The 144,179-nt window shown below is 46.3% G+C and overlaps 1 protein-coding gene across 1 annotated transcript; it reads left to right on the top strand.

Annotated features, from left to right (window-relative positions):
- The first annotated feature begins 66,884 nt into the window (after positions 1-66,884).
- Positions 66,885-125,015, top strand: GDNF (glial cell derived neurotrophic factor). Its single transcript, XM_075328671.1, has 3 exons — positions 66,885-67,187; positions 80,659-80,889; positions 119,323-125,015. The coding sequence occupies exons 2-3, from the start codon at positions 80,685-80,687 to the stop codon at positions 119,802-119,804; spliced, it is 687 nt and encodes a 228-aa protein (XP_075184786.1). The 5' UTR covers positions 66,885-67,187; positions 80,659-80,684; the 3' UTR covers positions 119,805-125,015.
- Positions 125,016-144,179: the final 19,164 nt, after the last annotated feature.

Raw genomic sequence — 144,179 nt, 5'->3', positions numbered from 1 at the left:
AGCAGTAGGGTGTAGTAGATAGCAGTAGGGTGTAGTAGATAGCAGTAGGGTGTAGTAGATAGCAGTAGGGTATAATAGATAGCAGTAGGATATAATAGATAGCAGTAGGGTGTAGTAGATAGCAGTAGGGTGCAGTAGATAGCAGTAGGGTATAATAGATAGCAGTAGGGTGCAGTAGATAGCAGTAGGGTGCAGTAGATAGCAGTAGGGTATAATAGATAGCAGTAGGGTGCAGTAGATAGCAGTAGGGTGTAGTAGATAGCAGTAGGGTATAATAGATAGCAGTAGGGTATAATAGATAGCAGTAGGGTGCAGTAGATAGCAGTAGGGTGCAGTAGATAGCAGTAGGGTATAGTAGATAGCAGTAGGGTGCAGTAAATAGCAGTAGGGTGTAGTAGATAGCAGTAGGGTGTAGTAGATAGCAGTAGGGTATAGTAGATAGCAGTAGGGTATAATAGATAGCAGTAGGGTATAGTAGATAGCAGTAGGGTGTAGTAGATAGCAGTAGGGTATAGTAGATAGCAGTAGGGTATAGTAGATAGCAGTAGGGTATAATAGATAGCAGTAGGGTATAGTAGATAGCAGTAGGGTATAGCAGATAGCAGTAGGGTGTAGTAGATAGCAGTAGGGTATAGTAGATAGCAGTAGGGTATAGTAGATAGCAGTAGGGTGCAGTAGATAGCAGTAGGGTGCAGTAGATAGCAGTAGGGTATAGTAGATAGCAGTAGGGTATAATAGATAGCAGTAGGGTATAGTAGATAGCAGTAGGGTGTAGTAGATAGCAGTAGGGTGTAGTAGATAGCAGTAGGGTGTAATAGATAGCAGTAGGGTGTAGTAGATAGCAGTAGGGTGTAGTAGATAGCAGTAGGGTGTAGTAGATAGCAGTAGGATATAATAGATAGCAGTAGGATATAATAGATAGCAGTAGGGTGTAGTAGATAGCAGTAGGGTGCAGTAGATAGCAGTAGGGTATAATAGATAGCAGTAGGGTGCAGTAGATAGCAGTAGTGTGCAGTAGATAGCAGTAGGGTATAATAGATAGCAGTAGGGTGCAGTAGATAGCAGTAGGGTGTAGTAGATAGCAGTAGGGTATAATAGATAGCAGTAGGGTATAATAGATAGCAGTAGGGTGCAGTAGATAGCAGTAGGGTGCAGTAGATAGCAGTAGGGTATAGTAGATAGCAGTAGGGTGCAGTAGATAGCAGTAGGGTGTAGTAGATAGCAGTAGGGTGTAGTAGATAGCAGTAGGGTATAGTAGATAGCAGTAGGGTATAATAGATAGCAGTAGGGTATAGTAGATAGCAGTAGGGTGTAGTAGATAGCAGTAGGGTATAGTAGATAGCAGTAGGGTATAGTAGATAGCAGTAGGGTATAATAGATAGCAGTAGGGTATAATAGATAGCAGTAGGGTATAGTAGATAGCAGTAGGGTGTAGTAGATAGCAGTAGGGTATAGTAGATAGCAGTAGGGTATAGTAGATAGCAGTAGGGTGCAGTAGATAGCAGTAGGGTGCAGTAGATAGCAGTAGGGTATAGTAGATAGCAGTAGGGTATAATAGATAGCAGTAGGGTATAGTAGATAGCAGTAGGGTATAGTAGATAGCAGTAGGGTATAGTAGATAGCAGAAGGGTGCAGTAGATAGCAGTAGGGTGTAGTAGATAGCAGTAGGGTATAGTAGATAGCAGTAGGGTATAATAGATAGCAGTAGGGTATAGTAGATAGCAGTAGGGTATAGTAGATAGCAGTAGGGTGTAGTAGATAGCAGTAGGGTATAGTAGATAGCAGTAGGGTATAGTAGATAGCAGTAGGGTGCAGTAGATAGCAGTAGGGTGCAGTAGATAGCAGTAGGGTGTAGTAGATAGCAGTAGGGTATAGTAGATAGCAGTAGGGTATAATAGATAGCAGTAGGGTATAGTAGATAGCAGTAGGGTATAGTAGATAGCAGTAGGGTGTAGTAGATAGCAGTAGGGTATAGTACATAGCAGTAGGGTATAGTAGATAGCAGTAGGGTGCAGTAGATAGCAGTAGGGTGTAGTAGATAGCAGTAGGGTATAGTAGATAGCAGTAGGGTATAATAGATAGCAGTAGGGTGTAGTAGATAGCAGTAGGGTATAGTAGATAGCAGTAGGGTGTAGTAGATAGCAGTAGGGTATAGTAGATAGCAGTAGGGTATAGTAGATAGCAGTAGGGTGCAGTAGATAGCAGTAGGGTGCAGTAGATAGCAGTAGGGTATAGTAGATAGCAGTAGGGTATAATAGATAGCAGTAGGGTATAGTAGATAGCAGTAGGGTATAGTAGATAGCAGTAGGATGTAGTAGATAGCAGTAGGGTATAGTAGATAGCAGTAGGGTATAGTAGATAGCAGTAGGGTGTAGTAGATAGCAGTAGGGTGTAGTAGATAGCAGTAGGGTGTAATAGATAGCAGTAGGGTGTAGTAGATAGCAGTAGGGTGTAGTAGATAGCAGTAGGGTGTAGTAGATAGCAGTAGGGTATAATAGATAGCAGTAGGATATAATAGATAGCAGTAGGGTGTAGTAGATAGCAGTAGGGTGCAGTAGATAGCAGTAGGGTATAATAGATAGCAGTAGGGTGCAGTAGATAGCAGTAGGGTGCAGTAGATAGCAGTAGGGTATAATAGATAGCAGTAGGGTGCAGTAGATAGCAGTAGGGTGTAGTAGATAGCAGTAGGGTATAATAGATAGCAGTAGGGTATAATAGATAGCAGTAGGGTGCAGTAGATAGCAGTAGGGTGCAGTAGATAGCAGTAGGGTATAGTAGATAGCAGTAGGGTGCAGTAGATAGCAGTAGGGTGTAGTAGATAGCAGTAGGGTGTAGTAGATAGCAGTAGGGTATAGTAGATAGCAGTAGGGTATAATAGATAGCAGTAGGGTATAGTAGATAGCAGTAGGGTGTAGTAGATAGCAGTAGGGTATAGTAGATAGCAGTAGGGTATAGTAGATAGCAGTAGGGTATAATAGATAGCAGTAGGGTATAGTAGATAGCAGTAGGGTGTAGTAGATAGCAGTAGGGTATAGTAGATAGCAGTAGGGTATAGTAGATAGCAGTAGGGTGCAGTAGATAGCAGTAGGGTGCAGTAGATAGCAGTAGGGTATAGTAGATAGCAGTAGGGTATAATAGATAGCAGTAGGGTATAGTAGATAGCAGTAGGGTATAGTAGATAGCAGTAGGGTGCAGTAGATAGCAGTAGGGTGTAGTAGATAGCAGTAGGGTATAGTAGATAGCAGTAGGGTATAATAGATAGCAGTAGGGTATAGTAGATAGCAGTAGGGTATAGTAGATAGCAGTAGGGTGTAGTAGATAGCAGTAGGGTATAGTAGATAGCAGTAGGGTATAGTAGATAGCAGTAGGGTGCAGTAGATAGCAGTAGGGTGCAGTAGATAGCAGTAGGGTGTAGTAGATAGCAGTAGGTAGTAGATAGCTGTAGGGTATAATAGATAGCAGTAGGTATAGTAGATAGCAGTAGGGTTATAGTAGATAGCAGTAGGGTGTAGTAGATAGCAGTAGGGTATAGTAGATAGCAGTAGGGTTATAGTAGATAGCAGTAGGGTGCAGTAGATAGCAGTAGGGTGTAGTAGATAGCAGTAGGGTATAGTAGATAGCAGTAGGGTATAATAGATAGCAGTAGGGCTGTAGTAGATAGCAGTAGGGCTATAGTAGATAGCAGTAGGGTGTAGTAGATAGCAGTAGGGTATAGTAGATAGCAGTAGGGTATAGTAGATAGCAGTAGGGTGCAGTAGATAGCAGTAGGGTGCAGTAGATAGCAGTAGGGTATAGTAGATAGCAGTAGGGTATAATAGATAGCAGTAGGGTATAGTAGATAGCAGTAGGGTATAGTAGATAGCAGTAGGATGTAGTAGATAGCAGTAGGGTATAGTAGATAGCAGTAGGGTATAGTAGATAGCTGTAGGGTGTAGTAGATAGCAGTAGGGTGCAGTAGATAGCAGTAGGGTATAATAGATAGCAGTAGGGTGTAGTAGATAGCAGTAGGGTATAGTAGATAGCAGTAGGGTGTAGTAGATAGCAGTAGGGTATAGTAGATAGCAGTAGGGTATAGTAGATAGCAGTAGGGTGCAGTAGATAGCAGTAGGGTGCAGTAGATAGCAGTAGGGTATAGTAGATAGCAGTAGGGTATAATAGATAGCAGTAGGGTATAGTAGATAGCAGTAGGGTGTAGTAGATAGCAGTAGGGTATAGTAGATAGCAGTAGGGTATAGTAGATAGCAGTAGGGTATAATAGATAGCAGTAGGGTATAGTAGATAGCAGTAGGGTATAGTAGATAGCAGTAGGGTGTAGTAGATAGCAGTAGGGTATAGTAGATAGCAGTAGGGTATAGTAGATAGCAGTAGGGTGCAGTAGATAGCAGTAGGGTGCAGTAGATAGCAGTAGGGTATAGTAGATAGCAGTAGGGTATAATAGATAGCAGTAGGGTATAGTAGATAGCAGTAGGGTGTAGTAGATAGCAGTAGGGTGTAGTAGATAGCAGTAGGGTGTAGTAGATAGCAGTAGGGTATAATAGATAGCAGTAGGATATAATAGATAGCAGTAGGGTGTAGTAGATAGCAGTAGGGTGCAGTAGATAGCAGTAGGGTATAATAGATAGCAGTAGGGTGCAGTAGATAGCAGTAGGGTGCAGTAGATAGCAGTAGGGTATAATAGATAGCAGTAGGGTGCAGTAGATAGCAGTAGGGTGTAGTAGATAGCAGTAGGGTATAATAGATAGCAGTAGGGTATAATAGATAGCAGTAGGGTGCAGTAGATAGCAGTAGGGTGCAGTAGATAGCAGTAGGGTATAGTAGATAGCAGTAGGGTGCAGTAGATAGCAGTAGGGTGTAGTAGATAGCAGTAGGGTGTAGTAGATAGCAGTAGGGTATAGTAGATAGCAGTAGGGTATAATAGATAGCAGTAGGGTATAGAAGATAGCAGTAGGGTGTAGTAGATAGCAGTAGGGTATAGTAGATAGCAGTAGGGTATAGTAGATAGCAGTAGGGTATAATAGATAGCAGTAGGGTATAGTAGATAGCAGTAGGGTGTAGTAGATAGCAGTAGGGTATAGTAGATAGCAGTAGGGTATAGTAGATAGCAGTAGGGTGCAGTAGATAGCAGTAGGGTGCAGTAGATAGCAGTAGGGTATAGTAGATAGCAGTAGGGTATAATAGATAGCAGTAGGGTATAGTAGATAGCAGTAGGGTATAGTAGATAGCAGTAGGGTGCAGTAGATAGCAGTAGGGTGTAGTAGATAGCAGTAGGGTATAGTAGATAGCAGTAGGGTATAATAGATAGCAGTAGGGTATAGTAGATAGCAGTAGGGTATAGTAGATAGCAGTAGGGTGTAGTAGATAGCAGTAGGGTATAGTAGATATCAGTAGGGTATAGTAGATAGCAGTAGGGTGCAGTAGATAGCAGTAGGGTGCAGTAGATAGCAGTAGGGTGTAGTAGATAGCAGTAGGGTATAGTAGATAGCAGTAGGGTATAATAGATAGCAGTAGGGTATAGTAGATAGCAGTAGGGTATAGTAGATAGCAGTAGGGTGTAGTAGATAGCAGTAGGGTATAGTAGATAGCAGTAGGGTATAGTAGATAGCAGTATGGTGCAGTAGATAGCAGTAGGGTGTAGTAGATAGCAGTAGGGTATAGTAGATAGCAGTAGGGTATAATAGATAGCAGTAGGGTGTAGTAGATAGCAGTAGGGTATAGTAGATAGCAGTAGGGTGTAGTAGATAGCAGTAGGGTATAGTAGATAGCAGTAGGGTATAGTAGATAGCAGTAGGGTGCAGTAGATAGCAGTATGGTGCAGTAGATAGCAGTAGGGTATAGTAGATAGCAGTAGGGTATAATAGATAGCAGTAGGGTATAGTAGATAGCAGTAGGGTATAGTAGATAGCAGTAGGATGTAGTAGATAGCAGTAGGGTATAGTAGATAGCAGTAGGGTATAGTAGATAGCTGTAGGGTGTAGTAGATAGCAGTAGGGTGCAGTAGATAGCAGTAGGGTATAATAGATAGCAGTAGGGTGTAGTAGATAGCAGTAGGGTATAGTAGATAGCAGTAGGGTGTAGTAGATAGCAGTAGGGTATAGTAGATAGCAGTAGGGTATAGTAGATAGCAGTAGGGTGCAGTAGATAGCAGTAGGGTGCAGTAGATAGCAGTAGGGTATAGTAGATAGCAGTAGGGTATAGTAGATAGCAGTAGGGTGTAGTAGATAGCAGTAGGGTATAGTAGATAGCAGTAGGGTATAGTAGATAGCAGTAGGGTATAATAGATAGCAGTAGGGTATAGTAGATAGCAGTAGGGTATAGTAGATAGCAGTAGGGTGTAGTAGATAGCAGTAGGGTATAGTAGATAGCAGTAGGGTATAGTAGATAGCAGTAGGGTGCAGTAGATAGCAGTAGGGTGCAGTAGATAGCAGTAGGGTATAGTAGATAGCAGTAGGGTATAATAGATAGCAGTAGGGTATAGTAGATAGCAGTAGGGTGTAGTAGATAGCAGTAGGGTGTAGTAGATAGCAGTAGGGTGTAATAGATAGCAGTAGGGTGTAGTAGATAGCAGTAGGGTGTAGTAGATAGCAGTAGGGTATAATAGATAGCAGTAGGATATAATAGATAGCAGTAGGGTGTAGTAGATAGCAGTAGGGTGCAGTAGATAGCAGTAGGGTATAATAGATAGCAGTAGGGTGCAGTAGATAGCAGTAGGGTGCAGTAGATAGCAGTAGGGTATAATAGATAGCAGTAGGGTGCAGTAGATAGCAGTAGGGTGTAGTAGATAGCAGTAGGGTATAATAGATAGCAGTAGGGTATAATAGATAGCAGTAGGGTGCAGTAGATCGCAGTAGGGTGCAGTAGATAGCAGTAGGGTATAGTAGATAGCAGTAGGGTGCAGTAGATAGCAGTAGGGTGTAGTAGATAGCAGTAGGGTGTAGTAGATAGCAGTAGGGTATAGTAGATAGCAGTAGGGTATAATAGATAGCAGTAGGGTATAGTAGATAGCAGTAGGGTGTAGTAGATAGCAGTAGGGTATAGTAGATAGCAGTAGGGTATAGTAGATAGCAGTAGGGTATAATAGATAGCAGTAGGGTATAGTAGATAGCAGTAGGGTATAGTAGATAGCAGTAGGGTGTAGTAGATAGCAGTAGGGTATAGTAGATAGCAGTAGGGTATAGTAGATAGCAGTAGGGTGTAGTAGATAGCAGTAGGGTGTAGTAGATAGCAGTAGGGTATAGTAGATAGCAGTAGGGTGTAGTAGATAGCAGTAGGGTGTAGTAGATAGCAGTAGGGTGTAATAGATAGCAGTAGGGTGTAGTAGATAGCAGTAGGGTGTAGTAGATAGCAGTAGGGTGTAGTAGATAGCAGTAGGATATAATAGATAGCAGTAGGATATAATAGATAGCAGTAGGGTGTAGTAGATAGCAGTAGGGTGCAGTAGATAGCAGTAGGGTATAATAGATAGCAGTAGGGTGCAGTAGATAGCAGTAGGGTGCAGTAGATAGCAGTAGGGTATAATAGATAGCAGTAGGGTGCAGTAGATAGCAGTAGGGTGTAGTAGATAGCAGTAGGGTATAATAGATAGCAGTAGGGTATAATAGATAGCAGTAGGGTGCAGTAGATAGCAGTAGGGTGCAGTAGATAGCAGTAGGGTATAGTAGATAGCAGTAGGGTGCAGTAGATAGCAGTAGGGTGTAGTAGATAGCAGTAGGGTGTAGTAGATAGCAGTAGGGTATAGTAGATAGCAGTAGGGTATAAGTAGATAGCAGTAGGGTATAGTAGATAGCAGTAGGGTGTAGTAGATAGCAGTAGGGTATAGTAGATAGCAGTAGGGTATAGTAGATAGCAGTAGGGTATAATAGATAGCAGTAGGGTATAGTAGATAGCAGTAGGGTATAGTAGATAGCAGTAGGGTGTAGTAGATAGCAGTAGGGTATAGTAGATAGCAGTAGGGTATAGTAGATAGCAGTAGGGTGCAGTAGATAGCAGTAGGGTGCAGTAGATAGCAGTAGGGTATAGTAGATAGCAGTAGGGTATAATAGATAGCAGTAGGGTATAGTAGATAGCAGTAGGGTATAGTAGATAGCAGTAGGGTGTAGTAGATAGCAGTAGGGTGCAGTAGATAGCAGTAGGGTGTAGTAGATAGCAGTAGGGTATAGTAGATAGCAGTAGGGTATAATAGATAGCAGTAGGGTATAGTAGATAGCAGTAGGGTATAGTAGATAGCAGTAGGGTGTAGTAGATAGCAGTAGGGTATAGTAGATAGCAGTAGGGTATAGTAGATAGCAGTAGGGTGCAGTAGATAGCAGTAGGGTGCAGTAGATAGCAGTAGGGTGTAGTAGATAGCAGTAGGGTATAGTAGATAGCAGTAGGGTATAATAGATAGCAGTAGGGTATAGTAGATAGCAGTAGGGTATAGTAGATAGCAGTAGGGTGTAGTAGATAGCAGTAGGGTATAGTACATAGCAGTAGGGTATAGTAGATAGCAGTAGGGTGCAGTAGATAGCAGTAGGGTGTAGTAGATAGCAGTAGGGTATAGTAGATAGCAGTAGGGTATAATAGATAGCAGTAGGGTGTAGTAGATAGCAGTAGGGTATAGTAGATAGCAGTAGGGTGTAGTAGATAGCAGTAGGGTATAGTAGATAGCAGTAGGGTATAGTAGATAGCAGTAGGGTGCAGTAGATAGCAGTAGGGTGCAGTAGATAGCAGTAGGGTATAGTAGATAGCAGTAGGGTATAATAGATAGCAGTAGGGTATAGTAGATAGCAGTAGGGTATAGTAGATAGCAGTAGGATGTAGTAGATAGCAGTAGGGTATAGTAGATAGCAGTAGGGTATAGTAGATAGCAGTAGGGTGTAGTAGATAGCAGTAGGGTGTAGTAGATAGCAGTAGGGTGTAGTAGATAGCAGTAGGGTGTAATAGATAGCAGTAGGGTGTAGTAGATAGCAGTAGGGTGTAGTAGATAGCAGTAGGGTGTAGTAGATAGCAGTAGGGTATAATAGATAGCAGTAGGATATAATAGATAGCAGTAGGGTGTAGTAGATAGCAGTAGGGTGCAGTAGATAGCAGTAGGGTATAATAGATAGCAGTAGGGTGCAGTAGATAGCAGTAGGGTGCAGTAGATAGCAGTAGGGTATAATAGATAGCAGTAGGGTGCAGTAGATAGCAGTAGGGTGTAGTAGATAGCAGTAGGGTATAATAGATAGCAGTAGGGTGCAGTAGATAGCAGTAGGGTGCAGTAGATAGCAGTAGGGTATAGTAGATAGCAGTAGGGTGCAGTAGATAGCAGTAGGGTGTAGTAGATAGCAGTAGGGTGTAGTAGATAGCAGTAGGGTATAGTAGATAGCAGTAGGGTATAATAGATAGCAGTAGGGTATAGTAGATAGCAGTAGGGTGTAGTAGATAGCAGTAGGGTATAGTAGATAGCAGTAGGGTATAGTAGATAGCAGTAGGGTATAATAGATAGCAGTAGGGTATAGTAGATAGCAGTAGGGTATAGTAGATAGCAGTAGGGTGCAGTAGATAGCAGTAGGGTGTAGTAGATAGCAGTAGGGTATAGTAGATAGCAGTAGGGTATAATAGATAGCAGTAGGGTATAGTAGATAGCAGTAGGGTATAGTAGATAGCAGTAGGGTGTAGTAGATAGCAGTAGGGTATAGTAGATAGCAGTAGGGTATAGTAGATAGCAGTAGGGTGCAGTAGATAGCAGTAGGGTGCAGTAGATAGCAGTAGGGTGTAGTAGATAGCAGTAGGGTATAGTAGATAGCAGTAGGGTATAATAGATAGCAGTAGGGTATAGTAGATAGCAGTAGGGTATAGTAGATAGCAGTAGGGTGTAGTAGATAGCAGTAGGGTATAGTAGATAGCAGTAGGGTATAGTAGATAGCAGTAGGGTGCAGTAGATAGCAGTAGGGTGTAGTAGATAGCAGTAGGGTATAGTAGATAGCAGTAGGGTATAATAGATAGCAGTAGGGTGTAGTAGATAGCAGTAGGGTATAGTAGATAGCAGTAGGGTGTAGTAGATAGCAGTAGGGGTATAGTAGATAGCAGTAGGGTATAGTAGATAGCAGTAGGGTGCAGTAGATAGCAGTAGGGTGCAGTAGATAGCAGTAGGGTATAGTAGATAGCAGTAGGGTATAATAGATAGCAGTAGGGTATAGTAGATAGCAGTAGGGTATAGTAGATAGCAGTAGGATGTAGTAGATAGCAGTAGGGTATAGTAGATAGCAGTAGGGTATAGTAGATAGCTGTAGGGTGTAGTAGATAGCAGTAGGGTGCAGTAGATAGCAGTAGGGTATAATAGATAGCAGTAGGGTGTAGTAGATAGCAGTAGGGTATAGTAGATAGCAGTAGGGTGTAGTAGATAGCAGTAGGGTATAGTAGATAGCAGTAGGGTATAGTAGATAGCAGTAGGGTGCAGTAGATAGCAGTAGGGTAGCAGTAGATAGCAGTAGGGTATAGTAGATAGCAGTAGGGTATAATAGATAGCAGTAGGGTATAGTAGATAGCAGTAGGGTGTAGTAGATAGCAGTAGGGTATAGTAGATAGCAGTAGGGTATAGTAGATAGCAGTAGGGTATAATAGATAGCAGTAGGGTATAGTAGATAGCAGTAGGGTATAGTAGATAGCAGTAGGGTGTAGTAGATAGCAGTAGGGTATAGTAGATAGCAGTAGGGTATAGTAGATAGCAGTAGGGTGCAGTAGATAGCAGTAGGGTGCAGTAGATAGCAGTAGGGTATAGTAGATAGCAGTAGGGTATAATAGATAGCAGTAGGGTATAGTAGATAGCAGTAGGGTGTAGTAGATAGCAGTAGGGTGTAGTAGATAGCAGTAGGGTGTAATAGATAGCAGTAGGGTGTAGTAGATAGCAGTAGGGTGTAGTAGATAGCAGTAGGGTATAATAGATAGCAGTAGGATATAATAGATAGCAGTAGGGTGTAGTAGATAGCAGTAGGGTGCAGTAGATAGCAGTAGGGTATAATAGATAGCAGTAGGGTGCAGTAGATAGCAGTAGGGTGCAGTAGATAGCAGTAGGGTATAATAGATAGCAGTAGGGTGCAGTAGATAGCAGTAGGGTGTAGTAGATAGCAGTAGGGTATAATAGATAGCAGTAGGGTATAATAGATAGCAGTAGGGTGCAGTAGATCGCAGTAGGGTGCAGTAGATAGCAGTAGGGTATAGTAGATAGCAGTAGGGTGCAGTAGATAGCAGTAGGGTGTAGTAGATAGCAGTAGGGTGTAGTAGATAGCAGTAGGGTATAGTAGATAGCAGTAGGGTATAATAGATAGCAGTAGGGTATAGTAGATAGCAGTAGGGTGTAGTAGATAGCAGTAGGGTATAGTAGATAGCAGTAGGGTATAGTAGATAGCAGTAGGGTATAATAGATAGCAGTAGGGTATAGTAGATAGCAGTAGGGTATAGTAGATAGCAGTAGGGTGTAGTAGATAGCAGTAGGGTATAGTAGATAGCAGTAGGGTATAGTAGATAGCAGTAGGGTGTAGTAGATAGCAGTAGGGTGTAGTAGATAGCAGTAGGGTATAGTAGATAGCAGTAGGGTATAATAGATAGCAGTAGGGTATAGTAGATAGCAGTAGGGTATAGTAGATAGCAGTAGGGTGTAGTAGATAGCAGTAGGGTATAGTAGATAGCAGTAGGGTATAGTAGATAGCAGTAGGGTATAATAGATAGCAGTAGGGTATAGTAGATAGCAGTAGGGTATAGTAGATAGCAGTAGGGTATAGTAGATAGCAGTAGGGTGTAGTAGATAGCAGTAGGGTATAGTAGATAGCAGTAGGGTATAGTAGATAGCAGTAGGGTGCAGTAGATAGCAGTAGGGTGCAGTAGATAGCAGTAGGGTATAGTAGATAGCAGTAGGGTATAATAGATAGCAGTAGGGTATAGTAGATAGCAGTAGGGTATAGTAGATAGCAGTAGGGTATAGTAGATAGCAGTAGGGTGCAGTAGATAGCAGTAGGGTGTAGTAGATAGCAGTAGGGTATAGTAGATAGCAGTAGGGTATAATAGATAGCAGTAGGGTATAGTAGATAGCAGTAGGGTATAGTAGATAGCAGTAGGGTGTAGTAGATAGCAGTAGGGTATAGTAGATAGCAGTAGGGTATAGTAGATAGCAGTAGGGTGCAGTAGATAGCAGTAGGGTGCAGTAGATAGCAGTAGGGTATAATAGATAGCAGTAGGGTATAGTAGATAGCAGTAGGGTATAGTAGATAGCAGTAGGGTGTAGTAGATAGCAGTAGGGTATAGTAGATAGCAGTAGGGTATAGTAGATAGCAGTAGGGTGCAGTAGATAGCAGTAGGGTGTAGTAGATAGCAGTAGGGTATAGTAGATAGCAGTAGGGTATAATAGATAGCAGTAGGGTATAGTAGATAGCAGTAGGGTATAGTAGATAGCAGTAGGGTGTAGTAGATAGCAGTAGGGTATAGTAGATAGCAGTAGGGTATAGTAGATAGCAGTAGGGTGCAGTAGATAGCAGTAGGGTGCAGTAGATAGCAGTAGGGTATAGTAGATAGCAGTAGGGTATAATAGATAGCAGTAGGGTATAGTAGATAGCAGTAGGGTATAGTAGATAGCAGTAGGGTGTAGTAGATAGCAGTAGGGTATAGTAGATAGCAGTAGGGTATAGTAGATAGCAGTAGGGTATAGTAGATAGCAGTAGGGTATAGTAGATAGCAGTAGGGTGTAGTAGATAGCAGTAGGGTGTAATGTAACATTGCAGGAATAGTGGACAATTGTAGATGGTTGGTCTTGATTTCGGTCTTGATTTCGGTCTTGATTTCGGTCTTGATTTCGGTCTTGATTTCGGTCTTGATTTCGGTCTGGCTCTGCAGTGACCACTTATCCAGTGAAGTATAATGAAGGATTTCAGCTTAAATGGAAATCAATGGCTTCATGACTGAGACAATTGCAATTACTGCTCCCGGGAAGGAATAAAGATCTTTCTCCCGTGAAGTGAGCGGAACACGTAACACCGGGAATACATTGTAATCGATGGGTCTTACTGGAATCTGGGCTCCAAAGAAAGACGTCAAGGAGCAGCCAGAGGGACATAATAGCGGGAGTCATCACATATCTGCACAGATGGGCAGCCTGTGCAGCGGGTATAGGGCCCATCACATGTCACCAGTGTAGAGGGCGCCACTGGACCTCATGGATGGCCGGGCACATGGATGGCAGTTTCACTGGATGCAGGCATATTCTCTAGCTAAGGGTATTTACACACATCAGGTTTTTGCTGTGCGGCACAATCCGGCGCTTTTCTGAAAAAACGGATGCGGCGACCTCTAGTGACAGTCTCAGGCCGCCCGCGAGACGTGATGTGAGAACGCGGCGGGCAATTGAAGGCAGTGACAGCGCTGACGTCCAGAGTGCAGGCGATCATCACAGCAGGTAATGATCTCATCTAACCTCCTGACAGCAGCGCTCGTCATCCCCGCGGCTGCCCGCACTGCAGTGTGAGAAGCTGCTGATACTGCGGACAGCAGTCCGTCCTGCGCTCTGTGCTCTCAGCACAGCAGTAACACCGAAGTGACGTCACCGCGCACAGGGGGAGAATGACGGATACGGAAAAATCGGTCTGGCGCATCTGTTTTTTCACAAATTTTACCGGATCCGTTGCGGGACACAAACGCCGGATTCTGCCTGATGGAAGAAAACTGATGTGTGAACTTCGCCTTAGTGACATTTATACAACCATTGTATCATTTTATTTCTTGCTGCCGTATGTTATAACATGAGGACTGAGGGGTGGGAAGAGCACCAACAGACGGTACTGCACAGGGCACCTTCCCACCTAGAGACGAATACCAGCATTGCATGAGAGCATAGTACACATTCAGCTCTGCTACATCTCTATATGTTTTCTGTGTGCATCCTCATTAATGAAGGACTGGATGGCGCTTGTTGACCTGAGGAATTTTGTTTGGGGGAGTGAAAGGTGCAGAGGTGTATAAACAAGATGACAGATTTGTAGGAGTATAGGGGAGCTGCAAATAAACAGATCTAGGTGAAATATGTCTTTAGCATTCCAGCAGCTATTACTTTCTGTCATCAGCCAATGCTTTATAGCATCCATTTATTCTGCTGAACACTCATTAGTGTTGTCCCTGCTACGATGCACAAGATGTGGAGGAAATGTGTGCCCAACACGGTGTAAATCACTGCGGCTGAGCACGTAGGTACCTGCAGGGTAATATTAGGCCCTTGTGAAAAACCACAGATCATGTTATGATGTTATGTGTCCGATCAGCAAGAAAAAATCATTTTCTGATCCCTTTTTGCGGAATACCGGTGCAGTGAAGCGGACGTCCCTGTGTGCCGGGCTTTGTGATTGGTCGCTGAGATACAATTATGAACATTCCGTCAGTTGTTACAATTTATTGACAAATCCATGACCTTTCTGTAAACACGGAATATTCCCAGCACTGACCCGGATTTCTCCAGACTTCTGCCCTTCGCCCGGCGGCCGGATATCGGCTTCTGATCCTGATGACCCCTTCCTGTTTCATCAGAGCTTGAAATTATCACAATTTCTGGGTTTTGTCATTTTTTAAAGATTGACCGCATATTCTCAATGGGACTCAGGTATGAGGACTTTCCTGGTCATCGACCCAAAATATCAATGTTCAGTTCCTGGAGCCACTTAGTTCTCATTTTGCCTTAACCTATTCTCAACCATGAAGGGAAAAAACATCATCTCCACATTGTCCTGGATGATTGGAGAAGTTGTTCCCATTCTTTGTTTAAAGCAATGATTATAGAAATTATTGTGAGTGACCCCCTCCATGGATGAGAAGCCCCCACACGTTGTGAATAATCCCCTCCATGGATGAGAAGCCCCCAGACGTGAATAATCCCCTCCATGGATGAGAAGCCCCCACACGTTGTGAATAATCCCCTCCATGGATGAGAAGCCCCTACAGATTGTGAATGACCCCACTCCATGGACAAGAAGCCCCCGCATATAACAAGTGATGCCCTCCATAGATGAAAAGCCCCCACATATAGTGAGTGAGCCCTTCCATGGATGAGAAGCCCCCACATATTGTGAGTGCCCCCCCGTGGATGAGAAGCCCCCGCATATAGTGAGTGACCGCCAACATAGGTGAGAAGCCACCACATATAGTGAGTCAGCCCTTCCATGGATGAGAAGCCCCACATATTGTGAGTGAGCCCTCTCCATTAATGAGAAGCCCCCACATATAGTGAGTGACCACCTGTGTGGATGAGAAGCTCCCACATTTTGTGAGTGAGCCCCCTCCATAGATGAAAAGCCCCCATACATTGTGAGTGACCCCCTTAATTAATGAGAAGTCCCCACATATAGTGAGTGATCCTCCTTCATGGATGAGAAGCCCCCACATATTGTGGGTGACCCCCTCCATGGATAAGAAGTCCCCACATATTGTGAGTGACCCCCTGCGTGGATAAGAAGCCCCCTCATATTATGAGTAACCCCCTCCATGGATGAGAAGCCCCCACATATTGTGAGTGACCCCCTACATGGATGAGAAGCCCCCACATATTATGAGTAACCCCCTCCATGGATGAGAAGCCCCCACATATTGTGAGTGACCCCCTACATGGATGAGAAGCCCCCACATATTATGAGTAACCCCCTCCATGGATGAGAAGCCCCCACATATTGTGAGTGACCCCCTCCATGGATGAGAAGCCCCCACACATTGTGAGTGACCCCCTACATGGATGAGAAGCCCCCACATATTGTGAGTGACCCCCTCCATGGATGAGAAGCCCCCACACATTGTGAGTGACCCCCCTCCATAGATGATATGTAATCTTGGAAAACGGTTCTCAATCATTGTGAACATGAGGACCCTCAGTTTCTTCACTGGGCACAATGTCCTCAGCAAGAGCCAAGCAGGGTTCATGCCAAATCGTGGCACCACCGACCACATCTACACTCTGCACATTCTCATCCAGAGCCACGTCCACAATACAAAGCATGGGAAGATATACGTCTGTTTTGTGGATTTTAAAAGGGCCTTTGCCTTCTGTGTGGCACACGAGTTTATTCCTGAAATTGCTGGAGAGCGAAATTAGAGGAAAGACCTATGATATCATCAAAGCTCCTACACCGAGAACCTCTACAGCGTGAGTGTGAACGGTAGAAGAACGGCTCTTATTTCCAGCAGAGCCGCGGAGTCAGGCCGGGCTGCAGTCCAAAACTCTTCAGCATTTACATTAATGAGCGACCACCACTCTGGACTCTTTCACAACTCCAGGTCTAAAGCCAGCTTTACACGTTGCAATTAGTTGTACAATCGCATTTGCGATGTGACACGCCCAGGTTGCATACGGGATCTATGAGATCGCACGTAGGTCGTTCATTTGCTGTCACACGTGCGTTAGTAGTCTATGTTAAATTGGTCAATTTTGTGTGCGATCCTTTAGATCATGTGTTCTGTGACGTATGCATTGGGCACCTTTTTTTTTTTTATTTATTGACTTGACAAGCGTGTGTAATGTGTAGGGATGCGTTTTTACTATGTCATCTGCCATTCAGCTCTGCTACATGGCCGCTGACAGCAGACACAGACAGCCATGTAGCAGAGCTGAATGGCCGCTGACAGCAGACACAGACAGCCATGTAGCAGAGCTGAATGGCCGCTGACAGCAGACACAGACAGCCATGTAGCAGAGCTGAATGGCCGCTGACAGCAGACACAGACAGCCATGTAGCAGAGCTGAATGGCAGATGACAGCAGACACAGACAGAGCCGCACGATCAGAATGAACTCGGGTGAACTTCACCCGACTTCATTGTCATGCTGCGGCTCTGTCTGTGCCGCGTCCTGATTAGCGGTCACCAGTGAAGGACTCACCGGTGACCGCTAAACTCCTGAGTAACTGAATTGAGCAGCCCTCTCTCATATACTCACCGATCCCCGATCCCCGGCTCTGCACAGCGTTCACACTGCTCCGGCGGCTTTTACTATTTTGAAAAAGCCGGCCGCCCATTAAACAATCTCGTATTCCCTGCTTTCCCCGCCCACCGGCGCCTATGATTGGTTACAGTGAGACACGCCCCCACGCTGAGTGACAGGTGTCTCACTGCACCCAATCACAGCAGCCGGTGGGCGTGTCTATACTGTGTAGTGAAATAAATAATTAAATAATTTAAAAAAACGGCGTGCGGTCCCCCCAATTTTAAAACCAGCCAGATAAAGCCATACGGCTGAAGGCTGGTATTCTCAGGATGGGGAGCTCCACGTTATGGGGAGCCCCCCAGCCTAACAATATCAGCCAACAGCCGCCCAGAATTGCTGCATACATTAGATGCGACAGTTCTGGGACTGTACCCGGCTCTTCCCGATTTGCCCTGGTGCGTTGGCAAATCGGGGTAATAAGGAGTTATTGGCAGCCCATAGCTGCCAATAAGTCCTAGATTAATCATGTCAGGCGTCTATGAGACACCCTCCATGATTAATCTGTAAATTACAGTAAATAAACACACACACCCGAAAAAATCATTTATTAGAAATAAAAAACACAAACATATACCCTGGTTAACCACTTTAATCAGCCCCAAAAAGCCCTCCATGTCCGGCGTACTCCAGGATGGTCCAGCGTCGCTTCCAGCGCTGCTGCATGGAGGTGACCGGAGCTGCAGAATACACCGCCGCTCCGGTCACCTCCACACAGCAACTGAAGACAGCAGCGCGATCGGCTGAGCTGTCACTGAGGTTACCCGCTGTCACTGGATCCAGCGGTGGCCGCGGGTAACCTCGGTGACAGCTCAGCTGATCGCGCTACTCACCTCAGTTGCTGCGTGGAGCTGACCGGAGCGGCGGTGTCTTCTGCAGCTCCGGTCACCTCCATGCAGCACAGCTGGAAGCGACGCTGGAGCATCCTGGAGTACGCCGGACATGGAGGGCTTTTTGGGGCTGATTAAATTGGTGAACCAGGGTATATGTTTGTGTTTTTTATTTATAATAAATGATTTTTTCGGGTGTGTGTGTTTATTTACTGTAACTTACAGATTAATCATGGAGGGTGTCTCATAGACGCCTGACATGATTAATCTAGGACTTATTGGCAGCTATGGGCTGCCAATAACTCCTTATTACCCCGATTTGCCAACGCACCAGGGCAAATCGGGAAGAGCTGGGTACAGTTCCAGAACTGTCACATCTAATGTATGCGGCAATTCTGGGCGGCTGTTGGCTGATATTGTTAGGCTGGGGGGCTCCCCATAACGTGGAGCTCCCCATCCTGAGAATACCAGCCTTCAGCCGTATGGCTTTATCTGGCTGGTTTTAAAATTGGGGGGGACCTCACGCCGTTTTTTTTAATTATTTAATTATTTATTTCACTACACAGTATAGACCCGCCCACCGGCTGCTGTGATTGGGTGCAGTGAGACACCTGTCACTCAGCGTGGGGGCGTGTCTCACTGCAACCAATCATAGGCGCCGGTGGGCGGGGAAAGCAGGAAATACGAGATTGTTTAATGGGCGGCCGGCTTTTTCAAAACAGTAAAAGCCGCCGGAGCAGTGTGAACGCCGTGCAGCGCCGGGGATCGGGGATCGGTGAGTATATGAGAGAGGGGGATAGACTGACATGGACAGAGAGTGAGGGACAGAGATAGTGACCGACTGACAGAGATTAGTGAATGACAGACATTGTGAGGCGCTTCAGAACGCAGCTTTTCAGCTGCGCTCTGAAGCGGACCTTTTTTAAGCTGCGGTGCAGAGCGCACACCTGCGCACATAGCCTCAGACACCAAAATCGTATGAGGGATGTCACACGTTACAATTGAGTAGGTTCGTGCAACAAAACGCTCAATTCTAGACAAAGATACGATGTGTTTGCGATCAACGGTTTTGCGTTCAATCCTGATCGCACGTAGATGTCACACGCAGACACCTCACAAACGATGCCGGATGTGCGTCACTTACAACTTGACCCCAACGACGGATTGTGAGATATATTGAAGCGTGTGTAGCGGGCTTTACACTCCATGACGTCGAGGTGAAATTCTTGCTCTATGCAGATGACCTACAGCTGCTGTCATCAGCCGAGAAAGGCCTCCAAAACAACCTGAAAATCTTGGAGAAATTCAGCTCCACATGGGCGCTACCAATCAACTTAAAGACAACCAACATCATGGTGTTCCAGAGGAGAAAGACAAGATCGGACCAGCACCTTCATTTGTGTTAAACAACTGTGCTCTTACAGGATCTGACAAATATACTTACCTGGGCCTGGAAATTCACCAGTCAGGGAGCTTCAAACAAGCCATGGAGACCCTGAAAGACAAGGCCTGCAAACATTCTATGCCATTGAGGGGAGGAGGCACCAAGCTGCACGGGCGCTGCACTCCATAGTCCCAGTTGGGTGTACTTTTCTGTGTATGGTGCATGGCACTCACCTGCTGCTGGAAGATGCCATCTATCTCCCCATCCATTCTTGTAGGTGTTGCCGGACAGAGTTCACACCACACCAGGGTCTCTTTAAGAAAAAAGTCTTTACTTTTAGTTATCGGTTGCATAGCAGACAAGTTGTTCAACATTCTTCCTTTCTGACTGGGGTATTCCTTCCCGTTAGAGCTATCATATAAACTCAGTGACTTTCCTCCTTCTATCTAAATGCTCTGTCACGCTCCCCGGATCCCGGCGCCGTCTGTCACTCACCGCTCCGGTTCCCGGTTCTTCTGCCCGCGGCTACACCCCTCACTCTCCCTCCTCTGCGTCCTCCGTGCCTCCTGCCGGCCGGTCCCGGCGTTCCCCTGTGACCCAGGACACTCTGTCTGGTCCCCCTGCATCTCCTGCACCGTTTCCTGCTCTGGTCTCCGGCACACGAGCCTCGCGCATGCGCATTAGGGTGCGCGCGCGTTCACTCAACTCTTCTTAAAGGGCCAGCGTCCCGGAAACAGGATATGGTCAATTACAGGTACAGGGTATATTAGGACTTCCTTTCCATGTGGGCGGTGCCTGATCAACATGTTCCCATAGCTAGGTGTTCGGGTCCCTCAGTGTCTTGTAACCAGATTAACCCTGTCTCTTCCGCAGAGCCCGTCTGCCGTCCTGACCTGGTCCCAGAGTGCCGATTACCCAGGAGGTGTCCCGGTGACTGTTTGCTGAGGATCCTGCCATCTCCCTTCAGCCTGAACCCGTCACCTGGACTTTACCTGGAAGCTCCAGCCTGCACGTCCCGCTGGATCCGGACTCCGTCGGCTGTGACTACTCGGCACCTGTACCCAGTTCCCGTCATCTGTCCTGCCTCCGGTTCCTGTTGAACTATTAGTCATCTCCCGTGCCGATCTCTGAAGGACCTGTACCCCGTACTCCCTGTGTTCCGATGCCGTGCAGTTAGGCCCTCTGGTGGGGTGACCAGACAGTCCCTGTATAGGGGTTAGCTCTTGGTTGCCTCTCTGGGGGAGTCCGGTGCACGGTCCCATGAATCCACCTCCAGGACGTTACATGCTCCCACTATGGGTGCAGCTACAGCTTCACCATTCCAAGGCTTCTGTATAAGCAGGGTCAGCCTCTCCTTTCTCCGTCAATTCCCTCAATGTTTCACACGGGTCTGCGACACCCCAGGATCATCCTGTCTTCTTTGATCTAACTCCCCTATATGTCACGCTTGGGAGGCTTCACCAAGCCTGTCAGGATAAGCCTTATGCTCCAGGCCTTCCGGGACTGACATCAGTTTCTGAGGACCGACCTCAGCACCAAGGCCCTTCTCCTGCTAGGCTGAACCATAACTAAACAGCTCTCCCTCTTGTAACCAGGAAGTCTCTCACTCAACTCAACACTAGTCCTACCCCCAGAGAGCTGGATCCAACATTCACTGTTTCTATTACTAACAAAGTTCATCTACATATCATTCCTATACTTCACATGACTTCATATAAATGACATCCTAATCCTTTGCCTCACACTACATCCTACTTAACATTCACCTCTCTGCTATATCTATTAAACCCTATGTCTTAATCTAATGTTTATCTGACTAACACACTTCACTACACATTGTTAATACATTTTCTTTACATACCCATACACTCTACAGTGCAGGGGCCTATGCAACCCTCCTACATCATCTAAATGAACCTCTATCCTCTGAAGCCACCATTGAGGGTCTGGCTACAAATCTTCAATTCCATCATCTCCCCAATGCTCCTGTACGTCAGAGAAGTCTGGGGCCTTCACTCTTACCCAGATTGGTCAAGGTGGGATTCCAGCCCAACAGAAATATTTCTCCTGGTATTCTGAAGCACCTTCTCCAGGTCCACCTGACACCTCCAACATGGCATCTCAGGATGAGCTGGGCAGATTCCTTCTACACCTAGCTGTTCTGAAGATCGCACTATCATTTCGGGCTCACCTGCACAGTAGCAATCCAAGTTCCCATCCCCATAAAGCTCTAATACATGTAGGTGGTCCAGATGAACCAGGACCCCCGGAACAGATCACCCAAACCCAACTAGACAAAATCACCAATCACAGCAGCCTGAATCAGGAAGATGGTAAACGAGGACCAGGAGAGGTATGTCAGTGGCTGCAGAAACGATATCATCATCTCACAAACCTTACCACGTACCGGAGTCTACAGATATCAGGAGAAACTTCCAGACCGCCGAACCCTGAGCCGATATAGCCTCAGTGCCCACAGTCTGGTCATCCAATCCGACTGACAGAGGTAGAGCTACAAGCCCAGGGAGGACAGACTGTACCCGCACACAGCGACGGATACCGCTTATTACAGACGGCCAGTAATGACGCTTAATCATTAGCGTACCAACAGCTATCCCTGACTTGTGAAGCCAGAGCCAGATATCCTGTGCTATATGTGTTAATTTCATGTAATAGTTACTGACGAATGTCATAAATTGACTGACAACTGCACTGAATACGAAATAACAATAAAAAAATTCACGTTTTTCAATTTATCTGGGAGTACCTCGTGCTTATTAATTCACTATATGGTTTGGAAACCTACGTGAGCACCCCATATACGGATCTCTATAACTGTGGAAGTGCCTAATCCTATTGAGCTGATCGGGAGTCAGCTGAACTCCTGATCTCACAGCCCACACACACTGCGATGGATGCAGGTTAACAGCAGTTACTGCTTGCTGCCAATCATATGTGACCGTGAGCGGACTATGTGGTCAGGAGGTCAGCTGAGTTCAGATCAGCTGAGGACTACAGTGTCGGCCGATTACTTGTTCTGTGTCCTGCTGTATCCATCGCAGCATGTCCGGGATGTGGAATTCAGCTGAGTTCGGCCGGCACTGGAATCAGCTGATCTGAGCTCAGCTGAACTCCTGATCTCATACCAGCAGAACAAGTGATCAGATCAGCTGACTCCAGTGTCGGCCAATTACTTATCCTGTGTCCCTCTGCATCCATCACAGCATGTGCGGGCTGTGAGGTCAGCTGAGTTCAACTCAGCTGACTCCAGTGCCGGCCAAACTCAGCTGACCTCACAGCCCACACAATGGATGCAGGGGGACACAGAACAAGTAATCGGCCAACACTGGAGTCAGCTGATCTGAACTCAGCTGAACTCCTGACCTCACAGCCCACACATGCTGCAATGCATGCAGGGGGACACAGAACAAGTAATCGGCCAACTCTGGAGTCAGCTGATCTGAACTCAGCTGAACTCCTGACCTCACAGCCAGCAGAACAACTAATCAGATCAGCTGACTCCAGTGCCGGCTGATTACTTGTTCTTTGTCCCGCTGCGTCCATCGCTGAGTGTGCGGGCTGTGAGTTCAACTGAGTTCAGATCAGGTAACTCCAGTGCCAGCCGAACTCAGATAACATCACAGCCCGCACATGTTGCGATGGATGCAGGGGGACGCAGAACAAGTAATCAGCCGACACTGGAGTCAGCTGATCTGATCACTTGCTCTGCTGGCTGTGTGATCAGGAGTAGGGATGAGTGAGCAGTAAATGCTCGGGTGCTCAATGAGCGAAGCCCATGTTGATTTTTTTTTTTATTCATTAAAAAATAAATAAAACAAAAGTGAAAAACCCAAACACATAACCCAAGGGTTAGGGGTAAAAAAAAAAATGCGTGGGCTCCCGCTGCATTTTCTATTGCTAAGGGTAACCCAAGCAGTTACTGGCTGCTAACCCCCACTGCTTGGTGTTACCTTCACTGGCAATGGAAAATCCAGAGAAGACTTTTTTTTTTTAAAGTCTTTTGCCCAAAAACTAAAAAAAAATGACGTGGGCTTCACCATATTTTTGTATGCTAGCCAGGTACAGCAAGCAGATACGAGCTGCCCCCAACCCCCAGCTGCCTATTTTGTACTCGGCTGGGAACCAAAAATATAGGGAAGCCCTTTTTTTAATTATTTAATGAATTTCATGAAATAATTTAAAAAAAAATAAAAAAACGACGTGGGCTTCGCCCAATTTTTGTGTCCAGCCAGGTGCAATTACAGCTGGGGATTGGAATCCACAGCGCAGGGTGGCCCAAGCTTTCTGCCCCCTCCCTCCCCGCTGTGAATTGCAGTCCGCAGTCACCTCAGAAAATGGCGCTTTCATAGAAGAACCATCTTCTGGTGCTGTGTGCAACTCCGACAGCGGTCCTGGTGCCGGGTGGCACACTGGGTAATAAGGAGTTAATACCAGCTTTGTTTTACCAGTTGGTATAAAGCCCAATATTCTTAATGTCAGGCCAAGTTTGACCCGGCCATTAAGAATCTCCAATAAAGGGTTAAAAAAAAAGACATCACACAGAGAAAAAACACTTTATTAAAAATAAATACACAGACACACTTAGGGACTCCATCTTTAATACTCCCTCTCACCCCTCCACGATCCTGGTCTTCTTTCTTCAACTGATCCAGCTCCACTATATCAGAAAGCACGGGGGGGGGGAATAACTATTTTCTGGGCATGTTCATTGCAGACAACAGGATCCTGCTTACCAGAATGTGGTGACTTACAGTATAGCAGGATTCGGTGCTCATTGAACTGCATTGCAGCTAGCACCGCCATGCATCAGATCCAGTGAGATGCAGTATTTTGTCCGAGGTCAAAAACGCTACAAGTAACGGTTTTGACAAAAGATAAAATACCGCATTTCACCAGATCTAGTGTATGCCGCACGCAACCACAAGTAACTGCATCTTGCCGCAACTCCATTGCAAATGCATTGAAATGACAACACATTTGTAAAGGATCCGGTTTTGCGGCAAAAAATCCATTCTTGCTGCAGTTAAAAAAACGCTGATCTGAAACCAGCCGTGGAACCTTGGATTATGAGCATATTTGGTTCCGGGAGTCTGCTCTTAAACCAAGTTACTCTTAAGGGTGCTTTACACGTTGCGACATCGCTATCGATATATGGTCAGGGTCACGTTGTTAGTAACGCACATCCGGTGCCGGTAGCGACATCGCAGCGTGTGACACCAAGGAGCAATGATCAACGTTCACAAAATTGTTCAAAAACGGTGATCGTTGACACGCCGCTCCTTTCCTTAATATCGCTGCTGCCACCGGTACAATGTTGTTCGGCATTCCTGCGGCAGCACACATCGCTATGTGTGACACCGCAGGAACGATGAACATCTCCTTACCTGCGTCCAAAGGCAATGAGGAAGGAAGGAGGTTGGCGGGATGTTACGCCCCGCTCATCTCCGCCCCTCCTCTTCTATTGGCCGGCCACTTAGTGACGCCGCAGTGATGTCGCTATGACGCCGAACGCACCTCCCCCTTGAAGGAGGGATTGTTCGGTGGGTGCATTCGCTAGCGATGTCGCAGCATGTAAAGCACCCTTTACAGTATGTATGTATGTATGTATGTATGTATGTATGTATGTATATATATATATATATATATATATATATATATTTGCACACTCTTGGCATTCTCTTGATGAGCTTCAAGAGGTAGTCACCGGAAATGGTCTTCCAACAGTCTTGAAGGAGTTCCCAGAGATGCTTAGCACTTGTTGGCCCTTTTGCCTTCACTCTGCGGTCCAGCTCACCCCAAACCATCTTGATTGGGTTCGGGTCTGGTGACTGTGGAGGCCAGGTCATCTGGCGTAGCCCCCCATCACTCTCCTTCTTAGTCATATAGCCCTTACACAGCCTGGAGGTGTGTTGAGGGTCATTGTCCTGTTGAAAAATAAATGATGGTCCAACTAAACGCAAACCGGATGGAATAGCACGCCTCTGCAAGATGCTGTGGTAGCCATGCTGGTTCTGTATGCCTTCAATTTTGAATAAATCCCCAACAGTGTCACCAGCAAAGCACCCCCACACCATCACACATCCTCCTCCATGCTTCACGGTGGGAACCAGGCATGTAGAGTCCATCCGTTCACCTTTTCTGCATTGCACAAAGACACGGTGGTTGGATCCAAAGATCTCATCAGACCAAAGCGCAGATTTCCACTGGTCTAATGTCCATTTCTTGTGTTTTTTTTAGCCCAAACAAGTCTCTTCTGCTTGTTGCCGGTCCTTAGCAGTGGTTTCCTAGCAGCTATTTTACCATGAAGGCCTGCTGCACAAAGCCTCCTCTTAACAGTTGTTCTAGAGATGTGTCTGCTGCTAGAACTCTGTGTGGCATTGACCTGATCTCTAATCTGAGCTGCTGTTAACCTGCGATTTCTGAGGCTGGCGACTCAGATAAACTTATCCTCCGCAGCAGAGGGGGCTCTTGGTCTTCCTTTCCTGGGGCGGTCCTCATGTGAGCCAGTTTCTTTGTAGCGTTTGATGGTTTTTGCCACTGCACTTGGGGACACTTTCAAAGTTTTCCCAATTTTTCGGACTGATTGACCTTCATTTCTTAAAGTAATGATGACCACTCATTTTTCTTTACTTAGCTGCTTTTTTCTTGCCATAATACAAATTCTAACAGTCTATTCAGTAGGACTATCAGCTGTGTATCGACCAGACTTCTGCACAACACAACTGATGGTCCCAAATCCATTTATAAGGCAAGAAATCCCACTTATTAAACCTGACGGGGCGCACCTGTGAAGGGAAGACCATTTCCGGTGACTACCTCTTGAAGCTCATCAAGAGAATGCCAAGAGTGTGCAAAGTAGTAATCAAAGCAAAAGGCGGCTACTTTGAAGAACCAAGAATATAAGATATACTTTTAGTTGTTTCACACTTTTTTGTTAAGTATTTCATTCCACATGTGATAATTCATAGTTTTGATGCCTTCAATGTGAATCTACAATTATCAGAGTCATGAAAATAAATAAAACTCTCTGAATGAGAATGTGTGTCCAAACTTTTGGTCTGTACTGTATATGTATGTCTGTATCTATCTATATATGTATCTAGAAATATATACATATATATATATATATATATATATATATATATATATATATATAAAAAGAAATTATATATACTGTATATATGTTTTTATCTATTTAAAAAATATTATATATTTTTTTTAAATAGATATAAAAATAAAAAATAATATATATTTATTTAAAAAAACCAAGACTATATATATATATTCTTGATTTAAAAAAAAAAAAAAAAAAAGTATATACATTTTTATTTATTTTTTTTTTATTTCCTGTATTTATTTTTCAAAGATTTAGAAACACCAATTATTTTTTCTTTATTTTTTTCCTTTATGGTGTTTACTGTTTATGTCAAATGTACTATGTTATTAATATTATTATTTATCATCACACGGCTCCAAAATGAAAACATCAGGGGACAACCCCCTTTTTTTTGCAAACGACTGATTTTTTTTTCACCAATAAAATAATAATAAAATAAAACTGGACATGTTTAGTATCGCCGTAATCGTATTGATCTGGAGAATCATTTTGTGAGGTCATTTTTACCCCAGAATATACACCCTAAAAATAATTCACAAAAAACTGTCAAATTTGTGGGGGGGGGGGGTTACAATTTGCTCCCATTTGGAGGTTTTTCCCCTTTTTCCAATACAAGGATGTCCCTCAAAAGTCCAACTCATCCTGCAAAAAAAAAAGCCCTCATATGGTTAAATTGATGGAAAAATAAAAAAGCTATGGCTCTGGGAGAAATAGAAAACACAAAAACGGAAATTGGCCGCATCGTGAAGGGGTTAATTTACACTGTGTGACATTTCATACATTTAGTGGAATGTCTATTAGCTTGGAGAAAAAAACGGATTCCAAAAAAGGGACATTCCCATGATTATACATAACCCCCAAAGTGTATGAGAAAGTTTGGGTCTATCTACATAGGCATCATCCCCTGAGATCAGTGATTGGCTGCAGTGGTCACGTGCACTCACTCCTGCAGCCAGAGGGGGCAGCAGAGAGGCAGCGCTAGACCAATTAAATGTTGTGCAAAATGTAGGCAGCCATTCTGACAACTTCTGCTGTACAGTCCGGTCACATGCCGCGGTGGTTGTCACAGCACCATTTGGAGGACCGGAGTGACCGTGAATGGCCCCGGATGGCACCTGACCCCACTTGCTCCTTCTTAATCCTTCTGCCCAGTGGCTCTGCCCGTGCATCTCCTGCGCTCCCCCCGGCTCCTGGAGATTCGGAGAAGTCTTATAGACACGGTGAATTCATAAACTAAGCAATTAGGGAGCAAATCACCATGTCTGATGCAATATGTAAATGAGCGGAGAACAGCTGTCAGCTGCGGGCGGGGGGCCGGGGGGCTGACGAGCGAGATCCCGCGCCGGAGCGAGAACGCTCATATTCCAGAACTACGGCACAAAATGCATCTCCAGATGGGACCTGAGCTTATGTGTGAAAATACAAAATATCTATCATCTATCAATCTATTCATCTCCATGCCGCCTTGCAAAAGTATTCATACCCTGTCAACAGTTCCTGCTGTGAATCTTTTGGGCTCGGTCTCTCCAGCTTTGCACAACTGGAGGTGACATTTTTGCCCCCCCCCTGCTTTGCTCTCGCTCAGTGAGATTGGATGGAGACGTCTGTGATCAGTGATTTTCCCATCTCATCACAGATCCTCAGTGGATTTGGGTCTGGACGGTGACGGGGCCGATCACACACATGACTATGCTCCGATCTATACCCTTCATTGTAGCTCTGGCAGGATATGCTTAGGGTCGTTATCCTGCTGGAATGTGAACCTACGCCCCAGTCTCAGGTCTTTTGCAGCCTGTATTTAGCTTTTTTTCCATCTTGTCATCACCTCTGAGCATCTTCCCTGCCCCTGCAGAAGAGAAGGTTCCCCACAGCAGGATGCGGCCACCACCATGTGTGATGGTGGGGATGGCGTTTTCAGGGTGATGTACGGAGTTAGTTTTCCATCCCACATAGTGTTTTGCATTTAGCCTAAAATGTTCTCCTTTAGTCTCATCTGACCAGAGCTCCTTCTTCCTTACGCTCGCTGTAGCCCCTACATGGCTTTTTGCAAACTGCAAACAGAACTTCTTATGCCTTTCAAAAATGGTTTTCTTCTTGCTGCTCTTCCATAAAGGCCAGATTTGTGGAGCCTACGACTAATAGTCATCCTGTTTAAATATTCTCCCCCTGAGCTGTGATCTCTGCGGCTTCTCCAGTGACCATGGGTCTTTTGGCTGCATCTCTCATTAGCGCTCTCCTTCTTGGAATGTCACTTTTGGTGGACGGCCATGTCTTGTAGGTTTACAGTTGTGCCATTTTCCTTCCTTTTTTGTATAATGGATCGAACAGTTCTCCATGAAATGTTCAGAGCTTGGGCTCTTTTTTTCTAACCTAACCCTGCTTTACTCTTCTCCTCTTTATCCCTGACCTGTCTGGTGTGTTCCTTGGTTTTCATGATGGTGTTTGATCCCTGATGTTCTCACACTAAACTGAGGCCTTCACAGATCAGCTGTAGTTATACTGAGGATAAATCACACCCAGGTGGACGCAATGTACTAATATGTGACTTCTGGAGTCACTTGGTCAATCAAGATTTTATTCAGAGGCATTAGACTAAACAGGCTGAATACAAATGCACATCACAATTTTCAGATTTATATTTTTTAAATATTTAGAAAACCAGGTATCATTTGTTTTGCACTTCATGAATACTTCTATAGTGTTAGTATATCACATAAAATCCCAATAAAATACATTTAAGTTTGCGGGTGTAACATGAAAAAATGTGGAAAACTTAATTGGGTATGAATACTTTTACAAGGCACGATCTATCTTTTATTCTAGCAGAAATAAACTTCAGCACAAATGATTTTCCACAGGAATATGCTGAGATACGAGAAGTTTTATCATTCAAAAACAGACAATGGATACAGATATATGACCCGACGCATCGACCACATGGTCTTATTTAAAGTAGATCTGTGAGGAGAGAATAGTCGGCATATAAAGGTATATGATACTGTTTTCATTCTATCTATGCATCTATCTATCAATCCATGCCTCCATCTCTCCGCCCATCCATCCACCAAACAACCGTCCATACATACATCCGCATCATCCATTCAACCAGCCATCTATATATCCATCCATCCACCCAGAAATATCTATCCATCCATCTCTCCATCCATCCATATATATCTATCCAACCATCCATCCATCTATCTATCCATCCACCCACCAAACCATCCATTTATCCATATATCTATCCATCCATTTATCCATCCGTCCATCCATCCAACCATTCATACAACCATCCATCCATTCATCCATCCATCCATCTAGCCATGCAACCATCCATCCATCCATCCATCCAACCATTCATACAAACATCCATCCATCCATCCATCCAACCATTCATACAACCATCCATCCATTCATCCATCCATCCATTTATCCATCCATCCATCCAACCATTCATACAACCATCCATCCATTCATCCATCCATCCATTTATCCATCCATCCATCCATCCATCCGTCCAACCATTCATACAACCATCCATCCATTCATCCATCCATCCATTTATCCATCCATCCATCCAACCATTCATACAACCATCCATCCATTCATCCATCCATCTAGCAATGCAACCATCCATCCATCCATCCATCCATCCAACCATTCATACAACCATCCATCCATTCATTCATCCATCCAGCTAGCCATGCAACCATCCATCCATTCATTCATCCATATGTCTATGCATCCATTTAATCATCCATACAAACATCCATCCATCTATCCAACCATTCATTCATATATCTATCCATCCATCCTTCAATCCATCCATTTATCTATCCAACATCCGTCCAACCATCCATCCATCTATCCATCCATCCACCCATCTTTTCATCCATCTACCCATGTATCTATTCCTCCATATATCTATCCATTAATCCATCCATCCATCTATCCATATATCCATCCATTTATCCATCCATCCATCCATCTATCTATCCAACCATCCATCCATCTATCCATCCATTTATCCATCCATCTATCTATCCAACCATCCATCCATCCATCCATCCATCTATCCATCCATTTATCCATCCATCTATCCAACCATCCATCCATTCATCCATATGTCTATTCATCCATTTATCCATCCATCCATCCATCTATCTATCTATCCAACCATCCATCCATCTATCCCTCCATTTATCCATCCATCCATCCATCTATATATCTATCTATCTATCTATCCAACCATCCATCCATTAATCCATATGTCTATCCATCTATTGATCCATCCATCCATCTAGCCATCCAACCATCCATCAAAACATCCATACAAACATCCTTCCATCTATCCATCCGTCCATCCATCCAACCATATATCCATCCATCCATCCATTCATCCACATGTCTATCCATCTATCCATCCATCCAACCATCCATCCATACAAAAATTCATCCATCTATCCATCATCCATCTATCCATCCATCCAACCATTCATCCATATATCCATCCATCCACCCAACCATCCATCTATAAATCTAGCCATCCATCTATCCATTCATCTATCCATCCATTCGTCCAACCAACCATACATCTATAAATCTATCCATCCATCTATTCATCCATCCAACCAACCATCCATCTATTCATTCATCTATATACTATCCATCCAACCATTCATCAAAACATCCATACAAACATCCATCCAAGTATTCATTCATTCATTCATTCATTCATCTCATATAATCCATTATCTGTGTAATATCTATTTCTCTAGACATTTTCATCTGTGTATCTCCAGTATCTATCTTTCCATTTCTTTTTATCTATTATCTGTTTATGATTTATCTCTTTCAGATCCTCTCTCTTAATAAAGCGGAGTGTGAATAAGAGTTTATGAAATATCAATTAGCTACAAACAGAAACCTTTTCAATTCAGAATTTCAGACATAGAAATGTGTGACTGACGCCTACGGGGATATTCACACGCTGCAGCTTTGTTGGCTTAATAAAATGGGATTGTTTTGGCACCAGATGGATTTCTCCAAGTCTCGATTAGATGAATGTAAAGAAACCTTCGCACCAGATCTGCCACGTGTGATTATCCTGTATTTTCCACCAGACAAATGTGACTAATAATGAGGCTGAAATGATCTGTGAGCAGACAGGTGGACGCCATCAGTCCGGCAGATCACTCAGTTTGGTGCAGAAGTGGGTTTTTATTTCTTTAGTTGATTTTTTAGAAAATAAATTGATGCAGAAAAATTCCAGAATCTAAGCTAAAATAAAGTTGAAATTCCTGTTCTATTGTCTCCACATCACATGGTGCAGATAAAGGGATAACAATGTACGTTCCGCCGTCAGCTGCGACACATTGAGCTTTCTCACAACACGTGGGTTGCATTGATTTGTGCGGCGCACTCCATTTTCCTTGGGTCTTCAGTAATGACCTGGAAATCTCTGCTTTATCCATCTATTGCTGTGTCCACGAGGGATGGCCGGACCACAAGGCTCCTGTAGAAATTGATTAGTAAGGCCTAGAAGATGATAGTTACAAGTGCATTAGATTCTTAAATGGATTTAGACAACTTATGTGGATTTCCGTTCACGTCTTCGATTTTCTGGAAAATTGCTTGTTTTGCATCTAAAGCCAGCTTTACACCTTACAATTAGGTGTGCGATCTCGTATGCGATGTGACACGCCCAGGTTGCATATGCGATTGAATGAGATTGCACGTAGGTTGTTCATTTGCTGTCACACTTGCGTTAGTAGTCTATGTTAAATTGATCAATTTTGTGTGCGATCCTTTAGATCATGTGATCTGTGACGTATGCATTGGGCACCTTTTTTTTTTCTTTATTTATTGACTTGCCAAGCGTGTGTAATGTGGGATGCGTTTTTACTATGTCATCTGCCATTCAGCTCTGCTACATGGCCGCTGACAGCAGACACAGACAGCCATGTAGCAGAGCTGAACGGCAGATGACAGCAGACACAGACAGCCATGTAGCAGAGCTGAATGGCAGATAACAGCAGACACAGACAGCCATGTAGCAGAGCTGAATGGCAGATAACAGCAGACACAGACAGCCATGTAGCAGAGCTGAATGGCAGATAACAGCAGACACAGACAGCCATGTAGCAGAGCTGAATGGCAGATAACAGCAGACACAGACAGAGCCGCACTGTCAGAATGAACTCGGGTAAACTTCAGCCGACTTCATAGTCATGCTGCGGCTCTGTCTGTGTCGCGTCCTGATTAGCGGTCACCTGTGAAGGACTCACCGGTGACCGCTAATCTCCTGAGTAAGTGAATTGAGCAGCCCTCTCTCATACTCACCGATCCCCGATCCCCGGCGCTGCACGGCGTTCACACTGCTCCGACGGCTTTTACTATTTTGAAAAAGCCGGCCGCCCATTAAACAATCTCGTATTCCCTGCTTTCCCCGCCCACCGGCGCCTATGATTGGTTACAGTGAGACACGCCCCCACGCTGAGTGACAGGTGTCACACTGCACCCAATCACAGCAGCCGGTGGGCGTGTCTATACTGTGTAGTGAAATAAATAATTAAATAATTAAAAAAAACGGCGTGCGGTCCCCCCCAATTTTAAAACCAGCCAGATAAAGCCATACGGCTGCAGGCTGGTATTCTCAGGATGGGGAGCCCCACGTTATGGGGAGCCCCCCAGCCTAACAATATCAGCCAACAGCCGCCCAGAATTGCCGCATACATTAGATGCGACAGTTCTGGGACTGTACCCGGCTCTTCCCGATTTGCCCTGGTGCGTTGGCAAATCGGGGTAATAAGGAGTTATTGGCAGCCCATAGCTGCCAATAAGTCCTAGATTAATCATGTCAGGCGTCTATGAGACACCCTCCATGATTAATCTGTAAATTACAGTAAATAAACACACACACCCGAAAAATCCTTTATTAGAAATAAAAAAACACACACATATAACCTGGTTCACCACTTTAATCAGCCCCAAAAAGCCCTCCTTGTCCGGCGTACTCCAGGATGGTCCAGCGTCGCATCCAGCGCTGCTGCATGGAGGTGACCGGAGCTGCAGCAGACACCGCCGTTCCGGTCACCTCCACGCAGCAACTGAAGACAGCGGCGCGATCAGCTGAGATGTCACTGAGGTTACCCGCTGTCACCGCTGCATCCACCGCTGGATCCAGTGACAGCGGGTAACCTCAGTGACAGCTCAGCTGATCGCGCCGCTGTCTTCATTTGCTGTGTGGAGGTGACCGGAGCGGCTGTGTCTGCTGCAGCTCCGGTCACCTCCATGCAGCAGAGCTGGATGCGACGCTGGAGCATCCTGGATTACGCCGGACAAGGAGGGCTTTTTGGGGCTGATTAAAGTGGTGAACCACGGTATATGTGTGTGTTTTTTGTGTGATTGGGTGCAGTGTGACACCTGTCACTCAGCGTGGGGGCGTGTCTCACTGTAACCAATCATAGGCGCCGGTGGGCGGGGAAAGCAGGGAATACGAGATTGTTTAATGAGCGGCCGGCTTTTTCAAAACAGTAAAAGCCGCCGGAGCAGTGTGAACGCCGTGCAGCGCCGGGGATCGGGGATCGGTGAGTATGAGAGAGGGGGATAGACTGACATGGACAGAGAGTGAGGGACAGAGATAGTGACCGACTGACAGAGATTAGTGACTGACAGACATTGTGAGGCTTTTCAGCTGCGCTCTGAAGCGGACCTTTTTTAAGCTGCGGTGCAGAGCGCACACCTGCGCACATAGCCTCAGACATCACAATCGTATGAGGGATGTCACACGTTACAATTGACTAGGTTCGTGCAACAAAACGTCCAATGTATGAGGAATAAACGACGTGTATGCGATCACCGTATTTGCGTTCAATCTTGATCGCACGTAGGTGTCACACGCAAATACGTCACGAATGCTGCCAGATGTGCGTCACTTACAACTTGACCCCGACGACGGATTGAAAGATTTATTGAAGCGTGTGTAGCAGGCATTAGCTTTCCAAAGGATGTGATGATGGAGGTCACTGATACAGGCAGATACTTGTCCATTATGTAATCTCATCAGGAAGGCATCTGATTGGCTCCAAATATACTCTTCAACCGGACAAAGAGCCCAAACATCCAGCCAATGTTATTGTGATGGTGGAGCATGGGGGGATTGTGTATAATTTTGCGTAGGTTCATATTTTAGGCTTGGTGCTCTGTCCATGCTGTGTACTTTTTCCTGTTTGCAGGTAATCATTCCCTGCCGGGCTTTTGTCCCTAAGTCTGGGGGAGGGGGACCTGGGGTCCACCCAAACTCTCTCCTTACCTGGGAGATTATTTAGTGTTGCTGGGAAAGACAAGAGACAAGCTCATCCTCTGAGGGAGAAGCTGCGGCTACAGTCAGCTCCAAAGAGAGCCATTGAGAGACTCTGATTTCCCTGGAATAGGACTGCTGGAGGATTGTGACGGATTTATCCTCTGTGGGAGAAGCTAAGGCTCCCCAGAAAGACCTGGACATTTATCCCTTACTGGACTGTATCTGTGTTTCTGGACTATTTTACCCTCTGTGTGGTGGATTATTTTTATGAACCTTCTGGATTGCATGGACTAAAGGTTCTTTAGATTGCTCACTCATCTCTCGCTCTGTTAATTGTGTGGTATCGAAGAAGAACCCTGTGACAGTTATTAAAAAGCAGGAGTCCTGGAGGTGATGATCTGGCCCCTGCAGAGCCCTGAAAGTGATGATCCGGCTCACACTAGCCCATCTGGGATCAAGAGACAGAGGATCTGCACAAGCCTCATACACAGAAGATCTGGGGTCAGCTCTCCATAATGTTTGGAACAACCTCAGTCATGGGTGTGAAAGTGTGGCACTTATTATGCGCAGGTCTGTAGCTTGTGTTTGAGTAAACTTTCTTTTGGTGCTGTAGGGGTTAAGGACTCTTTCCTATCTGGCTATCCATTGTAGCCTTAATCTAATGTGCAGCTCTTTTGTGACCACTCCTTTTTACTTTAAAAAGTCACATGTCTTAACATCTGATGCTGGTTAAGGAATCCCATTCTTACACAGACCACTTTGGAAGGATCCTGTCTCTGGAAGAAGCTGAGAAGTCGTGACTATTGTAGCTGTTGTGTTTAGCTGCATTGGAGGAGTTCGGAGTCTATTTCCCCCTGTCTGTCTCTTTTCCCTTGTATTGTATTATTGCATTGGTTAGACTAGTGCTCTCACCGACTTTCTCACTAGCCAGGGTGAGTTCAGAGTAAGCGAGGGCATAGGAATGTGATTGACGATGGGGGAAAGGACTTGTATAGGGACATTAGGGAGTTCAGGGATCAGCCTCAGGTGAGTGTTAGGAGGTGACCCGTTCCCCTCTCTCTAGCACCAGGCCCACCATTGCATCGTGCTCCTGGTGTACCCTGTGTGTTGCGGTGCTCGCCAGGAGTTTCTCTATTCACGTCATCTCTATATTAATTCAGACCAACAGACCATTCCCCTTCATTACACCACTTCATAAATGCAAAGCCAAGACATGGTGCTAATTAAAACCTCTGTATTAATTGTACCACTAAATAAATGCTAACCCCAGTCCCGACCCCTAAATAAATACAGGCCACAACCCTGACACTTTGCATTAATTATGGTACCGATAATCCTAAATAAATTCAGACCCTTGTATAGAGTCCCTACATTGACTCCCCATTCTAGACCCCTACATTAGTTTAGACCCCAGAACTGACACTCTAAATTACTGCACACCTGAGTAAGAGATAATGTGATGGGCCTTCACACCTTTATCATTAAATTCATTACAGGAGCACCAATACGCTATGTGGCCAATATACAGACATATGCATTCACAATGCTTCAGCGTACATTCTCCCCTTCTCATGTACAGCATCATAGAATCAATGGTGCTCTAAAAATAGTGCAGAGCTCAGCAGCCCCATAGAGAATGAATGGAGCAGAGCAGCAAAAGTCCCGTTCTCCTGATAGGTATGGGTCCTAGCAGTCCGGAACCCACCGATCAGCAAGTTATGATCGGTCCTTCGGATGAGGACTTAGGGGCGCTTTGCACGTTGCGATATTGCTACTGCGATGTTGTCGGGGTCAAATCCAAAGTGACGCACATCCGGCGCCAGTAACGACGTCGCAACGTGTAAAGCCTAGATGCACCGATAAACGATCGCAAAAGCGACGTAAATCGGTGATTTGTGTAGTGTCGGTCATTTTCATAATTTCGCTGCAGTGACAGGTCCGATGTTGTTCCTCGTTCCTGCGGCAGCACACATCGCTGTGTGTGAAGCCGCAGGAGCGAGGAACTTCTCCTTACCTGCCTCCACCGGCTATGCGGAAGGAAGGAGGAGCTCGTCCCGCTCATCTTTGCCCCTCTGCTTCTATTAGCCACCTGCCGTGTGACTTAGGAAGGAGGAGGGTCACCGGCCAGAGCGACGTCGCAGGGCAGGTAAGTCCGTGTGAAGCTGCCATAGCGATAATGTTCGCTACGGCAGCTATCACAAGCTATCACATGTGCGACGAGGGCGGGGACTACCGCGCTCAACATCGCTAGCATCGGCTAGCAATGTCGCAGCGTGCAAAGTACCCCTTATTTTCACCAAACCCCTTCAATATGTGTTGCCAGCTTCTTCTGATTTGTTACAATGTATCAGTCTGGAGTCTGGGATGTTTAGCTCACAGAGCGTTGTCTACACTGGATACAATGTATCAGTCTGGAGTCTGGGATGTTTAGCTCACAGAGCGTTGTCTACACTGGATACAATGTATCAGTCTGGAGTCCGGGGTGTTTAGCTCACAGAGCGTTGTCTACACTGGATACAATGTATCAGTCTGGAGTCCGGGGTGTTTAGCTCACAGAGCATTGTCTGCACTGGATACAATGTATCAGTCTGGAGTCTGGGGTGTTTAGCTCACAGAGCGTTGTCTGCACTGGATACAATGCATCAGTCTGGAGTCTGGGGTGTTTAGCTCACAGAGCGTTGTCTGCACTGGATACAATGTATCAGTCTGGAGTCCGGGGTGTTTAGCTCACAGAGCGTTGTCTACACTGGATACAATGTATCAGTCTGGAGTCCGGGGTGTTTAGCTCACAGAGCGTTGTCTACACTGGATACAATGTATCAGTCTGGAGTCCGGGGTGTTTAGCTCACAGAGCGTTGTCTACACTGGATACAATGTATCAGTCTGGAGTCCGGGGTGTTTAGCTCACAGAGCGTTGTCTACACTGGATACAATGTATCAGTCTGGAGTCCGGGGTGTTTAGCTCACAGAGCGTTGTCTACACTGGATACAATGTATCAGTCTGGAGTCTGGGGTGTTTAGCTCACAGAGCGTTGTCTGCACTGGATACAATGTATCAGTCTGGAGTCTGGGATGTTTAGCTCACAGAGCGTTGTCTGCACTGGATACAATTTGTAACGTCCTGGAGGTGGATTCACGGGACCGTGCACCGGACTCCCCCAGAGAGGCAACCAAGAGCTAACCCCTATACAGGGACTGTCTGGTCACCCCACCAGAGGGCCTAAATGCACGGCAGCCGGAACATAGGGAGTACGGGGTATGGGTCTTTCAGAGATCGGCACGGGAGATGACTAATAGTCCAAAGGGAACCGGAGGCAGGACAGATGACGGGAACCGGGTACAGATGCCGAGTAGTCACAGCCGACGGGGTCCGGATCCAGCGGGACGTGCGGCTGGAGCTTCCAGGTAACGTCCAGGTGATGGGTTCAGGCTGACGGGAGATGGCAGGATCCTCAGCGAACAGTCACCGGGACACCTCCTGGGCAATCGGCTCTCTGGGACCCGGTCAGGACGGCAGACGGGCTCTGCGTGAGAGACAGGGTTAATCTGGGTACAAGACACAGAGGGACCTGAACACCTAGCTATGGGAACACGTTGATCAGGCACTGCCCACATGGAAAGGAAGTCCTAATATACCCTGTACCTGTAATTGACCATATCCTGTTTCCGGGGCGCTGGCCCTTCAAGAAGAGGTGAGTGAACGTGTGCGCGTCCTAATGCGCATGCACGAGGCTCACGTGCCAGAGACCAGAGCAGGAAGTGGTGCAGGAGTTGCAGGGGAACCAGACATAGTGTCCTGGGTCGCAGGGGGACGCCGGGACCGGCGGGCAGGAGGCATGGAGGACGCAGAGGAAGGAGAGTGTGTGGCGCCCTGGACAAGCCAGGACGTCACAGGTACTGCAACAACACACCCCACACCCCGGTTAGGAACATCAAATTCAGACACAAACCCTTGTTGCCTCCCTCCAGGGGCTGATGTCCACACCAGGTGGGGCGGAGCCAGGCGGTTGGCTCCTCCCACCGAGGAGTTCACAGTCCTGGAGGCGGGAAAAGGAAGGCAGTTGAGTTGAGTTTGGAGTGTAGAGAGTGAGAGTCAGGGAAGTGGTAGTGGAGGAACTGACTGGCCGTGTCTGGGTACGTGGCCCGGGCACCTTACAGCAAGGTTGGCAGATGGTGGTGACCGTCTGCAGGAGAGGCCGATTGATGCACAACCGTAAGGACCGATGACGGGCGGTGCCCGCCGGTACCGGATCGGGGAGCGAAGAGAAGCCAGCACCATCCGGCAGGGCCTACGGACCCCGACCAGGCTAGGAGTCGCCGTTAAACCGGTCAAATCCGTCAGCAACAGGAACCTCCGGGGTTTCCCAGCAGTAAAGACCCGACTGAAGGCAACCGTCCAAACCGTGAGGGAGAGAAAGCTACCGCCAGAGCTAGAGCTCCCAGGGCCAGAGCCTGCGGGCAAACAGGGGGCTCCCTTAGCCAACCTACCGCTGCGGAGCGGGTTACCGGTGGGAAGCCATCGGGGCCGAGAACAAAGCACCGGTGCAGGGAGAGACATTTACCGCCAACCTACCGGGAGTGACCGTCGCAGCCGTCTGTGGGACTCGTCCATCCAGCCGTTTGTTTTACCAGAGACTCCGTGTGCATTACTGGCTGAGTGAGTACCGCCGTGCCGTCTGGCACTGCGCTGCCCCGCGACCCTGCACCTCGCTAAACCCCGCCACCCACCTTCCAGTCAACATCACCGGGCCCCGGGACCACCAAAATCCCCCTACCCACGGAGGGGAGAGAAACATCTCAGCTGCTCCCTGCCATCGCTCCCGGGATCCCCGTACAGAGCAGCGGTGGTGTCCCAACCTCACCACAAACCGTGGGTGGCGTCACAAACTGACATTCCAAACACCAACAAACCACCCCTTTCACTCACGGACGAGGAGCGCCGCTCGAGTCCCCGGATACGGCCCACCGCTCGAGCCACCGAGCAGCAGCACCGGACCCGAGCGTGGTGAGCGCAGCGCCCCGCCGCCCGCGACAACTGAGGGGGGCAGCCGCGGGCAGAAGGACCGGGAACCGGAGCGGTGAGTGACAGACGGCACCGGGACCCTGGGAGCGTGACACAATTGTATCCAGTTCTTTACTGACAGCAGGACTTGACACAGTTGCATTTACAATTATTTATCCCCACACTTAAAATTTGGTTTATAAGTAAAAGTTACAAATTTCTGCTGTTTGTAGTAAACAAATCAAACAAGGACAATAAAAATCACTTAACCCAATAATATAACAAATTGTTTCTTCAAATTCATCACAAAGTGCCACTTTTATTGATTACTGCAGTCTCAGGATTATTCACAAGTGTATTTAGTAAATTGTAGGGCCTTTCTGGTTGTTATGACCTGCTACCCATCTGGCTGTTATGACATGCTGCCCCTCTGGCTGTTATGACCTGCTGCCCCCTGCTGTTATGACCTGCTGCTTCTGTCGCTGTCATGACCTGCTACCTTTCTGGCTGTTATGATCTGTTGCCCTCTAGTTGTTATGAGCTGCTGCCTCTCTGGCTGTTATGAGCTGCTGCCTCTCTGGCTGTTATGACCTGCTGCCTCTCTGGCTGTTATGACCTGCTGCCTCTCTGGCTGTTATGACCTGCTGCCTCTCTGGCTGTTATGACCTGCTGCCCCTCTGGCTGTTATGAGCTGCTGCCCCTCTGGCTGTTATGAGCTGCTTCCTCTCTGGCTGTTATGACCTGCTACCTCTCTGGCTTTAATGACTTGCTATCTTTCTGGCTTTAATGACCTGCTGCCTCTCTGGCTGTTATAACATTCTGCCCCTCTGTCTGTTCTGACATGCTGCCCCTCTGGCTGGTATGACCTGCTGCCCCTCTGGCTGTTATGACCTGCTGCCCCTCTGGCTGGTATGACCTGCTGCCCCTCTGGCTGGTATCACCTGCTGCCCCTCTGGCTGGTATCACCTGCTGCCCCTCTGGCTGGTATCACCTGCTGCCCCTCTGGCTGGTATCACCTGCAGCCCCTCTGGCTGGTATGACCTGCAGCCCCTCTGGCTGGTATGACCTGCAGCCTCTCTGGCTGGTATGACCTGCTGCCCCTTTGGCTGATATGACCTGCTGCCCCTCTGGCTGGTATGACCTGCTGCCCCTCTGGCTGGTATGACCTGCTGCCCCTCTGGTTGGTATGACATGCTGCCCCTCTGGCTGGTATGAAATGCTGCCCCTTTGGCTGGTATGAAATGCTGCCCCTCTGGCTGGTATGACCTGCTGCCCCTCTGGCTGGTATGACCTGCTGCCCCTCTGGCTATTAAGACCTGCTGCCTCTCTGGCTGGTATGACCTGCTGCCCCTCTGGCTGATATGACCTGCTGCCCCTCTGGCTGGTATGACCTGATGCCCCTCTGGTTGGTATGTCATGCTGCCCCTCTGGCTGGTATGAAATGCTGCTCCTCTGGCTGGTATGACCTGCTGCCCCTCTGGATGTTATGACCTTTTGCCTCTCTGGCTGTTATGACCTGCTGTCCCTCTGGCTGTTATGACCTGCTGTCCCTCTGGCTGTTATGACCTGCTGCCTCTCTGGCTGTTATGAGTTATGACCTGCTGCTCCTCTGGCTGTTATGACCTGCTGCCCCTCTGGCTGTTATGACCTGCTGTCCCTCTGGCTGTTATGACCTGCTGTCCCTCTGGCTGTTATGAGTTATGACCTGCTGCATCTCTGGCTGTTATGACCTGCTGCCTCTCTGGCTGTTATGAGTTATGACCTGCTGCTCCTCTGGCTGTTATGACCTGCTGCCTCTCTGGCTGTTATGACCTGCTGTCCCTCTGGCTGTTATGACCTGCTGTCCCTCTGGCTGTTATGAGTTATGACCTGCTGCATCTCTGGCTGTTATGACCTGCTGCCTCTCTGGCTGTTATGAGTTATGACCTGCTGCCCCTCTGGCTGTTATGACCTGCTGTCCCTCTGGCTGTTATGACCTGCAGCCCCTCTGGCTGGTATGACCTGCAGCCTCTCTGGCTGGTATGACCTGCAGCCTCTCTGGCTGGTATGACCTGCTGCCCCTTTGGCTGATATGACCTGCTGCCCCTCTGGCTGGTATGACCTGCTGCCCCTCTGGCTGGTATGACCTGCTGCCCCTCTGGTTGGTATGACATGCTGCCCCTCTGGCTGGTATGAAATGCTGCCCCTTTGGCTGGTATGAAATGCTGCCCCTCTGGCTGGTATGACCTGCTGCCCCTCTGGCTGGTATGACCTGCTGCCCCTCTGGCTATTAAGACCTGCTGCCTCTCTGGCTGGTATGACCTGCTGCCCCTCTGGCTGATATGACCTGCTGCCCCTCTGGCTGGTATGACCTGATGCCCCTCTGGTTGGTATGTCATGCTGCCCCTCTGGCTGGTATGAAATGCTGCTCCTCTGGCTGGTATGACCTGCTGCCCCTCTGGATGTTATGACCTTTTGCCTCTCTGGCTGTTATGACCTGCTGTCCCTCTGGCTGTTATGACCTGCTGTCCCTCTGGCTGTTATGACCTGCTGCCTCTCTGGCTGTTATGAGTTATGACCTGCTGCTCCTCTGGCTGTTATGACCTGCTGCCCCTCTGGCTGTTATGACCTGCTGTCCCTCTGGCTGTTATGACCTGCTGTCCCTCTGGCTGTTATGAGTTATGACCTGCTGCATCTCTGGCTGTTATGACCTGCTGCCTCTCTGGCTGTTATGAGTTATGACCTGCTGCTCCTCTGGCTGTTATGACCTGCTGCCTCTCTGGCTGTTATGACCTGCTGTCCCTCTGGCTGTTATGACCTGCTGTCCCTCTGGCTGTTATGAGTTATGACCTGCTGCATCTCTGGCTGTTATGACCTGCTGCCTCTCTGGCTGTTATGAGTTATGACCTGCTGCCCCTCTGGCTGTTATGACCTGCTGTCCCTCTGGCTGTTATGACCTGCTGTCCCTCTGGCTGTTATGACCTGCTGCCTCTCTGGCTGTTATGACCTGATGCAAATTTGATCCATAGCCAGACACCATATTCTGGCAGTGTTCTTGAGGAATCTTATCCCAGTTGTAAGTTTGTACATTTTGCTAATAAACCTAATTTTTCATGGTGAATAATGTTTAATGCTACTAATTGTACCAGTTTACCCCTCTGAATGGAAATAAGTGATCTCGTTCACTGACAGCAAGTAGAGATCTTAATAATAGTGGAGAACTGAAACATAGAATGTGAAAAAGTTGTAGAAATGTTCAGTATTATATATATACATACACATATATACATACACACACATATACATACATACATATACACACACACATATACATACACACATACATACATACATACACACACATACAGTTAGGTCCAGAAATATTTGGACAGTGACACAATTTTGGCGAGTTGGGCTCTGCATGCCACCACATTGGATTTGAAATGAAACCTCTACAACAGAATTCAAGTGCAGATTGTAACGTTTAATTTGAAGGTTTGAACAAAAATATCTGATAGAAATTGTAGGAATTGTCACATTTCTTTACAAACACTCCACATTTTAGGAGGTCAAAAGTAATTGGACAAATAAACCAAACCCAAACAAAATATTTTTATTTTCAATATTTTGTTGCGAATCCTTTGGAGGCAATCACTGCCTTAAGTCTGGAACCCATGGACATCACCAAACGCTGGGTTTCCTCCTTCTTAATGCTTTGCCAGGCCTTTACAGCCGTAGCCTTCAGGTCTTGCTTGTTTGTGGGTCTTTCCGTCTTAAGTCTGGATTTGAGCAAGTGAAATGCATGCTCAATTGGGTTAAGATCTGGTAATTGACTTGGCCATTGCAGAATGTTCCACTTTTTTGCACTCATGAACTCCTGGGTAGCTTTGGCTGTATGCTTGGGGTCATTGTCCATCTGTACTATGAAGCGCCGTCCGATCAACTTTGCGGCATTTGGCTGAATCTGGGCTGAAAGTATATCCCGGTACACTTCAGAATTCATCCGGCTACTCTTATCTGCTGTTATGTCATCAATAAACACAAGTGACCCAGTGCCATTGAAAGCCATGCATGCCCATGTCATCACGTTGCCTCCACCATGTTTTACAGAGGATGTGGTGTGCCTTGGATCATGTGCCGTTCCCTTTCTTCTCCAAACTTTTTTCTTCCCATCATTCTGGTACAGGTTGATCTTTGTCTCATCTGTCCATAGAATACTTTTCCAGAACTGAGCTGGCTTCATGAGGTGTTTTTCAGCAAATGTAACTCTGGCCTGTCTATTTTTGGAATTGATGAATGGTTTGCATCTAGATGTGAACCCTTTGTATTTACTTTCATGGAGTCTTCTCTTTACTGTTGACTTAGAGACAGATACACCTACTTCACTGAGAGTGTTCTGGACTTCAGTTGATGTTGTGAACGGGTTCTTCTTCACCAAAGAAAGTATGCGGCGATCATCCACCACTGTTGTCATCCGTGGACGCCCAGGCCTTTTTGAGTTCCCAAGCTCACCAGTCAATTCCTTTTTTCTCAGAATGTACCCGACTGTTGATTTTGCTACTCCAAGCATGTCTGCTATCTCTCTGATGGATTTTTTCTTTTTTTTTCAGCCTCAGGATGTTCTGCTTCACCTCAATTGAGAGTTCCTTAGACCGCATGTTGTCTGGTCACAGCAACAGCTTCCAAATGCAAAACCACACACCTGTAATCAACCCCAGACCTTTTAAATACTTAATTGATTACAGGTTAACGAGGGAGAAGCCTTCAGAGTTAATTGCAGCCCTTAGAGTCCCTTGTCCAATTACTTTTGGTCCCTTTAAAAAGAGGAGGCTATGCATTACAGAGCTATGATTCCTAAACCCTTTCTCCGATTTGGATGTGAAAACTCTCATATTGCAGCTGGGAGTGTGCACTTTCAGCCCATATTATATATATAATTGTATTTCTGAATGTTTTTGTAAACAGCTAAAATAACAAAACTTGTGTCACTGTCCAAATATTTCTGGACCTAACTGTATATATATAATACTGAAAATTTCTACAACTTTTTCACATTTTATGTTTCAGTTCTCCACTATTATTTTATATAATATAAAAACTGGAAATCTGCCCAGTGTTTTAGCACTGAGTATGAATCGACACTCAGGTCCTGTGATGTTACATCCAGTTTTATCCGCTTGCGGAATAATATGTTTGATTAATTAAATAACATTTCCTAATCAAACACATTATCATCCGGGCAGAGTATCACTTACTACTATAACCACGGCCGCTCAATAGAGGATTGGCCGTGGTCACCGAGTAAATGAGCCGCGCGCCTCGTCCTCATTGTCCATGCAGGAAACACAAGCCACATAATATATATTACAAGCCGGGAGCCATTGTTCTCCCCATGAATGTAGAATCGCAATGTCAGCCATTGTGTCCTGACAATACATTAAATAAAACATCCTCCACAGCTTCTCTTATATTAGAATATTTGTTATACAGGGTGTCATTTTTAATATGTGTATTGTTGATATCTAATAAAATTATTACATTTAGTTTATATACATGGTGTGCACATCTTTTACAGTGTCTTGCGATAGTATTCAGCCCCCTTGAATTTTTCAACCTTTTCCCACATTTGAGGCTTCAAACATAAAGATAAAAATGTTAATGTTCTGGTGAAGAATCAACAACAAGTGACACAATTGTGAAGTTCAACAAAATTTTTTGCTTATTTTAAACTTTTAAAAAATAAATAACTGAAAATTGGGGCGTGCAATATTATTCATCCCCTTTGCTTTCAGTGCAGCAAACTCACTCCAGAAGTTGATTGAGGATCTCTGAATGATCCAATGTTGTCCTAAATGACTGATGATGATAAATATAAGCCCCTGTGTGTAAGCAAGTCTCCGTATAAATGCACCTGCTCTGTGATAGTCTCAGTGTTCTGTGTAAAGCGCAGAGAACATCAAGAAGACCAAGGAACACAACAGGCAGGTCCGTGATACTGTTGTGGAGAAGTTTAAAGTCGGATTTAGTTACAAAAAGTTTTCCACAACTTTAAATAGCCCAAGAAGCCCTGTGCAAGCGATCATATTGAAATGGAAGGAGAATCATACCACTGCAAATCTACCAAGACCCGGCCGTCCATCCAAACTATCATCTCACACAAGGAGAAGACTGATCAGAGATGCAGCCAAGAGGCCCATCCCTCTGGATGATCTGCAGAGATCTACAGCTGAAGTGGGAGAGTCTGTCCATAGGACAACAATCAGTCGTACACTGCACAAATCTGGCCTTTATGGAAGAGTGGTAAGAAGAAAGCCATTTCTCAAAGATATCCATAAAACGTGTTGTTTAAAGTTTGCCACAAGCCACCTGGAGACACCAAACATGTGGAAGAAGGTGCTCTGCTCAGATGAAACCAAAATCAAACTATTTGGGCACAATGCCAAACGATATGTTAAAAGCAACACAGCTCATCACCCTGAACACACCATCCCCACTGTCAAACATGGTGGTGGCAGCATCATGGTTTGGCCTGCTTTTCTTCAGCAGGGACAGGGAAGATTGTTATAATTGATGGGAAGATGGATGGAGCCAAATACAGGACCATTCTTGAAGAAAACCTGTTGGAGTCTGCAAAAGACCTGAGATTGGGACGGAGATTTGTCTTCCAACAAGACAATGATTCCAAACATAAATCAAAATCTACAATGGAATGGTTCACAAATAACCGTATCCAGGTGTTAGAATGGCCAAGTCACAGTCCAGACCTGAACCCAATCGAGAATCTGTGGAAAGAGCTGAAAACTGCTGTTCACAAACGCCTCCATCCAACCTCACTCAGCTCCAGCTGTTTACAAAGGAAGAATGGGCGAGAATTTCACCTCTCCATGTGCAAAACTGATAGACACATACCCCAAGAGACTGCAGCTGTAATCACAGCAAAAGGGGGCGCTACAAAGTATTAACTTAAAGGGGATGAATAATATTGCACGCCCCAATTTTCAGTTATTTATTTTTTAAAAAAGTTTAAAATAAGCAATAAATTTCGTTCACCTTCACAATTGTGTCACTTGTTGTTGATTCTTCACCAGAACATTAATATTTTTATCTTTATGTTTCAAGCCTGAAATGTGGGAAAAGGCTGAAAAATTCAAGGGGGCCGAATACTTTCACAAGGCACTGTATATGCAGAGTTCTTTTCTCCTTTTTCTCCCCATTATACATTCCCTACATGGTGTGCCAGCCTCTGGTCTATACATTTTAGCAAGTTTAGTGTACCCCATCTTTAAAACTATTCGTTACAGGGTTAACGGGACCTGACAACTAGCTAGTAGACTGGTATACTGACTAACTGAATGTGTTGCGCAGGCACCTCCCCTAATGGGAGGATGCCTTAACTACACTGTGCCTCTCAGCCATAGGGTAAGAGGCATTTCCTTTAAGTGGATGGCCGGTGTGCTTCTTAGGTGCACTCCTGGGAACCCTGCATGTACAAAGCTCGGGATGGGAAAAAGGCAGCAGCACGCGTTGATGGCAGGGGGAGTGCAGGGGAGGCCGTGACCAATCCGGGTGGTGAGTAAGTATTCAGAGATGCCGGCATTACCCTTACATTGATCCTAAAAAGAAACAGCACTCCAACAGGTACTTTGTTGCTGAACAAATACCTATTGGAATGCTGCCTCTTTTATAGAAACTATCCATCAATACAACTATCTCTCTATCCATCCATCCATCTATCCCTCCATCTATCCCTCCATCTATCCCTCTATCCATCCATCTATCCCTTTATCTATCTATCCATCCATCCATCTATCCCTCCATCTATCCCTCCATCTATCCCTCTATCCATCCATCTATCCCTCCATCTATCCCTCTATCCATCCATCTATCCCTCCATCCATCAATCCATCAGTTGATCCGTCCGTCCATCCATCCATCTGTCTGTCTGTCTGTCCATCTATCTGTCCATCTATCCATCCATCTATCCCTCTATCTATCTATCTATCCCTCTATCCCTATATCTATCTATATTTCCCTCTATCCATCTATCTATCCCTCTATCTATCCATCTATATATCCCTCTATCCCTCTATCTATCTATCTATCCCTCTATCTATCCATCTATCTATCTATCCCTCTATCTATCCATCTATCTATCTATCTATCCCTCTATCTATCTATCTATCTATCCCTCTATCTATCTATCTATCTAATCTATCCCTCTATCTATCTATCTATCTATCTATCTATCTATCGCTCTATCCATCTATCTATCCCTCTATCTATCTATCCCTCTATCCATCTATCCCTCTATCCATCTATCCCTCTATCCATCTATCTATCTATCCATCCCTCTATCTATCCCTCTATCTATTTATCTATCCCTCTATCTATCCGTCTGTCCGTCTGTCTGTCTATCCATCCATCCATCCATCCATCTATCCATCCCTCTATCTATCTATCTATCTATCCCTCTATCTATCTATCCCTCTATCCATCTATCCCTCTATCTATCTATCTATCCCTCTATCCCTCTATCTATCTATCCCTCTATCCATCTATCCATCTCTCTATCTATTTATCTATCCCTCTATCTATCCCTCTATCTATCCCTCTATCTATCTATCTATCCCTCTATCCCTCTATCTATCCCTCTATCTATCCCTCTATCCATCTATCCATCTCTCTATCTATTTATCTATCCCTCTATCTATCCCTCTATCTATCTATCTATCCCTCTATCTATCTATCCCTCTATCTATCTATCTATCCCTCTATCTATCCCTCTATTTATCTATCTGTCTGTCTATGTATCGATCTGTATTTTGAAGACTATTGCTCTAGTAATGCTTCTGTTGTCAGAATTGCTATCGGTAGGGAATACTCGGCTCATCTCTGGGGCTCTCGCTTCTCAGACAAATATTGATCCCTTGATCACACCCATCATCCTGCCCTAGCGCAGTCTATAAATACTATGCTGCATATGGTATAATGTATCTTCTGAGTCAGTGCGCTCTACATCGCCCTCCTGTGGATGCAATTGTTATTTTACTCTTTGGATTTTTAGATCTGGCTGATTGTGCTGATTACTATAGGTGCTGTCCTGCTAGTAATAGCAGCTTTGCTATATCTTATCATCCAACTCAACCTAATCTCTTTTCCATCAAAGAAAAGAAACTGTAGCAAGAAGGAACAGAAAAATCAGGGATACTTTCATTGGGTTTTTTTTAAATACTGAATACAGAGAACATCAGGCAATAAATATTGATAGCTAGATAGATAGTTTAAAAAAAAAAAAGTGGGCAGCACTCAATTACAAATTCTAGCAGCAAAAAGCTGATGTATTTATTGGCGCATGTGAACAGTGATACTTTTTGAAGCTTAGTATACCATCATATTAGAGAAAGATTGAACAAAACAGCCCATATAGAGTGTGACATTTCCTTTATGCTGGATGTACCCGGGCTAGTATTAAAAAGCTATCTTTGTGCTATTATTGTTATATAGAGATGCAAGGGACCGCCATGGGTACCAACAAGGTGCCAACATATGCTATTTAATGACTATGTTCTTGGAGAAGGGTCTCTTTTATGTATCCTACTGTTTTGGTCATTTAATTAGGTGGTGACGTGGAATAGATGACATTTTCCTAAAATCTCTGATTTGTATTCATAAATATTATGGACAGAGATATAAAATTGCTGCTTTTGAGTATATTACAGACGTTTCAGGTTTAGAATGTTTTGGGGACACCAGAAAATGATACATTCTTTATATGTTAGCGCTACTGATAAAAATCCTGAGTTGTGTTTTGAGTCAACATCTCATAAAAATGACTATCCCACTATCATATAGTCACTTTTTTTAAACTAACAGTATAAAAGCAAAGACAGGGATTTCTGCGTAGATGAAAACAGACAAAAAATCCATAAAGAGTGAGGAACAGTGTAAGGACCTCCCTGCTAAAATCCAAGAAACAACAGAAGTCTCGGAAGGATGTGGAGGATTCCCTTTGAGTCCACTTACTGTGAACAATTTGCGGTATTATTTATAGACACTGGTCCACACTGTGGAAGTATTTGAGGGGTTGCTACTCGCCATACTCTTTCCCCTATTATTCTCTAGGATATCTAGGAATCTCAGAGACAGACTGGTGCCTTCTGCTGGGGGTCAATTAAGTCTGACCCACAGACACACTTGGCAGGTTCTCCTCGGGAAGCTGAGGCTGTTTATACTGCCCCCTGATGGTGAAAACGGATGTGTTTTTCATTCTGTCAATTATTACCTGACCTGCGGTTCTGATTGCGTGATATATCGCTTACAAAATCCATGTAGGTTATGGGATATAAGTGATACAATGTGACACTTTAAGATGTGTGCACATCATGTTATAGGAAGTAATCTGCCCTTCGTTGCTCAACACATGATGGGCAAATAAACAGCCCATTCCCACAGCCAGGACCTGGAGCGCTGCCTTCTTTTTGGAATCGGTCTCTTTATCTATCTACAGTATTTATCTATCTCATATTTCTTGATCTTTGCTATATTTGCTTCTGGATCCGGGGACCTCGTGTGCAGGTTGTAGAGATGCAGTGCGTACAGTGGAATAAATATAGACGGGTAACCTGATATTATTTACTTACAATGTTTACATCCTGCAGCCTCCGGCTGACAACATCCAGCAGGTAAAGAGCTCTGATGAAGGCTTAGACCTCCAGTCTCCATCCTCCAGTCTCCATCCTCCAGTCACTGCTCTTTACTCCCATCTTCTAATTTTCCAGTCTTCTATCCTCTAATCTCTTGTCCTCCAGTCTCCATCCTCCAGTCACTGCTGTTTCTTGCCATCTTCCAATCTATTTTCCAGTCTTCTATCCTCTAATCTCTTGTCCTCCAGTCTCCATCCTCAAGTCATTGCTGTTTCCTCCCATCTTCTAATTTTCCAGTCTTCTATCCTCGATTATCTTGTCCTCCAGTCTCCATTCACCAGTCACTGCTGTTTATTCCTATCTTCCAATCTATTTTCCAGTCTTCTGCTGTATAATCACAGCTACACCGCTCAGTACTGCTGTATAATCACAGCTACACTGCTCAGTACTGCTTTATAATCACAGCTACACTGCTCAGTACTGCTTTATAATCACAGCTACACTGCTCAGTTCTGCTGTATAATCACAGCTACACTGCTCAGTACTGCTGTATAATCACAGCTACACTGCTCAGTACTGCTGTATAATCACAGCTACACTGCTCAGTACTGCTTTATAATCACAGCTACACTGCTCAGTACTGCTGTATAATCACATCTACACTGCTCAGTACTGCTGTATAATCACAGCTACACTGCTCAGTACTGCTGTATAATCACAGCTACACTGCTCAGTACTGCTGTATAATCACAGCTACACTGCTCAGTACTGCTGTATAATCACAGCTACACCGCTCAGTACTGCTGTATAATCACAGCTACACCGCTCAGTACTGCTGGATAATCACATCTACACCGCTCACTACTGCTGTATAATCACATCTACACCGCTCTGTACTGCTGTATAATCACAGCTACACCGCTCAGTACTGCTGTATAATCACAGCTACACCGCTCAGTACTGCTGTATAATCACAGCTACACCGCTCAGTACTGCTGTATAATCACATCTACACCGCTCAGTACTGCTGTGTAATCACCACTACATTGCTCAGTACTGCTGGATAATCACAGCTACACCGCTCAGTACTGCTGTATAATCACATCTACACCACTCAGTACTGCTGTATAATCACAGCTACACCGCTCAGTACTGCTGTATAATCACAGCTACACCGCTCAGTACTGCTGTATAATCACAGCTGAACCGCTCAGTACTGCTGTATAATAACAGCTACACCGCTCAGTACTGCTGTATAATCCCAGCTACACCGTTCAGTACTGCTGTATAATCCCAGCTACACTGCTCAGTACTGCTGTATAATCACATCTACACCGCTCAGTACTGCTGTATAATCCCAGCTACACTGCTCAGTACTGCTGTATAATCACATCTACACCGCTCAGTACTGCTGTATAAACACAGCTACACCACTCAGTACTGCTGTATAATCACATCTACACTGCTCAGTACTGCTGTATAATCACATCTACACCACTCAGTACTGCTGTATAATCACAGCTACACCGCTCAGTACTGCTGTATAATCACATCTACACCGCTCAGTACTGCTGTATAATCACAGCTACACCGCTCAGTACTGCTGTATAATCACAGCTACACCGCTCAGTACTGCTGTATAATCACAGCTACACCGCTCAGTACTGCTGTATAATCACAGCTACACCGCTCAGTACTGCTGGATAATCACATCTACACCGCTCAGTACTGCTGTATAATCACATCTACACCGCTCAGTACTGCTGTATAATCACAGCTACACCACTCAGTACTGCTGTATAATCATAGCTACACCGCTCAGTACTGCTGTATAATCACAGCTACACCGCTCAGTACTGCTGTATAATCACAGCTACACCGCTCAGTACTGCTGGATAATCACATCTACACCGCTCAGTACTGCTGTATAATCACATCTACACCGCTCAGTACTGCTGTATAATCACATCTACACCACTCAGTACTGCTGTATAATCACAGCTACACCGCTCAGTACTGCTGTATAATCACAGCTACACCGCTCAGTACTGCTGTATAATCACAGCTACACCGCTCAGTACTGCTGTATAATCACAGCTACACCACTCAGTACTGCTGTATAATCACATCTACACCGCTCAGTACTGCTGTATAATCACAGCTACACCGCTCAGTACTGCTGTATAATCACAGCTACACCGCTCAGTACTGCTGGATAATCACATCTACACCGCTCAGTACTGCTGTATAATCACAGCTACACCGCTCAGTACTGCTGGATAATCACATCTACACCGCTCAGTACTGCTGTATAATCACAGCTACACCGCTCAGTACTGCTGTATAATCACAGCTACACCGCTCAGTACTGCTGTATAATCACAGCTACACCGCTCAGTACTGCTGTATAATCACATCTACACTGCTCAGTACTGCTGTGTAATCACCACTACATTGCTCAGTACTGCTGGATAATCACATCTACACCGCTCAGTACTGCTGTATAATCACAGCTACACCGCTCAGTACTGCTGTATAATCACAGCTACACTGCTCAGTACTGCTGTATAATCACAGCTACACCGCTCAGTACTGCTGTATAATCACATCTACACTGCTCAGTACTGCTGTGTAATCACCACTACATTGCTCAGTACTGCTGTATAATCACAGCTACACCGCTCAGTACTGCTGTGTAATCACCACTACATTGCTCAGTACTGCTGGATAATCACATCTACACCGCTCAGTACTGCTGGATAATCACATCTACACCGCTCAGTACTGCTGTATAATCACAGCTACACTGCTCAGTACTGCTGTATAATCACAGCTACACCGCTCAGTACTGCTGTATAATCACATCTACACTGCTCAGTACTGCTGTGTAATCACCACTACATTGCTCAGTACTGCTGTATAATCACAGCTACACCGCTCAGTACTGCTGTGTAATCACCACTACATTGCTCAGTTGTAACGCCTGCCTGGATCCACAGACTCAGACAGGCTGTAATAGACAAGCTAGAGGGAAGCCACTCACCAAGCTGCACCCCTAGAACCCTGAAACCCTTTAACCCCTATACAAGGATTTGGAATTACACAGGGCCCAAGGTGATCACTACCTGTGGAAGGCAGCAGTCCGGAGAGTAGTCGTCAGGCAGGGTCAAACCAGGAATTACAGAACAGGGACAGAATCGGCAGGCAAGGGCGAAATCAGAAACAAGCAGAGGTCAAATTCGGATCGGGCAGCGAGGTACAAAAACAGCAGGCAGGGGGGTAGTCAGGAAACAAGCGGTAATCAGCACACAGGAATCACAAAACAAATAATGCAGGAACCAGGAATAGAACTATCTCTGGCAGTGGCCACATGACAGGAGGGGTTATAAGAAGGGTGTGGTGTCTTCTCATTGGTTGCAGGTGAATGATGGTAACTTCAGCTGGAAGACACACGCCAACTACAGTCAGCCAGTGGTACTGCAGGTTCCAGGGAAACCAAGACTAGTGGATGAGCGGAGCCTGTGCTCAGCAGAGCCACGGGCACTGACTCCTCTCCCATCACCAGCACTATCCATGGTGGAAAAACGGCGTCGCCTGGCTATCAGAGCAGAAGTCGCAGGAGCAGACTCCGGTGGAGACATGACATCAGTACTGCTATATAATCACAGCTACACTGCTCTGTACTGCTATATAGTCACAGTATCATCACAGCTACACAGTATGATATGCCCACAGCTCTCTTATACACAGTATGATGATCCCACAGCTCCCCTATACACAGTATGATGGGCCCACAGCTCCCCTATACACAGTATGATGTGCCCACAGCTCTCTATACACAGTATGATGGGCCCACAGCTCCCTATACACAGTATGATGGGCCCACAGCTCCCTATACACAGTATGATGGGTCCACAGCTCCCTATACACAGTATGATGGGCCCACAGCTCCCTATACACAGTATGATGGGCCCACAGCTCCCTATACACAGTATGATGGGCCCACAGCTCCCCTATACACAGTATGATGGGCCCACAGCTCCCTATACACAGTATGATGGGCCCACAGCTCCCTATACACAGTATGATGGGCCCACAGCTCCCTATACACAGTATGATGGGCCCACAGCTCCCTATACACAGTATGATGGGCCCACAGCTCCCCTATACACAGTATAATGGGCCCACAGCTCCCCTATACACAGTATGATGGGCCCACAGCTCCCCTATACACAGTATGATGGGCCCACAGCTCCCCTATACACAGTATGATGGGCCCACAGCTCCCTATACACAGTATGATGGGCCCACAGCTCCTCTATACACAGTATGATGGGCCCACAGCTCCCTATACACAGTATGATGGGCCCACAGCTCCTCTATACACAGTATGATGGGCCCACAGCTCCTCTATACACAGTATGATGTTCCCACAGCTCCCCTATACACAGTATGATGAGCCCACAGCTCCCTATACACAGTATGATGGGCCCACAGCTCCCCTATACACAGTATGATGGGCCCACAGCACCCCTATACACAGTATGATGGGCCCACAGCTCCCCTATACACAGTATGATGGGCCCACAGCTCCCTATACACAGTATGATGGGCCCACAGCTCCCCTATACACAGTATGATGGGCCCACAGCTCCATTATACACAGTATGATGGGTCCACAGCTCCCCTATACACAGTATGATGGGCCCACAGCTCCCCTATACACAGTATGATGAGCGCACAGCTCCCCTATACACAGTATGATGGGCCCACAGCTCCCCTATACACAGTATGATGAGCCCACAGCTCCCCTATACACAGTATGATATGCCCACAGCTCTCTTATACACAGTATGATGATCCCACAGCTCCCCTATACACAGTATGATGGGCCCACAGCTCCCTATACACAGTATGATGGGTCCACAGCTCCCTATACACAGTATGATGGGCCCACAGCTCCCTATACACAGTATGATGGGCCCACAGCTCCCTATACACAGTATGATGGGCCCACAGCTCCCTATACACAGTATGATGGGCCCACAGCTCCCCTATACACAGTATAATGGGCCCACAGCTCCCCTATACACAGTATGATGGGCCCACAGCTCCCCTATACACAGTATGATGGGCCCACAGCTCCCCTATACACAGTATGATGGGCCCACAGCTCCCTATACACAGTATGATGGGCCCACAGCTCCTCTATACACAGTATGATGGGCCCACAGCTCCCTATACACAGTATGATGGGCCCACAGCTCCCTATACACAGTATGATGGGCCCACAGCTCCCCTATACACAGTATGATGGGCCCACAGCTCCCCTATACACAGTATGATGGGTCCACAGCTCCCCTATACACAGTATGATGGGCCCAAAGCTCCCCTATACACAGTATGATGGGTCCACAGCTCCCCTATACACAGTATGATGGGTCCACAGCTCCCCTATACACAGTATGATGGGTCCACAGCTCCTCTATACACAGTATGATGGGCCCACAGCTCCATTATACACAGTATGATGGGTCCACTGCTCCCCTATACACAGTATGATGGGCCCACAGCTCCCCTATACACAGTATGATGGGCTCACAGCTCCCCTATACAGAGTATGATGGGTCCACAGCTCCCCTATACAAAGTCTGATAGGCTCACAGCTCCCCTATACAGAGTATGATGGGTCCACTGCTCCCCTATACACAGTATGATGGGTCCACAGCTCCCCTATACACAGTATGATGGGCCCACAGCTCCCTATACACAGTATGCTGGGCCCACAGCTCCCCTATACACAGTATGATGAGCCCACAGCTCTCCTATACACAGTATGATGGGCCCACAGCTCCCCTATACACAGTATGATGTGCCTACAGCTCTCCTATACACAGTATGATGGGCCCACAGCTCCCCTATACACAGTATGATGGGCCCACAGCTCCCCTATATACAGTATGATGGGTCCACAGCTCTCCTATACACAGTATGATGGGCCCACAGCTCCCCTATACACAGTATGATGTGCCTACAGCTCTCCTATACACAGTATGATGGGCCCACAGTTCCCCTATACACAGTATGATGGGCCCACAGCTCCCCTATATACAGTATGATGGGTCCACAGCTCTCCTATACACAGTATGATGAGCCCACAGCTTCCTATACACAGTATGATTCCCCCACAGCTCCCCTATACACAGTATGATGGGCCCACAGCTCCCCTATGCACAGTATGATGAGCCCACAGCTCCCCTATACACAGTATGATGGGCCCACAGCTCCCTATACACAGTATGATGGGCCCACAGCTCCCCTATACACAGTATGATTCCCCCACAGCTCCCCTATACACAGTATGATGGGCCCACAGCTCCCTATACACAGTATAATGAGCCCACAGCTCCCCTATACACAGTATGATGTGCCCACAGCTCCCCTATACACAGTATGATGGGCCCACAGCTCCCCTATACACAGTATAATGGGCCCACAGCTCTCCTATACACAGTATAATGGGCCCACAGCTCCCCTATACACAATATGATGGGCCCACAGCTCCCCTATAGACAGTATGATGGGCCCACAGCTCCCCTATATACAGTATGATGGGCCCACAGCTCCCCTATAGACAGTATGATGGGCCCACAGCTCCCTATACACAGTATGATGGGCCCACAGCTCCCCTATACACAGTATGATTCCCCCACAGCTCCCCTATACACAGTATGATGGGCCCACAGCTCCCTATACACAGTATAATGAGCCCACAGCTCCCCTATACACAGTATGATGTGCCCACAGCTCCCCTATACACAGTATGATGGGCCCACAGCTCCCCTATACACAGTATAATGGGCCCACAGCTCTCCTATACACAGTATAATGGGCCCACAGCTCCCCTATACACAATATGATGAGCCCACAGCTCCCCTATAGACAGTATGATGGGCCCACAGCTCCCCTATATACAGTATGATGGGCCCACAGCTCCCCTATAGACAGTATGATTGGCCCACAGCTCCCTATACACAGTATGATGGGCCCACAGCTCCCCTATACACTGTATGATGGGCCCACAGCTCCCCTATACACTGTATGATGGGCCCACAGCTCCCCTATACACAGTATGATGGGCCCACAGCTCTCCTATACACAGTATGATGGGCCCACAGCTCCCCTATACACAGTATGATGGGCCCACAGCTCCTCTATACACAGTATGATGGGCCCACAGCTCCCCTATACACAGTATGATGGGCCCACAGCTCCTCTATACACAGTATGATGGGCCCACAGCTCCCCTATACACAGTATGATGGGCCCACAGCTCCTCTATACACAGTATGATGTTCCCACAGCTCCCCTATACACAGTATGATGAGCCCACAGCTCCCTATACACAGTATGATGGGCCCACAGCTCCCCTATACACAGTATGATGGGCCCACAGCACCCCTATACACAGTATGATGGGCCCACAGCTCCCCTATACACAGTATGATGAGCCCACAGCTCCCCTATACACAGTATGATGGGCCCACAGCTCCCCTATACACAGTATGATGGGCCCACAGCTCCCCTATACACAGTATGATGGGCCCACAGCTCCCCTATACACAGTATGATGGGCCCACAGCTCTCCTATACACAGTATGATGGGCCCACAGCTCTCCTATACACAGTATGATGGGCCCACAGCACCCCTATACACAGTATGATGGGCCCACAGCACCCCTATACACAGTATGATGGGCCCACAGCTCCCCTATACACAGTATGATGAGCCCACAGCTCCCCTATACACAGTATGATGGGCCCACAGCTCCCCTATACACAGTATGATGGGCCCACAGCTCCCCTATACACAGTATGATGGGCCCACAGCTCCCCTATACACAGTATGATGGGCCCACAGCTCCTCTATACACAGTATGATGGGCCCACAGCTCCTCTATGCACAGTATGATGATCCCACAGCTCCTCTATACACAGTATGATGGGCCCACAGCTCCCTATACACAGTATGATGGGCCCACAGCTCCTCTATACACAGTATGATGGGCCCACAGCTCCCCTATACACAGTATGATGGGCCCACAGCTCCCTATACACAGTATGATGATCCCACAGCTCCTCTATACACAGTATGATGATCCCACAGCTCCCCTATACACAGTATGATGGGCCCACAGCTCCCCTATACACAGTATGATGATCCCACAGCTCCCCTATACACAGTATGATGGGCCCACAGCTCCCTATACACAGTATGATGGGCCCACAGCTCCTCTATACACAGTATGATGGGCCCACAGCTCCCCTATACACAGTATGATGGGCCCACAGCTCCCTATACACAGTATGATGGGCCCACAGCTCCTCTATACACAGTATGATGGACCCACAGCTCCCCTATACACAGTATGATGGACCCACAGCTCCCCTATACACAGTATGATGGGCCCACAGCTCCCTATACACAGTATGATGGGCCCACAGCTCCCTATACACAGTATGATGGGCCCACAGCTCCTCTATACACAGTATGATGGGCCCACAGCTCCCCTATACACAGTATGATGTGCCCACAGCTCCCCTATACACAGTATGATGAGCCCACAGCTCTCCTATACACAGTATGATGGGCCCACAGCTCCCCTATACACAGTATGATGGGCCCACAGCTCCTCTATACACAGTATGATGGGCCCACAGCTCCCCTATACACAGTATGATGGGCCCACAGCTCCCCTATACACATTATGATGATCCCACAGCTCCTCTATACACAGTATGATGGGCCCACAGCTCCCCTATACACAGTATGATGATCCCACAGCTCCTCTATACACAGTATGATGGGCCCACAGCTCCCCTATACACAGTATGATGGGCCCACAGCTCTCTATACAGTATGATGGGCCCACAGCTCCCTATACACAGTATGATGGGTCCACAGCTCCTCTATACACAGTATGATGGGCCCACAGCTCCCCTATACACAGTATGATGGGCCCACAGCTCCTCTATACACAGTATGATGGGCCCGCAGCTCCCCTATACACAGTATGGTGGGCCCACAGCTCCCCTATACACAGTATGATGGGCCCACAGCTCCTCTATACACAGAATGATGGGCCCACAGCTCCCCTATACACAGTATGATGGGCCCACAGCTCCCCTATATACAGTATGATGTGCCCACAGCTCCCCTATACACAGTATGATGGGCCCACAGCTCTCCTATACACAGTATGATGGGCCCACAGCTCCTCTATACACAGTATGATGGGCCCACAGCTCCCCTATATACAGTATGATGTGCCCACAGCTCCCCTATACACAGTATGATGGGCCCACAGCTCCCTATACACAGTATGATGGGCCCACAGCTCCCTATATACAGTATGATGGGCCCACAGCTCCTCTATACACAGTATGATGGGCCCACAGCTCCCCTATATACAGTATGATGTGCCCACAGCTCCCCTATACACAGTATGATGGGTCCACAGCTCCCTATATACAGTATGATGGGTCGACAGCTCCTCTATACACAGTATGATGGGCCCACAGCTCCTCTATACACAGTATGATGGGTCCACAGCTCTCCTATACACAGTATGATGGGCCCACAGCTCCTCTATACACAGTATGATGGGCCCACAGCTCCCTATACAGTATGATGGGCCCACAGCTCCCCTATATACAGTATGATGTGCCCACAGCTCCCCTATACACAGTATGATGGGCCCACAGCTCCCCTATATACAGTATGATGTGCCCACAGCTCCTCTATACACAGTATGATGGGCCCACATAGTATGATGCCCCCATAACCTCACCACACAGTATGATGTCCCTACATAATATAATACCCCCACAATCACACCACAAAGTATGATGACTCTCCCATCCCACCACACACTATAACCCCCACAATAAAACACAGAATGATGCCCTGAGAGCCCCCCACACACAGTATGGTGCCCTCACAGACCTCTAGACACAGTACGGCCAATTCATCTGTGCATACCAGACCCAATAATGTGACATTTATTTGATAGGCCCCTAACAATTTCTAGCAAGCATGACTGTCCTAGGCTTCCAAATTTATTGGACAGGTAGGACAGGCAAGTCTAGTCAGCATGTGACCGCAAGTGTGCAAACCACACATATGTGGTCATGTGACTGCGCACTCGCATCGGCAACACCAGAGAATGGTAATACCGTCCTTCCTGTCCTTTAAATGTGTAGGCAGCTAGCCCGGGAGAGGCAAGTCTGATAGAAAAGTTTAAAGTCCAATCATAGAAAGGTTACTGCCTTGACGCGGCTGGTGGGCACAGACGAATTGGCCAATTGGTGCATTAAGTACATTGATGTAAGAATATTCTGTATGGCAGTAATGCAGCTTACAATTCTTTACTACAAAATATACAAACCAGAGAGCGCAGCAGACACTGTGTGTACCAGACGTACAGTATGAAAAGAAAGGTGCGCCTTGTCGTGGTTTCTGGGCACACAGGAATTCAACAATTAGTTCCTGAACAACCTTCATTTTGTAATCACGGTCTACAAGGCAGCCATGCAGTACATATATTCATATATTCAATGCTTGTATATTTTAGCGAACACTGTGTCTGCTGCACTTTTGCTGCATACATTGCAGTCACAGAGGCTTGCACCTGTTCACATTTACTTTATTCTGTTTGGGGTCCTGTTCAGTTTTGTCAGGTTTTTGTACAAAAACTTTTAATAGGATGCTTAACTGATACATCACATCTCAAAAGAAAGATGCAAATTGGCTCAGAGGATTTCATCCCAGCACGTAACATCAGTCAGGGCATTGTTGGCGTCATGTGTAGATTTGTACGATGCTTCCCCCACCCCCATAAACTGACCCATTGGCAAACCAGTATGCTGGATGATGTGCTGGCAGCATAGCGTTCACTGCAGAGTCTCCTAACTCTTTCACGTCTGCCATATTTGTTCAGTCAAAACTAAACAATCACTGATCTCGGGGAGACCAGCCAGAGAAAACACTGCCGACAGCCAGCGACGGCGCTCAACACAGTGAAATCCTAGGTGCATTGCCCCTTGGGAAGTATGCAAATCAAGAAGGTTCATGGAGCCTCTGTTAGGAGTCTCGACACGGAAACTAGCCAGATATCCCTCCGGGAAGCACCTAGCCAAGGAGTGGCTCTTTTTAGGAGACCACTTTAACCACCATATTAAGTGGCCCTTTTAGTCAATATCCAGCTCTTGACGAGTTTAAAGACATGACAAGGGAAATACCAAGGCCAGGTATCCATCCACAGATGGCTGTTTCGGGGTATTGCCCCTCGTCAGTGTGGAGTAGGATTCTGGCCAGGTGGGAGCAATGCCTAGTAGACCAGCACGGCAAAACAATCACTGATCTTGATGGATACCTGGTCTTGGTATTTTCCTTGTCATATCTTTAAACTCGTCAAGAGCTGGATATTGACTAAAAGGGCCACTTAATATGGTGGTTATGGTGGTCTCCTAAAAAGAGCCACTCCTTGGCTAGGTCCTTCCCGGAGGGATAGCTGGCTAGTTTCCGTGTCGAGACTCCTAACAGAGGCTCCATGAACCTTCTTGATTTACATTTGTTCAGTGTGAACCTGCTCTAATCTGGATGGAGAGCGGGGACTTTGGTTTACCTGCCAGTTCTAGGGTTCGATGGTGAACATCAATCCAGCTGCTTGGTGCCGCGCTGTGAGAACAGGTCCCACTCGGAGTCTGTTATTCAGACCCATGCTCACCAACAGCCAATGGAGGTCATGTTGTAGGACTCTGGAAGGGCTCCTCTTGTTCCTCCTTGGTCTTTCAGGTGAGTTTATGTCTTTCTTTTGGCCACTGCTCCCAACTGACTCTCCTGGATTCCCTGCAGCATCTGATCATGTGGATCACCAGATCCTCCTCACTATGCTCTGCTCTATCGGGCTCATCGACACCGCTCTCTCCTGGTTCTCGTCCCATCTCTCTGCCCACCCTTCACTGTATCTTTTCCCGGCTCCTCTTCTCCTTATTGTTGGGGTTCCTCAGGGCTCAGTCCTAGGTCTCCTCCTCCTCTTCTCTGTATACACTGCCCCTATTGGAAAACCATCAGCAAATTTGGTTTTCAGCACCATCTCTATCTATGCTGAGGACACCCAATTATACACATTGTTTCCTGACATTACCCACGTCTTACTACAAAACACCAGGAATTGTCCACTGTCTATAACATCAGGTCCACTCTATATCTGAATATGTCCAAAACTGAACCCCTCGCGTTTCCACCCTCTACTAACCTACCTATACCTGATATTGCACTTTCCATGTGTGGTTCTTCCATAAGTCCCAAGCCGCACGCCCGCTGTCTTGGGGTCATATTTGACACAAAACTTTCCTTTATTCTCTATATTCAATCACTCACTCGCTCGTGTCACCTGCATCTTAAAAGAAGGTCCCCAGAATCCAACCTTTTCTCTCCTTTAAAATTGCAAAAACCCTTAAGGCTGCTTTACATGGTACAACCGATTGTGCGATTTCACAATCGATCGTACCCGCCCCCGTCCTTTTTGCGTCACGGGCAAATCGCTGCCCGTGGCGCACAAAGTCGGTAACACCAGTCACACGTACTTACCTCTCGTGCGACCTCGCTGTGGGCGGCGAACGTCCACTTCCTGGAGTGGGAGGGATGTGCGATGTCACAGCGACGTCACACGGCCGCCGGCCAATAGAAGCGGAGGGGCGGAGATGAGCGGGTCGTAAACATCCCGCCCACCTCCTTCCTTCCACATAGAGCCGGCGGCTGACGCGGGAGGCAGGTACGCGATGTTCATCGCTCCCGTGGTGTCACACGGAGCGACATGTGATGCCACGGGAACGATGAACAACCGGCGCCCGATTTCAGAACCGATATTATGGAACCTAGCGACCAGTACACGACTCACGATTTGTGAGCGATACTGCGTCGCTAGGAGGTGTCACACAGGCCGGCATCGCCAGCGATGCCGGATGTGCGTCACAAAAACCGTGACCCCGACGATCTATCGCACGATAGCTTGTCTGGTGTAAAGCAGCCTTTACTGTCGCTCGTATTCATTCTTGTCTGGATTACTGTAACTCTACTGATCGGTTTCCCTTTAACTAAACTGTTTCCTCCCCAATCCGTCCTGAATGTGGCAGTCAGAATTGTATTTCTGTCCAGCTGCTACATTGATGCCTCTACCCTGTGCCAGCAATTGCACTGGTTACCCATCCACCACAGAGCACAATATAAACCTATCTCTCTCACCCACAAAGCTCCACAGTTCTGCACCAACCAATATGTCATCGCTCATCTCTGTCTATCACCTAACTGTCCTCTCCACAGTTCTGCACCCCCCTTTATCTCATCGCTCATCTCTGTCTATCGCCCTAAATGTTCTTTCTACAGTTCTGCACCGCCCTATATCTCCCCCCTCATCTTTGTCTGCCCCCCTCCCCATACTATCCATTCTGCAACTGATCTAAGACTAACATCCTCCATAATTCAAACTTAACACATCCATCAAAGACTTCTCTCATTCTGCACCAGTTTTCTGGAATGCACTACCCTAAACAATTCAAGTAATACCTAGCCCCAACATTTAGAAGTGTGATTTAAAAAAAAATCTCTTTAGACAAGCCTGTCACCTCACTTCACGAACCTAAATCTTTCCTGATCCACATTTCTAATTTTTCCTCAGAATCCGCTCCCTCCCGTTCACCTCTCTCCATGTCCTCCATGCACCCAATAGTGTATGGTAACTACAGATGAGCAAACCTGTTCAGTTCACGTTCACCAATTTCAGATTTCGTACAAGCTTTGGCCTGTTCGGTCGGGCTCGGCTACGTGAACACTTTGCTAAAAAATCTGCAATTTACGGTAACTGTTCTTTGCAGAAAACACACTCCCGGCAGGCTGTGATTGGCCAGGGAAATCACTGTAAAAAAAGGAAGCAAAAGGGTTAAAACACGACATATTTACCGAGTCCCCCTGCTGCTAACTCAGGATCAGTAATGTAATGTATGTATACAGTGACTGCAACAGCAAAATATTGAGTGCAGCTCTGGAGTATAATACAGGAGGTAACTCAGGATCAGTAATGTAATGTATGTACACAGTGACTGCACCAGCAGAATAGGGAGTGCAGCTCTGGAGTATAATACAGGAGGTAACTCAGGATCAGTAATGTAATGTATGTACACAGTGACTGCACCAGCAGAATAGGGAGTGCAGCTCTGGAGTATAATACAGGAGGTAACTCAGGATCAGTAATGTAATGTATGTACACAGTGACTGCACCAGCAGAATAGTGAGTGCAGCTCTGGAGTATAATACAGGAGGTAACTCAGGATCAGTAATGTAATGTATGTACACAGTGACTGCACCAGCAGAATAGTGAGTGCAGCTCTGGAGTATAATACAGGATGTAACTCAGGATCAGTAATATAATGTATGTACACAGTGACTGCACCAGCAGAATAGAGAGTGCAGCTCTAGAGTATAATGCAGGAGGTAACTTAGGATCAGTAATGCAAATGTATGTACACAGTGACTGCACCAGCAGAATAGTGAGTGCAGCTCTGGAGTATAATACAGGATGTAACTCAGGATCAGTACAGGATGAGTAATGTAATGTATGTACACAGTGACTGCACCAGCAGAATAGTGAGTGCAGCTCTGGAGTATAATACAGGATGTAACTCAGGATCAGTAATGTAATGTATGTACATAGTGACTGCACCAGCAGAATAGTGAGTGCAGCTCTGGAGTATAATACAGGAGGTAACTCAGGATCAGTACAGGATCAGTAGATGATTCAAGAAGCAGTAGATAGATAGATAGATAGATAGATAGATAGATAGATAGATAGGTAGAGGGATAGATAGATAGATAGATAGATAGATAGATAGATAGATAGATAGATAGATAGATAGATAGATAGATAGATAGATAGAGGGATAGATAGATAGGTAGAGGGATAGATAGAGAGATAGGTAGATAAATGAGTGATAGATTAGCTATATAACGGATTGATGGATAGACAGATATGAGGCTGATGTGTGATGATTCCCTGGTGGGTGATTGCAGTGTGATCTTCCTTTCCTGCTTCATTTCCCTCCATTGCTCCACTGATAATCACATTTGCATGGTGTCCTCAGCACAGATCACTGACTTATCCCAGATCCTGCAGGAAATGCCAGGGATTGTCCTGTATGTAAATCTCCAGCTGAGGCTCCTCTTGCAGCCACCATGGCATGTGTGTCCAGCACATGAGCAGGAGATGCCCCTGGGGTCGGGGGAGATACCCCTGGGGTCGGGGGAGATGCCCCTGGGGTCGGGGGAGATGCTCCTGGGGTCGGGGGAGATGCCCCTGGGGTCGGGGGAGATGCCCCTGGGGTCGGGGAGATGCCCCTGGGGTCGGGGGAGATACCCCTGGGGTCGGGGGAGATGCCCCTGGGGTCGGGGAGATGCCCCTGGGGTCGGGGAGATGCCCCTGGGGTCGGGGGAGATGCCCCTGGGGTCGGGGAGATGCCCCTGGGGTCGGGGGAGATACCCCTGGGGTCGGGGGAGATGCCCCTGGGGTCGGGGGAGATGCTCCTGGGGTCGGGGGAGATGCCCCTGGGGTCGGGGAGATGCTCCTGGGGGGGGGGGAGATGCTCCTGGGGTCGGGGGAGATGCCCCTGGGGTCGGGGAGATGCTCCTGGGGTCGGGGGAGATGCCCCTGGGGTCGGGGAGATGCCCCTGGGGTCGGGGGAGATGCTCCTGGGGTCGGGGGAGATGCCCCTGGGGTCGGGGGAGATGCTCCTGGGGTCGGGGGAGATGCCCCTGGGGTCGGGGGAGATGCTCCTGGGGTCGGGGGAGATGCCCCTGGGGTCGGGGGAGATGCCCCTGGGGTCGGGGGAGATGCCCCTGGGGTCGGGGAGATGCCCCTGGGGTCGGGGGAGATGCCCCTGGGGTCGGGGAGATGCCCCTAGGGCCGGGGGAGATGCCCGTGGGGTCGGGGGAGATGCCCCTGGGGTCGGGGAGATGCCCCTGGGGTCGGGGGAGATGCCCCTGGGGTCGGGGAGATGCCCCTGGGGTCGGTGGAGATGCTCCTGGGGTCGGGGGACATGCCCCTGGGGTCGGGGAGATGCTCCTGGGGTCGGGGGAGATGCCCCTGGGGTCGGGGGAGATGCCCCTGGGGTCGGGGAGATGCCCCTTGCACCATGCTTGCTGCATTCAGAGTTGCATGCTTTTAGAGCCTGACTTCACCCAGCAGATATTCAGAAAACTCCGGAGAGGTCCTGGATGGGCAGAGGAGCCAATCAGAGCGGGGCTGGATGAGGAGTCACACCCAGGGAGCCTATAAATCCATTCCCCTGCTTCTTGTCTTGGCAAACCTTCCCTTCATGTGAGCGCAGCACATCTGTCCTCCAGCTTGGAGCATTGAGCAGGTAGAGGCTCAGCTCAGGACCTGCAGGATTAGCAGCTGCTTCTTTTTGTTCTTCACCCTGGAAGGAGTTGGCATTGCAGAAGACATTCATCTCTTCACATTCCACTTGGATCTTACCCTGGAGAAAGTGTCAGTCCTTGTGGTGTGCCGGCTCCTCAGCTGTTGTGGTTCTCCTTGGACCAGCTGCTGTTACAGGAGCCCCCATGTCTTCATCTGACTCCCCACAGTTGTTGATGGTGTGTGATCCCTGGATTCCTCAGCAGGATTGGAGCATCCACATCTCCTCTCTGCAGAATTGCTGCTACTGATCTCTGGAGGGAAGGAGGACCGAGCAGCTGCCTGATCTCAGCTCTGGAGAGCCTGGGAGCCCCCACCTGCCCAGCATTGGTAGGATCCCTGGACCCCAGCAGGTTACCCATCCTCAGGAGGTCGGATTAATGTCCATCTTAGGGCTAGAGAGGCCAGACAAACGGTAGGTGACTTCAGAGTGCAACAATGTATCACACTATGAGACCATGTATCCCAGTACCACAAACAACCCTGTGCCATAAAGTCATAGAGAACCGCAGAACAAGAAGTAAACTGACATGTGAGAGCGCATCAAGTACTAACATGTCATAATGTATCCATTAACCATCATGTAAGAAGTGTAACATTGTATCAAGTACTAACATGTAACAATGTATCAAATGTAAGAACATAAATCACATTGAACCAGTAACAATGTATCAAATCCACGTAATAACCCTGATGTGAAACACTATATCAATGTATCGAATACTCTTACTCACTACGTATTAGACCTAAAGACACCATCACTTAATGCAAAAGCAATAAAAGCGCAGCAATATTTAATGTAATATTGCAAAAATCGTAGAGAAAAAATGCTGTGAACATAGCCTGAGACGTAACAATGTATCTAATACTGAGAACATAGCCTAACAATATATTGAGCGCTGAGAACAGAGCCTGACAAGTAACAATGTATCAAATGCTGTGAACAGAGCCTGACAAGTAACAATGTATCAAATGCTGTGAACATAGCCTGACAAGTAACAATGTATCGAGTGCTGAGAGCATAGCCTGACAAGTAACAATGTATCGAGTGCTGAGAGCCTAGCCCAATGAGTAACAATGTATCGAGTGCTCAGAACATTGCCTGACAAGTAACAATGTATCAAATGTTGTGAACATATCCCAACAAGTAACAATGCTGAGATCATAGCCTGACGAGTAACAATGTATCAAATGCTGTGAACATATCCCAACAAGTAACAATGCTGAGATCATAGCCTGACGAGTAACAATGTATTTAATGCTGAGAACATAGCCTGATGAGTAACAATGTATCAAATCCATTTACTAATAGATTATTGTAACAAGAGTAAAGCAGTGTTCACACCATGAGATTGTGCTGCTTTTTTCCCATATCTCAGTACAAAAAAAAATTGGAAAATCGCAACAACATAAAAAGTCATGAAATTGCATTGTGTGAACATTCGCCTAACGGAAAATGGATCACATACAACCCAAACAATCTAACGTGTCGCATACTCGCATGTAATGACCGCAACATGTTGTAATGTATCACTAACACTCAAGAAATTACCAGATAACACATTCCACCATTCACATGCCATCAAGTAAAAAAAAACAAAACAAAAAAAACCATAAAATAGAAAAGACTCAAAACATCAAACTAAAGTTTTTGTGATTTTCTAACCAAAATGTTTGACTTTTGTATAATTGGTCTCCTGCTCCTAATTACTATGTAATAACTGACACATATGACTAGTAACAATAGGTAGATGCATTGTAGATGGAAAAGAAGTATAAATCGAAGAATATAAAAAATAAACAATAGTGAAAATTTCCAAAATATTCATAGGAGGCTCTGCATGGACACTGGTTATACAGAGGAGACGTCCTAGGAGGAAAGACCCATTGCAGCCATCTTAGCAGATATAGCAGAGCTAGGTTTGTCGTGTTTATTTATATAATAAGAGACGTAGATGTAAATAAATGTTTAGTTCTGACTTTTTTGACATTTAATCAATTTGTAGATCCCGAAAGCTTCCGGTCTGTTTAGTAGTAGGACGGTCGCTGCAATGTAATATATGTACAAACTCCGCTCTGCAATTTGTTTTTAGGGTTTTTTGTGTATGTGTTTTTGTTTTTTTTGTTTTTAGGGCACTTTTTTTTTTTTTTAAATATTTTTTTAAAAAAATAATATTCAGCTTCTATAAATACACTCAAGAACAGAGTCAGAAGCTGAAACTTCTTTTCTGATAATAATCAATGAATGTCCATTAGTATCAGTTGATGTCTGTTGATTCTAATGGACAAGGGGAGGGGGGATATAGCCAAAACAGCCCCAGACAGCAACAACAGCCCCTCAAAGCCTGAACTTCAGACTGAATAAGTTCCACAGGGCAGAGGAATTCTCACTATGTCCTGATAGAACTTGATCAGAGTAGTAGTCAGTGCTAGAGAGCGTTCTCTCCTGCCCTCTAGTGGCCACATTGTGGCAGCACACTTATCAGATAACCTACACTGCACCATTAATATTACATTGAATTATTGGCCACTTTTGTGACTGTTAACTGTGTAATATATACAGGCTAAAAAAGTGAGACCCTTTTAGTCTAAAAGCCTTGAAATAATATATAAAATATATATTTTAAGTAAATAGGTTTCACAATTTAGATGTAGCAGAGCTGAAAGCTATCACTCCTATCTAAACCTACGGACACATCATTATTATTATTATTGACTCCATGGGGCTGTACATGAAATGAAATAGAAATTACGGTAAACGGACTGGTACAGAGGGGAGAGGGTCCGGCCCTTGTGGCTTACATTGTGCAGGATAATGGGGGGCATGATCTGTATAGAGGATGCTGGGGGTCTAGTCGGTTACAAGCTTTCATAGGGTGCACCAAAGAGGTAATTTAGTAATACCAGCAGCAGTATAAAAAGTAATGCACCATCCATATACTGCACAGATGATTCGGGTCCTTCAGCAGGAGAGGTGCGCTCTGCAGCAGCTCTCCTTTCTGGCTAATACAGAGGGGTCCCAAGCAAAGGACTTCCTCCATGATATTCATGGGGTGCATAAAGGTAATATAGTAATACCTCCCAGCATATAAAAAAATTAATACACCATCTATATATTCCACAGATAATTTGGGTCCTTCAGCAGGAGAGATGCACTTTGCAGCAGCTCTCCTTTCTGATTAATAGATAGGGGTCCCGAGTAAAGGACTCCCTCCATGACATTCATAGGGTGTACAAAGAAGGTAATTTAGTAATACCTGCAGCACGTAAACATTGATGCACCATCCATATACTGCACAGATGATCAGGGTCCTTCAGCAGGAGAGGTGCACTCTGCAGGAGCTCTCCTTTCTGGCTAATATAGAGGGGCCCTGAGCAGAGGACTTCCTCCATGACATTCATAGGTAGCAATGCTTGCAGAGCATAAAAAATAATACACCATCCATATACCGCACAGATGATCTGGGGCCTTCGGCAGGAGAGGTGCACTCTGCAGGAGCTCTCCTTTCTGGCTAATATAGAGGGGTCCTGAGCAGAGGACTTCCTCCATGACATTCATAGGTAGCAATGCTTGCAGAGCATAAAAAATAATACACCATCCATATACCGCACAGATGATCTGGGGCCTTCGGCAGGAGAGGTGCACTCTGCAGGAGCTCTCCTTTCTGGCTAATATAGAGGGGTCCTGAGCAGAGGACTTCCTCCATGACATTCATAGGTAGCAATGCTTACAGAGCATAAAAAATAATGCACCATCCATATACCGCACAGATGATCTGAGGCCTTCGGCAGGAGAGGTGCACTCTGCAGCCGCTCTCCTCTCTGGTTAGGGAGGGTCTGATGCAGGGGACTCCCCTCTTCTATAGGGACTCCTACAGTCCCAGCTACAGACAGGGATAACTGTAAACATCTGAATGTATTATTTACCTCTAAGAGGTATACTGTTTATTGCAGGGAGTGTCACGGCGCGTTTCGGTCTCTGTGCTGTAATCTCATATACAAATATTATAACTGCTTACCGCCAAACCGTGCAACGTAGAGTCTGGAGGAGGCAGCACAAGTGGCTTTCATTAAAGTGTAGGGTTTCAAAACACAAATATATACACACCCCGCTCTGCAGAGCGCACACACATGGGCCGCATTTACCCCAATAAACAGACACAGATTTGTGGATCAGAAAAGAATATCGGATGAAAGTGAAGGGACGGGATGAAGCAGAGCTGAGCTGGGAACTGATCTCTGTAGGGTTATACGTCCTGATGACTCTCCTGCATCGCTGTGGAACACCTCAGATAATAATAAATCAAGATATCAGGTAATTTATCAATAATGTCACAAATGTATCAATTTATGGTGAAAATGACAGTGTAAAAATATATCAAAATGGCAAATACATCATATCTGCACTCATGGCATTAAAGGGAACCTGTCACCACCAGGTTTTTGCCACAGTATAATTTAGGGACAGAGTCCCTTATTCCAGTGATCTGTCACTTACTAGGCTGTTTAGTGTAATTTTGATATAATCACAGTTTAATCAGCAGGAGATTATCATTACAGGACTACTTGACATGCTGCAGGTAGTCCAGCATATTTATGAGCTCTGTATAACTGCAGCAGAGAAAACAGTGATTTTATCAAAATGACAGCAAACAGATCAGTAAGTGACACATTGCTGGAATCAGGGGCTCTGTCCCTACATTATGCTGCTCTCAGATGGGGGAGCAAAAACCTGGTGACAGATTCCCTTTTATAATTTTGGCACATTAGCTCAGTCTTATACATTCTGATTATGTTTAGAGGATTCTGGCACATCCTACGTTTTGTATCTACATGGTGAGTTGCAAAGAATGACAAACTCCGCTCTGCTACACCTTGATAACTCACTTGCAAACTCAGCTTTACAATACCTGAAAAACTCACTGTCAAACACAGTGCTATTACACCTGGCAGACTCAGCTCTGCTACACCTTGCAAATTCACTTGCAAACTGAACTCTGTAGGACCTTGCAAACTCAGCTCTCCTACATCTGACAAACTCACTTGTAAACTTAGTTCTGTTACACCTGACAAGCTCAATTGCAAACTCCGCTTTGCTATACCTGGTAAACTCACAAACTCAGCTCTGCTACACCTGGTAAACTCACTTGCAAACTCAGCTCTGCTACACCTGGTAAACTCACTTGCAAACTCAGCTCTACTATATCTGGTAAACTCACTTGCCAACTTAGCTCTACTGCATCTGACAAACTCGCTTGTAAATTCAGTTCTGTTTCACCAGACAAGCTCCATTGCAAACTCAGCTTTGCTACACCTGGTAAATGCACTTGCAAACTCAGCTCTGTTATACATGGTAAATGCACTTGCAAGCCCAGCTCTGCTACATTTGGTAAATGCACTTGCAAGCCCAGCTCTGCTACATTTGGTAAATGCACTTGCAAGCCCAGCTCTGCTACATTTGGTAAATGCACTTGCAAGCCCAGCTCTGCTACATTTGGTAAATGCACTTGCAAGCCCAGCTCTGCTACATCTGGTAAATGCACTTGCAAGCTCAGCTCTGCTACATCTGGTAAATACACTTGCAAGCTCAGCTCTGCTACATCTGGTAAATACACTTGCAAGCTCAGCTCTGCTACATCTGGTAAATACACTTGCAAGCTCAGCTCTGCTACATCTGGTAAATACACTTGCAAGCTCAGCTCTGCTACATCTGGTAAATACACTTGCAAGCTCAGCTCTACTACATCTGGTAAATACACTTGCAAGCTCAGCTCTGCTACATCTGGTAAATACACTTGCAAGCTCAGCTCTGCTACATCTGGTAAATACACTTGCAAGCTCAGCTCTGCTACATTTGGTAAATACACTTGCAAGCTCAGCTCTGCTATATCTGGTAAATACACTTGCAAGCTGAACTCTGCTACATCTGGTAAATACACTTGCAAGCTCAGCTCTGCTACATCTGGTAAATACACTTGCAAGCTCAGCTCTGCTACATCTGGTAAATACACTTGCAAGCTCAGCTCTGCTACATTTGGTAAATACACTTGCAAGCTCAGCTCTGCTACATCTGGTAAATACACTTGCAAGCTCAGCTCTGCTACATTTGGTAAATACACTTGCAAGCTCAGCTCTGCTATATCTGGTAAATACACTTGCAAACTCAGCTCTGCTACACCTGGTAAATTCACTTGTAAACTCAGCTCTGCTACACTTTAGAATGTGCGCTCCATCTATATGTGCATATTTGGTGTATCGGGAGACCCCATTATTACAGAGCACATGGTAGATGGGGGGCGCCGTTACAGATTTTTGTAACATTCATGCTTAAACTATGTCTATGGAATCTTTGGCCGTCATCACTCATCAGGGTCTATGGTAAATCACCTCTGCCCCCCTTGTAGCTGCACCCCGGCTTTCTGTCCTCCAAACTTTAGTGCCTCAAGGCATTGGTGGGGGTAAATGTTAGCCCTCCTGTCCCCCAAGGCTTGGTTTTCTCCGCTAGCCAGTGGTCTTTATATGTACCCCCCAATGGGGTGGGCACCGGACCCCACGGGCTCCTGCACAATCCTCAATGCCCAATTGTTTCCTCTGAGGGTCGGGTTAATTTGGGATTGGAGAAGGGGAAGTCAGACGTGAGGTTTGTGTATGGAGGGCACTGGGGTCATTGGCTTTGGGGTCTTGTTTTGGCGCTGCTCATTTGTCTGCCTTGTGTGATCAACGCTGGTGACAATGTATCATTAGTCCCTGTGACATCTACGCGGAGGACTGCCCCCCCCCCAGGCATCAGTCTCTGGGGGTCCCGTCCGTCCTCCTGTCGGCTTATGGACATCATTAGAACTGGGAAATACAAACAACAAACAAACAAACTCTCATTGTTCAATTACATTTTACAACTTTTAATTTCCAAGCTCAATATCTCGGCTTCCTGTCAGTGAATGAAAACCTCCTCTATATTCAGAGGCTGATAATCTGTTTGTAAACAGCTGATGTTCTTGTTACAATGTATCAGCCAAGATAGCAGCAGAAGCAATGTCTCCCCTGTTCTCTTATCAATTATGAAAGAATATAGTTTTGTTTATTTTATATTGAAAGGTATACAATTTTTGGGCTACAAATAATCATTCTACCTTTAATTAAAAAAATCAATTTCTGACTGTAGAATGAGTTAACTGATAAACCATCAGTGAGCTTCCCCTAACAGGAATTTTCTAACTCTTTTATCTAGGTTTTTCTGAGCTTCTCTGTGGTTGTTTATCATCTAGGACCACACTGAAGATGAGATGAAAAAAATCAGCTCAGAAAAAACAGATTTAATAGTTGTAATCTCTCATCAGAACAGCTCACTGACCAATTTTCAGTTAACTCATTTAGCAGGGAATTAATAAGTGTAAAAGCCAAACGATACAACATCTTTAACGAAACCCAGATACAAAATTAATTTTTAACATATCTATATATATATATATATATATATATATATATATATATATATATATATATATATATATATATATATATATATATATATATATTACACAGTGCCTACAAGTAGTCTTCAACCCCCCGCAGATTTGCAGATTTAGCAGGTTTGATAAGATGCAAATAAGTTAGAGCCTGCAAACTTCAAACAAGAGCAGGATTTATTAACAGATGCATAAATCTTACAAACCAACAAGTTATGTTGCTCAGTTAAATTTTAATAAATTTTCAACATAAAAGTGTGGGTCAATTATTATTCAACCCCTAGGTTTAATATTTTGTGGAATAACCCTTGTTTGCAATTACAGCTAATAATCGTCTTTTATAAGACCTGATCAGGCCGGCACAGGTCTCTGGAGTTATCTTGGCCCACTCCTCCATGCAGATCTTCTCCAAGTTATCTAGGTTCTTTGGGTGTCTCATGTGGACTTTAATCTTGACCTCCTTCCACAAGTTTTCAATTGGGTTAAGGTCAGGAGACTGACTAGGCCACTGCAACACCTTGATTTTTTCCCTCTTGAACCAGGCCTTGGTTTTCTTGGCTGTGTGCTTTGGGTCGTTGTCTTGTTGGAAGATTAAATGACTACCCAGCTTAAGATCCTTGATGGAAGAGCGGAGGTTCTTGGCCAAAATCTCCAGGAAGGCCGTGCTATCCATCTTCCCATGGATGCGGACCAGATGGCCAGGCCCCTTGGCTGAGAAGCAGCCCCACAGCATGATGCTGCCACCACCATGCTTGACTGTAGGGATGGTATTCTTGGGGTCGTATGCAGTGCCATCCAGTCTCCAAACGTCACGTGTGTGGTTGGCACCAAAGCTCTCGATCTTGGTCTCATCAGACCAGAGAACCTTGAACCAGTCTGTCTCAGAGTCCTCCAAGTGATCATGAGCAAACTGTAGACGAGCCTTGACATGACGCTTTGAAAGTAAAGGTACCTTACGGGCTCGTCTGGAACGGAGACCATTGCGGTGGAGTACGTTACTTATGGTATTGACTGAAACCAATGTCCCCACTGCCATGAGATCTTCCCGGAGCTCCTTCCTTGTTGTCCTTGGGTTAGCCTTGACTCTTCGGACAAGCCTGGCCTCGGCACGGGTGGAAACTTTCAAAGGCTGTCCAGGCCGTGGTAGGCTAACAGTAGTTCCATAAGCCTTCCACTTCCGGATGATGCTCCCAACAGTGGAGACAGGTAGGCCCATCTCCTTGGAAAGGGTTTTGTACCCCTTGCCAGCCTTGTGACCCTCCATGATCTTGTCTCTGATGGCCTTGGAATGCTCCTTTGTCTTTCCCATGTTGACCAAGTATGAGTGCTGTTCACAAGTTTGGGGAGGGTCTTAATTAGTCAGAAAAGGCTGGAAAAAGAGATAATTAATCCAAACATGTGAAGCTCATTGTTCTTTGTGCCTGAAATACTTCTTAATACTTTAGGAGAACCAAACAGAATTCTGGTGGATTGAGGGGTTGAATAATAAATGACCCTCTGAATAAACTTTTCACAATTTAAAAAAAATAAATAAAAAATAAATAACATTCTTTTTTGCTGCATTTCACACTTCCAGGCTGATCTACAGTCCAAATGTCACAATGCCAAGTTAATTCCGAATGTGTAAACCTGCTAAATCTGTAGGGGGTTGAATACTACTTGTAGGCACTGTATATATGTGTGTGTGTGTGTATATATATATATATATATATATATATATATATATATATATATATATATATATATATATATAATATATATTATAATATGGCTGAGACCCCTAATTATCTCCGAAATAGATTTCTTCGCCCATTGGCTACTCCACCCATTCCCTATGGGATGGCTGAGTATGGCAGAGCTTGTGAGGCCACAGTTCTCAGGCTTGGTGGGGGTCCCGGCAGTCAGACCCCCCAGTTATCAACCTTCCTGTGATATCTTCCCTAGTTAAGATGACCCAATTAAATCGATCTGGAGAGAGAAACATGGCTCCTCTCCTCTAAAAAGCAACATAGTGTCTGGCTCAGCTGCAATGAACTGATTGTGGCTGAGTTGCAATACCACACACAACCTGTGGACAGGGGTGGCGCTGTTTTTCAAAAGATCCCTATAATATATACATGGATGCCTAGACCTAGGCTGGAGGGTTTGAACCCCAGTGCCCTCCATACATTGCTCTTTGGTCTTGTACCAGTCCCAGTATGGCTCCCCAGTTGTATGCTGATAAATAGCAGGAGCAGAATGGATAATGCGCTCCTCTGTCCCGGCTCGGGGACTTGTATAAACACTCCTGGCAGCGCTGTGTATCGTCTCCATGTGTGACATGTTCTTTGGAGATTAACTCCACATCTCCAGTTACAAACCACAAGGATCTACAATACCAACAAGATAGGCGAAATCTGTTTCCCCGCTACCCGAAAACGGCCTCACTGATGTAGCAGATCTGAGTTTGTCATTAGCACGTCACATGTACGGCTCTGCTCCATCTGTAGACCCATAGCGTCGATCTCTGTACAGATATTCCAGGGCTTCTCCTCCATAAACGCTTCCTGATCCCATTAGTAATACACAAAACCATTGCATTTCTTTATTCTTCTCCTGGGTCACAGATATTTGGATATTTCCCTAATAAATCCCCTCTATCTATATCGGAGTCGTCAGTTTGTGCCTGGGCCTCGCTAAACGTGATGAAGACAAATTTGTTTTTGGGGGCAAGGACCCATCATTGCCCAATCACATGGAAATATGATAGTGGACACATAGAGAAAGCATCTACAGTATGTAGGACAATCGGGGGCAGGCATGGACTGGCCCACTGGAGAGCTGGAGAATTCTCCGGTGGGCCTTTCTGCTGTAGTACATCACCTTCAACATGATCAGTAGTTGGCACAGTATACTTCTTACACTGTGTCCGACATAGATACTTCCTTTGTACAATCAGGGGCAGGCGTGGACTGGCCCATTGGTGAGCAGGAGAATTCTCCGGTGGGCCTCTCTGCTGTAGTACATCACCTACAACATGATCAGTAGTTGGCACAGTATACTTCTTACACTGTGTCCGACATAGATACTTCCTTTGTACAATCAGGGGCAGGCGTGGACTGGCCCATTGGTGAGCAGGAGAATTCTCCGGTGGGCCTCTCTGCTGTAGTACATCACCTACAACATGATCAGTAGTTGGCACAGTATACTTCTTACACTGTGTCCGACATAGATACTTCCTTTGTACAATCAGGGGCAGGCGTGGACTGGCCCACTGGAGAGCTGGAGAATCCACTGGTGGGCCTCTCTGCTGTAGTACATCACCTACAACATGATCAGTAATTGGCACAATATACTTGTTACACTGTGTACAAAGGAAGCATCTATGTAGGATAATCAAGGGCAGGCGTGGACTGGCCCACTGGAGAGCTGGAGAATTCCCGGGTGGGCCCCTCTGCTGTAGTACATAACCCCCAACATAATCAGTAGTTGGTACAAAATGAAACTTCTCATCGTTCATTTTACAAACTAACCAGTATATCGTTATATAGAATCATTGATAAAGTTGTGAATGTAATATTTGTATGTAGTTGATCCGTGGCCCCCAGAGTCAGTGTTACTGGTGGGCCCCTGCCACCCCAGTCTGACATATTTCGAGGGGATGGACCACTATATTGTGCTTTGATTCTGTAGGAGACTTATCTCCGTTTACTACAGGGGCAGAAGGGGTTAAGTGCGACAGGAGCGAGCGTCTATTTTTGCTTTGCATACACTCGGCTCTAGTGTTTCCCACACGGAGTATTTTCGTAGTGTAAACTTTGCTTTTACTGAATTCTTCCGGACATGCGATCACATTGTGAACCGACTGCTGCCGTTTCCAGCGACCCCGTGTTGTGCGCAGCGGGGTCACCGGGAGCAGTCACTCAGGGGACACTGCTGGGAGTTGTAGTTCTGCAACGGATGGAAAGCTATCAATGTAAATGTATACAAAAGCAACTCTGCAATTCCATCACATCTACCGTTTTTTGTTTTTATTTTGCTACTATGCAGAATGATGTGTTTCCAAGCCCTGTGTAATATCAGCTCCTGATGGCCCTTTCTGTATGGTCCTATGGAGGTAGGTTTCATGGCAATGCTTGTAAATACTGGCCTCCTTACTGTAGAAAAAACTAAACAGATCATGACCAATTCAGCTCTGCTACATCTCCTTTTAGATATTCACTGTTTGATATTTTAATTCAGAACAATCCATAATGATGGATCACTTTCATATTTTATGTGAGCAGATGGAGCAGAGCTGAATTGGTCAGATGTAGTTGTATCCTTGTGTCTCTGCAACTTATCATTGTCCCATATGTTACTTACATTTTGAGAATTGTCATTTCATCTGGTAACAAACTCAGCTCTGCTACATCTATACGTGGTGTCAGTAAGTACAGTACATGGTCTGCTGTGTTTGTATTCTAGCAATAGCTGGATAGTGGTGGAATATGGAACCTGCCATTCAGTGGTCTATATATATATATATTTTAGCTGTAGTGCCCGGGCGTTGCCCAGGATAGTAACTATCTTGCTATCTCTATACCAGTCTCTGTCTGTATCTCCTAGTCTGTCTCTGTGTGTCTGTCTCTGTCTCTTTCCGTGTCTGTCTCTATCCATGTCTGTCTGTGTGTATCTCTGTCTGTCTGTATCTCTCGGTCTGTATCTGTCTGTCTCTCTCTGTCTCTTTTCCCGTCTGTCTCTTTTTTCCGTCTGTCTCTTTTCCCGTCTGTCTCTTTTTTCCGTCTGTCCCTTTTTTCCGTCTGTCTCTTTTTCCCGTCTGTCTCTTTTCCCGTCTGTCTCTTTTTTCCGTCTGTCTCTTTTCCCGTCTGTCTCTTTTTTCCGTCTGTCCCTTTTTTCCGTCTGTCTCTTTTTCCCGTCTGTCTCTTTTCCCGTCTGTCTCTTTTCCCGTCTGTCTCTTTTTTCCGTCTGTCTCTTTTCCCGTCTGTCTCTTTTTTCCGTCTGTCTCTTTTTTCCGTCTGTCTCTTTTTTCCGTCTGTCTCTTTTTCCCGTCTGTCTCTTTTTTCCGTCTGTCTCTTTTCCCGTCTGTCTCTTTTTTCCGTCTGTCTCTTTTCCCGTCTGTCTCTTTTCCCGTCTGTCTCTTTTCCCGTCTGTCTCTTTTTTCCTCTGTCTCTTTTTTCCGTCTGTCTCTTTTCCCGTCTGTCTCTTTTCCCGTCTGTCTCTTTTCCCGTCTGTCTCTTTTTTCCGTCTGTCTCTTTTTCCCGTCTGTCTCTTTTCCCGTCTGTCTCTTTTTTCCGTCTGTCTCTTTTTTCCGTCTGTCTCTTTCCTGGTCTCTGTCTTTTTCCTTGTCTGTTTCCCTGTCTATCTGTGTCTGTCTGCCTCTGTCTGTCTCTTTGACTGTCTGTCTCTTTCTCTGTCTCTTTCCCTGTCTGTCTGCCTGTCTCTCAGTCTCTCAGTCTCTCTCTGTCTGTCTCACCACCGACATCTTATTACCTCACACATAAGCTTCTTATACTAACAATTTCCTTTGTTCCTATAGCAACCACTCACAGCTCCTATTAATAACCTATAGCTTGCAGCTCCATTGAGTTTAATGGAGGCATGTATTTTGGAGAGTAACTGTAAAGCGCGGGGTTAAATTTTCCCATCAAAACATAGTCTAAGACGTTTCCTGAGTCACATAGGGTGTCTGTGCAAAATTTTGTGATTGTAAAAGCGATGGTGCGGATTCCTTTAGGACACACACACACACACACACACACACACACACACACACTCAGCTTTATATATTAGATTGTTGTGTCAATGCCGCCGTTCTCCTGAATCGGGCGATGTCTCTTTTGTCTGTGCTCCTCTCCATTCCTGAGATACGGCCAATTCTTTTCAATCTAGCCTTGTTTCTCTGTGGGAAGACACTCACAGATATGATATGATGGCCACGCCCAGTTGGCTAACAAGATGAGTTTTGCATATAGGGAAGAGGAGGCCATATCTCTGGAACGGAGAGGCCCAGGATAAAAAGAAAAACATCGCCGGATTCAGGAGAACGGCGGCATTTCCACCAGGTCCAACAACCATATATTTATATAAAGTGACAGGTTCACTTCACCTTCTGATTCCACAATGTCGGGGCATTCCTGTCCCTTTTTATTCCACCCTGCACAATGGTGGATGGGTGGGGGCTCGGAGGTCAAACCCCACCAGTTACAATGATTGGGCATTGCTGTCGCTGTGATTCCACCCTACGCATTGGTCATCGGCTGTGCAGTGAATAAGGGGATGGGTGGGGGGCTCGGAGGTCAGACCCCAGCAATCACAATGTTAAATCCTTTCCCCTTTACCAGGTGATGCCAATACACCAGCCACTACAGCACACAGTGTATGGAAACTCCAGGATAAGTTGTAACTTACCTGCCTGTTGTCTTCTTCTTGCCCCGGCAGGTCCCTTTCTTGGAAGCCTTTCTAAGATGAAGTTATGGGCTATCTTGGCTGTCTGCATTTTGCTGTTGAGATCTGCGTCCAACACCCCATTGCCTTCAAGCTGGTTAGCTGGTAAGAAGAGATCGAGTCAAGTATCCCTACTGGAAGACGAGGACACGGCTTTGGGGATGTACGAAGCGGATTCTGAGCGCCCCACTGCAGCGCAGGGGCAGCGGGATGTACAGCATCACTGTAAGTGCCGCACCCTGGATACACTCATTACCCGCTGTGGTCTGTCAGCCTGCCCTTATTAGAGGGTTCTGTAGAAAGAATGCGAAATCTCTATAAAGGAAAAGTGCTACAACTTTTTAATAGACTACATTTCCTTTTTTCAAGATCTCTGCTTCCTGGCAGTGAATAGAAATGCTTGTTTCCATTCAGAGGCAGTAATTCTGTCCATAGCCGATCCTGATCTCAGCCGATACAATGTATCCAGTGTAGACAACGCTCTGTGAGCTAAATACAGCTGATCCTGCTCTCACCTGATACAATATATCCAGTGTAGACAACGCTCTGTGAGCTAAACACAGCTGATCCTGCTCTCACCTGATACAATATATCCAGTGTAGACAACGCTCTGTGAGCTAAACACAGCTGATCCTGCTCTCACCTGATACAATATATCCAGTGTAGACAACGCTCTGTGAGCTAAACACAGCTGATCCTGCTCTCACCTGATACAATATATCCAGTGTAGACAACGCTCTGTGAGCTAAACACAGCTGATCCTGCTCTCACCTGATACAATATATCCAGTGTAGACAACGCTCTGTGAGCTAAACACAGCTGATCCTGCTCTCACCTGATACAATATATCCAGTGTAGACAACGCTCTGTGAGCTAAACACACCTGATCCTGCTGTCAGCTGATACAATGTATCCAGTGTAGACAACGCTCTGTAATCTAAACACAGCCAAGCCTGCTGTCAGCTGAAACAATGTATTCAGTGTAGACAATGCTCTGTGAGCTAAACACTGCCGATCCTGCTCTCAGCTGATACATTGTATCCAGTGCACACAATGCTCTGTGAGCTAAACACAGCCGATCCTGCTGTCAGCTGATACAATGTATCCAGTGTAGACAACGCTCTGTGAGCTAAACACATCAGCAGCTGCACAGATCTCTCTGCTGATTTGTTACAATGTATCAGGCTGGAGTCCTGGCTGGTTAGCTCACAGAGCATTGTCTGCACTGCATACAATTGTAACGTAACAAAGTCTCAGATGTAAAAAGTATTAACTCTAAATGGGATTTAGATGCTTTCTAAATCAGCAGCTGCACAGATCTCTCTGCTGGTTTGTTACTATATATCAGTCTGGAGTCCTGACTAGTTCGCTCACAGAGCATTGTCTGCACTGGTTACATTGTAACAAAGTCCCAGGTGTGAAAAATATTAGCTCTAAATGGGATTTAGATACTTTTTTTTTTTCCATCAGCAACTGCGCAGATCTCTTTGCTAGTTTGTTACAATGTATCAGTCTGGAGTCCAGGATGTTTAGCTCACAGAGCGTTGTCTGCATTGCGCATAATTGTAGCAAAGTCTCAGCTGTGAGAAGTATTAGCTTTAAATGGGATTTAGATGCTTTCTAATGTTAGTTGCTGCACAGATCTCTCTGCTGGTTTTGTTACAATATGACAGTCTGGACTCCAAGGTGTTCAGCTCACAGAGCGTTATCTGCACTGGATACACTGTATCAGCTGAGAGCAGGATCAACTGTATTTATGTCACAGAGCATTGTCTACACTGGATACATTGTATCAGCTGAGAGCAGGATCAACTGTATTTATGTCACAGAGCGTTGTCTACACTGGATACATTGTATCAGCTGAGAGCAGTATGGGCTGTGTTTAGCTCACAGAGCATTGTCTGCACTGGATACAATGTATCAGCCTGGAGTCTGGGCTGTTTAGCTCACAGAGCATTGTCTGCACTGGATACAATGTATCAGCCTGGAGTCTGGGGTGTTTAGCTCACAGAGCATTGTCTACACTAGATACAATGTATCAGCTGAGAGCAGGATCAACTGTATTTATGTCACAGAGCATTGTCTACACTAGATGCAATGTATCAGCTGAGAGCAGTATGAACTGTATTTATGTCACAGAGCATTGTCTACACTAGATACATTGTATCAGCTGAGAGCAGTATCAACTGTATTTATGTCACAGAACATTGTCTACACTAGATACATTGTATCAGCTGAGAGCAGTATGGGCTGTGTTTAGCTCACAGAGCATTGTCTGCACTGGATACAATGTATCAGCCTGGAGTCTGGGGTGTTTAGCTCACAGAGCGTTGTCTACACTAGATACATTGTATCAGCTGACAGCAGGATCAACTGTATTTATGTCACAGAGCGTTGTCTACACTAGATACATTGTATCAGCTGACAGCAGGATCAACTGTATTTATGTCACAGAGCGTTGTCTACACTGGATACATTGTATCAGCTGACAGCAGTATGGGCTGTGTTTAGCTCACAGAGCATTGTCTGCACTGGATACAATGCACCTGACCTGAAGCAGATAACTTGCGATTTAATTAAGAATTTAAAGTAAATGAGGAAGTGTTGGGAAGCCCCCGTGTGTATGATGTGGCTGTGAATGCGCTCGGGCAGGGGCGCTGATATTTAATACGGGGACAGGTGAGCCGTGTCGGTTTCAGCAGAGCTTCAGAGCTGTTGGGAGAGGAATCTTGTGACTTTTTTTTTTTTGCTCTGAGAATCAGTGAATGAGCCGGAGAAAGACGTCTTTATGAATCAGTAAGAATGAAGCCTTGACCCCGGCACCTTTCATGTCATATTCCCTCACAAATGGCGGAGCTGTGTGCGGCTCTGGATTCGCCTCTGGCGTGTTCACCATTATTATGTACCGGCCTTTGATGCCTGTGTGGACCTGGGTGTAATGAAGCCGTGTATGTGTCTGTATATAGAGCGCCAGGCGGAGCGTGCTGCTGCTGCCAACATGCAAAGAAATGATAGGAAATCGCCACTCGGGGCTCATTCAGCACGGAATTTACTGCTTTTTTTTTTTTTTTTGCTTAATTCATATTTGTGTTGTTTATAAAACAGAAACCCACCGGTGACTGCTGCAATTGGAGTTAGGGGTCCCATACATGGGGGAGGTACAGGGGGGGGGGACATGTTGTTGTGGCAATCTTTGCAGCCCCCCAGGGGTCCAGGAAGTAAGGGGGGGCCCACTTTATTCAACAAAGCTGCTAGTGGCTTCTGTTAGAGACACATGATCGGGCTGTATACTGGTTTTGAGCAGGTGCCCTCGTCGGTCTGTGTCTGCCCCTTTTCTCTTCTGTCTGTGTCTGCCCTTTCCCGTAAGCATTCGATAGCTGTCAGCCAAACTATGGCTCGCAGGATAAAATTATAAAGATCTGCTAGTCTTTAAGTATATGAGGGTCTTATCTTTAATTACACAGTTTAACCCCCTTAGATGCCGTGGTGAACACAGCGATTAAAGCATCTAAGCGGTTAGACAGAAGGCAATCTTAGGGGTACTTTGCACGTTGCGACATCGCTACTGCAATCTCGTCGGGGTCAAATCGAAAGTGACGCACATCAGGCGCCGGTAACGACGTCGCAACATGTAAAGCCTAGAAGCACAGGTAAATGATCGCAAAAGCGTCGCAAATTGGTGATCTATGTAGTGTCAGTCATTTCCATAATTTCGCTGCAGCAACAGGTACGATGTTGTTCCTCGCTCCTGCGGCAGCACACATCGCTGTGTATGAAGCTGCAGGAGTGAGGAACATCTCCTACCTGCTTCCACCGGAAGGAAGGAGGTGGTCGGGATGTTTACGTTCCGCTCATCTCCGCCCCTCCGCTTCTATTGGCCGCCTGCCATGTGACGTCGCTTTGACGTCGCACGACCCGCCCCCTTAGGAAGGAGGCGATTCGTCGGCCAGAGCGACGTCGCAGGGCAGGTAAGTGCGTGTGAAGCTGCCGTAGCAATAATGTTCGCTACGGCAGCTATCACAAGATATCGCAGCTGCGACGGGGGCAGGGACTATCGCGCACACCATCGCTACAATCGGCTAGCGATGTCGAAGCGTGCAAAGTACCCCTAAGACGATGTTCGCAGGTGCCTGCTAAATATTCCGCAGCGATTTAACAGCACATGTGCGCTTCAAATCACTGCAGAAATGGATGCAGTGTTTCAGCAGAATAAATGCCGAATTCATGTGCTCTGGATGCAGCCCCCACCATAGACAGAGCGGGAGCAGCATCCAAAGCGCACAGAATAATTGACATGCTGCTTTTATGAACGCACAGATTTGGTTAAAAATTTTGGCATCCAAATCGCTGCATTCAAAAAAGCAACGTGCGCACGTATCATGCACAATTTACATAGACTGTGCTGGGAGTGCTAAACGCAGCGTAAATGCATGCTATTACGCAACGTGCGCATGAGCCCTTACACCCTCTGCAATATGATCGTGGGAACTTGATGGGTTGTTCGGACTTATATAATGTTACCACCAGATTTGTGTGTATCCCCTGATCCTTATCTTTTCTGTTGGCAACTGCAACCTCTTACGGTAGACGCATAGGAGCTGTATGCACGAAACACTAGGAGATATTTAACCAGAATTATGTGCAAAGTTGCTTAGTTTTTATTTTAAATGTATTTGTCATAAAGATGATTACGCTGCTGCACATAACGTTTAGATGCAATGCAACAACATAGTGACAGGAGCAATAGAAATCTACAAAGGATTTTGCACAAATACAGCAAATAAATCTCATGTGCATGAATATTTTATGTTACCACTTACAATGTGTTTGGGCACTTTTGAACAAAAGGGAGTATCTGGCAGAGGCAGCAGCGTGTGTCACTGACGGAGGCGGCAGCGTGTGTCACTGACGGAGGCGGCAGCGTGTGTCACTGACGGAGGCGGCAGCGTGTGTCACTGACGGAGGCGGCAGCGTGTGTCACTGACGGAGGCGGCAGCGTGTGTCACTGACGGAGGCGGCAGCGTGTGTCACTGACGGAGGCGGCAGCGTGTGTCACTGACGGAGGCGGCAGCGTGTGTCACTGACGGGGGCGGCAGCGTGTGTCACTGACGGGGGCGGCAGCGTGTGTCACTGAGGGAGGCGGCAGCGTGTGTCACTGACGGAGGCGGCAGCGTGTGTCACTGACGGAGGCGGCAGCGTGTGTCACTGACGGAGGCGGCAGCGTGTGTCACTGACGGAGGCGGGAGCGTGTGTCACTGACGGAGGCGGGAGCGTGTGTCACTGACGGAGGCGGGAGCGTGTGTCACTGACGGAGACGGCAGCATGTGTCATTGACGGAGGCGGCAGCAGACGGAGGGGGCAGTGGGTGTCATTGACAGAGGTGGCAGCGGGTATCCCTGGTAGGTGTGGAAACTGGTGGAGCGGCAGTGGGTGTCACTGGTGGAGACGGCAGTGGGTGTCTGTGGTGGAGGCGGCAGCGGGTATCCCTGGTAGATGTGGCAACTGGTGGAGCGGCAGTGGGTGTCTGTGGTGGAGGCGGCAGCGGGTATCCCTGGTAGATGTGGCAACTGTTGGAGGGGTAGTGGGTGTCGCTGCCGGAGGCGACTGTGGGTGTCTGTGGTGCAGGCGGCAGTGGGTGTTGCTGGTGAAGGCGGCAGTGGGTGTCGCTGGCAGAGGTGGCAGTGGGTGTCGCTGGCAGAGGTGGCAGTGGGTATGTGTGTGACTAGCGGAGGTGGCAGCAAGTGTTGGGGGGTGACAGCGTGTGTCGCCGTTCGGTAGTTTAGGTGAGAGGCCACAATTTGTAGACATGTGCCGCCTCTATAAACATCTGCTGAGCTGTGCAGCTGCACTCCAGATGTTCCCGGCAATAACGCGGCTCCCACTGAGCGGAGTGTTTGATAGATATTATCGCTGGATGAACTCCGCACCGCGGTGATGGTGGATTGTAGTGCACGCAGCACAATACACATTCCTGTGTGCTCTGATACATATACAGGTCACAGGCCTTATTACTCCATAGTGCCGACACAGTCTGCAGCGCTGTACACAGACTGTCCTCCCCACATCACACACAGTCATGGCCGCCGCTTCAGGACGATGACGGCATACATATATCGGGGAACCTCACCCTAAATTGAGGCAAAACCTCATAGGGCAGATTATTAATCCTGTGTAATGGAGAAACTGTCCTTAGCAACCAATCATAGCACAGCTTCAATTCTGCCAGAGCTGTTTGGAAAATGAAAGCTGAGCTCTGATTGGTTGCTATGGGCAACAAATAGCAACCCATTTGCTTCCATACAGTTTCAGTAAATAAGACGCGTGATTTCTTGGAGATCGACCATAATGGCGCTCCAAGGAAAAAAAATGGCAAACTGATGACTCCTAAATGCAATGAGACGCCATTTTGTAAGGGAAGATGTATAGAAACTGGTAAAATGTATGGCCCATACTCTGAGGCCGCCCCGTGGCTGTTACATGGATGAGTACAGGCCCAAAACATTGAGGAAACACAATTTATCACATACAATCATGGCCTGTGGGGATGAGGTGATCCCGGCTACTAATATTCCCAGGCCCGAGGCCGCCATGTCTCCACGGGATGACTCCGGCTTATGTTACTGCCGGAGATCTCTGACATCGTTCCTCGTTTGGGTGAAGTAGTTGTGACTCCGATGAGAGTAATAGTCCCGGGATATTTCATACAGACGCTCACCACCCCAGATATAGCACCGGAGGAGTCAGATTGTGTACATTATATAACAATTAATAGTACCAAACCGTGCCAAAGTATAAATACCGTACAGTACAGTGCCCAGATACACTGACTAAATAATGTCGTCACCACTTGTAAAATAATATATTGTGTAGCGCCCTAACGTAAGTGTGACACAAGTGAATACCGCCATACATGGTTCCAATAATACCGCCATATAAAGACCATATAATCGCTCCATATATACAGTAATCAAGTAACCGTGTAAACCGTACTTTTATATATCTATTATGATGACATTCAATGAGATCCACCATGACTAACAGCTGCAGCTTATGCTAGGCAGTGGGAGATCTCCGCAGCAGGGAGGAGGGTCAATGATGAGCTGTCAATGAGGTTAGTAGGGCAGAGATTCAGCAGCAAGGAGGAGGGACGCTGATGAGCTGACAGGCTGTGAGCAGAGATTCAACAGCAGCAGGGAGGAGGGACGCTGATGAGCTGACAATGAGGCTGTGAGCAGAGATTCAACAGCAGCAGGGAGGAGGGACGCTGATGAGCTGACAGGCTGTGAGCAGAGATTCAGCAGCAGCAGGGAGGAGGGACGCTGATGAGCTGACAATGAGGCTGTGAGCAGAGATTCAACAGCAGCAGGGAGGAGGGACGCTGATGAGCTGACAGAGGCTCTGAGCAGAGATTCAACAGCAGCAGGGAGGGGGGACGCTGATGAGCTGACAATGAGGCTGTGAGCAGAGATTCAACAGCAGCAGGGAGGAGGGACGCTGATGAGCTGACAGGCTGTGAGCAGAGATTCAGCAGCAGCAGGGAGGAGGGACGCTGATGAGCTGACAGAGGCTCTGAGCAGAGATTCAGAAGCAGCAGGGAGGAGGGACGCTGATGAGCTGACAATGAGGCTGTGAGCAGAGATTCAGCAGCAGCAGGGAGGAGGGACGCTGATGAGCTGACAATGAGGCTGTGAGCAGAGATTCAACAGCAGCAGGGAGGAGGGACGCTGATGAGCTGACAATAAGGCTGTGAGCAGAGATTCAACAGCAGCAGGGAGGAGGGACACTGATGAGCTGACAGAGGCTCTAAGCAGAGATTCAGCAGCAGCAGGGAGGAGGGACGCTGATGAGCTGACAATGAGGCTGTGAGCAGAGATTCAACAGCAGCAGGGAGGAGGGACGCTGATGAGCTGACAGAGGCTCTAAGCAGAGATTCAGCAGCAGCAGGGAGGAGGGACACTGATGAGCTGACAATGAGGCTGTGAGCAGAGATTCAACAGCAGCAGGGAGGAGGGACGCTGATGAGCTGACAGGCTCTGAGCAGACATTCAACAGCAGCAGGGGGGAGGGACACTGATGAGCTGACAGAGGCTGTGAGCAGAGATTCAGCAGCAGCAGGGAGGAGGGACGCTGATGAGCTGACAGAGGCTGTGAGCAGAGATTCAGCAGCAGCAGGGAGGAGGGACGCTGATGAGCTGACAGAGGCTGTGAGCAGAGATTCAGCAGCAGCAGGGAGGGGGGACGCTGATGAGCTGACAGAGGCTCTGAGCAGAGATTCAACAGCAGCAGGGAGGAGGGACGCTGATGAGCTGACAGAGGCTCTGAGCAGAGATTGAGCAGCAGCAGGGAGGAGGGACGCTGATGAGCTGACAGAGGCTCTGAGCAGAGATTCAGCAGTAGCAGGGAGGAGGGACGCTGATGAGCTGACAATGAGGCTGTGCGCAGATATTCAGCAATAGCAGGAAGGAGGGACGCTGATGAGCTGACAGGCTCTAAGCAGAGATTCAGCAGTAGCAGGGAGGAGGGACGCAGATGAGCTGACAGAGGCTCTCAGCAGAGATTCAGCAGCAGCAGGGAGGAGGGACGCTGAGGAGCTGACAATTAGGCTAAGTGGGCAGAGATTCAGCAGCAGCAGGGAGGAGGGACGCAGATGAGCTGACAATGATGCTGTGAGCAGAGATTCAGCAGCAGCAAGGAGGAGGGACGCTGATGAGCTGACAGAGGCTCTGAGCAGAGATTGAGCAGCAGCAGGGAGGAGGGACGCTGAGGAGCTGACAATGATGCTGTTAGCAGAGATTGAGCAGCAGGGAGGAGGGATGCTCATGAGCTGACAATCAGACTGGATAGATGGAGATTCAGCAGCAGCAGGGAGGAGGGATGATGAACAGTTGTCAATCAGGCTTGGTTAGTGGAGACTGAGCTTAAAGTTTTACAAAGTATTATATAGACATTCTGACGTTTTACTCTGTAAGTACACTAGCATCATCAGGTTTAAGAGATCTGTTTCAAATGCACAGTATGCTATTGCAGCGCCCTACGGGGCAGGCTGTTAACCTACTCGTTGCCGGGCTGTTGCTGGTCGGGTCAGGTGGTGTCACAGGTGGCCTTGCCTGGTTCCGCTGCTCTGAGGCGTGTAGTAAAAAGAGGGGAAAGCGGGCTGTTGGGGAAAGTTTGTCGTGACGCCACCTGTGGTATACGGCCAGGGGTAGCCGCTGCTGCAGAATTCCTCACCGGGGCAGGTGTTATGGCAGCCAGGATGGTGTCGCTCCCCACAGGCGGTGTGGGCCCCGGTTTGATAACGAAAGGTTTGGCAGTCCCCTGGAAGTGCCGGAGCGTGGGGCGATGGCGTCGCTAATCAGAGTCTGAGTTGGCAACTCTGGTTCCAGGTTTTTTTACTCACTGGTTTAAAGCTGCACCCAGGTGCTGGTCTCTGCCGTCGTGGGCTCCGGTCAATCCCAAGCAAGTAAGCGGCTACCACCGGTGTTTGAAGAGAGAAAGAGAGAGCGTGTCCTTTTCCTAGGATGTCCCCCCTCAGCGGTTAGGTACCCGGGCTGAGCTCCCGCTCCAAAACCCGGGCCTATTAAAGTCCAAGAGTTCCAGAAGTGTCTTGTCAGAACTATGGTCCCGACTGGTCTGACCCTGATGTGAGTGTGTTGCGCCTATTTCTACCGCTAAGTGGACCCCGTTTCCCAGGTGGCTGGCTTTAGTGACCGGGAAAATCTCAAGCATCGTGCTGGCCACCCCACTATCTACCTTGAGCCAACTCACCCACCCTGTGTGAAGGCTCCTAAGCTGTATGTAAAGTGTGAATGTGGAACACCGGTGATTAACCCCCTCCTTACCCGAGATGGATACCGCACCCTGTGGCGACCAGAGCCTCAGGGGCGCCACACTATCTTTATTGTGAAATATATTGACAGATCTGCTTGAAAGCACCACGCCAGCATTTTTTTCTCAGTGCTGGAGTGGCACTTTAGTTTTAAGCCCACTGCCCCACTTATCCTCTGGCATTGTCATGCTTTGTCAGTGCTGCTCTGGTCTCATGACGCCACCTTTTGACTGTAACCTACGACTGGCTGTAAGAAGTTACATCACAAGCTCCCAATCCAAGTCTATGAGAGGAAGAATGGGGCTCACATAGACTTGTACTGAGTTGTGACCTCGGCGCGCTCAATAAAGCACTGCCACTGCCAGCAGGTCACAAACTGACGGGGCCCGACAGGAGCTGCAGTGATAGCTGGGCATGTATAGGTACCATATGGGCCTGTATGTGACTTGGTAGAGCTTTGGCCATGTGGCAGCCCGTTGTTATTGTGCCAATAGGGTCGCTGAGGTTGGGGTTCCACCAATCTGACATTGAAGATATGTTCTCATCACTGCTTTAGTCAAGGAGAATCCCTTTAAGGGGTAATATGGAGAGGGTTTCCCTAAGTAAGCTGTAATAAGTCATAACTTAGAGTGTAGGACTGTCAAAAAATGTTCTCGACCCCTGTACATTTTAATCTCTAAGCTTTAAATAGTCTGGGTCTGTGCTGCGGAGGCCTCTATATGGGTGTCAGCAGGTGCACCCCTCCCCGCGGACAATGATGAACGCTGCTGCTCATACCTAGCATTGTGTATTTACTCGGCCTCGGTCTGTTTAGCTAAATGATTGGGCGGCAATAATTAGTCAAATGTCAGAATTTGAATTTCACAAACCTCAAATTGAAATGAATGAATGATGGGACAATCCGGGTCATACGGCGGCAGAGAAGAGGTTGTGCCTGGAACACAACTCAGCAGAGCCGATATAATGGCAAATAGATATGGGAGCTATATGAAGAACAAAGAGCTAGCACCTTCCCATGCCAGGATATATTCTATATACAATAATACAAATGCTGTAATACTGCCCCTATGTACAAGAATATAACTACTATAATACTGCCCCTATGTACAAGAATATAACTACTATAATACTGCCCCTATGTACAAGAATATAACTACTATAATACTGCCCCTATGTATAAGAATATAACTACTATAATACTGCCCCTATGTACAAGAATATAACTGCTATAACACTTTCCTATGTACAAGAATATAACTACTATAATACTGCTCCTATATACAAGAATAAAGCTACTATAATACTGCCCCTATGTAGAAGAATATAACTACTATAATACTGCCCCCTATGTGCAAGAATATAACTACTATAATACTGCCTCCTATGTATAAGAATATAACTACTATAATACTGCCCCCTATGTACAAGAATATAACTACTATAATACTGCCCCTATGTAGAAGAATATAACTACTATAATACTGCCTCCTATGTAGAAGAATATAACTACTATAATACTGCCCCCTATGTAGAAGAATATAACTACTATAATACTGCCCCCTATGTAGAAGATTATAACTACTATAATACTGCCCCCTATGTGCAAGAATATAACTACTATAATACTGCCTCCTATGTAGAAGAATATAACTACTATAATACTGCCCCCTATGTACAAGAATATAACTATTATAATACTGTCCCTATGTACAAGAATATAACTATTATAATACTGTCCCTATGTACAAGAATATAACTACTATAATACTGCCCCTATGTACAAGAATATAACTACTATAATACTGCTGCTATGTACAAGAATATAACTACTATAATACTGCCTCCTATGTACAAGAATATAACTACTATAATACTGCCCCCTATGTACAAGAATATAACTACTATAATACTGCCCCTATGTACAAGAATATAACTACTATAATACTGCCCCCTATGTACAAGAACATAACTACTATAATACTGCTCCTATGTACAAGAATATAATTACTATAATACTGCCCACTATGTACAAGAATATAATTACTATAATACTGCCTCCTATGTACAAGAATATAACTACTATAATACTGCCCCCTATGTACAAGAATATAACTACTATAATACTGCCCCTATGTACAAGAATATAACTACTATAATACTGCCCCCTATGTACAAGAACATAACTACTATAATGCTGCCCCTATGTACAAGAATATAACTACTATAATACTGCCCCTATGTACAAGAATATAACTACTATAATACTGCCCCTATGTACAAGAATATAACTACTATAATACTGCTTCTATGTACAAGAATATAACTACTATAATACTGCTTCTATGTACAAGAATATAACTACTATAATACTGCCCCTATGTACAAGAATATAACTACTATAATACTGCCCCTATGTACAAGAATATAACTACTATAATACTGCCCCCTATGTACAAGAACATAACTACTATAATACTGCTCCTATGTACAAGAATATAACTACTATAATACTGCCCCTATGTACAAGAATATAACTACTATAATACTGCTCCTATGTACAAGAATATAACTACTATAATACTGCCCCTATGTACAAGAATATAACTACTATAATACTGCCCCTATGTACAAGAATATAACTACTATAATACTGCTTCTATGTACAAGAATATAACTACTATAATACTGCCCCCTATGTACAAGAACATAACTACTATAATACTGCTCCTATGTACAAGAATATAACTACTATAATACTGCCCCTATGTACAAGAATATAACTACTATAATACTGCTCCTATGTACAAGAATATAACTACTATAATACTGCCCCTATGTACAAGAATATAACTACTATAATACTGCTCCTATGTACAAGAATATAACTACTATAATACTGCCCCTATGTACAAGAATATAACTACTATAATACTGCCCCTATGTACAAGAATATAACTACTATAATACTGCCCCTATGTACAATAAAATAACTACTATAATACAGCCCTTATGTACAAGAATATAACTGCTATAAAAAGACAAACGTTAAACTGCCCATCAGACCGTCATTCTCTATAAACACATTCTGCTGCAAGCGATAGTGAAATGCAGAGGATATAGAAGGGAAATGGTGGAAGATATATAATAGAAGTTAGAACCCAAATGCAAAAGTGACTTGTAGCCCTTAATTTATGCATTTACGTAAGAACAAAAAATATCTGTCCCCAAAGCTGGGCCGCCCCCTATACCATGATGGATTTAGGCTACTTTCACACATCAGTTTTTTGCCATCAGGTTCAATCCGGAAAAAAACGGGTAAAACGGATCCAGTACCGCATCCGTTTTTTCCCCATAGACTTGCATTGTTACCGGATTGTACCGGATGGCTTTGCGGTGCATCCGTTTTTTTCCGGATGCGGCAAAATAAATAAATGCGGCGGCCGGAGGCAACGTAGCTTGCAACGTTTTTTTGTCCGGCAAAATAAACGCATCGCGCCGGATCCGGCGCGATACGGCGTGTTTTACAATAGAAGCCTATGGACGCCGGATCCGGCGTAATGCGGTAAAAAACGGATGCGGCCGCCGGATCCGTTTTTGTTAACTGCGCATGCACCAATGTAATTAACAAAACGGATCCAGCCAAAAACCGGACGAAAAGGATGCAAAAACGGATGCAAACCGTATCCACCGGATCCGTTTTTTAACGGATCCGGCATAACGGATCCGTTAAAAAAACGGATCCGGTGGATACGGTTTTCACTTTTTTTTCAGGATCCGTTGGATCAGGAAAAAAAAGGACTGTGCCTGAATACAGAAAACTGATGTGTGAAAGTAGCCTTACTATTTCAAAAGTTACAGACAAAACATTTTCTGCCGCATTCCTCCCATTTTGCTTGTTATCCCCGGATCACATGTGGTATTGGGAAACTGATGAACATGTTTCTCATTTGTAAAAAGTTTACTGTTTACGAAATACCGTCCCAATGATGAACTTATTATAGTATTTATGCATCTTGGTAACATTTATCCAACTAAAAAAAAGGAGGAAGAGGAGGAGGAGGAGGGCTCTTACAGTTCGGCCATTGAGCCTTCGATGATGTTGCTCAGTGTAAAGGAAGCCTAAAAAAAACCCCAAACTACGGTATATTAATACAACGGTAACTACGGTATACTACATATATATTACGGTATATTAATACAAACTATAATCATAGGGGCTGTCCAGGATAAGAAACACAGGCTTTCTTTCAAAAATAGCGCCACATGGATTCACAGGTTGTGTGAGGTACAGTCATGAAAAAGTTTGGGCACCCCTATTAATGTTAACCTTTTTTCTTTATAACAATTTGGGTTTTTGCTACTTCAGTTTCATATATCTAATAACTGATGGACTCAGTAATATTTCTAGATTGAAATGAGGTTTATTGTACTAACAGAAAATGTGCAATCCGCATTTAAACAAAATTTGACCGGTGCATAAGTATGGGCACCTCAACATAAAAGTGACATTAATATTTTGTAGATCCTCCTTTTGCAAAAATCACAGCCTCTAGTCGCTTCCTGTAGCTTTTAATGAGTTCCTGGATCCTGGATGAAGGTATATTTGACCATTCCTGTTTACAAAACAATTCCAGGTCAGGTAAGTTTGATGGTCGCCGAGCATGGACAGCCGCTTCACATCATCCCACAGATGTTCAATGATATTCAGGTCTGGGGGACTGGGATGGCCATTCCAGAACATTGTAATTGTTCCTCTGCATGAATGCCTGAGTAGATTTGGAGCGGTGTTTTGGATCATTGTCTTGCTGAAATATCCATCCCCTGCGTAACTTCAACTTCATCACTGATTCTTGCACATTATTGTCAAGAATCTGCTGATATTGAGCTGAATCCATGCGACCCTCAACTGTAACAAGATTCCCGGTGCCGGCATTGGCCACACAGCCCCAAAGCATGATGGAACCTCCACCAAATTTTACCGTGGGTAGCAAGTGCTTTTCTTGGAATGCCGTGTTTTTTGTATCCATGCATAACGCCTTTTTGTATGACCAAACAACTCAATCTTTGTTTCATCAGTCCACAGGACTTTCTTCCAAAATGTAACTGGCTTGTCCAAATGTGCTTTTGCATACCTCAGGCGACTCTGTTTGTGGCATTCTTGCAGAAACGGCTTCTTTCGCATCACTCTCCCATACAGCTTCTCCTTGTGCAAAGTGCGCTGTATTGTTGACCGATGCACATTGACACCATCTGCAGCAAGATGATGCTGCAGGTCTTTGGATGTGGTCTGTGGATTGTCCTTGACTGTTCTCACCATTCTTCTTCTCTGCCTTTCTGATATTTTTCTTGGCCTGCCACTTCTGGGCTTAACAAGAACTGTCCCTGTGTTCTTCCATTTCCTTACTATGTTCCTCACAGTGGAAACTGACAGTGTAAATCTCTGAGACAACTTTTTGTCCTTCCCCTGAACAACTATGTTGAATAATCTTTGTTTTCAGATCATTTGAGAGTTGTTTTGAGGAGCCCATGATGCCACTCTTCATAGGAGATTCAAATAGGAGAACTACTTGCAAGTGGCCACCTTAAATACCTTTTCTCATGATTGGATACACCTGCCTATGAAGTTCAAAGCTCAATGAGGCTACAAAACCAATTTAGTGCTTTAGTAAGTCAGTAAAAAGTAGTTAGGAGTGTTCAAATCAAGAAATTGATAAGGGTGCCCATACTTTTGCACCGGTCAAATTTTGTTTAAATGCAGATTGCACATTTTCTGTTAGTACAATAAACCTCATTTCAATCCAGAAATATTACTCAGTCCATCAGTTATTAGATATATGAAACTGAAATAGCTGCTGCAAAAACCCAAATTGTTATAAAGAAAAAAGGTTAACATTAATAGGGGTGCCCAAACTTTTTCATATGACTGTATAGCAGCTGATAGAGACAGCCCATGAATTTTTGTTTTTCTAATCCTAGACAAACTGGATTAAATATGATGAGTGATAAAATAATCCATTGTTTGAGTTTTTTTTAGAAAACCGGGACCTGGTGAGTAAGCAAAGTAGGGTCCTCCTCTTTTTCACCCCAAGTAAAACCGCCATGTAGTGTCAGGATATTAATGCTATATAAGTCCACATAATTTAAAGTACTCAAGGTCATATGTAGTGTCAAAATAATGCTCCCTTAAAGAGCCCACATGATACTGCCATACAGTTCATGTCAGGCAGTGACTATCGGGGTTCCACCAAGAATAAGGGAACCCCCTTGCGAGCACCGCACCACACAGGGTATTCTGGAAACATGTTATAACTATAACTAGTGCTAGGGAGAGGGGAACAGGGTCACCTTCTACAGTCACCTAAGGCTTTTCCCTATGCTAGTCTTACTACTTGTCGCCGATCACGTGCCTAGGCCCTTGCTTGCGCTGATCTCACCCTGGCTAGTGAGAATGCGGATGAGAGCAATAGTCTAACCCCTACATTAATACAACACAAGGGAAGGGAGACAGACAAAGGGGAAAATAGACCCAAAAAGGAAAACACTCCAAGCTCTTCCAATGCAGCTGAACACCATAGCGGCAACTGTCACAACTCCTCAGCTTCTTCCAGAGACTGGCTCCTTCCAAAGTGGTCAGCATAAGAATAATGAGATTGTATAACCGGCATCAGATGGTAAGACACATGACTATTTATAGTGAAGGGGAGTGGTCTCAAAGACCTGCACCTGAGATTTAGGCTGCAAAATATAGCCAAATAGACAATTGTCATGACTCCTCAGCTTCTTCCGGAGGCTGGCTCCTTCCAAAGTGGTCAGTATAATAATGAGATTCTATAACCGGCATCAGATGGTAACTATGGTGACTATTTATAGTGCACGGGAGTGGTCACAAAAGATCTGCACCTGAGATTAAGGCTCCAACGTATAGCCAGATAGATAAGAGTCCTTAACCCCTTCAACACCAAAAGAAACAGATTCATTAAAACACAAGCTGCAGATCTGCGCATCATAAGGCATTGTGACCTTCTGGTTCCAGACTCGCCAGTGGTCTCCGCAGCCAGTTCACGCATAGAAATTCAATTCCTATATCATACGACCACCATACAATGTAAACAATATTGGGTAATTTTCCTTTGCTCCTGGGATTTATGGTCTTAAGAGAGTCCCCAAGTTCACAAAGGCCCCGGTTAAGTGCCCATTTTATCATCTTTTAAAACCAAACATGGCATGTCCACAAATCAATATAGGGCTGGAGTTGGAGCTAAGATAATAAAGGGGGAGAGGTGGGAAAAGGAGACCTGTGGGGGAAGGGAAAAGCAACCTCAACTTTGAATGCTGGCCTATTAAGTTTAGAAAAAGAGTAAATGGTCCAATGGAATAGGCACAGACCGGACGCAAAAAGGTGCAAGACGAAGTAATTGCAGTATCATTGATAGTGTGGAGCTGCCTGCCAAGAACAAAAACGTTTAAAAGGGGGTCCTACCCCTAAATAACTTGTATCTCGTTGACAGAATGAGCAGTTGAGTGAGAAGTCATTGCCCCCAAGGGGCACAAATCGCTGCCCGTTGCGCACAATATCGTTAGGAGTCGTCACACGGACTTACCTGCCTGGCGACGTCACTGTTGCCGGCGAACCACCTCCTTTCTAAGGGGGCGGTTCGTACAGCGTCACAGCGGCATCACTAAGCCGCCACCCAATAGAAGCGGAGGGGCGGAGATGAGCGGCCGCAACATACCGCCCACCTCCTTCCTTGCTCTTTGCCGGCGGCCGCAGGTAAGCTGCAGTTCGTCTTTCCCGAGGTGTCACACGTAGCGATGTGTGCTGCCTCGGGAACGACGAACAACCTGCGTCCTCAACAATCAACGATTTTTTGAAAATGAACGACGTGTCAACGATGGACGATTTGGTGAGTATTTTCCATCCAGGTGAGTAATTTTGATCGTTCGTTCGTTGGTGTTACATGCAACGACGTCGCTAACTATGCCGGATGTGCGTGACCCGGGCGATATATCGTTAGATACATCGCTGCGTGTGACGGGGCCTTAAGGCTCTCAAAGGTCCAGTCATCGATCAAGAGTCAAGTTTGACAAGTCTGAAATTGATTTGAGCTTAAGCCGTTGTATTCCATGGCATGGTATCTGCGAATGAAGGGTTTCCACTTTAGAAAACACCTAATTTTGCCCCATTTTGTAGAATATCCAAGACTTGTGTTCAGAACGTCTGCTTCTACTACTATGTGATTATTTTCTTTTCTGTGTGGCAGTGGGGGCATGTGTTTTTATGCCCATTCTCTCGTCTTTGAGGTTAGGTGGCCTTCTAACTAAGGTGGCACAATATTGGGTTTCTCTCTTCCTCTCCAGCAGGTCATCTGACGTTACACTTGGTCTATGACAGACAGATTTACAGTGTCGCACACGTATCTCTTCTTCGAGACTGATAGTTGATCACATTTTTTCAACGTCTCTACTGTCTGGATCTGAAACCTTCTCGGTTTCACTACAAATCAAGAGAAAGTATCAGAAGGAGAAGAGGGGCCCAACTTATCCCGTCTCCTGAGCCATACATTTTAACGTTTGTACTCTTTGATGAACATTTTGGTTTCTTGGGTGGAATGTCATATTTAGATAATTTAGAGGGATTAGGAACCATTAGGCACCAATTTTGTCATTGGGGTCAAATGGTCTTAAGTTGTCGTTGATGGGACAAGAACTGAGGAGCTCATATCTGCTCTTCAGAGCTCGGTGCCCATTTGACTCTAGTTGGCCTTACAAAACTGTCCCGATTCTGAGTCATTATCATTTTGTGAGGCCACTTGATGGCAAAAAAATAACATAATAATCCTCAATCCTTAATTCTTTGCCATTAATAACCGTATGCTATGTATTAGGCATCAACATTCCTCCAAAATTCAGACACGTGGGAAAATCCTAGAACAACAATTCGACCAAGTGTGACTTTTTGTGTGGTGAAAAGACCCAATAGGGGTAAAGCTGACATGGCTACTTGCCCGTCATGATCTGTCTCATTGTGTCTGCCTTGTAGTTCATTCTCTATTGAGTACAATCATGTGATCCTCCACCCATGGAACAAGCCACAGACCAGACCTGCCACAGTGTCCCCGGAATCGGGATACAAGCAGGTCCTCTGCACTGCCGTCTGGAACAACAGGAACTTTTTGGTATCTCATATAACATGGATCACTCAGCAACATTCGGTGTGGACTTGCAGGAGAAGAGTCGTCATTGTGCACTGGTGATACCCGATATCCTGGTATACAGAGATATTCTGGGCTGCAGGCCTTCATTTACATATCTGAGTGTGTCTCCGACAGGTGACAAATGTGTAATAAAGTTCTGTCCCTAGTTACATTGAACTCTGAAGAGGAGAAATAATGTGATGAGAAATTTTTATTTTTTTAGCTATTTCTTTTCTCCATATTGGAGCACACACTTCCCTCCTGTATTGTCTGTATAGAGGAGGCCATATTGGAGCACACACTTCCTCCTGTATTGTCTGTATAGAGGCAGCCATATTGGAGCACACACTTCCCTCCTGTATTGTCTGTATAGAGGCGGCCATATTGGAGCACACACTTCCCTCCTGTATTGTCTGTATAGAGGCGGCCATATTGGAGCACACACTTCCCTCCTGTATTGTCTGTATAGAGGCGGCCATATTGGAGCACACACTTCCCTCCTGTATTGTCTGTATAGAGGCGGCCATATTGGAGCACACACTTCCCTCCTGTATTGTCTGTATAGAGGTGGCCATATTGGAGCACACACTTCCCTCCTGTATTGTCTGTATAGAGGCAGCCATATTGGAGCACACACTTCCCTCCTGTATTGTCTGTATAGAGGAGGCCATATTGGAGCACACACTTCCCTCCTGTGTGTCTGTATAGAGGCGGCCATATTGGAGCACACACTTCCCTCCTGTATTGTCTGTATAGAGGCAGCCATATTGGAGCACACACTTCCTTCCTGTATTGTCTGTATAGAGGAGGCCATATTGGAGCACACACTTCCCTCCTGTATTGTCTGTATAGAGGCGGCCATATTGGAGCACACACTTCCCTCCTGTATTGTCTGTATAGAGGCGGCCATATTGGAGCACACACTTCCCTCCTGTATTGTCTGTATAGAGGCGGCCATATTGGAGCACACACTTCCCTCCTGTATTGTCTGTATAGAGGCGGCCATATTAGAGCACACACTTCCCTCCTGTATTGTCTGTATAGAGGCGGCCATATTGGAGCACACACTTCCCTCCTGTATTGTCTGTATAGAGGTGGCCATATTGGAGCACACACTTCCCTCCTGTATTGTCTGTATAGAGGCGGCCATATTAGAGCACACACTTCCCTCCTGTATTGTCTGTATAGGGGTGGCCATATTGGAGCACACACTTCCCTCCTGTATTGTCTGTATAGAGGCGGCCATATTGGAGCACACACTTCCCTCCTGTATTGTCTGTATAGAGGAGGCCATATTGGAGCACACACTTCCCTCCTGTATTGTCTGTATAGAGGTGGCCATATTGGAGCACACACTTCCCTCCTGTATTGTCTGTATAGAGGAGGCCATATTGGAGCACACACTTCCCTCCTGTATTATCTGTATAGAGGCGGCCATATTGGAGCACACACTTCCCTCCTGTATTGTCTGTATAGAGGCGGCCATATTAGAGCACACACTTCCCTCCTGTATTGTCTGTATAGAGGCGGCCATATTGGAGCACACACTTCCTCCTGTATTGTCTGTATAGAAGCGACCATATTGGAGCACACACTTCTCTCCTGTATTGTCTGTATAGAGGCGGCCATATTGGAGCACACACTTCTCTCCTGTATTGTCTGTATAGAGGCGGCCATATTGGAGCACACACTTTCCTCCTGTATTGTCTGTATAGAGGAGGCCATATTGGAGCACACACTTCCCTCCTGTATTGTCTGTATAGAGGCGGACATATTGGAGCACACACTTTCCTCCTGTATTGTCTGTATAGAGGTGGCCATATTGGAGCACACACTTCCCTCCTGTATTGTCTGTATAGAGGAGGCCATATTGGAGCACACACTTCCCTCCTGTATTGTCTGTATAGAGGAGGCCATATTGGAGCACACACTTCCCTCCTGTATTGTCTGTATAGAGGAGGCCATATTGGAGCACACACTTCCCTCCTGTATTGTCTGTATAGAGGCGGACATATTGGAGCACACACTTTCCTCCTGTATTGTCTGTATAGAGGCGGACATATTGGAGCACACACTTCCCTCCTGTATTGTCTGTATAGAGGCGGACATATTGGAGCACACACTTTCCTCCTGTATTGTCTGTATAGAGGAGGCCATATTGGGGCACACACTTCTGACTCGCCCACCCCAGGGCTGTGGGACACCCGGTGCCGGGCCGGACTAGTCCGGTGGTAGTCAGTGGTGGCTGGGCCCGGCTCCGTGGCCCTGGTGGGTGTCAGTTGAATATGTGGCTTGCTTGTTAATGGTTGTGTTCGTGGCGCCACCTGTGGTATGCGGCTAATAAGCCGCCGCTGCTGTGTGAGGCCTCCGGGATGATGTTATAGCAGCAATGGTAGTACTGCTCCCCACAGGTGGAGCAATGCCCGGGGCACGGTTGGTGCTTGTGAGTGTCTATGCAGATGAAATGACAGAGGCAACTCCAAGGGTGCAGTTCAAGTTCTTTACTCACAGTTCATGTCGGGACAGCAGGACCCTTGGACTGCTGGAATCTCTGTCAGGGACCTCCGCCTTCTGGGTGATTCAGGGCGTGAAATCCGGTGCCCTTCTCTTAGTGTCTCCTTCTCTGCTGTCTTCACTAGCCTTGCCTTAGTTAAGATGAACCTGGCTTGGCCTCCACTGCAGCCTCCAGGCTGGGGGGTCACCTGTCGGCTGATTACCCCTTTTCTGGAAGTCTGCTATGGGTTCTGGCCCTGGGAGTCTACAACCTTCCCTGGGCCTCGGTTTTTACTGTTTGGAGATTGTCTTTGCACTCCTCCAGTCTCTAGGGACCGTCCCCTGTCGCAGCTTGATCACTCCACCGATGTTAATGTGGAACAGGCCACCGCAGCCTACAACTACCCGTGGTGCCTCTAGGCCCTCTCCTTGGTACCTCTAGGACTGCTCGTGGTACCTCTAGGACTACCCGTGGCCCTGCGACTCCTTCTGTCTCCTACGTGGTGTCACCTGGACCTCTGGGTCCCAGGATCTTCACCAGGAAGCGTCTCCTTCTGTTTCTCTGCTCCTGCCTGACTTGGAGCTTTCTTTCCTTCTTTCTTGTCTTTCTTTTCTCCTCCTTGCCTGCCTCCAGCAGGCCTCCTCCTCCCTCCTTTCTCTCATTCTTCTTCTCCAACTACATGCTCACTCTCTCACTCCCTGAGGTAGACTGAAACTAACTTGACCTTCCTTTCTCTATCTGCTCTCTGGTGGCTCCTCCCACCTCCCCAGTTGCTAAGCTACCACCCTATGGGAGCAGGGATGGGTCTTACGGCCCCTCTCAGCATGCAGCATGGGAGGGTTTTCTGCCACTATCCCTGGTCCCAGTGTGTTCCTAGCAATGGGTGTAGTGTGGATTTACCAGGGGACCGGAGTTCACTCTCTTCCTCTCTCAGAATGTGGCATCACACCGCTGGATGGGGTGCAATGACCTGTGGCGATGGAAGCCTCAGGGGCGCCACACTCCCCCACAGCAAATCCCAGTACGTCCTCGGGCTGAAAAACAACAAAAACATGTGGGAGAACTGCAAAACATTTTTGGTATGCAAAACATAAAACAATAAAACATTTCTTCCCTTTATGGGAGCCATAAATACTTTAACGTTGCAAACTTCTTATAAAGAAACTATGTGTGCACTTTCAGTTCATTGCACAGTTTGGGCACATCCCCCATAATTCTGGTAGGGGGCACAACGGGTGCAACTATATACATTTTCGGCTACAACAAGTCCAGTAGCCTGGCAGTTCGTTTCTTTCAATCAACAATGGGACATAATCAACCAGCCACTAAGTCCAATGGCCTGGTTACATAAGACACTTAAGACATCACATTCACCGGGGACCACATTCCAGTTCCGTGGCCCGGTACACATAAACATGGGGGTGACATCTTCGAAAAGCATGAGGGGCAGTACAGCAGGAAAGGGTGTCGTCTTCAAAAAGAACATTAGGGCATCACAAAAGGGACATCTTCACAAAGCATGAGGGGCAGACAGGGGCTATATACAGTTCAGCATCTTCTTACTTCTTTACATGTAGGGATTCTTCTCCGGCTCCCCACCTGGCAGCAGGTAGACAGCGATCAGCACAGTCTGCGTCTGCTGGTCTTGGCGGGCCGCGCCTGGCATGGCGGCGGCCTGTATTGGAGTCGCTGCTATGACCGATTCTTGACGGGCTGCACCTGGCGTGGCTGCGGCCTGGGCTTGGCGGGCCGCATCTGTGGCGTGGATTAACGTCGCCGCTGCGGCGGGATCTTGCAGATCCGAGCGGGGTACGCTGCTGGGGCCTGAGCTGGACGGGCCGGGCTTGGCGTCGCTGCTGCGGTGTGGATGGGCGTCGCTCCGGCGGCAAAATCTTGGCGGGCCGCACCTGGCGTGGCTGCGGCCTGGATCGGCGTCCATCCACACCGCAGCAGCGACGCCAAGCCCGGCCCGTCCAGCTCAGGCCCCAGCAGCGATACCCCGCTCGGATCAGCAAGATCCCGCCGCAGCGGCGACGTTAATCCACGCCACAGATGCGGCCCGCCAAGCCCAGGCCGCAGCCACGCCAGGTGCAGCCCGTCAAGAATAGGTCACAGCAGCGACTCCAATACAGGCCGCCGCCATGCCAGGCGCGGCCCGCCAAGACCAGCAGACGCAGACTGTGCTGACCGCTGTCTACCTGCTGCCAGGTGGGGAGCCGGAGAAGAATCCCTACATGTAAAGAAGTAAGAAGATGCTGAACTGTATATAGCCCCTGTCTGCCCCTCATGCTTTGTGAAGATGTCCCTTTTGTGATGCCCTAATGTTCTTTTTGAAGACGACACCCTTTCCTGCTGTACTGCCCCTCATGCTTTTTGAAGATGTCACCCCCATGTTTATGTGTACCGGGCCACGGAACTGGAATGTGGTCCCCGGTGAATGTGATGTCTTAAGTGTCTTATGTAACCAGGCCATTGGACTTAGTGGCTGGTTGATTATGTCCCATTGTTGATTGAAAGAAACGAACTGCCAGGGTACTGGACTTGTAGCCGAAAATGTATATAGTTGCACCCGTTGTGCCCCCTACCAGAATTATGGGGGATGTGCCCAAACTGTGCAATGAACTGAAAGTGCACACATAGTTTCTTTATAAGAAGTTTGCAACGTTAAAGTATTTATGCCTCCCATAAAGGGAAGAAATGTTTTATTGTTTTATGTTTTGCATACCAAAAATGTTTTGCAGTTCTCCCACATCTTTTTGTTGTTTTTCAGCCCGAGGACGTGCTGGGATTTGCTGTGGGGGAGTGTGGCGCCCCTGAGGCTTCCATCGCCACAGGTCATTGCACCCCATCCAGCGGTGTGATGCCACATTCTGAGAGAGGAAGAGAGTGAACTCCGGTCCCCTGGTAAATCCACACTACACCCATTGCTAGGAACACACTGGGACCAGGGATAGTGGCAGAAAACCCTCCCATGCTGCATGCTGAGAGGGGCCGTAAGACCCATCCCTGCTCCCATAGGGTGGTAGCTTAGCAACTGGGGAGGTGGGAGGAGCCACCAGAGAGCAGATAGAGAAAGGAAGGTCAAGTTAGTTTCAGTCTACCTCAGGGAGTGAGAGAGTGAGCATGTAGTTGGAGAAGAAGAATGAGAGAAAGGAGGGAGGAGGAGGCCTGCTGGAGGCAGGCAAGGAGGAGAAAAGAAAGACAAGAAAGAAGGAAAGAAAGCTCCAAGTCAGACAGGAGCAGAGAAACAGAAGGAGACGCTTCCTGGTGAAGATCCTGGGACCAGAGGTCCAGGTGACACCACGTAGGAGACAGAAGGAGTCGCAGGGCCACGGGTAGTCCTAGAGGTACCACGAGCAGTCCTAGAGGTACCAAGGAGAGGGCTAGAGGCGCCACGGGTAGTTGTAGGCTGCGGTGGCCTGTTCCACATTAACATCAGTGGAGTGATCAAGCTGCGACAGGGGACGGTCCCTAGAGACTGGAGGAGTGCAAAGACAATCTCCAAACAGTAAAAACCGAGGCCCAGGGAAGGTTGTAGACTCCCAGGGCCAGAACCCATAGCAGACTTCCAGAAAAGGGGTAATCAGCCGACAGGTGACCCCCCAGCCTGGAGGCTGCAGTGGAGGCCAAGCCAGGTCCATCCTAACTAAGGCAAGGCTAGTGAAGACAGCAGAGAAGGAGACACTAAGAGAAGGGCACCGGATTTCACTCTCTTCCTCTCTCAGAATGTGGCATCACACCGCTGGATGGGGTGCAATGACCTGTGGCGATGGAAGCCTCAGGGGCGCCACACTTCCCTCCTGTATTGTCTGTATAGAGGCAGCCATATTGGGGCACACACTTCCCTCCTGTATTGTCTGTATAGAGGCAGCCATATTGGGGCACACACTTCCCTCTTGTATTGTCTGTATAGAGGCAGCCATATTGGAGCACACACTTCTCTCCTGTATTGTCTGTATTGAGGCAGCCATATTGGAGCACACACTTCCCTCCTGTATTGTCTGTATAGAAGCGGCCATATTGGAGCACACACTTCTCTCCTGTATTGTCTGTATAGAAGCGGCCATATTGGAGCACACACTTCTCTTCTGTATTGTCTGTATAGAAGCGGCCATATTGGAGCACACACTTCCCTCCTGTATTGTCTGTATAGAAGCGGCCATATTGGAGCACACACTTCTCTCCTGTATTGTCTGTATAGAAGCGGCCATATTGGAGCACACACTTCTCTCCTGTATTGTCTGTATAGAGGCGGCCATATTGGAGCACACACTTCTCTCCTGTATTGTCTGTATAGAGGAGGCCATATTGGAGCACACACTTCCCTCCTGTATTGTCTGTATAGAGGCGGCCATATTGGAGCACACTCGTCCCTCCTGTATTGTCTGTATAGAGGAGGCCATATTGGAGCACACACTTCCCTCCTGTATTGTCTGTATAGAGGCCGCCATATTGGAGCACACACTTCCCTCCTGTATTGTCTGTATAGAGGCGGCCATATTGGAGCACACACTTCCTCCTGTATTGTCTGTATAGAGGCGGTCATATTGGAGCACACACTTCCCTCCTGTATTGTCTGTATAGAGGCGGCCATATTGGAGCACACACTTTCCTCCTGTATTGTCTGTATAGAGGAGGCCATATTGGAGCACACACTTCCCTCCTGTATTGTCTGTATAGAGGAGGCCATATTGAAGCACACACTTTCCTCCTGTATTGTCTGTATAGAGGCGGCCATATTGGAGCACACACTTTCCTCCTGTATTGTCTGTATAGAGGCGGCCATATTGGAGCACACACTTCCCTCCTGTATTGTCTGTATAGAAGCGGCCATATTGGAGCACACACTTCTCTCCTGTATTGTCTGTATAGAGGCAGCCATATTGGAGCACACACTTCCTCCTGTATTGTCTGTATAGAGGCAGCCATATTGGAGCACACACTTCCCTCCTGTATTGTCTGTATAGAGGAGGCCATATTGGAGCACACACTTCCCTCCTGTATTGTCTGTATAGAGGAGGCCATATTGGAGCACACACTTCCCTCCTGTATTGTCTGTATAGAGGCGGCCATAGTGGAGCACACACTTCCCTCCTGTATTGTCTGTATAGAGGCGGCCATATTGGAGCACACACTTCCCTCCTGTATTGTCTGTATAGAAGCGGCCATATTGGAGCACACACTTCCCTCCTGTATTGTCTGTATAGAGGAGGCCATATTGGGGCACACACTTCCCTCCTGTATTGTCTGTATAGAGGCAGCCATATTGGAGCACACACTTCCTTCCTGTATTGTCTGTATAGAGGCGGCCATATTGGAGTACACGCTTCCCTCCTGTATTGTCTGTATAGAGGCAGCCATATTGGAGCACACACGTCCTTCCTGTATTGTCTGTATAGAGGCGGCCATATTGGAGCACACACTTCCTCCTGTATTGTCTGTATAGAGGTGGCCATATTGGAGCACACACTTCCCTCCTGTATTGTCTGTATAGAGGCGGCCATATTGGAGCACACACTTCCCTCCTGTATTGTCTTTATAGAGGCGGCCATATTGGAGCACACACTTCCCTCCTGTATTGTCTGTATAGAGGCGGCCATATTGGAGCACACACTTCCTCCTGTATTGTCTGTATAGAGGCGGCCATATTGGGGCACACACTTCCCTCCTGTATTGTCTGTATAGAGGCAGCCATATTGGGGCACACACTTCCCTCCTGTATTGTCTGTATAGAGGCAGCCATATTGGAGCACACACGTCCTTCCTGTATTGTCTGTATAGAGGCGGCCATATTGGAGCACACACTTCCTCCTGTATTGTCTGTATAGAGGTGGCCATATTGGAGCACACACTTCCCTCCTGTATTGTCTGTATAGAGGCGGCCATATTGGAGCACACACTTCCCTCCTGTATTGTCTTTATAGAGGCGGCCATATTGGAGCACACACTTCCCTCCTGTATTGTCTGTATAGAGGCGGCCATATTGGAGCACACACTTCCTCCTGTATTGTCTGTATAGAGGCGGCCATATTGGGGCACACACTTCCCTCCTGTATTGTCTGTATAGAGGCAGCCATATTGGGGCACACACTTCCCTCCTGTATTGTCTGTATAGAGGCAGCCATATTGGAGCACACACTTCCTCCTGTATTGTCTGTATAGAGGCGGCCATATTTGAGCACACACTTCCCTCCTGTATTGTCTGTATAGAGGCGGCCATATTGGAGCACACACTTCCCTCCTGTATTGTCTGTATAGAGGCGGTCATATTGGAGCACACACTTCCCTCCTGTATTGTCTGTATAGAGGCGGCCATATTGGAGCACACACTTCCCTCCTGTATTGTCTGTATAGAGGAGGCCATATTGGAGCACACACTTCCCTCCTGTATTGTCTGTATAGAGGCGGCCATATTGGAGCACACACTTCCCTCCTGTATTGTCTGTATAGAGGCGGTCATATTGGAGCACACACTTCCCTCCTGTATTGTCTGTATAGAGGCGGCCATATTGGAGCACACACTTCCCTCCTGTATTGTCTGTATAGAGGCGGTCATATTGGAGCACACACTTCCCTCCTGTATTGTCTGTATAGAGGCGGCCATATTTGAGCACACACTTCCCTCCTGTATTGTCTGTATAGAGGCGGCCATATTGGAGCACACACTTCCCTCCTGTATTGTCTGTATAGAGGCGGTCATATTGGAGCACACACTTCCCTCCTGTATTGTCTGTATAGAGGCAGCCATATTGGAGCATACACTTCCCTCCTGTATTGTCTGTATAAAGGCGGCCATATTGGAGCACACACTTTCCTCCTGTATTGTCTGTATAGAGACAGCCATATTGGAGCACACACTTCCCTCCTGTATTGTCTGTATAGAGGCGGTCATATTGGAGCACACACTTCCCTCCTGTATTGTCTGTATAGAGGCGGTCATATTGGAGCACACACTTCCCTCCTGTATTGTCTGTATAGAGGCGGTCATATTGGAGCACACACTTCCCTCCTGTATTGTCTGTATAGAGGCGGTCATATTGGAGCACACACTTCCCTCCTGTATTGTCTGTATAGAGGCAGCCATATTGGAGCACACACTTCCCTCTTGTATTGTCTGTATGGAGGCGGCCATATTGGAGCACACACTTCCCTCCTGTATTGTCTGTATAGAGGCGGCCATATTGGAGCACACACTTCCCTCCTGTATTGTCTGTATAGAGGTGGCCATATTGGAGCACACACTTCCCTCCTGTATTGTCTGTATAGAGGCAGCCATATTGGAGCACACACTTCCCTCCTGTATTGTCTGTATAGAGGCGGCCATATTGGAGCACACACTTCCCTCCTGTATTGTCTGTATAGAGGTGGCCATATTGGAGCACACACTTCCCTCCTGTATTGTCTGTATAGAGGCGGCCATATTGGAGCACACACTTCCCTCCTGTATTGTCTGTATAGAGGCAGCCATATTGGAGCACACACTTCCCTCCTGTATTGCCTGTATAGAGGAGGCCATATTGGAGCACACACTTTCCTCCTGTATTGTCTGTATAGAGACAGCCATATTGGAGCACACACTTCCCTCCTGTATTGTCTGTATAGAGGCGGTCCTATTGGAGCACACACTTCCCTCCTGTATTGTCTGTATAGAGGCGGCCATATTGGAGCACACACTTCTCTCCTGTATTGTCTGTATAGAGAAGGCCATATTGGAGCACACACTTCCCTCCTGTATTGTCTGTATAGAGGAGGCCATATTGGAGCACACACTTCCTTCTTGTATTGTCTGTATAGAGGAGGCCATATTGGAGCACACACTTCCCTCCTGTATTGTCTGTATAGAGGCGGCCATATTGGAGCACACACTTCCCTCCTGTATTGTCTGTATAGAGGCGGCCATATTGGAGCACACACTTCCCTCCTGTATTGTCTGTATAGAGGCGGCCATATTGGAGCACACACTTCTCTCCTGTATTGTCTGTATAGAGAAGGCCATATTGGAGCACACACTTCCCTCCTGTATTGTCTGTATAGAGGCAGCCATATTGGAGCACACACTTCCCTCCTGTATTGTCTGTATAGAGGCGGCCATATTGGAGCACACACTTCCCTCCTGTATTGTCTGTATAGAGGCGGCCATATTGGAGCACACACTTCTCTCCTGTATTGTCTGTATAGAGGCAGCCATATTGGAGCACACACTTCCTTCTTGTATTGTCTGTATAGAGGAGGCCATATTGGAGCACACACTTCCCTCCTGTATTGTCTGTATAGAGGCGGCCATATTGGAGCACACACTTCCCTCCTGTATTGTCTGTATAGAGGCGGCCATATTGGAGCGCACACTTCCCTCCTGTATTGTCTGTATAGAGGTGGCCATATTGGGGCACACACTTCCCTCCTGTATTGTCTGTATAGAGGCGGCCATATTGGGGCACACACTTCTCTCCTGTATTGTCTGTATAGAGGCGGTCATATTGGAGCACACACTTCTCTCCTGTATTGTCTGTATAGAGGCGGCCATATTGGAGCACACACTTCCCTCCTGTATTGTCTGTATAGAGGCGGCCATATTGGAGCACACACTTCCTTCCTGTATTGTCTGTATAGAGGCGGCCATATTGGAGCACACACTTCCCTCCTGTATTGTCTGTATAGAGGGGGCCATATTGGAGCACACACTTCTCTCCTGTATTGTCTGTATAGAGGAGGCCATATTGGAGCACACACTTCCCTCCTGTATTGTCTGTATAGAGGCGGCCATATTGGAGCACACACTTCTCTCCTGTATTGTCTGTATAGAGGCGGCCATATTGGAGCACACACTTCCTTCCTTACATTAATTAAAGGGATTTCGGGGACTTTAACATTGCTGGCCTATCCTTAGGACACCTGGCACCCCCGCTGATCAGTTATTCCCAAAACCAGCAGCAGCCAGAACTACTCTGTTGCAAAGCTGCACTGATTAGTTTTGTCAGCTGTATAGTGGCTGCAGCTGGGCACTGGAAATCTGCCCGTATTTGAATCGAGAGGGGGGAGATGTGCAGTATCCAGCTGCGGCTACTACTCTGTTGACTGTGCAGTGCAGCTCCGCAGCTGAGTAGTTCCGGCCCCCGCCTGTGTCGGGAAGAGCTGATTGGCTGTGGTGCCGAGTGCTGCACCTTACTGATCACACATTGATGACGATTGACCTATCCTTAAGATGTCATCAGTGGGTCCTAGACAACCCCTTTAAATAACCACTTCTCTTCTTGTGATCTGGTCGTCGCAGGAATTGAACCTATAACCTATAAACCTATATGATTGCAGGCAGCGGCTAAAGATATGAGCCACAGCCTGTACTGACGAGCTCGAAGTCTAGAAAATCACGGATCATACTAATACATCTGTACATAGCAATGTACTCCTATGTATCTTTATTTTTTTTTATATAGCGCTAACCTATTCCCCAGCTCTTTACATACATGAGGAACACTGTCCCCATTGGGGCTCACAATCTAGAGTCCCTATCTGTATGTCTTTGGAGTGTGGGAGGAAACCGGAGAACCTGGAGGAAACCCACGCAAACACGGGGAGAACATACAGACTCCTTGCAGATGGTGTCCTTGGTGGGATTCGAACCCAGGACTCCAGCGCTGCAAGACTGCAGTGCTAACCACTGAGCCACCACAAGACTGCAGTGCTAACCACTGAGCCACCACAAGACTGCAGTGCTAACCACTGAGCCACCACAAGACTGCAGTGCTAACCACTGAGCCACCACAAGACTGCAGTGCTAACCACTGAGCCACCACAAGACTGCAGTGCTAACCACTGAGCCACCACAAGACTAGTCTTAACCACTGAGCTACCACAAGACTGCAGTCTTAACCACTGAGCTACCACAAGACTGCAGTCTTAACCACTGAGCCACCACAAGACTGCAGTGCTAACCACTGAGCCACCACAAGACTGCAGTGCTAACCACTGAGCCACCACAAGATTGCAGTGCTTAGCACTGAGCCACCACAAGACTACAGTGCTAACCACTGAGCCACCACAAGACTGCAGTGCTAACCACTGAGCCACCACAAGATTGCAGTGCTAACCACTGAGCCACCACAAGATTGCAGTGCTAACCACTGAGCCACCACAAGACTGCAGTGCTAACCACTGAGCCACCATGCCGCCCACATATCTCTATGTCCCTGTATTCTAGAATGAAAGTAAACTAAACTATTTTTTTTCTTCCTAATAAAACTAAAAAACAATTACAATAATTATATTTTAATGATCTCTTATAATAAATATTGCATATTTTTTTCTCTGTAATTCTAACAATCCCCACAACTCAGCAATCACATTATTTAAGGTGATCGGTAAATGGCCTTATTGTTTGTTTTTTTTTCTCTCCATTAAACCCCCCAAGAATGTAATAAAAGTGTAATGCTGGGCAGTGTTCACATGCAGCATAATTGCTGCCTTTTATTCCATTACTATTCGGGATGATCGAGTACTTCGATTATCCGGCTTCGTGAATATTTTCCGAATACCTCGCCGCTATTCGATGCGCCATGTAAGTCTATGGGAAGGCCGAATAGTTGCGAATAGTTGTTATTCGGGCTTCCCATAGACTTACGTTGCGCATCGAATAGTCGAATAACGGCGAGGTATTTGGAAAATATTCGCGAAGCCGGATAATCGAAGTATTCGATCATCCCTAATTACTATGTGTGTTTGTTGCATTTCTTTTCTGCTTGTTCCCCCCTTTATTTGATGCATTTTTGGGGAACATTAAAAGCAGCATTTTTAACACTTTTTTTTTTTTTAATCCTACAAAAAAACTATGATTCTGCACTTAAAAATACAAGGGCGTTTTTTTTCCGATACCTATAGAAAAAAAAAAAGCACCAAAACCGCACAGTTCAGCTGCTTTTTTTGGTTCTGCTGTTTTTTTTCTGCTGTGTTTAACTTTCCATGTAAAGTGGACGTGATTCCGTGAAACCTCTGCCCTTAGTGCATCTAAAGACGCTGCTGAACTCTGCGTTCCGGTGCTCTCTGTGGCGTGTAACACCCCCCCCGCTGCAGAAATCAAAGCTTTCTCAACTATAAAAAAAACCATGCAATACGCGGCTTCAAATCAGCACCAAAAAAACATCAAATAAGGGGGAAAGGTATAAAAAAAATCTAAGCCGGAGTCCCGTGAATCTATCTGCTCATCCCTAGTCCCAACAGTCCTGGATACAGTGGACAGTCCTGGAATTGGGTCTACGCCCTGCAATCATGGGCATCTGCTGAATGTCTCTCACTGCTACTGCCTCCTCTGACATCTCCTACCCATGGTAAATGGATGTGGCTAGGAATGGGTTAAAATTTGCCAAGCTTTGTCCCTCTCTTCTGTAAATGTTGGGAGGTACGGAGTTAGGGGTACTTCTCACAAAGCGAGATCGCAAGCGATTTTGCTGCTGAGTCACACGTTTTTTGTGACGCAACAGTGACCTCATCAGCGATCTCGCTGTGTGTGACACTAAGCAGTGACCTGGCCCCTGCTGTGAAATCGCTGATCGTTACACACTGTTCTGGTTCATTTTTTGGTCGTCGGGCCCCCGCTGTGCAGCATGCATCGGCGTGTTTGAAGGTGGGAGACCAATGAGCACCGAGTCTGTGTAAGCAGCGTACTCTGGTAACCAGGGTAAATATCGGGTAACTAAGCAAAGCGCTTTGCTTAGTTACCCGATATTTACCCCGGTTACCAAGCGCAGCATCGTTACGCAAGTCGCTGGTGGCTGGTCGCTGGTGAGATCTGCCTGATTGACAGCTCACCAGCGACCCTGTAGCGACGTACCAGCGATCCTGACCACGTCGTATCGTGGTCGAAATCGCTGGTATGTCATTTATTGAGACTGTACCCTAAGGCTACGTGCGCACTAGACGTTTTTTTCCACGCTGTGTGTTTTGTGCGTTTTTGTCCGCAAAAAATGCACAAAACCGCACCCGCGGCAAAAATGCACCCGCGTTTTTCACGCATTTTTGGCTGCGTTTTTCTGCACTACATTCAATGAGTGAAAAGCACAGTAATAATTGACATGCTGCATTTTTGTGGTCACCACAAAAACGCAGCTACAAAAAACGCTGTGTGCGGACAGCACTTCTGAAAACCCAAACTCTCCTGCTTTATCTAGGTCACCAGCTTTACAATAGAATGGCCATTAAGCCATTAGTTCCCCCACCCTCTAATAATAATGAAATGACTCTGCTCATTATGTCCCAGTCTATACAGCAAAGCTGACAAGACAGCTGTAGATAAGCAAAAGTGTCACTGAATCGTGTGCTCTACTGGACAGAGGGAAAAGTGATTTACTTTATAGGAATAATGGCATAAACAAATACGTTTTTAGCAAAATTCCTGATTTAGTGTTGTGCTGTAACATTCCGTATTAGCAGCCAATTTCCCTATTGGGATCACAATCCCTATTAATGTTGATGCTGCGGCAGAACACAATGCAGGAGCGTTAGGTCTGGGGTGTATAAGACCCCGGTATTGACGCAGACAGTCAGCAACATTTGCATAATCAAATAGAATATTCATCGGAGCCAGAACGAGTAATCAAGCAAACAAGACCTCATGAATGTCAAGGGAAGGAGCGAATAACTTGATCCACATTTGTATGCAGCTTATACACAGGAAAGCTCCTGAGGACACCTGAGACGAGTATTTGTACTGTCTTTTGACTTGCAAACTTCACATCTGGTGATTAGACTCCTCTCCATCGGTGTCTGCGATTTAAAGGGATGATACAATATTAGAAAACCAAGAACAGTGCCACACCTCTCAGCAGGTTGCAGGTGGTATTGCAGCTCATCCATATCGAAATGAATATTACTGAACTGCAGTACCCCACACGACCTGTGAACAGGTGTGGCGCTGTTTCTGCAATGCAACCGGTGAACCCAGAGCCGATATGCAATGTGATATTTACTGTTGGAGCATAGACATAACAGCCGTCGCTCCCCACTGAGGTTTATGGTGCTGTCTGTGCGCTGGGACCATTGCATATGGGACACTGGTCTTCGTCTGCAGAGCACCTGTCCTGTCACTTCTGTCAGTGAAAGCCATAATGGAACGACATTACATGGAGAAATCCCCAAGGGTTTGTAAAGTCAGAGTGACCTAAACACCAGGATATGTGCAGTAATAGGCATTTAGAAAGGATGGTCCGAATACTGCAAAAAGATGTAACCAGCACCTCCTGTCAGAACAGAGCGAGTGTGAACAAGTGCAAGCTGCTGTGACTGCCGAACCAGAGAGTGCAGCAGCCGCTGTGTGAGATAAGATATATACTGATCCTGTAATACCTCCTGTATTATACTCCAGAGCTGCACTCACTATTCTGCTGGTGCAGTCACTGTGTACATACATTACATTACTGATCCTGAGTTACCTCCTGTATTATACTCCAGAGCTGCACTCACTATTCTGCTGGTGCAGTCACTGTGTACATACATTACATTACTGATCCTGTACTGATCCTGAGTTACCTCCTGTATTATACTCCAGAGCTGCACTCATTATTCTGCTGGTGCAGTCACTGTGTACATACATTACATTACTGATCCTGAGTTACATCCTGTATTATACTCCAGAGCTGCACTCACTATTCTGCTGGTGCAGTCACTGTATACATACATTACATTACTGATCCTGAGTTACCTCCTGTATTATACTCCAGAGCTGCACTCACTATTCTGCTGGTGCAGTCACTGTGTACATACATTACATTACTGATCCTAAGATACATCCTGTATTATACTCCAGAGCTGCACTCACTATTCTGCTGGTGCAGTCACTGTGTACATACATTGCATTACTGATGCTGAGTTACCTCCTGTATTATACTCCAGAGCTGCACTCACTATTCTGGTGGTGCAGTCACTGTGTACATACATTACATTACTGATCCTGAGTTACCTCCTGTATTATACTCCAGAGCTGCACTCACTATTCTGCTGGTGCAGTCACTGTGTACATACATTACATTACCGATCCTGAGTAACTTTCTGTATTATAATACACCAGAGCTGCACTCACTATTCTGCTGGTGCAGTCACTGTGTACATACATTACATTACTGATCCTCAGTTACATACTGTATTATACTCCAGAGCTGCACTCACTATTCTGCTGGTGCAGTCACTGTGTACATACATTACTGATCCTGAGTTACCTCCTGTATTATACTCCAGAGCTGTACTCACTATTCTGCTGGTGCAGTCACTGTATACATACATTACATTACTGATCCTGAGTTATATCCTGTATTATACTCCAGAGCTGCACTCACTATTCTGCTGGTGCAGTCACTGTGTACATACATTGCATTACTGATGCTGAGTTACCTCCTGTATTATACTCCAGAGCTGCACTCACTATTCTGCTGGTGCAGTCACTGTGTACATACATTACTGATCCTGAGTTACATCCTGTATTATACTCCAGAGCTGCACTCACTATTCTGGTGGTGCAGTCACTGTGTACATACATTACATTACATTACTGATCCTGAGTTACCTCCTGTATTATACTCCAGAGCTGCACTCACTATTCTGCTGGTGCAGTCACTGTGTACATACATTACATTACTGATCCTCAGTTACATACTGTATTATACTCCAGAGCTGCACTCACTATTCTGCTGGTGCAGTCACTGTGTACATACATTACATTACTGATCCTCAGTTACATCCTGTATTATACTCCAGAGCTGCACTCACTATTCTGCTGGTGCAGTCACTGTGTACATACATTACTGATCCTGAGTTACCTCCTGTATTATACTCCAGAGCTGCACTCACTATTCTGCTGGTGCAGTCACTGTGTACATACATTACATTACTGATCCTGAGTTACCTCCTGTATTATACCCCAGAGCTGCACTCACTATTCTGCTGGTGCAGTCACTGTGTACATACATTACATTACTGATCCTGAGTTACATCCTGTATTATACTCCAGAGCTGCACTCACTATTCTGCTGGTGGAGTCACTGTGTACATACAGTAAACTGGTATGGTTGTCCTGTTTATTTCTACTACACCTTAATTCATAAGTTGAAAACTTAGGTCTGATTCATTAATGTGTATACTCCAGAAAACTGACATAAAACAGCGGTACCGGGGTGGAACAAGGGTGTTGCTATGCCAACCTGTCAAATTCATGAATGGTGGTAGCAGTGCTTACAGCACAAATGTTATTCCAGTCATTGATTGGAGTAATGTTTCTGGCGAGTAGTTTGGAGGCGTATAGAACCTCAGGCTTAATGAATTGAAGCCATAGGTCTAAGACACACGGCATGAAAATCGGAGCGAGTGGAATGCGATAAAACATTGCATTCTACTCGGACCAATTCTAGCCTGTGTGTCAGCACCCATGAGCAGTTATTTTCTCAGCCCTAATCGGACCAAGAAAACAGTCGCAGCATGCTGCGGGTGTAATGCGATCCTCTTTCTCTCGCAACCATTCAAGTGTTTCGGGCGAGAAAAACATCGCAGTGCATTCGCATTACACCGGTGTAGTGCGAGTGCAGGGCGAGAATTGCAATAGCCGGAAATGGAGGAGAGAGGGAGATAAATCCCTCCCTTCCCTCCTCAGTGCTGCCCCGCCCCTCTTCAGTGCCGCCCCGCCCCTCCTCAGTGCCACCCCGCCCCTCCTCAGTGCCGCCCCGCCCCTCAGTGCCTGCCTTCCCCTCCTCAGTGCCCGCCCTCTCCTGCTCAGTGCCGGCCCTCTCCTCCTCAGTGCCGCCCCGCCCCTCAGTGCCTGCCTTCCCCTCCTCAGTGCCCGCCTTCCCCTCCTCATTTCCGGCCTTCCCCTCCTCATTTCCGGCCTTCCCCCTCCTCAGTGCCAGCCTGCCACTCCTCAGTGCCAGCCCGCCCCTCCTCAGTGCCAGCCATCCCCTCAGTGCCAGCCCTCCCCTCCTCAGTGCCAGCCCTCCCCCCGCAGCTGTGGTCTGATCGCACGATCGGACCTCAGTCGCAATGACACTCAGCTCCCACTGTGCTGCCAGTATGAGCAGAGTGTCATGCGAGGATCGCAGTAGTGTCCCGTGTGGCCCCAGCCTTAGTATTACCATTCTTTATCAGAACGGGCTCTGTCCCTGCACAGTCTGATACTGTGAGCCCTGATTGTACAGTTTGGGACACAACCTTACCTTTTGTATAAATAAATTGACTGTCAATGTATTAATACATTTTCAGAAGTAATAACAGAGATAAAGCACAACATGGAGATCTAAGAAAGATGCCTTAGAATTGTTGTTTTATGGGGACTACAAAGGATTTACTGAACCTGGAGAACAGACAGGTTTTTTTTTTGGAAATCTGTAGTAGTCTAGGAATACATTTTTGTCTTTTGCTATTATTTAGCTAGTGTTCACCTTTACATAGTACATGTCCTATGTATTAAGACCATAACATTCTCAATTAATTCTAAAATCCCATTTTCCATTTCTTGTGTCCAAAACATCTTTGTTGATAGTGTAAAGGTCTGTTATTAGTATTGAAATAATGAAAGTCTTGTCATTAATGATATAGATCTACTCTACTGAAAATAGTAATCAAACTCTAGAATTATATAGGTATCTTCCGTGATAAAATTTAGGAACCGCAAAGGGTGTGTCAGTAACCCCCCAAAAATATTTTAACTCAATTTCAATTCTTATATTAACAATTACTCTAAAAATCTAGTAGCTAAAAGGGTAAACTATATTTTTTGTTTTATTTGACAATTTTTTATTTTTTATGCTTTTTAGCCAACGTTACAAAATATTACATTGTTTAATATTAAGAAATTTGGCCAGGTCCAATTTACAAAATGATTGTCTTGATGTAATTGCAAATAAAGTATCTGTTTTCATATATTTTTGATCTTCTATTATGCTCACAAAAATATTTATCCATGCCCATAAAACATTACACATCATCTACATGGACACAATTGCCAATATGATGGATCTTTTATTAAGGGATGTTTACATTACTATACAGTCATGTAGAACAAAGAAATAACAGATGCATGTTTTAATGATATTTTATATAGGGTTTTTTTTAGAAGTTGTTATAATATATAAAATTTTAATATTTCTATTTTTTTTCTGTCTTTGGAATTACAGCTGAAGTACCTGTAGACTATCCAGATCAGTTTGATGATGTGTTGGAGTTTATTCAGGACACCATAAAAAGACTTCGGAGGTCATCCAACAAGCAATCTCTCACCAGACGAGACAGAGGGAGACTCGCTGCTACAACAGACACTCAGAATTCCAGTAAAAAGTCGAGTAAGGAGACTAGGAAAAGGAGAAACAAGGGATGTGTCCTTAGGGAGATACACTTGAATGTGACAGACTTGGGATTAGGCTATGAAGCCAAGGAAGAACTAAAGTTCCGGTACTGCAGTGGGTCCTGCAATAACCCCGAGACAACTTACGACCAAATTCTAAAAAACTTGATGATCAAGAAAAAGTTGGTTAATGACAAGGTGAAGCAAGCGTGTTGCAGGCCCATTGCTTTTGATGACGATGTTTCATTTTTGGATGACAATTTAGTTTACCATACCTTGAGGCAACATTCCGCTAAGAAATGTGGATGTGTATGATTTAATTTTTGGATAGCCATGCGGCAGTGTGTATTGCATTCCTGAAATAAGGCAAAGAAAGGGATCAAGATTTCCCCCCCGTAGTGGTCTCCCGGAAGACAGAGATTGGAGAAGAGGACCAAGGATGGTTGGGCATGGAGCTATCATGGATATCTGTTGTGGCATTTATCCAGTGAGTGCCAGGATATGTTTTTTTAAAACAAGAAATCCTCCACAAAACAGATGTAGACAGCAGACACTGCTCTTACAAGGGGGATGACATTTCACCGATTTTTCTATACGTGACTCACCAGCAGTGTTGACTGGAAAGGTCGATATCCAGCTTTTAAGCACCGGCATTTATAAATCATGCATGTCAGGGTTTTTTTTTCCTGTATATCTTTTTGTTACATCAGAAAACAAGTGTATTACATAATCCGTTAGTTGTGTATTTTGGGGTTTAATTCAATTTTTTGCTACTTTTTAGTATATATTACTTTAGTCCATTGACATACTTTACCACGATCCACAGGTTATTGTAGTCTATGACATCACTTACATTTAATGTTTTGGGTTTTTTTTGTTTTTATTATTTTTATTTCTACCCCAAGTTATGGTAAAGTAAGACTCATCCAGGCCCCCTTATAATATGCACAGTAGACTAAATTATAAACAACCAAGGCTTGACCATGGAAGATCAGATGGACCATAACCCTGGCCCACCCAAAAAAAAACACCTTGGATATATGAGATGCCTCACCCATCCTTGTGTGTTCCACACAGGTCTAGCAGAATTAGGTTATATACTGTATATTGTAAAGGGCCTATGGGTATGGCTGTATTTTTTGTGTAAAAGACGGGATAAGATCCTATTCATTGAGACTCGGAAGCCTTTCCGAAAAATTGGTTCCCATCAATGCTACTGGATATACAGCCATAGACCAACCGTGTGCAAAATAATGGCCATTGTGTCTTGTCCATATGAGTCCCTGAGTAGTAATCACAGGCTATGTCAGAAATGAAGACGCCTTCAAATTTTCCTTGTTACGCCCTCAGGGAGCCTGAAGAAGCCACCCAATGGCTATACCTGCGAAACACAACTTCTTTAGCCAAACACGAAGGCCTTAATCTGCATTAACAATCGCAGAGAGTCATCTACAACATAGCTGTATACAGGACTCATTTTGGGATTTAAACATTTTTTATTTTTTTATTATTTTTTTGCATTTCTATTATTTTTTTGACAGTACGTTGGTAATTGGTCCAAGAGACCGAGCAGACTACTTGATGCCATGCATCCACTCAGATACATGAAGATATAGAATATATTTATTGATTATTAAGTTATTGCTATTTATTACAGTCCAGTTATGAATGTTTCTTTCTTTCTTTTTTTCCTATTTATTACTATTTCCTCTTTCATGGTGCCAAAGCGAAGCACGTTCTCACGACTACAGTGAGACGAATGCAAGCAAGTGTATGTTGGTAGATGTAGAATCACAGACTTTACCCTTTTTTGGTTCTTGTTTTGAATTTGAAAATCATAGCTACTTTATTTAAAAAAAACAAAAACGCGCCACACCCGTTCACAGGTGGTATGTGGTATTGCAGTTCAGTCAAAAAAAGAAGCGGTCCGTTTTATAATCCAGTGGTGTCTTACTGGATGGGGCAGCAGCCGTTGTGGAGCAGGGTCACAGGAGGTATGGGTGGTGGTGGAGCAGGGTGAGGCTGCATGCAGTGGGTGTCCCAGAAACTGTTGGCTGTGCTGGGGCAGCGGCTCGGGCAGCTGTGCTGGTGCTGGGGCAGCTGTGTTTGGGCTGCAACGGCGGCTGGTGCAGCTGTGCTGGCGCTGCAATGGCGGCTGAGTCAGCTGTGCTGGTGCTGGGGCAGCTGTGTTGGTGCTGGGGCAGCTGTGTTGGGGCTGCAATGGCGGCTGAGGCAGCTGTGCTGGTGCAGCTGTGCTGGGGCAGCTGTGTTGGGGCTGCAATGGCGGCTGAGGCAGCCGTGCTGGTGCTGGGTCAGCTGTGCTGGGACTCAGGCTGCAGCAGCGGCTCGGACTGCGGCCAGTGAGGGCTTTTAAAGAAACGGTGCCAAGAGTCTGCGCATGCGCAGATTGAGCTCTCGGCTCAATGGCAACCCGAGAACTCAACTGCACAAGCGCCACCTCCGGGCCCCATTTTCCTTTAGTCCGTTGCTTGGACATCGATGGGCCAGAGGCGGCGCATGTGCAGATGAGATCTTGAGCTGAGAGCTCCATTTGCACACGCGCCGACTCTGGGCACCATTATTTGAAGTCCTCACCGCCCGCCCCAGAGTGCCAGCACCAGCCGCGGCAGACCCCACACAGCTGTAGCAACACGAGCCCAGCTGCCGCAGAGCCAGCCCAGCCGTGGCACCAGCAGCCCAGCCGCCGCAGCCCCTGCATTGCCGCCGCAGGATTCCCCTGGCCTCCTGTGACCCCTCTCCACCGCCCCTGGTAAGCTACATTCAGATTATAAAACGCACCCATCACTTTCTTTCAAAATTTTTGGGAATTTTTTTTTTGTTTCAAATTTTAGTGCGTATTATAATCCGAAAAATAAAGCAGTTTTTCTAATTCTGGACAAACCCCTTGAATTGATCACCCATAAAAAAAAAGTTTAAATGCCCGCATGCTGTTACATATTACAAAAATGCTTTTATTTTTTATTGCCCGTCCATTAATTATAATAAAGTAGTAATCAATTCCAAATTTAGAGAAGTTATAGCTATATCTGTTACAGTGAGAGAATATTATGAATTATCATTAAAAAGTTACTGTTCAGTATTGAGTAAAGTTAAAGGGGCTCTCCACCTTCAGCAATTCTTTTTTTTATTTGAAGATTCCTATTAGCGATGAGGAATGTTCAATTTCCCTGCAGCACTCCCGCAGGAGGAATGAAGTATTGCACTCTTCTGTTAAGCGCATGGAAATAGCAAGTCTTCCAGAGCTCTTTGCTATGGCTAATAGAAGGATGTTAAAAACTCAAAGCCCCCTATACTAATTGCCTAACATATCATGTAAAAATGGGTTTTCTAAACTTGACTTTCCCCTTCAGCAAAAAAAAAGGGTAAGAAATAAAAATTTAAATTGTAAGTTAACGCTTGTCTAAATCATGAAAGTTCAGAAGCTGAAGCGGTAACTTCTGATGAAAACTCCCCAAATAATTGTAAACCAAGAATGTGTCGGGTAAGGAACGATAAAATAAAGAAAAACATAGACGTGAAGAAGGGGCTAATATATTGGGAACATCTGAGCCGGAAAGTTCTGTGAGCCCGAGTGATTAAAACATTTGCTAAAACACAAATTTGGGCAGTTTTTGACGTTTTTCGCTTGTTGTTAATTTGCTACTTATTATTCTTTTAATTTGCATTTTTTCTGGCTATTTTATATCTATTCTCTTTTTTTTCTCACAATTGTGGGCAGAGTTTGTGGTTTCTAGACGTTGTCCGCTGGTTCATCCCTTTGCGACTTTTTTTTTTTAAAGTAGCAAAATTTGGATCAAATATAGTCCTATCCCCTGGAGTGATTTCATATACGGCGGTTATTTTTGCATAAATTTTGCACAATTTTTGCAAAAATCATGTGACTTTTTGAGCTTAAAAGCCACACTTATGCCCAATGTTCATCAACCGCGTGTATTATTTTGAAGATTTCGGCACAAACAAATGACAATACCACAAAAAAGAAACTGATAAAAAAAAAAGTGCAAACATTTTTATTGCTGCGGAAAATCTAAGTAAAAAGTTAAGCTACTTTACAAATAGCCTTGCTAAAACAAATAAATAAATCTCCTACCACTTTGTGTCCACAGCTCCTATACAGTCCTATGTGTCTCCTTGGTTACAGACTACAAACAAACCCTGCGTAGTCTGACCATACAGTGATACAGTACTCCCAATTTTTGGTAACCCAATGTCTAAATTGCTAGCGATGTCACGAACGATAGCACCCGCCCCCGTCGTTGGCGCGATAAGTGGTGATCGCTGCCGTAGCGAACATTATCGCTATGGCAGCGTCACACGTACATACCTGTTCTGCGACATCGCTGTTGCTGCCGAACAATCCCTCCTTCAAGGGGGAGGTGCGTTCGGCGTCACAGCGACGTCACAAAACGGCCGTCCAATAGAAAAGGAGGGGCGGAGATGAGCGGCCGGAACATGCCGCCCACCTCCTTCCTTCCTCATTGCCGGTGGATGCAGGTAAGGAGATGGTCGTCGCTCCTGCGGTGTCACACATAGCGATGTGTGCTGCTGCAGGAACGACGAACAACCAGTGGCATGCACCATCACCGATATTTTGAAAAGGAGCGACGTGTCAACGATTTTTGACGTTTTTACGATCGTTGATCGTCGCTCCTAGCTGTCACACGCTGCGAAGTCGCTAACTACGCCGGATGTGCGTCACAAACACCGTGACCCCGATGATATATCGTTAGCAATGTCGCAGCGTGTAAAGCACCCTTTAGTCTTTTTGGACTGCAGGTAAAACTCTGCTGTTTTTGATTTCACATTTCATGTCCACCTCCCTTCGCCAATTCTGTGTGCTTGGTATGGTGTCCTCCGCAGGTCTCTCGGCATCGACATCCAGCGGGGAGCATCATGTGACCACTGCAGTCTTCACATTCCGTACAAACAGGAAGCAACTGTTTGGTGGAATGTCAGCAGTGGCCACTGATTGGCTACAGCGGTCTTGTGATGCTCCCTCCAAATATCCATGCTAGGAGATGAAGGATGACACAGGAATTTAGGAATCTGGGAGGTGAATGTTTTTGTTTTTTTTTAATTCTTAAATTACCCTGGACCCACCTAGGTTGTTAGTGCTGCTTCAACAATTCTTCTAATTTGCATACTGGAAAATTAAGATCTTAAATCAGACCAGCAGTCACAATTTTACAGATTTTGGCCAGTCAGACCCCTAACTTCTCATAATTCAGTTAGTAATTCCCATATCATATTACTGACCAGCGACCGGTATATAGATGACGTTTTCCAGAATGTAAAATATCAGATCAAACATTGTGCAGACCCCAAACTAGCTGCCAGATTTCAGCTCTGCAGTTTTTGCCATTTTATGATTTGACAGAAAAGGGGTAAAGTCTGTGATATTCCTATATATTCTTCCCAAACGGTATGAAGTTATAACTATTTGCTTATCTGAAGGTTTAAATTTCACCTGAGTTATGTCTTGTTCATCTGTGTTACTCAACCAAAGTTCTCTACAAACTTTATTTTTGTACAATATTCATTTTTTAACTTTTTACAAAATAAAACTCATTTCTATCATCCTATGTCGTTTTGAGTTTTGTGTGTTATCAAACCAGTATTGGAAGGGTTGTAACTCTAGGATCACGCCCCTGAGGAGTCAAAATGCAGGATCTTAATGTTACCGCTCAGATTTTGTTTGGATATAATAATCTATGGGAATTTTATGTATCCTGTCCATATGGATCCCTCTGCATGTACTTTACTCCTATTGATCACTGGCTATACCACTCTCATAATAGGCTCACACCTCCTATTACTTTTCAGCTTGTGCTGTGAACACTTTTGTAGTCATCTTATAATCACTTGCAGGATGGAAGTGAAAGCTGAGATTTTATTTTATATTTAACGTAATGATTTGTAGAATGTGGTCCTGTGATCGGGTCAGAATTCTGTGAACACCAGATGGGAACCTTCTACATAGTCCACTCACCTCCGACATCTACGGCTTTTCTTTTGGTTATCCGGACTGCCTCAACGTTATCGTGGCAGCATGGCGCACAAGATGTCATGACAGTCCCCGCTGCTTCCAGTACAGATCGGTGACTACTGGATAGAAACCCTGCAAATCGTCTGCAAAAAGAGGAACCTGGGCTGCGGCCTTGTAGGAGATAGTTTGCAGGGTTTCATATCCAGTAGTCACCGATCTGTATTGGAAGCAGCGGGGACCGCAGGGATCTGTACTGGGAGCAGTGGGTGTTCTGTCCCCACGTAAAGGCGATGGAAGGCGCGTAGTTGTGAGAGGTTGTGAGAATCTTACCTTCGTTTTTCCTATAGGTGAGGCAGACAGGACCAGAGCGCTCCAGAGTTAAACATGCACATGCTGAGATTAAACAATGGTGGTTTATTTTCTCCAAAGGTTAAGGACATGCAGGAGTACAGTGGTCCAAGTACCTGGCATTGTGGTTATCTTGTGATGCTTGTTTCTGGAGCCACTAAGGTCAGAAGACTTTGCTTCTAGCAGCTCCAATAAGGGGTGTGATTCTCACAATCTCTGGCTGTGAACTGAATATGCCAGGAAGTGATGTAAGAGGAGCAGCAGACACTCCCCTGGACGAAAAGAAATAGAGGAGCCGAAAGGTCTGACCAGTAGATGGCAGCAGAGAAAAGCATGAAAAACATTAAATAACAGTTTTAACTAAAACAAGTAGGAACAGCACAGTGGGGACCGCAAACATCTGTGCTAGGACTGATTCTTTTTAATCTCTTTATTAATGACCTAGTGGATGCGATTGATAGTAAAGTGTCAGTCTTTGCTGATGACACCAAACTATTTAGGATATTAAAAATGGACATTAACAGTACAATATTAGAAAACGATCTGGATAAGATGTCAGAATGGGCAGATACGTGGCAAATGACATTTAATGTTGATAAATGTAGAGTAATGCACCTAGGATGGAGTAATCCTATAGCTGCATATACATTAACCCCTTCACATCCAGCCCATTTTCACCTTCCTGACCAGGCCATTTTTTTTTTTTCTTCAATTCTGAACAGTGTCACTTTGGCAGGTTATAACTCTGGAATGCTTCAACAGATCCCGGTGATTCTGAGATTGTTTGTTCGTGACATATTGTACTTCATGTTAGTGATAAATTTAGGACAATATTTTTTGCGTTTATTTGTGAAAATGCTGACAATTTTGCAAATTTTGCAATTTTCAAATCTTGAATTTTTATGCCCTGAAACTAGAATGTTAAGCCACGCAAAATTGTTACTAAGTAACATTTCCCACATCTCTACTCTACATAAGCAACCTATTTTTTGTTACAAAGTTAGATGGGTTCAAAGTTTATCACCAATTTCTAATTTTTCCCACAAAATTTACAAAACCATTTTTTTTTTTAGGTACCACATCACATTTGAAATGACATTGAGAGGCCTATATGACAGAACATGCCCAGAAGTGACACCATTCTAAAAACTGCACCCCTCAAACTGCTTCAGACCACATCCAAGAAGTTTATTAACCCTTCAGATGCTTCATAGGAATTAAAGCAATGTGGAAGCAAAAAATTAAAATGTTTCTAATTTTTCTCACCTAAATGTAGTTTTAGCCCCAAATTTTACATTTTTACAACAGTAACAGGAGATAAGACTGAACCATTTGTTGTGCAATTTTTCCTGAGTCCACCGATAACCCATATGTGGTGGAAAACTACTGTTTGGGTGCACGGCAGGGCTCAGGAGGGAAGGAGCGCCATTTAAACTATTGAATGCAAAATTATCTGGGCTCGTAAGCGGACGCCATGCCACATTTCAACAGCCCCCCTAAGCAGTAACAACCCCCAGAAGTGACTCCATTTGTGAAACTACATCCATCAGTGAATTTATCTAGATGTCTGGTGAGCACCTTGAACCCTCCTAATTTTAAAAATTTGACTTGTGAAATGAAAAAATAAATTTTTCTGATACATATGTTGCGTTTGCCCCAAATTTTTTATTTTCGCAATGGTAACAGGAGATAAAGGGGGCTTTACATGCTGCGACATCGCTAATTCGGAGTCGTTGGGGTCACGGAATTGGTGAAGCACATCCGGCCGCATTAGCGATGTTGCTGCGTGTGACACCGATGAGCGATTTTGCATCGTTGCAAAAAACGTGCAAAATCGCTCATCGGTGACATGGGGGTCCATTCTCGATTATCGTTACTGCAGCAGTAACGATGTAATTCGTCACTCCTGCGGCAGCACACATCGCTATGTGTGACGCCGCAGGAACGAGGAACCTCTCCTTACCTGCCTCCCGGCCGCTATGAGGAAGGAAGGAGGTGGGCGGGATGTTCCGGCCACTCATCTCCGCCCCTCCGCTTCTATTGGGCGGCCGCTCAGTGACGTCGCTGTAACGCCGCACGGACCTCCCCCTTAGAAAGGAGGCGGTTCGCCGGTCACAGCGACGTCGCCATGCAGGTAAGTATGTGTGACGGGTCTGCGCGATGTTGTGTGGCACGGGCAGCGATTTGCCCGTGTCGCACAACAGATGGGGGCGGGTACCCACGCTAGCGATATCGGGACCGATATCGCAGCGTGTAAAGTAGCCTTTAGACATTAAAATTTGCTGTACAATATCTCCTGAGTATGTCAATACCCCACATATGGAGGAAATCTACTTTTGAAGGACTGTTCAAGGCTCCAAAGTGAAGGAGCGCCATATTGGAGTGCAGATTAAGTTGGAATGGTTTGTGGGTACCATGTCACATTGGCAGAGCCCCTGACATGCCAAAAAAGTAGAAACCCCCACAAGTGACCCCATTTTACAAACTACACCTCTCAATTATCTGATCAAGGGGTACAGTGAGCATATTGACACCACAGTTGTTACTAAAGTTTATACCATTGGATGGTGAAGAATGAATAATTTCATTTTTTTCACTAAAATGTTGTTTTATAAGGGTTAATGAGAAAAAATGGACTATACAGTTTTGCCAGAGTTCGCCAGTACCTCCATGTAATCGGCAACGACTTTTGAGACACAATACAAAGTGAAAAAGGTAAAGATACAGAAAGTTCAGATTTAGTTGGAATGGTTTGCGGGTGCCATGTCACATTGGCAGAGCCCCTGAGGTGCCAAAACAGCAGAAATCCCCCCACAAGTGACCCCATCTAACTAACTGCACTCCTCAATTAATTCATGCAGGGGTGAAGTGAGCATATTGACACCACAGGCGTGTCACAAAATTTTATAGTATTGGGTATTAAAGAAAAAAAAAATTAAATTTTTACCACTAAAATGTTGTTTTAAACCCAGATTTCCAATTTTCACAAGAGAATAGGTAAAAAAAAAGACACAATTTCTCCTGAATGTGGCACTACTTTACATGTGGCCATACAGGACTGTTTGGCTACACCGCAGGGCTTGGGAGGGAAGGAGCGCCATTTGATTTTTTGAGCACAGATTTTCCTAAATTGTTTGTGGACTCCATTTACAGAACCCCTAAGTGCCAGAACAGCAGGAACCCCCTTAAGTGACCACATCTTAGAAATTGCACCACTCTGAGAATTCATCTATGGGTGTAGTCATGATTTTGTCTTTGGAAAACACTCATGAAGTTAAACGCAGTGAATGTTGCTGAATTAAAAATTACAAATAAGTCCTTGTCATGCCCAGTACACTGTAGTGCCCGTACATTGTACCCAACTTGTGCTTCTGGAAACCTGAATCCTATAAATTAAGCGGGCTCTCCTCACCACAATAATAATTTTTCATCCTTTGTACCACAGAGAATGCCCACAATACTTACCTGTAGAACGTTTTAGGCGATGGACACAACTCTCTCCTCCCATACCCACGATGGATGATGGACACAGTCCATCTCCTCCTTTCTGCACAGTCATAGAGAATACTAACACTCTCTTGTATGACTCTACCGGTGATAGGCATAGCTCACCTTCTCCTCCCTTCTCCTGCACCACTGCAGAGCATGCCTTTTCCCCAGGGGTTACTGCGTTTATTGTAACCTATGAGCAGAACACTCAGACCTTCTATGATCTGACCGGACCTAGGGTAAACCTAACAGAACAACTGGCGAAGGATCTTACTGCACCGTGAGCTCCTTTAGCCGTCAGGTCATTATGGCCATGGGTTGTGCGCCTCCAACTTATTATGCACTAAGTTTTTAAATCTTGCCTTTTGTTTGGGTCACCAATCAGGACTGGACATAGAATGATGGCGGCTTCTTGGCACCTCTATGAGATACATTATGGTCAATAAGGGTGTTGGACGTGTCTTAGAAGTGCTGTTGGGGACTGAGCTCTGGCAACCCCTCTCTATATCAGGCCCTGGAACCAATGTCATCATTGGACATATCAGTCCCCTACACTCTTGTAGGAGGCGACACTGTCTATGTGTAACCACACTCCAACAAATAAGAGCCATGGGACCCCCTGGGTCCCCAGCACCATCTTGATCCTTCATTAGCGGTCTGTCTATCTCGGATGGTAGGAATAGTGCAGCGTGGTTCCACTCATCCCGTGAAAAACCTTCTGTAACCTGCTCTCCGATGAGACTGTAATATTAGTTCTGCCATCACTGGGTTTCCCCTCCCCCACACTAAGGAGATGGCTGGATTCAGAAAGAAAGATGTATTCCAAAGACGTCTCCAGGTCTCCTCGCAGATATTGACGTGTGTATAAACACGATGATAGAGGACAGAGATGTTTGTATTTCGTATGTATCTGCAGATTTACTCTCAGGGCTAAGAAGCCTGCAGGATGGGCCGGTCCTCGCTCCATATTCCGCCTTCTTACAAGGGGCCCATGCTAATGTTTATTGATCTGTAAGATCGGATGCTGCAGAGCTAAGTTTCCGAATTTGCATGCAACGTCATTGGTAATTTTACATAGAAGTGCTGAAAAATTGCAACATGAACACTTTCCCAAAATTCAGGAAAACCCAAAAATCCGTCTGTTAAGGGTGCAGTGTATATACAGTACTTAGGGGGGGAAAAAGGGGGACCGTAAAATGTTGCTAAACACACTGAAAAACACCCAACATTATGCAAAATTGCTGATGTGACACAATCAGAGGCGAATTCGGGGCCCAAAGGCAAATTCTACACAAGGACCCTAGCTTCCGTGTTCAAGTTATCAAGCCGGTGACACCTTTAGGACAGAGTCTTATGCGGGCTTTACACGAGACGACTGATTGTGCAATGCATCGTCGGGGTCACGGTTTTCGTGACGCACATCCGGCATCATACACGATGTCGTCTAGTGTGAAACCTCCTAGCAACGCAGTATCGCTCACAAATCGTGAGTCGTGTACTCGTCGCTAGGTTTCACAAAATTGTTTAATTAAAGTGGTGCCGGTTGTTCATCGTTTCCGTGTAATTACACGTTGCTCCGTGTGACACCACGGGAACGATGAACACAGCTTACCTGCATCCCGCCGGCTATGTGGAAGGAAGGAGGTGGGTGGGATGTTTACATCCCGCTCATCTCCGCCCCTCCGCTTCTATTGGCCGGCTGCCGTGTGACGTCGCTGTGACGCCGAACGTCCCTCCCACTTCAGGAAGTGGACGTTCGTCGCCCACAGTGAGGTCGTCCGGAAGGTGAGTGTGTGTGATGGAGATTAAATGAGTTTGTGCGGCACGGGCAGCGATTTTCCCGTGACGCACAAACGACGGGGGCGGGTACGATCGATCGTGAAATCGCACGATCGGTCGTCTCGTGTAAAGCAGGCATTAGGGTCCAGGGCTCGGGAACGACTGCAGTAGTAACCACCAATAGTACCCACCAGATAAATAAACAGGAATAGCAGACACTGTGTGCGCCAAGATATGGGCAAACATTGGATATATGAGTTGTAAATACAGATGAGCGAACCTGTGGATGGGCGGGTTTGGCTGGACTTTACTTAAAAGTTTGTTTCAGGACCCGGACTTGACCTGAACTTGTTCCCAGACCCCAAACCCATAAAAGTCAGTGGCGACCTGAACTAACGTGCTCAACTCAAGAAATGGGTATAATACAAGGAAACGATTGGACAGATCGTCTCTCCCCCGAAAAAAGCCAGCCATAAACGGAACACTTCCGGGGGAGGAAAAGTGGGGTTCTTTTATTTTTTTTGGTAGACACTATATCCAAAACATTGTTGTTACCCCCAGTGTGAGCCGTTCAGAGACTGCAAGCAGATCTCACTGGGCTGAGCACCGAGCGTACCCGAGCACAGCAAGGCTTTATTGAGTGGTTAGTATACATACCCAAACTCGGACACAGACTTTTTTTTAAAATAGACAATGTTTGCTTTTATGACACCCAGTGTTCGGAATGAACCCCAACCATTCTAGTTCGGGTTCACTCATCTCAAGTTGGGGAACGTATTTGTAGCGCCATCTTCCCCAGTGCACTGGTGATCCTCCGCATGCTATTACCGTGTCTCTCACCTCTTCCCTGCCATCCATGTGTAGTGCAGTCCCTGGCTCGTCCCCCCCCCGTATATGCCCACATCAGTATCGGCTTCTGCTCCCTCCTCTTACCTATATGACCATCCTCATATTGCGTGGTCCTCGGCTTGTCCCCCCCCATGGCCACCCACATTTTTTGTGGTCCTCTGCATCCATTCATTGCCATCCATGTGTAGTGCAGTCCCTGGCTTGTCCCCCCCGTCCCCCTCCGTGGATGCCCGTGTGTGTGTGGTCTTCAGCACCTGCCTAGACCACAGCCCTTGCACATGTGTGGGGATTCCTGGCCTCCAGCCTAGGGGGTGCACCCACATGTTTCCTGTTCTTTTATGAGGAAGCATGCGCACCTTGCTAAGGGGTCCCCAGCCTATCACTGGGAGGCACCAGGTACTTAAGGCTCCTCCCCCCTAATGGGAGGGGCCAGAGCAATGCAATAGGATTCTAATCCTAACCTGAGTGTTGGTCCTGCTCGTCTGCTCTGGTCTCTCAGCCTCAGGACGAGTCCTGCATGCTACTAGTCCTGCTCTGCTGTCTGTTCCCTGGTTCCAGCCTGTACCTGTGTTTGTGTACTGCCTGCACGGCTCCGGGCTCAATTGTTGGTGGCTCGAGCGCCTCTGGACCGGGGGTCACTTCGCTCTGAAAGGGGCTGATGCTTTGAAGGGGGTTGTTTAGGGTTATGGCCGGGGACGTGGTTTGTGTTAGAGTTCGTGACGCCACCCACGGGTTGTGGTCAATGTGGACACCACCACCGCTGCTGTTGACTAGGCACTCGGGGGAGATTGGATGCAGCTTTCGTGTTAACCCCTCCGTGGGCAGGGGTGGTGGCCCCGGGACCCGGTTGGTGGTGGTATGTCAGTGCAGGGCGATGCGTGACCCGAGGGTCCAGTGGTGCTCACTATTAAAGATGCACCGAGTCTCTGGTAAACCAAAAAGATGGTGGTCGGTGCCTGCAGCCGGCTGCGTCTGGTCCCCCAGTCGGGTTGGTGGTCTCCGCCTTTCTCCTGCACCTTCGTAGTAGTTGGACATCTGTGCTTCAGCTACGGGAGCCCCGCTCCCCGGCGTGTATGTGTTGGGAGAGCCCGTTTGCCCGCAGGCGCTGGCCTGTGGGATCTCTAAGCCTGGACGGTGGTGTTTATCCCCCTCGGTGGGCTGTTGCCTTCTTTCGGGACTTGGGTGGGAAAGGACCTACAGTCCAGACCTCAATCCGTTAATTAACGGGGTCCGGTAGATTCGGGACCGCGTTTCAGGGTCTGAGTACCCCCACTTGTGCTCCGGCTTCCGGTCGGTTCCCCGGTTCGGTCCCGGCAGGCCATTACCCTGTCCCGGTCCCTTACGGTTCCACCTGGCCGTCTCCCCGGCTCCTACAGGCTGAGGCCACCGTATGCCTCCTAGCCAGAGGTGGCTGGGCTCCAACCCAGCACCTGGTGTTAGACTGCAGCAGACCTGGGCACAGGTCTGCCCTTGAACTTGACTCCTCGCCTCCTAAAACTTATCTACCTTGTTTTTCCTGCCTCAGGGCATGTGTAAGCCTCGGTGGGCGTGTCCAACCGCCTGGCCACACCCCCTGGTGTAAACATCAAACCCTGAGGGAGGTGACTAGAGTTTTAAAGGTTGGCTGCTGTTACCCTTTTTAGGGGACAGGTATTTGTGCAAGGGCCTACCTGTGACTACCTGGCTAGTCCAGGGCGTCACATTTGCACCCGTCTGCACCTGTCGCCCTGTCTGCCTCAGCCGCCCTGGCTGCACCTGTGTACGATGTCCTGCGCCTGATGTGCCTTGCCTGATGACCTGTGCCGGAGTTTCTGTAACCTGCCTGTACCCGTCCTGCCTGTTTCCCATCCAGCCTGTGTTCCTGTTCTGCCCTACCAGCCCCATTTGTCTTGCCTGTGCCCGTCCTGTCAGTTACCTGACCTTGGTCCTGTCGGTTATTGCCCTGGGAGTGGCACCTGGCGTTCTGCCTCGCGGCGGGCGCTTAGTTAAGTCCCTCCCAGAAAAGGGTAAGCGTGGGTTCCCCCTGTGGTCCAGTGGGTCCACTCCTGCTCGCCACCATCCCCGGCGGTGAGCATTACAGTATCCATGCCATATAGACTGCACTTATGTGAAGCATTATAAGCATAGTCTATATGGCGGGAATGCCGGTGAAAACTCATTCAATGTCTGTAAATATATGTGGTGGCATCAGTTAATTTCTTAATTCCGTTAGGACGTGCAGATCTGTTTTTTTTTTGTTTGTTTTTGTAGATTAAAAGATATTAGACAGACAGATATGGCTCCTTTCACAAGCTCATAAACGTCTGTAGTAAAGCTCTTTCCCAACTATTGGCCCGTCGACTCTGGCCAGAAATTCCCGGCATTAATAAAACATCGTTATCATCAGCGCTTTGTGCCGTGTAAACAGGTGATGTGCTGCCAAGAACAATGATATTCTCTGATGGAAGAGTTTCCCATGCACGGTCTAAACTGACCAGTAGACTACAAGCGATCAGCTTGTACATAGGGGATTGGCAATCATTCCATGGCCGGAATTGGCAAATATGGGCGAATAGACAGATATAGATGGATGTACAGATGTAGACAAGACAAACATGAGACATGGGATAGATAACAGTTTAGCAAAAACATTAGCAGAACCCTGGTCCAGTGGTCACATCCGTGGTCCGCCACTCTAGAGCCTTCAAGCCTGCTCCTTCCCGCCCATGTCCCCAGGTCTTGATTAGTCTAGAGCCCTCAAGCCTGCTCTTTCCTGGCCATGTCCCCAGCTCTTGATTAGTCTAGAGCCCTCAATCCTGCTCCTTAATTCCCATGTCCCCAGCTCTTGATTAGTCTAGAACCCTCAAGCCTGCTCCTTCCTGCCCATGTCCCCAGCTCTTGATTAGTCTAGAGCCCTCAAGCCTGCTCCTCCCTGCCCATGTTCCCAGCTCTTGTTTAATCTAGAGCCCTCAAGCTTGCTCCTTCTCGCTCATGTCCTCAGCTCTTGTTTAATCTAGAGCCCTCAAGCCTGCTCCTTCCTGCCCATGTCCCCAGCTCTTGATTAATCTAGAGCCCTCAAGCCTGCTCCTTCTCGCTCATGTCCTCAGCTCTTGTTTAATCTAGAGCCCTCAAGCTTGCTCCTTCCTGCCCATGTCCACAGCTCTTGTTTACTCTAGAGCCCTCAAGCCTGCTCCTTCCTGCCCATGTCCCCAGCTCTTGATTAGTCTAGAACCCTCAAGCCTGCTCCTTCCTGCCCATGTTCCCAGCTCTTGTTTAATCTAGAGCCCTCAAGCTTGCTCCTTCGTGCCAATTTCCTCAGCTCTTGATTAGTCTAGAGCCCTCAAGCCTGCTCTTTCCTGGCCATGTCCCCAGCTCTAGATTAGTCTAGAGCCCTCAAGCTTGCTCCTTCCTGCCCATGTTCCCAGCTCTTGATTAGTCTAGAGCCCTCAAGCTTGCTCCTTCCTGCCCATGTCCCCAGCTCTTGATTACTCTAGAGCCCTCAAGCCTGCTCCTTCATGGCCATGTCCCCAGCTCTTGATTAGTCTAGAGCCCTCAAGCTTGCTCCTTCCTGCCCATGTCCCCAGCTCTTGATTAGTCTAGAGCCCTCAAGCCTGCTCCTTCCTGCCCATGTCCCCAGCTCTTGATTAGTCTAGAGCCCTCAAGCCTGCTGCTTCCTGCCCATGTTCCCAGCTCTTGTTTACTCTAGAGCCCTCAAGCCTGCTCCTTCCTGCCCATGTCCCCAGCTCTTGATTAGTTTAGAGCCCTCAAGCCTGCACTTTCCTGGCCATGTCCCCAGCTCTTGATTAGTCTAGAACCCTCAAGCCTGCTCCTTCCTGCCCATATTCCAAGCTCTTGTTTAATCTAGAGCCCTCAAGCTTGCTCCTTCCTGCCAATTTCCTCAGCTCTTGATTAGTCTAGAGCCCTCAAGCCTGCTCTTTCCTGGCCATGTCCCCAGCTCTTGATTAGTCTAGAGCCCTCAAGCCTGCTCCTTCCTGCCCATGTCCCCAGCTCTTGATTAGTCTAGAGCCCTCAAGCCTGCTGCTTCCTGCCCATGTCCCCAGCTCTTGTTTACTCTAGAGCCCTCAAGCTTGCTCTTTCCTGGCCATGTCCCCAGCTCTTGATTAGTCTAGAACCCTCAAGCCTGCTCCTTCCTGCCCATATTCCCAGCTCTTGTTTAATCTAGAGCCCTCAAGCTTGCTCCTTCCTGCCAATTTCCTCAGCTCTTGATTAGTCTAGAGCCCTCAAGCCTGCTCTTTCCTGGCCATGTCCCCAGCTCTTGATTAGTCTAGAACCCTCAAGCCTGCTCCTTCCTGCCCATGTTCCCAGCTCTTGTTTAATCTAGAGTCCTCAAGCTTGCTCCTTCCTGCCAATTTCCTCAACTCTTGATTAGTCTAGAGCCCTCAAGCCTGCTCTTTCCTGGCCATGTCCCCAGCTCTAGATTAGTCTAGAGCCCTCAAGCTTGCTCCTTCCTGCCCATGTTCCCAGCTCTTGATTAGTCTAGAGCCCTCAAGCTTGCTCCTTCCTGCTCATGTCCCCAGCTCTTGATTAGTCTAGAGTCCTCAAGCTTGCTCCTTCCTGCCAATTTCCTCAACTCTTGATTAGTCTAGAGCCCTCAAGCCTGCTCTTTCCTGCCCATGTTCCCAGCTCTTGATTAGTCTAGAATTCTCAAGCTTACTCCTTCCTGCCCATGTCCCTAGCTTTTGGTTAGTCGGCTAAGTCTAACAATCAAAAAATGAGCCTGGGATACGGACAGTTAGGCTATGTGCCCACGGGCGCTCGTACCTGCGGATGTATCCGCAGGTACGAGCGCATGTTTCCCGCAGCTGCCCGCCGGCGTCCGCAGGTATTTTTAGCTGCGAGATTCTAGTGGAATAGCTGCGGGAAACATGCGGTAATTCATATGAATTACCTGCGGACGTCCCAGCCTCTATCTCCATAGCGGAGGGCCGGGACATCCGCAGGTAATTCCGCAGGAATAATTGACATGCAATTATACCTGCGGATGCGGACATCCGCAACATGTTCGGCGGCCGCACTTTCCGCAGCGTGGACACAGCACTCCCCATGTTTCATAGGATAACATGGGGAGTGACTGTACATGCTAAAACCTACGGATTTATCTGGAAAATCCAGAAAAATCCGCAGGTTTTCCGCGGACAAATCCGCAAATACAAGCTCTCGTGGGCACATAGCCTTAGGAGGAGAATCGCAGGGTTCTAGCCCAGCAGTCACAAACTATCGACGCATCCACTGGACCAGAGCTCTGCAAATGCCCCAAGGGTACGTGCACACGTTGCAGGGTTTTTTATATGTGTTTGCTATACCAGCAAAGCGGATGAGATTTCTGAAATCTCCTGCACATGGCGCTTATTGTTTTTTGGAAATTTGAAGTTTTAAGTTTGCCACATGACAATACTTTCATCATTTTTTGTTGCATTTTTCACCCATTCTTATAAAGGAAAAAAGCATTAAAAACACGCGTGCAAAAAAAGTGCAGATGTTATGCAGCGGTTTTCCAGGCAACACATCAGTATTTACAGCAGGTTTTTTTGCTGCAAATATTGAATGTGTGCACATAACCTGATATATACAAAAGATTGGATGGATGCAAGATGGATGGATGGACAGATCCAGCTTTACACGTTTTTCTTTCACCTGCGGTTTTGCGCTTTTATTTTATTCATTTTTCTTAGGTGAGTAAATCTGACTTGTATCTCGACATTATTTTTAGAAGTGACGATCCCCAGGACAGTGTTTTGCTTTTAGATTCATCTTTACACAATTGCTGCATTAAACCGTCAGGTGCCATAAATAGATCCCGGCCCGCACATCATAAATGACATGGAGTTTAATATCCGAGGGGGAGATCTGAGCGCTGTCACTGACATTTACTGCACTCAGCAAAAGTAGACAAAAGAAAAAAAAAATACTTTGTATCTTCGTAATCGAAGTGATTGAATTACAGTGCCTTGCAAAAGTATTCACCCCCCCCCCCCTTGTTTTTTTTACCTATTTTGTCACAGTGCAACCTGTGTTTTTGTAATCCTATTTGCGTGTGATGCAACAGCACTAAATAGTCTAAGTTGGGGAAGTTAAAAAAGAAAAGTATAGGCAGAAATTAAATTTATGAGATAAAATAAAAATTGCCATGTGCATATGTATTAACCCCTTTTGCTATGAAGCCCCCCAAAATTTCTGGTGCAAGCGATTACCTTCATAAGTTATATGTTTAAAGAAAGGAAGTCCCCCTGTGTGCATTCTAAGGTTCCCAGGGGCTGTCCGTATACGTACCTTGTCTGAAAGGTCACAGATGCTGCAAAAACATTAACAAGAAGCACCACTAACCAAACAACACCAAATCTCCAAACACCATGAAGACCAAGGAGATCTCCACACAACACCATGAAGACCAAGGAGATCTCCAAACAACACCATGAAGACCAAGGAAATCGCCAAACAACCCCATGAAGACCAAGGAGATCTCCAAACAACCCCATGATGAGCAAGGAGATCTCCAAACAACAGCATGAAGACCAAGGAGATCTGCAAACAACACCATGAAGACCAAGGAGATATCCAAAAAACATTGTGAAGACAATGAAGATCTCCAAACACCATCATGAAGACCAACGAGATCTCCAAACACCATGAAAACCAAGGAGATCTCTAAACAACACCATGAAGACCAAGGAGATCTCTAAACAACACCATGAAGACCAAGGAGATCTCTAAATAACACCATGAAGACCAAGGAAATCTCCAAACAACACCATGAAGACCAAGTAGATCTCCAAACAACACCATGAAGACCAAGGAGATCTCCAAACAACACCATGAAGACCAAGGAGATCTCCAAACAATACCATGAAGACCAAGGAAATCTCCAAACAAGTCAGAGACAAAGTGATGAGAAGCACAAGTCAAGGTTGTATTGTAAAAAAATATTCCAATCTCTGATCCCCCAGATCACCGTCAAATCCTTTATCATCAAATGGAAAGAACATGGCACCACAACAAACCTGACAAGAGAGGGCGACTTACTGAAACTCTCAGCCCGGGCAAGGAGGGCAGGAGGAAGCACAGAAACCAAAGGTAACCCTGAAGGAGCTGCTGAGTTCCCCAGCAAAGACTGGAGTAGCCATCTATATGACCAGAATAAGCCGTACACTCCATAGAGCTGGCCTTTATGGAACAGTGGCCAGAAAAAGTCTTTAGTTACAGCCAAAAATAGGAAGGCTTGCTTTGCATTTGTCAAAAGACATGTGGGAGTCTCCCCAATTGTATGGACGAAGGTGCTGGGGTAAGATGAGACCAAAAATTAACTTTTTGGCCACCAAGGTAAATGCTATGTCTGATGCCAAACCAACACAGCTCATCACCCAAGAACATCATCCCCGCAGTGAGACACGGTGGTGGCAGCATCATGCTAGAAAGAAGTTTTTAGACATCAGGGACAGGGAAAATGGTCTGAGTCGAGGGGAAGATGGATGATACAAAATAGAGATATTCTTGAGCAAAACCTGATTCAGTCTGTCAGTGACGTGAGACTGGGCTGGAGAATCACCTTCCAACAAGACAATGACCTAAAGCTACTGCTAAAGAAACACTCTAGGGATGTAAGGGGAGACATGTAAATGCATTGATGTAGGCAGGTGTTTTAACCCACTCGTTGCCGGGCTGGGGGTGCAGATCCTCTGCGTCATCACGGGGTGACCTGGCCCGGTTCCGTTGCCCCGAGGCATTCAGAAAGGAGGGTGGAGGATGGTAGGAAAGGATGGTGGTGGTAGTTGGTGGTGGAAGATGGGGGTGATGGTGAGGAAAGACTATAGATGATCGTGATGCCACTTGCGATACGTGGCCAGGTAATAGCCTCCGCTGCTGTCGCTGTCCTCTGGGGCAGATGTCACTGCAGCTAGAGTGGTCTTGCTTTCCGCAAGTGCAGCTAAGCCCCAGGGATGTGATGATGGTAGAATAATACGTTGGGGGTGCAGGGCTGAGGGCGACGACAAGCACTGGAAGACACAGACGGGAGTCTCCTTTTACATTTTACCAGTACTCGATGTAGTCCAGGAGTTAGTGGCCCGGTTAGCCTGGAAGCAGCAGGGGAGTTTCTCTCTGCCTGGTACTTGTAAGCTTCCTTCTGTGCGCAGGTGTAGGACGCTGTGGCCTGGGCTAAAGCCGCACAGCGTCCCTCTTCTATGTGTGTTTCTGTGCTCCGTCTGACAGGTAGCGCGAGGCGGTACTGGGCCCCACTCTGTAGCAGTGACCCTGGGCTGTTTCTTGCTACTTCGCCTCCAGATTTCAGATGAGCCAGAAGAGGAACTCTTCTGCCCTCCGTCGTTACTACTAGTTAGTACCCGGTTGCCTGGGATGCCGGTGTCCCGGTCCCAGTCGATGAGCTCGGTCCTGGAAAACTGGGTAGCAGCTCTCAAACAGCAACTGTTCTCTTTGCTTTGTACTACTGTTCTGAGGTCTCTCTTCCTGTTGCTCCCTAATCCCTCCTCCAGGTCAGTATGTCCAGAGAGGATCCCTTCAACACAGGTTATGAGCTCCCCCTACTGGTCTGGAGGAGGAAGTGGTGTTGCACGTTAGTGTACCCGGCAGAGATTTCCCCACTGCTTTCAAGCATGGAATTGCTCCCAGTGATGAGAACAACGCCACTATGGCTCCCAGAACCTCTGGAGTGCCACATTGGAGAGGCTGAGTGACACCCCAGACCTTAACCCAATGAAGAATCTGTGGTCAGACGTTAAGATCGCTGCTCACCAGAGGAAAGAGCTGGAGCAGTTTTACCTTGAGGAATGGGCAAACATCCCAGTGGAAAGATGTGGAAAGCTCACAGAGACTTATCCAAAGCAACTGACAGCTTTAATTGCCGCTAAAAAAGGCTCGGCAAAGTACTGACTCTAGGGGGGTGAATAATTATGCACACTGAAGTTTTCAGTTATGTTGTCCTATTTGTTGTCTGCTTCACAATAAAATGAAAAACAAAACATTCACAGGTGTAGGCACGTTCTTTACATGAACCAATGCAAACCCTAAAAAAAAGTGAAATTCCAGGTTGTGAGGTAACAAGACACGCAAAATGCCAAGGGGGTGAAAACTTTTGCAAGGTGATGTAGGTGATAACTTGCTGATTGCTGAAGCCGCCACTAATCCTGAGAATGGGGCTGTGAAATACCCCATTAGAATTGATGGCCACCACTGCATTCATTGTCTATGGGACTGTCGGAGAATGCTGAGCACCCTGTGTATAGTAGAAATCGTTATGGATAACCCTTGCCAATTTTCCTAGAGTATAGGGTGGTTCCCATAAAATGCAGAGATCTCCCAGGTTTCCTGGTAGGTAAAGAAGATTTCCTGAGGACGTATCTCTCCATGTCTGGTGTTGAAAGGGTTTTCTGGACCCCAAAATTGTTCCTCATGATATAAATTAATACACTAATATTCATCATTACAATCCTCCATGGCTCCCATTCCAGTGCTGCCCCAATATCTCCACGGATCTTCCTACCTAATAGTCTAAAAGATCAATTCTCTGCCTAAAGTAGTGACAAACACTTTGAACAATCCCTTTAAGAATGGATATGTTGGAGTAGACTACAGCTGCAGGCTTATGCTATGGAGGGACATTTGAGTAGACTACAGAGGGCGCTGTGCTAATTATTAGAGTTTATTGGTAATGTACTGTATAATCTTTCCTTAAAGTGGAAAACCTGTTTAGGAGCCGTATAGCTCGGACTGTGTCTAGATCATGAGATCCCACACAGATTGGGGAGTAGGGGGGCACAGGTTTGAGACCCCCCTTGTATAGTAGAACATTTCCTACATTGCGATAATGAGGAGGTGAGAGCCAGCCGCGCTTTTATCTCTAAGCTTACGTTGTGTGTTTGTGCAATACGGAAGTTTTATGTAAAGTTCGGGAAAAGGAGGTGAAATCTTATCAGGAGACTTCGGTGAATTCCAGGAAGAGACGGAGATCTGGAGATAAAGACGAAGAAACTACAATTTATATCCAACAGTATCATCATTTTTGGGAAAAGTTTTAAAAGACGATACAAGGTCATCGGGGTCCTCTATGCGGTGACTGGGTACAAAGACTTTAGGCAGTTGTGTCAACGTTTTAGGGATGTAGCGGCACATCGGGGACCCTGTCTTTGGGGTTGGATCACCGGGTCATGCTCCATCCTCTCTGGGCCTGGACGTCATATAACAAAGCATCAATTTTTACCTTTATGGGTGGACCTGGGGTGGACATAACATTTTTGTAACTTGTGTAGCCACTAAGGAACCCAAGAGGAATGATGGGGCCCATATCACCTCTCTTCCATCACAAATACATAAAGGGTGCACAATGATAAACTATTGGATTGTAAAGGGTCCTTGCACAGGGGCCCTTTTTTGTCGGTGTCCGGGCATGTACAGGACATGTGCCCGACTGCAGACATCACCACCGAACAGTACTGGGGGTCTTTATTAGGGCCACAAACCTGTCACATACACTTCTCAGCCTCAGAAATTGCTATTGATCATCACATCGTTAGGATTAATTGGCCGGGGAAGAGTTTCCTCCAATTCTGGATATACTGTCGGGGACCCCTTGCCACTTTAGGGTCAGTACAAACAAACCTTCAGATGAAGCCACCCCGATAATGTCATGACACAGTGATTACAATGATAGATTTCTTATAATTTTTTCCACCATTTCTATCGGATTCCTATGAAGACGTTACATCGCTGACGTCTCGAATACAACCCTACAGAGACAGAATCTTTAGAAGTTTCTGCAGAACAAGATGTTGCAGAAAGGGAACGGTAAATGGAAAACATCCAGCCCGAGAATCTATAAAATGTGGCCGCCGATGTTTCCAGGATCCTGTCCGGATGATCAAAGCTGACGAGGGAAGGAGGGTGAGATGTCACTTCCAGCCGACCAACGTTACTGCGCACGTGGAGCACAGATCCCAGTTACTTCTACTTTAAAATGAGTCTTTTTGGTCTTGCTGCGTCTGCGACAATCCAGCCCTTCAAAATTAAATTTTTGTCCCATATTGTGAATGCTGTACAAAAAGCAAAATGAAAATGGCAGTTTTTTATGGTCCCCACACCTCATAAAAAAAAAGATTAAAAAGGATCAAAAAGTCGTGTGTATCCCTAAACACTACCAATAAAAACTACACCATGACCTGCAAAAAACCAAGCCCTTGTACAACCCCACTAATGGAGAAATTAAAAATGTATGGGTCTTTGAAAATCGTGACACAAAGCAAAAAAAACAAAACATTTAGTTTTTTTGGAAGATGTGAAAAAAAAGAAAAATTAAGTCCCAAAGAAACAAAAATTTGGTGTAATGGAAAAGGGTTAAATTGATATGATCATAAGGTAGCACAGACTGTAAATACAGCGTATAGCAAATCGCAGGAGGAGGCCATTATGCAGAACATTTAGGTTTTTCGTTTTTTTGTGGTGACTCATTTTCTAAACAATTTACAGTAAAATCTTTGCCGTTAATCTCCTTGAAACCAGCAGCCGTTTAGCAGAGATTTTCCTCAAGTGGTTGGTTAACTCGTTCCCCGTTGACCTTTTTTATAGAGACACGAAGGCAATGACGAGCGAATAGCAAAAGATGCCGCTTGTGCGAAACTAGAGGGGGAAGGTCGGCTTTCAGTGAAGATTTGTGAGATACACATGGTCCTTGGATAAATCTACGTGGTGGGTCTCACGGGTCATTTCTGGTCCACTCTGAACTTGATAAGGACATGGTATTGAAGCGCTGGGGTCCAGGTTTCAAGTCCATCCATGATCAATTGAGGTTTGAAGATTTTTTTTTCCCACACTCAAAAAATATACTGATGGGTCACTTGCTGACTTTCTTGGAAAGGTGGTGGGCACCTCCAGAAGAGTTGAAAAAACTAAAAGGTCAGCCACCCATCGGAGGGTTTCTTACGTATGACACCGGGATACTCAGTCATCAGAGGAGCCAAATCCTTGGGGAGCACATTGTGACGGGGTATGCGACAGAGCAGGCAGGGACACCAGGCCAATGAACAATCCAATAAGTTTTATTGAGGCAGGGAGCATAGAACATCCAATATCAATGTAGTTATTTAGAGTCCACAATGAGTCCTCAAAGTTCTGGGGGGCCACCCGGCAATCCGACGCCAGAGAACACATAGAAGTAATCCTTGGAACAAGTCAATGGATCCAACAGATGAGGGACACAACCCAATCCCACGTGA

The sequence above is a fragment of the Anomaloglossus baeobatrachus genome, chromosome 1, assembly GCF_048569485.1.
Source record: "Anomaloglossus baeobatrachus isolate aAnoBae1 chromosome 1, aAnoBae1.hap1, whole genome shotgun sequence".
NCBI classification, from domain to species: domain Eukaryota; kingdom Metazoa; phylum Chordata; class Amphibia; order Anura; family Aromobatidae; genus Anomaloglossus; species Anomaloglossus baeobatrachus.
This window is presented reverse-complemented; position numbering and strand designations above follow the sequence as displayed.

Coding starts and splice junctions, on each gene's coding strand:
- GDNF (XM_075328671.1), top strand. CDS start 80,685: ATGAAGTTATGGGCTATCTTGGCTGTCTGCATTTTGCTGTTGAGATCT. Junction 80,890..119,322: donor GCGGGATGTACAGCATCACT/GTAAGTGCCGCA, acceptor TTGGAATTACAG/CTGAAGTACCTGTAGACTAT.